Source organism: Ambystoma mexicanum, chromosome 7q (genome assembly GCF_040938575.1).
Source record: "Ambystoma mexicanum isolate Mex_15411 chromosome 7q, UKY_AmexF1_1, whole genome shotgun sequence".
Classification (NCBI taxonomy): Eukaryota; Metazoa; Chordata; class Amphibia; order Caudata; family Ambystomatidae; genus Ambystoma; species Ambystoma mexicanum.
The window spans coordinates 989,991,330-990,135,508 of NC_090941.1; the positions used below are offsets into that span (position 1 = coordinate 989,991,330).

Below are 144,179 nucleotides of genomic sequence, written 5' to 3' on the forward strand. Positions count from 1 at the left end.
TTTTCATTTTGCGGCGCGGATGCCTCCATATTAATAGCTTTGTGCTTCAGGATGTTTAAGGATCAGCAGAGACACTCCGGAAAACAGCTTATCCCATGGCTCTTACGCCACTCCCCAGGAACATAGACCTTTATGGGGAGAATCTTACCCTTAGAGATCACGTTGCCCGTTTGCACTTCAACCGGCATAACATTTCTATTGGAGGGCCGTAGGGGTACAATTTCTGATTTACGGACCTTCGAAATGCCAATAATGAGGCCTCCAAAAGGCCTCCCATGGGTGCCCTTGCTTGCTAACACTTCGTAGATCACAAAACCATCTACCACAATCATAGAATTGAGCGAAGTCTCTTGCAACATAAAATTGTCATGCTGTGTTAAAGTCTCAATAGAACCATTCTGATTTAACAGATGAGTATGGCCCCTTGTGTTTCAGCACACAACTTTAATACTTCACTTTGGCTCAATCCCTTTGTGCGTAGGAGAACCTTCAGCCAGGCCCACCCCTGCTCATCATAATTTTTGGTGATCATTGGGGTCCTCATGCCTGACATCTGCTGTGGCTTTTGTTTACAGTTTGCACAACACCCAGTAAGCTTTTCTTTGACAATGTCTTTGTTTAGGATATAACCCAGACTTTATAATGTAGCTTTGTGGGACTGTATTAATTGTGCGATTTCTGGTAAAACGCAATGTATACAGGATATATTGCCAATGCTGTGTGTTATGGGTTCGCCAAATTCAAAAAAGGAACTCTATGCAAGACACAGATCAGCACACTTTGGTTAATCCACTTTTTTACTCTACCATAGGAACCAGCCTCTATTGTAAACTTCTTAGAGTCAACCGAGGGTTGCACTTCAGAGGCGACCTGTGTTGCTGCTTTTAAGTTGTAAAAAGGAGGATCTGAGCCCGGAAGACAGGGATCCGCAGTAACGAGTGTGATATAAAAGGGATCTGAGCCTGACTGAGGGGGATCCAGGGCAAACCACCTGAATTGAATACTTATAAAGGAAAAGAAACTTTGCGTTTTGTTGTGATACATCAGGCCCTCTGAATCAAGAGACTTTGATAAGTAAAGAGACTTGGGCACAGAAGGCCCTTATGCTGGTAATGGAACTGTATCCTCGTGTCAAAGAAACCAGAGTGTATGCTTTGCTTGAGTGAACCGCCTCGTTCCGTGCTGAAAACATGGGAAAGGGAGGTTTTATGATCAACGCACATCGTCTTTGTTCATCTTTTTTGCTAAATTGGACGAAGAAATCTGCATTTAACCACTTTGCTCGCCACGTAGCGACACACACCAAAGAAAGAAAAAAAGAAGTAAGAAATTTATAAAGAGCAAACACAATTGTGTTTAATGGACTTCTGCACAACGGAAAATACAATTTGAGCATTTGTTTGCAGAACTGATGTTTTAAAAGGGCTTCTTATTCCCATTATCATGCTTTCTCCTGCTGTTCTTGGCCTTCTCAAGATGGTCGCACACTTTTTATGCCTCTGGAGGGCATGAGCCTGGTCCCCCTCCATTGGCTACCTCAGTCCACATCAGCCAATCAGTGGAACCGGGAGCTGGCCCATTCAACAAAGTCCCACATCGACACCCGAGAGAGTTCTTCTCTATTTCATCTTCTGTCTGCAAACAACTGATGATCGTGCTCCACCAGGCCTGCACCTACTGTTAATGCCCTGCCCTCATCTAAGCATTCTATGAAGTCGGTAAGCCTTTGTGAGGCTTTACAATCGCCATGCATTGTCTTTGTTAATCTTTTTGGTTACATTTAATGAAGAAATCTGCATTTAACCACGTTGCTCGCCGCGTGGTGACACACACCAAAGAAACAAATATAAGAAAGAAAATTATAAAGAGCAAACACAATTGTGTTTAATGGACTTCCGCACAACGAATAATAGCATTTATTTGTAGAACTGATGTTTTAAAAGGGCTTCTTATTCCCATTATCATGCTTTCTCCTGCTGTTCTTGGCCTTCTCAAGATGGTCGCACACTTTTTATGCCTCTGGAGGGCATGAGCCTGGTCCCCCTCCATTGGCTACCTCAGTCCACATCAGCCAATCAGTGGAACCGGGAGCTGGCCCATTCAACAAAGTCCCACATCGACACCCGAGAGAGTTCTTCTCTATTTCATCTTCTGTCTGCAAACAACTGATGATCGTGCTCCACCAGGCCTGCACCTACTGTTAATGCCCTGCCCTCATCTAAGCATTCTATGAAGTCGGTAAGCCTTTGTGAGGCTTTACAATCGCCATGCATTGTCTTTGTTAATCTTTTTGGTTACATTTAATGAAGAAATCTGCATTTAACCACGTTGCTCGCCGCGTGGTGACACACACCAAAGAAACAAATATAAGAAAGAAAATTATAAAGAGCAAACACAATTGTGTTTAATGGACTTCCGCACAACGAATAATAGCATTTATTTGTAGAACTGATGTTTTAAAAGTGCTTCTTATTCCCATTATCCGGCTTTCTCCTGCTGTTCTTGGCCTTCTCAAGATGGCTGCACTCTTTTTATTCCTCTGGAGGCATCCTCTGGCCTGAGCCTGGTCCCCCTCCATTGGCTGCCTCGGTCCACATCAGCCGGGAGGCGGGAGCCATCCTATTCAACAAAGGCCCACATCTAAGGCCCTATCTGTGCCGAGGAGGGCCTGGAGCGCCACAGATTCACATCACTAACTATGATCCGTCCCCTGGAATAAAAACTAGATTGCTCCACTGCTACTTGCTTCAAAGGCCACCCACGATCCCTGCAATCATGAAAGTGAGTTGGGCTGACCACCAAATCTAACTCTCCTGAGGCACCTTCAGTGCTTTCACCTCCTCCATCCTCGCTTTAACTAACTTCATTCCTTTCACTGATTTTTTACTCTCATTTGTGTTTAGCATTACCTTTGCACCATCATGCATTGGTTGCCTCCTCCATTTATTTTAAAATCGAATTTGGGTGTTTTTGGCATTACCTGTGTAGCCTCTTCATTGTATTGTTTGCTGCCTTAATTTTAAAATCGAATTTGGGTGTTTTTGGCAATACCTGTGCACCGTCTGCATTACAATGTTTGCTGCCTCCATTTTAAAATCGAATTTGGGTGTTTTTAGCATTACCTGTGTACCATCTTCATTGCATTGTTTGTTGCCTACATTTTAAAATCGAATGTCGGTGTCTATTGTTTTTACATCTCTGTGCCACTTTTCCAATGTAATTATATTTCTTCTGGGTTTCACTTATTCTCTCTGACTCAATATACTAGGCCTCCTATTGAGTTAAGCCAGAACTGTGCAGTGCTACCACTCCTCCCTCATTCCTTGGCTAAAACCACTGCCCTCCTATGGCTCTCTCCATCTCTCCTTTATTCTCTAACTGCTTCAGTATCACCTATCCCCCATCTCTCTCCAAGTTCGTCAGGAAAAATCACAAAAAGACATCCTAAGTGCATACCCTGGACTTCCCATTACAGACACCTATGTCAGTGATTCCTCTAGAGGTTTTCACTGATATAATTTTCTCTGTCCCCTCTCCAAATCTTTGGACCTCCTCATCTCATCTCCACTCTCTCTCCCTCATCACACTCCTTTATTAACGGTGGCACCAAGTGGGGAGTACTCTTGGCCGGTTTCGCATCCTCACAATGCTTCGTTAATGTCTATCACACTGGCACCATTCTGGTTCAGGGTCCACAACTCAACCTCCTTCTCTTTGACCGCATCCTACCTTCTCTCATTAACTTCCTTCCCTCATCTGCATCTCCCCCTTCTACTCTCTCTCTCTCCCTCCTCTGAATGGTGTACAACATCCCTGTTCCCCACCTCAGAAAACCTTTAAAAGTGCTGGCTCTTAATGCCCGTTTAGCCAAAAAACACTCCTCCGACATCTGTCTCCTTCTTGAAGACATTGACCTCGACATTCTCGCTCTTACCGAGACTTGGTTCAATGCCATTGACTCCTCCTCCCTGACGGCTTCAAGATCATCTCCAAGCCTCGACCTCACCGCACTGGCGGGGGTGTTGCCTTAATCTTCCACGAGTGGGTTCCTGCTTCCATCTTACCGACCGAGCCATATTCCTCTTTTGAAAGCCTGGTTTGCAAGTTGATTAACACTCCCACTTCCGCTCTGACCATTGCTACCATCTACCGGCCTCCAGGCGCCACCTCCCTATTACTCTCTGAATGGGCGCACTTCTGTTCTTCTTTACTTTCATCCACCTCTAACCTTCCCCCTGGCTCTTGCTCTGCATCCACACTATTCACTGACCTCTGCTCCTCGCTTTCCTTCTCCATTCACCCTTCTGGGCCAACTCACACAGATGGACACACTCTGGATACCCTCATACAGTCTGAGCTCTCTCTCTCCTGGTCAGACCACTCTCTCCTCTCCTTCCATCTGGGTCCCATTGGCCCCCTGACCACTCCCCAAAAAGTCCCACCAACCTCGTTCATTAAAATCCGCACGATGAAACGTGTGACTGCGGCTGCCTTCGTCTCCACCTACTCCCTCTCACCCCCACCTCTGACTCTACCCTCAGCAAACTCCATCTTTCCATCACCAACACTCTTGGAGTTCTTGCCCCAGTCATGAGCATCTGTCAGAAACCTGCCTCAAAGTGTAACACTTGGTACGACACCGAACCTGCAGCCCTGAAATGAAAATGAACAGAAGTGGCTAACCTCCGTCTCATGCTCTGAGAAACTGGCCTTTGCCTGCTCCGAAGACAATACAGACTCGCCATCCGTGCACAGAAAAGAGCCCACATTCAGGCACAGGTCTCCGGTGCAGCCAATAACTAGACTGAACTTTTCCAAATCTGCAGTGAACTAGCCACCCCATCTGTAGTCTCTTCCTCCCCTTCTCCTTCCCAGGCCCTGTGCAATGCACTGGCCTCACACTTTGCCACCAAAACTCAGGACATTCTGACCACCCTTTCTACACTCCCTCACAACCCATCCCACACAGCCCACCACACTCCCCCCATCCCCCTCCTCCTTCTCTCCTGTCACACCTGACGAAGTTACCAGAGTTGTCCGCTCGATGAAGGTCTCTTCTAAACAGGTCTCCCCTTGCTCATCCAGAACCATTAAGGATAACATTGGCTCTCTTGCCCCTGCTCTTGCTGATTTCTGCAACACTCTTTTGCCACTGGATCTTTCCCCTCCCCCCTTAAGCACTCCCTTGTGTGCCCACTCCTGATAAAATCATCCTCTGACCCTATCTGCCCTGCCAGCTATCGCCCTATCTCCATCACCCCCTTCCTGGGGAAGCTGCTTGAGAAGCTCGCCTTGCCCCAACTCAACTCTCACGCTGAACTTGTTGGTGGCCTCCACAAACATCAATCTGGATTTTGAGCATCCAGAGGCACGGAAACTGCTCTTCTGAACACCTGTGAAAAACTGCTTGCATCTCTGGATTCCAACTCCCCAGCTGTCCTTATCCTTCTCGATCTCTTCGCGGCATTTGACACAGTTAACCATTCCATCCTCATACAAAGGCTCCACGATACACTTGGTATCTCAGAACGGGCACTGGATTGGCTGTCCCCTTTCCTCACTAACCACTCTTCTCAAGTCATCTTGGGCCCCTTCTTCTCTTCTACCTCCATCTCCACCTGTGGTGTTCCCCAGGGCTCTATACTCTCCCCCTGGTTTTCAATATCTACCTTGCTCTCCTTGCATGCCTCATCTCCTCTTTCTCCTCCAACTTCCAGTGTTATGCAATGACACACAGCTCTTCTTCAGACTCCTTGCTGAACCTCTTTCACCCTCCATCATCCCTGACTGCCTATCTGACATCCAGTCCTGGTGCGCCTCCAATGATCTCTGCTTCAACGCCTGTAAAACGGAGATCCTCTCCATTGGGGCCCCGGCTCCCTCCTTCTTCCCCTCTCTCTGGCCTTTCTCCTTGGGCTCTCCCCCTGCACCTTCAACTGAAGCCAGAAACCTCAGAGTCATCTTCGACTCCTCTCTTTCCTTCCTCCCTCATACTCAATTTGACCTTTTCTCACTTTCCCTAAGAGGCTCCATGTGACTCAAGTCCTGGTTCTCTCTAGACTTGACTACTGTAACAACCTCCTCCTGAATCTTCCTTCTTACACTCTGCGACCCCTCCAGCTTATCCAGAGTAGGCCAGCGAGACTTGTCCTTGGCCTTAAGCCCAGGGACCGCATCTCTGCTGCATTAAAAGTCTTCACTGGCTCCTGGGTTGCTGCACAGATTAAATTCAAATCCCTCTGCATCATCCACAAGGCTGTCTGGGACCGGGACAACACTATCTTCAACTTTATCTCACTAAATACTCTCCCTCTAGACCACTTCGCTCCTCTGGCGCCAACTCTGTGTGTAAAGCGTTTTGATGAGCAGAGGGGGGGTCGCTCACTTCCCTCTGCGGGCTCCCTCCTTTGGAATAGCCTCTCCCTCCCTCTTGAGCAGGATCTTCTCAATTTCCGGAAGCTCCTTACGACTTTCTTCTTTTCCTCCTCCTTCCCTCCTTCTCTCCTCTGCTAATCACACAGTTGCTGAATCAGTGTCCTGGCCCTTTTGCATCTTCAGAGCCTTGACCTCCACACCAATTCTTCCCAGCTCCTGTCTATCCATAGCACTTTGCATCTGCACAGTCTCCGCTCTGGAGGCTCTCATTTACACCTCCCGCAGCCCAGGCCATGTAGCACTCAACATTCCTAGCACTTCGTCTATGGCTTTACCCACAAGCCCAGGCTCCCCAGCACTTACCCCCTCTTACCTCTCCTTTCTGCACTTGCACGTTCTGAATGCTCACAAGGCATAGTAGGTTCGTCCCTCTCCCTCTTCCCCCTCTGCTCTTAAACATTGTGTTGTAATGTACCTCCCACCCTCTCTCCTTCCCTGCCCTGTGGGAGATTTGAAACAGTATTTTCTTATTGTATAAGCACCTAACAAGCAAACAATAAATAAACAAATAAAAAAAAAATCCTGACATATAATTTTGTGAACACTTCTGTCTTTTTCATGAACAATACCCCACATTATTAGTATTTAGCGGTAAGGTCTGGCAATAGGTTTTTTAGTATAGGCCCTTTGATTTTGATAAGACTCCACTAGGACTGCATTATTATTATTTGATGCTTGTAGATTTAGCATTAGATAGGTGTTTATCACACCCTTGTTGAAGTTCAGTAAACACCCTTGAACTGTTGTCACTTGTGTCTGTCTTACTGGTGATCCCATGCCTTCCTTACAACTGAGACATTCTCCTCTATTTGCTCGGTTTGTTCTGATACACAGTTATTCTTAGCTGAAGACGGGGCCTGAGATGACACTATAACATTGTCACTGGTTACAGTTGGTTTGGTTTTGAGCTGGTCTGCCACTGTTTGAATTACCACACTTTGCAGGTTAAGTTCTTGTAATATGGTGCCAGATAATTTCAATAAGATATTAAACGCGAACTGTAAAGGACTGCTTGCATCACTGTTTCCCATTTCACTGTTAGTATTGGAAATGGTGGTTGTGGTTTTGGATTCTTCTGGGTTCTCTAGATCTTCGCTCTGTTTATACAGCTCTGGTGTAATGAACATTCTAGGGTGCTGTGTAATTTCTGATAATGGATCTACTGGCAACGTGACAGAGTAATGCTGTGGCTGTGGACCTTCGTGAAGTTTGGATACACTGGTGTCCATTTGCAATTTCGATTGAAACAATCCTGGTTGTAGATTTCCTTGTAGTGAATAACACATCTCAAGCAGCAAATTGTTGTCAATGCTGCCGTAGCATGTGTGCGTCAAATCGAGGTTAGCAGGCACATATTGCGCCACTGGTACCGGCCCTTCCGGAACTAGGTCTTCTGCAGTTGGGCTGGCTTCCCGGTGGAAAAAAGCTTTAATCGTTCCACGATTAGCCACAACAGTTTTTGCTGCGGAGCCCAATTTAATTGCGTCTTCGGTATCAAGTGTCATGTGAGGCTCTGTTGCAGTCGCCCGTGACCTAGTATTTGGCACTTTGGTCTATGGTTTATACTGGGATTTACATACAGTTTTGTTTTTGTTTGTTGCTTTCCCAGGCATTCACAGGGACGTGTTTGACAAGAGAGTCTGCCCTCACAAGGTTGAAAATCAAGGATACACAAACTACAGTTCCCTGTGAAAGTGTTGTGGTAAGCCGCCCAAGAAGAGCTTGCTGTTAGATCCAGGAAATAATAAGGAAGTGAGGAAAGCACGACTGGTGTTTGGTGTTGCAGGGTAGATAGTGGGTGTGATAGCTAATTAACTGTTCTGCAGGTCACCGTGCGGTTTTGGAGTAATTATGTATTTAAAGGTGGCTCGCGTCAGCAAACGGTATCATTTACATAAAAGATGTGGCAACAACCAAACTTACAGTTTTTCGAAGTCACGCATCTCCCTTGAAACGGCCGAAAACACTGACAACACTCTTAACACTTCCCTCGCTCCACTCCTGGGTGCTGGTGTTGCGTGAAAGGTCCTCCTCCTTGATAGTAGCCACTGTAAACACACTAAAAGTATTGGACCAAACCTGAAGTATGTGAGAATTGCCCCAAAACCCCTATCACTCGTATGGTAAACATGGGAAAACAGTGATCTCAGGGAAACCCTCCTGTGGTATAAAACCCTGAGATCGATGTAGCTGTCTCACTGGAGGTCAGTAAGGACTTCCGAGGGATCCCACGAATGCCATGTTAAGGGGAGACTGTTAATCATGGGAAGCAGGAGCCATCTTTGCAATGAGAAGAGTGTCTAGGAATGAAGATTCCCCCTGCTAATAGCCTCCTTGTCTTTAATAGAATCAAGAGCTCCCTGCGCTATTAGCAGGGGGAATCTTCATTCTATGTCAAGACGGAGGCGAGCATTAAGGTTGTTCAAAGCTTCTTACTACTACTTCTGCCATTGCATTAATAGGTCGGTAGTAAAACGTTCTGAATGTCGTATCGCTAGCCCAGTCTGCGGCTTTCATGATGTCTTGTAACGCTGCACCTTGCCCTAACGCTTTGGAGGCCATTGCTCCTCTAACTGAGTGTGCGCCAAATTTTGTCATGTCTATGCCCGCTAGACTCATGATGTTTCTGACCCAACGTGCTATCGTGGCTGTTGCTACTCCTCTGTGTGGTTACCTGCGTGCAATCAGCAATTGGGTTGTCCCTGCCAGTCTTAGCTCGGCTGTTTTGTTTTCATATTCCTTTATACATGTTGCTACACACCATTTCGGGTATTCTTGCATGTACGGGCACGTGATCGTGGTAGAGTCTGTTTTAGTCCTTTAGCTAGGTTAAACGTTACGCCTTCCGGTCCGTACGTTTTCCTATTCACTGTTCATAACGGTGCCGGTGCATCCGGCTTCCCCATTCCCATTGAGCCCTGTGGGACTCAAATGGGAATGGGGAAAAAATGTTCCCGGCACCCAGGAATGGCCAAATACCAGGTCCCGCAAGGCCGTAATGACCCAGTAATTACCCATAACATGGCTAGTTTCTCTGACAGCTGTCCTAGTGACATCGGGCCATTCCTCTAGTAGTTTCAAAACTACTGATACGTCCCATAAGGATTCATATCTCGGCTGAGGTGGCTTCCTGAATCTTATTCCTTTTAGTAGCTGTATCACTGCTACGTTCTCTCCCACTGGTGCTCCTTCCTCGGGAAGGTGACCTGCTGAAATCGCAGATCTGTATACCCCTAATGTTCTGTATGCTTTGCTGTCTTGGAGGAGTTCCGCTAAGAAATTCAGTATCTCAACTAGAGGGGCAGAAACGGGATGAATATTTCTGCTTCTGCACCATGTCGACCACTTGTTCCAAGCTGCGTCGTAGCTCCTTCGAGTTGACGGCGCCCATGACTCAGCGATGACACTTGCAGCTTGTGCCGAAATGCCCGGGAGATTCCAGCGTCTCCTGCTATCTTGCACGCCATCAATGGCAGAGTCCCCTTCACTCTCAGAGGGTGAAATGACCCAGCTGGGTCCATGAGGAGGCTCTCTCCTGGGGCACAACTCTCGGGTAATCTGCTATTAGTTCCATGAGTCCATGAGTACTGCGTACTTTTGCTAGTACTCGGCTCATCATTATAAACGGGGGAAAGGCGTAAAGTGTCTGCTCTCTCCAGTCTTGCAGGAAGGCATCCACTCCGGCCGCTGCCGGTTCCAATCTCCAGCTGAAGAACCTCTCTTTCTGGGCGTTCAGCCTGGACGCAAACAGGTCCGTGTATATTGGGCCCCAAAGCTTTTCCAGCTTCTGAAATATCATTCGGTCTAGCATCCAGTCGCTGGAATCTGAGAGATGCCTGGAGTTCCAGTCCGCCACTACATTCAACGATCCTGGTAAGTATTCGGCCACTACTGAGATCCCTGATTCTAGGCAGGAATGCCAGAAATCCCTGGCTATTTCCGCTGGTAATTTGGATCTCGTTCCTCCTAAGTGGTTGATGTACTTGACTGCTGAAATGTTGTCCATTTTCAGCAGAATGCACAAATTCACCTTCCCTTTCGTAAACGCCCTGATCGCAAAGGATCCGGCTAGTAACTCCAGACAGTTTATGTGTAATTGGAGTTCCGTTGCGCTCCATTTCCATCCTGTCTGAAGATCTCCGCAACGGGCTCCCCAGCCTGCTCTGCTGGCGTCTGATTCTATTATGAAGTCTGGGCGGTCGCCGATAATGGCTCTCCCGTTCCAGGCCTCCATGTTTGCCAACCACCATTCCATTTCTGTTCTGGACTCTTGATCTACGAGTATCAGTTGGTGATAATGTAGGCCTTGTTGAAGATGTCGTATCTTCAGCCTCTGCAGGGCTCGATAGTGTAATGGTCCTGGGAATATTGCCTGTATTGATGCTGCTAGTAAGCTTATCACTCTTGCTATGGTGCAGAGTGATATGCTCGTCTTGCTGAGACAAGTTCTTAGTTCTCTTTTTACGTCTCTGATCTTCTTGTTTGGAAGTTCCAATGTCGCCGACTTGGTGTTTATAATAAAACCCAGAAATTCTATCCTCTTCGCCGGTGTCATTTCTGACTTCTCTCGGTTCACTAGGAAATCTAGCGAGGTCAAGAGTTTCACCACCCAGTCGGTCTGGTAGGCCAGGGTCTCTGTGCTGTCAGCTATCAGTAGGATGTCATCTAGATAAATAATCATCCGAATCCCTTTTTCTCTGATCGCCGCAGCTACTGGTTTCATGATCTTCGTGAATGCCTATGACGCTGAGGAGAGCCCGAAAGGCATCGTTGCGAACTGCCATAATTGCCCATCCCAGTCGAGCGCTAGGAACGGACGAAAATCCCTCTGTACAGGAATCGTTAGGTAAGCATCTTTCAAGTCTATCCTTACCAGCCAGTCGCTCTGTCTGAGCGTGTCTCTGAGCTGGTGGATCCCTTCCATTTTGAAATGGATGTAGACCACCCAGCTGTTCATGTGTTTTAGATTGATCACTGGCCTCACTTTGTCTTTCCGGTGAACCAGGAACATATTGCTCACAAATCTTGGTGATGTTATGCAAGGTTTGATCACTCGTTTTTCTGCTAGGCTTTGCAGTTCTGCATCTAGCAGTTCTTTCTCGGTCTATGTTGAGACTAAGGGGCGCGGCGCTTGGGCCTGGGCGGGGTTCCCTGCAAATTCTATGCGCATTCCCTTCACTGTTTGCAGGACCCAGGCGTCGCTGGAAAGCGAGCGCCAGTTTTCCCAGAATATAGCTGTCCTCCCACCCTACTGGCGGATATGTAAAGTTTCTCACCTGTGAGGAAGTTTTGTCCTCTTCCCTGTCCTCTGCCTCGCCTTCCTCTAGGGAAGCGGCCTCTTGGGGGAAAGAAGGTATTTGGTTGCCTGGACTTCCAATATTGGTTTCTGTTGTTTTGAGGCCTTCTAAATGCTTGGTACCGACCGGTCGAGCGACCTCTATAGCGACCGGTCCCACCAAAAACTCTCCCTGGAAACATTTTCTTCATCAATGCCTGTGCTTGCTCTATGGAGGTCTAGGTCCCTACGAACATCCCCATTTCTTTGCCGAATGTTTCCCCAAACAAAAGGCCCTCAGCTGCCTCACCGGCTTTGTATGATGACAGATCTCCTAATGTACGGTCAATTTTGAGTAGGAGAGCTCTCCTGCGCTCAGATGAAGTTGTGCAATTAGCGTTGCCTAACATGCATACGGCTCGCTGGGCCCAATTCGCCAGGACTCCAGGGTCCACCTCCTCGCCTGTATCCTTGGCTCGCTCGGCCAGGTCCATTATTTTAGCCAGAGGCCGGCTAGGTCGAGGAGTTTTTCTTGACAACTTCTCCACGAGCGGTCTATGCCGTTTCTCGGGTCTCTGTTGGATTTGGAGACAAATGATAACATTTTGGGGTCCAATTCTGGGGCTTCTGCGACCTTGCCTGGCAGGTCTGGTCTTGGACATTAAGCTCTCAGTCTTTGTCTAACTTCTTTTTCAAGAGCTTTCCACAGTCTTTGCGATATATACTTCGCGACTCTAGGCGGAGGTACCCACTCCGAGGATCTCGGATTTCTGATTTCTTCCGGCTGAAACATGTCTAATGTTTCATCCTCTTCTATGTGATGGAGTTTTCGTTGCCTTTTCTTAGGCGGAGGTTGGCCCCCCTCATCCCCTTCATCATCTGCATCCTCTTGAGTGGATGTAGGGGATATCGGCGGCTCCTCTTCTGGGAAACCTTCTGGGGATTCCTCCTCTGGATAACCCGCATTGTCTTCCCCTGGGTAGGGGGTCTGGAGGCTCGGCACCTGAGAACCTTTCATGAACGCTTCTTTTAGTCTGAGGAATGCGTCTTTAGCCTCTGGGGCTCTTGTAAAAGCCCCTTTCAGTTGGCTCGGGGGTCAGAAGAGTCTTTGCTCTTCTGGGCCTTATTACACCCCTTAGGGTCTTTTAAAGTTGCCCACGTGGACGTGCTTTCTTCCTGCTTGGTGTGTCCTTCTCTCTGGCTCAGAAATAGTTCTATTGTGTTTAGCCTTTCCTGTAAGGGTCTGACTCCTTGAGCCACTGCCTCTGTCAGTGAATCTCCCAGCACTTCTTTGAAGCTATAGGCTAAGTCTTCTTGGTAGACTGCCTCTTGCTCCTCTTCGCTCCATTCGAAGTTTGACATTTTTGTGTGCTGACAGGTGCCTGAATCAATACCTTTCTAGGTATAGTGGCACGTCCACAGATTCACTTTCCTTTGAGGCTGCACCTTCACTGCACAGTATGCTGTATGTTTGCAAGATGTATCGAGCCAGTAATCACTCTCAATGTTAGGAAAAATACTCTGTTTCTGGCTGTTAATTACACGGTTATATCTGTGTGACTCTGCTCCGTAATGTTATGAAGATCAGGGATTGAATCTCCCTCTGAGCGTTATGTACTAAGCCCCGCTTCCGCAAGGGTGGGGGCTGTTGCTCGGAGCACTGTGCTTTACTATTGGCGTGCTCCGTGTACGGGCCCGCCTTCACGAGGGTGGGGGCCGCTTCTAATTCAATATTGCCTCCATGATGGTGGGGGCTGCTTTCCTCGGCCCTGCGAGAGGAGATATCTCCCGCTCGCGCTTCGCTCCGTCCCCTTCAAAAGGTGGGGGCTGAGTGCTAACGGCTGCCTGACTGGAAAGGGAATTCGGCAGGCCCCTGAGGTGTCGTATAGTGCGACACGGGGCCTCCGACTCCCTTTCATATACTACATATAAAGTCACTAACGCTGCTGCGTCGCACGCTCAATTATGAACGTTATACATCCTATTTAACTGGTGAATGAATTTAGTTAAGTCTTTGACATAATAACACGTTCTATTAGCAAACTCTACGCAGCTAAAATAATATGGTACTTATCTTGTGGAGAGCAGGAAAAGAAAAGGAAGGACAGAGGAAAAGGAAGGACTAGGTCACATGACCAGAGACTAAAGGGCTACAGAAATGATTGGACTTGAAGTTTTTTCGAGAAAAAAAATGATTTTCAAAAAGGAAGTTTACAAATGTATGTTATTTGTTGAAACTGCTTGAGAGAGAAAATAAAAGAAGCGAAAGCTTAATGCTCGCCTCCGTCTTGACATAGAATTAGAAAGAGTAGCGATTAAACTTTTGTTTTCTCTCCTTTTCCCCTTGTTATAACTCAATATAAAATCAATCATTCTCTTTTTAATGTATGTCTAAAAATCAAGTGACTGTTTCTTAATTAAATATAAAATTCATACTAATACAAAGTTAATAACAGCATGCTCAGTTATGATTTGCTTGTGAGCTAGGGTACAGTCCACTCGATTTATTTACTCCATTTTTCCCCTTTGGGTTGTGGGACTTCTTTCCCATTTGATATTTAGGAAATCAAATCCCAGAATTCCAAGCCAGAACAGGACTGAATGGCCTTTTTCATACATGGCCACAAAACCTGTGAGTCGTGTACTTAACCTTCCTCAGCTGGTGTATAGACCTAATTCAAGACTATGGAATGCTGTGATTAAATTCGTCTCCACACACACGTTGTATCTATCTTAATGTTATTTATACCTCCATGAAAATATCACAATAAAACGTTTAAACATGAAATACCCCGAATTGCTTCACTGTTATTGTAAGAATTCTGTTTTGCTATTCAAAAGAGAGCGAATTTAAGGAAATGCAATGTTGTATGTCCATCAGCCCTGCTCAACTCTTCTGCCTGATCGTGGGAACCTCTTGCACACGGAACTAGAGTGCCCAGCATAGAGCGAGGGCGGAGCGACGCACTGGGTCCGTTTTCACTTCCTGTCCCCCATGCCGAGAACTGCACAGAGGTGATCGGTGGACGAAAGCCTTGAGCCAGGAAACGAGTGAGGCGAGCTAACCGATAAAAGCGTACAATGAATCCAGCCAGAGCAGCAGTGAGTAGCGCAGTTCATGCGATTGGCTGCAAGCGCAGGCGATGGCAACATACAGGCACTGCTCTCCCCGAAGCTCGTTCTCCTCCTCACAGCAAAGCATTCCACAAAAGATCCATGATGCAAGAAATAACATTTCCCCCAACCCCTCTCCACACAGACAGGGCGGATGTACACCTGGCACCCTGTCTAATGCGTAACCAAGACGTTACATAGTACAAAGGAATGTGCAGGCGCAGTTCAGCCCGTATCTTCCCTTCTGACCTGTGTGACTCCAGTTTCCTTTTGCCATGATCACTTTGCATTCTGGGGCTTGATAATGTATCTGTTGCCACAAACATGCACCATCAAGTCCCAGCATGCAAAGCATGGCGGGCTGAAAGGCACGAACTGGCTAGCCTTAGAATGCAAGGGGTAGGGCTGCGGGCGTGAATGACATCTCAGGAAGGGATAGTGCATTACTTTTGGACCGGACAACATCAGTGCTGGAAGTGGACATTTTTTACTGGTTGAACTCTCCCGCCCCACCCCACCCCCCTTCACACTCGGAGGGGGAAGGGAGGAGATGGGTAGCGTGCGAGGAGGGGACCAGGGGGCAGCGGTTTCTTCATTGAGGGGCAGACCTAGGTGTCGAAAAATGTGGGTGCCTTGAATATAGGATTCCGGCTGATTTTGCATAAAAGCTAAGGTGCGTTTTGGGACCATAAGAGTGACCACCAATTTATCAAACAGGTCTGTGATAGTAATTCAAATGTGCATGACTTCTGAGCATGCAATGCACACTGTATGGTGTTCATTTCATCTGTAAGAATAGTCACCATGACAATAAAATGTGTGTAAAGCATGAGACGCATATTCAAGTTCGGACGATTTTCTTGGTTGAGTTTGGGCTGTCCAAACTCAAAAAAGGATGACTTTCAAATGCACTTTGTAAAGTCATTGCATGTCGCTCGCTGCATGCATTGAGACTACAAACGCACAGTGTTCAGGAGGCTAGTGGCAGTCAGGGGCAGAGAGCTTCCTCAACTTCAGGGGCATTGGGCCTAGGGTCTACATGGAACAGCCCTCTGGTAGGGCTGGACAATATGGACCAAAAATCATATCTCAATATTTTTGGGCTGAATGGTGATATACAATATATAGTGCAATATTGTTTTTGTGGGTTAAATGCTCAGTTGTAAACCAACTACATATGAGATGCCAACAGCACTAATACTAAATAGTACATGCAAAACACAACACTAACATTAATTGTCAGTTAAACTCATCCTAAAATTGCAATCGATTCATCTGAACAATAATGGAAATACTAACAAAAAATTGCAAGTAGGATACTCATCCATATGCACTGAAGTAGGTATTAATTTCGTCTTATTGATTTGTCATCTTCATTTAATGTGTGACAGATATATACACATATCTCGATGTTAACGATATTGTCTGATCCTGTATTGCCTTTTATTACAAACCTTATCAATAGTTTGTTTGCCACTAATACAGTACCAAAAGATCTAAAAGAAGCCTGAGTCCTACCCCTGCTGAATAAAACAACATTAGTCCCTAGCATCCCTACTAACTTCCGTCCTATCACCACAGTCCCTTTTTTACTAAAAATCACTCGTCGTGCAGCGTATCTGCAGATCCAAAAATTCCTGGATGCATTCCTGGTCTAAATCCTGATTGTCTCAGGCTCAAAAGGTTGAGCCTGAGACAGTCAGGATTTGGACCAGGCCATGGAACAGAAACTGCCCTTCGAGATCTGAAAATGCAAATGGACCAATTTAAAGATAAAGGTGACCTCTGCATCATTCTCTTGTTAGAGCTTTCAGCAGCGTTTGACTTAGTCAATCACGACATCCTATGCCAACACCTTGAAACAGCGGCCCACTTCCCGCCTGAAGCCATCAATTGGATCAAATCCTTTCTCTCCAATCGGACGACGAGAGTTTTCTGTGACACCTCAGCAGCCCCCCCTGCACTGTTGACCTGTGGCATACTGCAAGGCTCTTGCGTGTCGCCTACCCTTCACAATGCATTTACAAAGCTCCTATACGACAAGTTAGAAAAAATGGGTATCACATATACAAACTATGTGGATGATACTCAAATACTCATAGCAATTACCGGCTGTTACGACACAGATGCCAAAAACCTACACAATATCTATCTGGCAGTCCAAGCCTGGATGCCCCTCAACAAATTGTGTCTCAACGACGATAAAACCGAGCTAATCCTAATCGGTAATAAAGTTTAATAATCTCCCACAAGAGTACAAATCATTCATCATCGACCGTAATACTATCTCGGTCGCCAACAAAATAAATACGCGCGGGGTCTACACCGACTCCTCCCTCACATTAAATAGACAGCTCAACGCCATAGCCTTCTCTGCTGCCTATGCAGCTACATTGATAAGAGCTAGCAGGCCTTTCCTCTCTACAGACAATTCAAGCACACTGGCTAGAGCCTTGATACTGTCCAGGATTGATCATTGTAACTCGCTATTTGCGGGCACCAGCATAAGAAACATCAAAAACGTCAAACTATACAAAATAACGCCATCAGCGCGGCACTGAATATTCCGCTCCATGAACACATTTCGCCTAACAGGTGAAAATTCACTGGCTCCCAGTCCACGACATGATCAAACTTAAAATGCTGATGCTTACACACAAATGTATCTCGAATAATGCACCAGCTTATCTCAGCAACTTGATCAGCAAAACCCAATCTAATAGACCTACTCGGTCTACCTACACCAACCTGCTTATCACACCCAGATATAGAAGGCAGAAAGCGGTATGCTCTAGCTATCCATTGATAGCAGCTAAATTATGGAACGCCCTCCCCACTCAACTAAGAAATGACTCCTCTCTCTGGTCATTTAGGAAAAACCTCAAAACGCTATTATTCAGATCTGACCTTATACAATAGGCCCCTTGCCTTTCAGCTCGCAACATTCACAGTGTTGCCCTAGCCACCGCCAGGACATTCCCAAAGTATATTTAGCATGAACGATTGTAAATGCTACCATTACGGTTCCCAGCCAGTTGTACATCCTTGATTGTGTAACTGATTTTTGTTCATTTTGTAAATGTATCTTCTTGAAGCTTTTGAAAACTTGTAACCATTCTCTTTGATGTAAATGTACTTAATTGAACTTTCTAAAATTGTAACCATCTTCTTAAGTCGTAGCCCCTAGATGCCTTTGGGCACGCGCTTTACAAATACACAAAATAAATAAAAATAGATAAAATATATTGTGAGGGGTCAGAAACGAGTGGCGGACACAAGGTGGTAGTGTTTTAAACATCAGACATTTTTATTAAAGGGAAAAAAGTTGGATGAAGGCCTCTCTGTCCCTATCCTAAAGACAGTTTCCCTGGCTAGGAAACTAAAGCTAAAGGTCAGTCTGTGTCTTGTCATCAAAATTATATAAACTGTCCTTGTGACCAAAACATCTCTGACCATCACACTAGAAATGAACAACTAAGAAGTGCAAGGAACATGTGTCTCTGACTTATGTTTAACCAAAATTTTCAAAGGTGAAACAAATACATCCAACAAACATGGTTTCTTCAAAAGAGAAGTCCTTGAATCCAGAGGGTAGTTCCCTTCCATTGGATTATTTCAGGAAGGATAGCGAAAAAAACGTTTTTCCCAAATATGCTTCCTTAAGGAGGGCAAGAATGACTCTTCCATGTAACAGTTTCTCAAGTCTAGCAAAAGTGTCTCTTTTACACAACTGTTGTTTCAAGGATGATAAAGTGTCTCTTTTACCGAATTGCTTCAAGGATGGCAGAGGGTCTCCTTTACACAGCTGCTTCAAAGATGACTTGCTGGCATACACCCTTACCTGGAATTATTCAGTAGTATTCTCAGATCACGCTGTATACTCTCCTGCCAGGTATCTTTGTACAATGTCTTTTTCATTCATACACTTTGAGTGGTCTCCCTGATATACTCTCTTGCCAGGTATCCCCTTCTGGGTTCTATAGATCCCCTGGTGTACTCTCCTGCCAGGTATCTTTTTCCCAAAAAGGCTCACTGCCCAATATATTCCATGTATCAGGCCTTCTTTCAATGTTGTCTTTATTTCCTAGTATAGCACAGTTGTACTCCTGCACTGTCTTATACTTCACTGACTCTGGATCTGTGATGTAGCACCAAATTTGCCCCGTCCCCCTGCCGCCCTGCGAACCAGGTATCTGCAGAAATGATCGAATACAAAAATACCTAATGAGAAATTACAGAAATATTTTGGTAGAATTTGTCTGGGATTTTTGTTCATTTTTTATTAAAAATAGTTTGGTTTGGGATATTCTAACAGTCATACCTGACAGCAATCCACCATGCAACATTGACATCTATTACAGATCTTCCAATTTATACAACAAGGGCAACACTTCATCATGTTTGGGTAAGTGTGTGTGTGTATATGTATATAATGTAATGTGTGTGAATGAGTGAGTGCATGATGTATGGGTAGCTGCCCACGTGTGCACGTTCTTGTGAATGAGGGGCTCTCTAAGGTGGGAAATTAAACACTAAAATTAAAACACTCCCTAACATGCCCCAAGGGGGGGAGGGAAGGAGGGAGGGAGGGGGAAAAGAGAGAGAGAGAGAAAAAAAAAAGAAAAAAAAAAGAGAAAAAGAGGCAAGAGGCACCAAGAAGCCATGGACAACCATCTCTCGAGGAGAGAGAGCGGGGGACAGAGTGAGGGAGAAAGAGATGCACCAAAAAGCCATGGACAACAATCCCTCTTTGAGAATGAGAGAGAGAGGTGTAGAGTGTGAGAGAAAGAGGAGATTGATCATAAGTGTGTGCAAGCATGTTGTGGACAGTGTTTCTTTGAAAGCGCCACACAGGAATCTTTGGTATCCCCACAACCACATGTGTGTGTTTATCTAGAGGCAAAGTGAATGAAACTGACATCTGCGTTTTCTGGGGACAGTGTGATGCTGTTGTCTGCAGGCAATGTTGGAACTAGCATGACAGTGTGCTGAAGTGGTGCCCTATTTGCATGCCATTGTTGGAACGGGCCTTCGCAACATAAGCAACACAACAGTGTGCAGTTGGTGTCTTATTGAGTTTGCAATTTCGTCTGATATTCACAGCCACCTTCACCCTGAACGAGATCCCTTGTATGGCCTCCATCTGATTTATGTGCTTCCCATCGCCAATCCGTCTGTGGCGGAACAAATGTGCGCATCTCTCTAATCTATCCGTGGCTAATAATGTGACAGAGGTATGCTGTGCTAGAGGCAGCAGACAATATGCCATGCCGAGCTGTCCCACAACATGGATACAGTACCCTTTTCTTCTGGAGTCCATTGGAATGTGGTCATTCCAGCCTTTCCCAACGCCTAGCTAACCCACCTCCAGAAACCTTGAATGGTGTGAAAGAGTGCTGGACCGATATATGCACTATGGTGGGAGGATATGAAGAAATGGTCCACGGTCAAAACTGTAGAGTGGCATAGAGCCTTAAGGCTCTTTGTGAGCTCACAGGTCATATGGAAGTTTGAAATGCTCTCATGCGTCCGTTGTTCTGCCACTCAGATGACAGAGCTCCGTGATTGTTATATTGCCCGATACAAATGTATAAGCTGAATGATATGAATGAAATTGTGAACCCTTCCCTGTCACGTGTCTTGGAGTTGGATGCTATATGACTATTACCCGCCCCACCTCTTCCTTGGGTGTTGCCTAGTGAAGTTCATATAAATGAATCTTGATATACTTTGCTCGAAATATGACAACTAGAGTTGTTGACTGTTATGTAACTTGGATTCGGTTGGAGTGATGATATTCACAATGCTTTAATATGATCCGCATAAATCAATAAACAGATTCAACAAAAGAAAAATACATCTTGATTCAAATGAAGCCTTGTTTATTGCTCTTAATGGATGTATCTGCTGCATTTGATACAGTATCACCCCACTCCCTACAAATTCGACATGAGCGCATGGGTTTGGGAGGTCTGGTAATCTTGGTTTGCCTCTTATGTTTCATCTCACCAACAAGCTGTCTTCTCTGGTCCCACCTGATGTCTTCCGGTCCTAAATGGGATTCCACAGTGATCGATTCTCGCGCCCATTCTTTTCAAACTTTATATTGAACCTTTAGGTGATATAGGGCCTCATTACACGGAAGGCGGTAATGGTTAACGGCCACCGTTAATGATAACGGTGACCGTTAATCATTACCGCCTTACTACGAGGTCCCTTAGCGGGTTGGTGCTTTAACGCCTTCTTTTTGCAGGCGTTAAAAACCAACCCGCTAAGGGACCTCGGAGCTAATTACGGCACCGCAAAATTGCGGTGCCGTAATTAGCGCCTTCCCCATTCCCATAGAGCCCTATGGGGCAGAAATGGGAATGGGGAAGGGCAATGGCGGAAGGGGGATTTACCGCCCCACCAACCTTGGAATGGGGCGGTAAATCCCCTTTCCACCAAGGCGGTGCCGGTATTTTACCGGCATGAGCCATGGCGCTAATAGCGCCATGGCTGACTGCCTTGCGTGTAATGAGGCCCCTAGTCAAGAAACATAAAATGACTCTAAACAAATATGCTGAGGATGCCCATCCTTATTTGAAAATCTTTCCTGAAGCTGATATACATATTTTAAAACGGTGGTTAATGGACATTGAATCTTGTATGTCCCTTGCCATTTGAAAATGTAATGCCTCAAAAACCTATTTTATTTATTTTTGCTAGTTCTATTACATTTTCTGCCAACCGTGATTATCTATATTATCTTCTTTTGATAATTCATTCAAGCTCTTTAATGTAGTAAACCGATGTCGTTTACATTGAAGACAAGCTTACTATGAAAGACCATATTATTATGAAATCCAAAGCTGCCAATTTGCAAATTTCATTATTTAGGCGTATTAAGCATTTATTTTATTTCTCCTGAGCTTTTTTATTTCTGTTGTACACATTTCGGTGCTTTCCCATGTTGATGGTGGCAATGCAATTCTTTTTGGCACTTCCCACTGTGCCCTACGTCCTCGTAGATCTTTATTTGTTTTGTTCATGCCACAGCCAGACTTGTTGCTGGCAAAAGAAAGTCTGCACCAATTTCAACTATTCTGTCTGAACTTCCCTCGCTTCCATTGGATGTCAGGATCTGTTTCAAAATTGGATATTGGCTGAGGGGGCGCCAGAGAGCTCGAGAAAGATGGCTGCCCCCATGTGAAGCTACGGGGTGATGGAGATGTGGAATCAAGGAACGTCTGGCTATAGGCAGTTCAACCGCTGTAGCGGGATTCATTCCGTCTCCAAGTGCCCACGGCATGCTTTTATCCAGCCAAGATGCCTGAAGCTACCTGCATCTACGGCGGATGCCAAAGCCTTGCCCGATAGGTGGTGTAGAGCGAAGACCATAGCTGGCATGGTGCTGGTGAGCATGGCACCCCAGGAGTGAATGCGCTGGATGCCGGCTCTGGGCGAGCTGCAGTGGGCTGTCCTCTTCGATCAGGGTGCTTCACCCAGTTAACACCAGAATTGGCGGGCAGGGACACCAGAACCTGCCGACGCTGTGGAGCAGCGTAACAGCGAGGCCTGGGTGTCTATCCCTGAAGCAGCTGTGCAGTGCAGTCCGCCTTTGAGCACAAGAACGCCCCTGCTGCTGAGACCATGACGGACAGCGGGAAAGGATTGGAGGTGGCCTGCCTCATCTTATGTGGATTTGGCTCGGGAACAGGATGCACTCCAACCCCGGAGATGATCACAGTGTATATCTGCATTTGATAGTGGAGTGAGCTGGCAAAATACACATTATTGGAGCCCTGTCGATCAGAGTGGACTCTGTGGGTGTATTCACAGCTCTCCGTGCGTTGAGCACCTAAGGATCCCTGCTGACTTGGAGCCAACGTCAGCGAGCAGGGGAGGACAATGGTGGGGCGTTTAATTGAGCAGAAGCTTTCATTGGAGCGGAGGGGCACGTGACCCATGCCAGGATGCAACCTTTATCTCCCTGTGACCACGAGACTCCAACCCCGCTTGTAGACCTTACCGCTGCCCGTACTGATCAACCTCCCTGTCCTGGACGGATGGTGGCTGACAACTGCTTCTCTGCTTGTGCGGTACACCAAAGAGTGAACAGTACTCTCCCTGAGGGTGGGACTGTGCGGAGGATCACTGGTAAGGGTGTTCTTATATACTCTTTGTGGTGGACAGGATATGTCCATGCCACAAACACACTGCTGCATCACCAGTCCAAAAGGCTGGAGGGTCGGAACGCGGTCTTGTAATATGGTACAAGATGCTGCAGAGAAGGGTGACATGAACACGACGGCACAATTTCAGGCATTTTGGCTGAAAAGAAGACCCTGAACCAGCGCACTCTTGAGAAAAATCTATCTGTTCAAGATGTGGTGAAAGAACCTAAGGACATACCTGGTCGTATCAATGCGCAGGCTGAGTGGACAACCGTTAATGAACAGCGGATCATTGCAGTAGAAGACGATCAACAGAATATGGCCCTGGAATTGAATGCAGCCATTAAGGAGATTCAGCGTCTAGGAGCAAAACTGGGTGACCAGGAGAATCGGTCACGATGCAACAATGTCCGGCTGGTCGGATTGCCAGAGGGCTCTGAAGGCGATGACCTTGATGGCTTTGTGTATTCTTTTTGGAAGTCAGTGCTTAATCTTAGGAATCCAAAGAGTTCCTTATCAAACGAGCACACATGGTGCCAATCCCAAAGCTGGCCTCCCCCAGGTCATCACTATACGCTTTTTGAAGTTGCAGCTAAATTATCTGTCTTAAAGGAATACCACCAACATGGTCCCATTTGACTTAACGGAGTGCAGATACAACTCTTCAATGACTTCTCAGTGGAGGTGTCCAAGCGGCGCAGGGAGTTCAATCCGATCTTCGAGGCACTGAAAGGATTGCTGCATCGCTACTATTAGAACATCCCAGCTATTTGGTGCCTTCAGCTTGGTGGGAAATGGCACTCGTTTGACTCTTCTGTGGAGGTCTGGAAATTTTTGGGCTGTCGTGATATTCTGGGCCCGGATTGTATCCCCGACCTGGACTCATAGGCCTGCATGGCTGAGGAGGGAGCTTTGGAGCACATCCCATCCAAAGTGAGAGCATGCTGGCAAAAGAAAAAAGGCAGGTGACCTAAGGGCCCACAGCGACCAGTGGGGGTGGGTAGGGGAGTGCACAGGTCCAGCATCCAACATGAAGAGGCTATTGCCTTCTTTCAATGTAACAGTTGACCTCCATCATGTGACATAGCTAATTATGGATCACCTGGGGGTGTGATCATGAGGCTTCACGAATGTCATGCTTTTATATTCCCTATGAGTCATGCGGAAATCAGAATTTCTTTTACAACCCAGTGGCTAATCTTGCCCCTCTACCATTGCGACAGTTTTGAACAAAACTGTGATCATTGTTGCTTGCGAGATTTGACAATTTTCACCTACCTGTTCCGCATTGGTTTTATCTCTTTCTAATTGGGCTCTCTAGTTGGGTATTCAGTGTTTGAATGTTTTTCCTGTTCTTTATTGTTATGTTGTGGAGGACGGGCTGGGGGAGACTATTTGGCACTCCTGTTGTGCCATATGGGCCAAATATGGATATGAAGTAGGGGATTATAACGTTGATCTGGGCACTATACTGGCTGGAAAAACATTTGTGTTTCGGGGAAAGGCCCAGATATTGCTGGGCCACATGTGTTTCTCTTGGCAGACCCAATACCGTTGGTGTGTGCTTGGGTGGGGCTAGCTTGCTGACATGATTACGGTTAGGCTTATTATCCCTGAACACACAGGACTTGGGTGACCCAATTAAGTGCCGTAGAATCCTCAGCCTGATGTGGGATGAGGAGGAGAGGGGGGTATTGTCTTCCTCCAGGAGACCCATCTGGATGGGATTGAATCGGAGAAGCTGGTTCAGCGGCGGGTTGGGCAGGCATTCATGCTCGCAATAGAGGGCTGTCTATCCTAATCCACAAACGCCTGCCCTTCGCCCCACTGAGTACTTTGTCTGGGACTGTGCCTCTCTAAGAATAGTGCAGCCCTGCAGTATTCGGACATTGTGGAGCACTTGGGGCAACACATAGATTTGTTCTGGGACGAAAAATCTGACAGGGCTTTAATAGTGTGAGATGTTGGGACGCATTCAAAGCCTCACTGAGGCGCAATGAGCCTTTAAATTGAAGGGGTGGAGACAGCGTGAACAACAGCTTCAGGTAGATCTGCTGGGCATGGAGCGAGCACATCCGGCATCACGGGATAGGACTCTACTGGGTAAAATCAAACTGTCAGAGGGAACTTAAGAGCTGCACCACACTGAGAGCTCAGATGTTTTTGTCCAAGTGCTCAATCCTTTTTTGAAAATAGTAATCGTCCTCTACGACCGTTGGCTATCCTCTTGAAGGGGTGGCAGAAGGCCCAGCTCATTGATGCTGTTCGGTCCGGGACTCTCCTTTGGGGCACTAAAGCAACACATGTTGTTTTTGTTGAATTCTATCGACAGATTTACGCCGTACCATCCGCTCCCAAAGCCGATTAATTCCTGAGTTTCTGGATGGGCTTAACCTACCTACTGTATCTGTGCCTGCTGAATGCCCTGACTGAGGAGCAGGGTGAGGTTGCGGCTGCTGTGGCAGGATTGACTGGAGGAAAGGCCACTGATCCCGACGGTCTTCCAATCGATATATAAAAGGTATTGCTGCATAAAATGGCTCAGAGGCTTGCAACCATCTTTAATGAAGCGTGGGAGTTTGGTTCCCTTACTGGATCACTAATAGTGGAAAATATTATGGTTTTCCCTAAATCTGGAAAGGATCCCACTGAGTGCATATAGACCAATATCCCTTATCAATACAGATGTAAAAATCCTGGCCAGGAGGCCACCAAGGGGCGCACAGGCGATGGCTGCCTGAAGACGCCGCTCCCGCCGAAACTGGGTTGTATTGAGGGATTGAGCCCCTCCCGCGACCCCCCCCACGAAACAGCTGCGGTTCTCAGTGGCGGTGAATCCCGGGAGACCCCCCGGGTGAAAGCGCGATGCCGAAAGACCCTCGGACACCTAACAACGAGGCCCCGCGGCCCAACGAGAGAATCCGCGGGAGGCCCCGCCCATTTCCAGAGCTGCGCGGGGAGTCGTGGTACGCAGTAGCCGTTGAGGACTGCAAGCCTGCCTGACCCCTCCACCCTACTCCGGTCACAGAGCATGCCGGTGCTTCGGCGGGGACTCCACTGTCGGGGACCCGCGGCACGGGGGGAAGGTACCAACCAATCCCGCCAGAGGTGAGGCAGCCCACTTGACCCGAGCTCCCGATCACGGAGTCGAACAACAGGGGCGCCGGGACCCCGACCAACGGACCCTGGCGAGGGTCATCGGAGCGGTGTACTGCGGACAACAGCGGGGCACGGCCGTTGAAGAAGGCGTGAGACTTATACAGGTGGTGGCCCCTGGGCTCCGTCCCAGGGCGAGTGCCCGCCTGGAGACAAACTCAGAAGAAAACATGGCCTAACCAGCACGCTGTGGGCGCTGCGCCCCCCCGTCCCCGGGGGCCCGTCCTGGACCCTCATCCGATCACAAATTTGATACTCATCGCCGTCACTGGGACAGACGACCACAAGCAGCAGGAAAAAGAGCGTGTAGAGAGTGTGAGGCCCCCGCCGGAGACTGGTGGGGCGTGTGCCCGCTCAAAGATAGCCCCACACGGAGCGGTTTTGCCCGAAGGAGCGAGGGCGGTCTCCCAGCAGGATCATCTCTCTTGGCCCCCGAAGACCACCGACCGGAGGGAGAGATAGGGAGATCGGATGAGCTGGCGCCAAACACTCCAGGAGTATCGCTACCAGGACGCCAGAAGGGAGATTAGCTGCCTGGATCGGACGACTAGAATGTCCCAGCCCGAGACCTCGCCCCCACCCACCCTTACAATGGAAAAGGGCTTTGCTTCGGTCCTGCAGGAGATCAGAGACATGCGGGCGGACATTGCCCAGAAAATGGAGAACATGGACCGCAGGGTGGACAAGGTCGAGGACAGACTGTTGCAGCTGGAGACCAACAAGTCCTCAGCAACGACCCAAGAGATGGACATGTCCATGAGAATAGCTGCGCTAGAAAAAAGAGACGAGGAGAGGGCCATGCAAATGGACGATTTCGAAAATAGGGAACGGAGGAACAACCTCAGAATTTTTCGGGTCCCGGAGTCGGAGGGAGAAACGGAAAGAGAACTGAACCGGACGTTGAGGGACATCATCACCCTCCTTTTCTCGGACGAGATGACGACTGAAACAACGTTCGACCGGGTCCAGAGAGCGGGGGGCAGAGCTGGGGGCCCCCGGTCAATCCTGGTCCGCTTTCATTACTACACAGAGAAAGCGAAGGTTCTGGAGGAGGCCAGAAAGGCACGGGAAATAACCTATAACAACGCACAAGTGTCCATTTTCCAGGGCCTCTCTTCATACACGCTGGCCAAACGCAGGATGTGCCGCCCCCTGACACAAATGTTAAAAGAGAAGGGGGTGCGCTATAGATGGGGGGGGGTATCCCTTCTCCCTCTCGTTCGAGTACGAGGGCCAACGGTCGACCCTGATTACAGAGGAGGACATAAGGGAAGCCATCCAAGGGTATGTGTCGGACCCGGCCCCTCGGAGAGAACCCACGGGATTCGCAGCGGAAGGAGCCAGGGAACACAGGTCACAAGGAGAGAGGAGAAAGAAGACGGGTCCATGGAAATTTAAGAAACTGAACCCGCCGTCCCTGGCGACGGACAGGGAAGACGCCGACCCCGGCCAGGGAGGAGCGGGCCGGTCGAGCCCGGGGTAGCCTGGAAGTACAAAAGGGTACGGGGAAACCGGGCAAAGAACTCAACTCACGATCACAAACGTCTGGCCTGGCACTAGGACGAGTAGACTTCCAGGACTTCAGGGCCTAAGGTCGTAAGGGGCCTCCCAGAACAGCAAGTATGTCGGTTACCTGGGGGAGGGGACTCGGTGGGAGATGGGGGGGACAAAGGGTGGGGCTCAAGGAGGAGTAATTTCCAACATTAGCCCAGCCGGAGGCGGTAGGCTGGTGGTCCGGCCAATTACCAGCAATGGTGGAACTATTTGGCTGGACGCCGGGGTGGGGGGTGAAGGAACAGTTGGGGTTGTTCAGTTCGGGGGGGGACCATGGGGCAGTTGGGGACAGGTTTAAGGCCCACCTGGGGAGCGGGGGAGGGGGTAAGGGAGATCAGGTTGTAACACAAAAGGAGCAGGAAAGCAAAAGTGCCACAAGCCAGCTACCCAGTAAGATGTTGATCATAGACGATGGCTGAGGATCTGCCTGCCCTGGGCGTGGGGTTGAACACCCCAACCAAGAGATCCTTGGTCTGCAGGGAATTTAGGAGGTTGCCCTGCTCTTTCTTCAGGAAACACACTGGGCCGGGGGAAGGAAACCAATAATGCGAGGGGGCGGGATCGGGGAGGTCCTCGATGCATCCCACAGAACCAAGAAAAGGGGGGTAGCCATACTACTAGCAAGAGACGTTGGCTTTGAAGTGGAAGCCACGGTAAAGGACCCAGAGGGCCGATATCTGCTGGCAAAGGGCTCTTTGCGGGGTTCCCCTCTGACTTTGGCAGTTGTGTACGGCCCTAATGAGGGCCAGGCGCAATTCTGGGACGGAGTGAAGGACAAATGGAAATTGTTTGTTCACGGAATGTTGGTGGTGGGGGGGGATTTCAATATGGTCCTAGACCCAACCGCGGATAGAAAACGCTTGGGCCTCAGCTCAGTAGGGCCGCAGATGAAACCATGGCCTGTACATTCCAGAGGGTCAACGCGGAGCTAGGCCTGGTGGACACCATCCCGACTCCCAGGACAGGCCTCCCCACCTTCACCTACTACTCAGCAATCCACACATCATACTCCCGTATAGATTATATCCTGGTAGATGAACCCCTTCTCCCTCATGTCTCTGGCCACAGGGTTGACCCGGTTCCTTGGTCCGATCATGACTTGGTCCGTACCACTATAGTAGGGGGATGGCGGAGTGGCACTAGAGGGCGATGGAAGTGTAATGACTCCCTGCTGAAGGACGAAGTTCTAGTACAGGAGGTGCAGGACGCCATCTCGGAGTATTTCGAGTTGAACGACAATGGCGAGGTGGGCACACACGTGCTATGGGACGCCTTTAAGGCGACCTTGCGCGGCGTCCTCATTAGAATGGGAGCCCAGAAAAAGAGGGAGAGGGAGGCCCAGGAAAAATCCCTGAGGGAAAAGATAGCCCAACTCCAACCGGGTGACCTCCCGCAGGCTCCCCTGGAAAGAGAGCAGATTGCTACCCTGGAAAACTACAAACTCCAGTTGAAAGACCTCCTGTTACATAAGACCGAGCGGAGCCTCCAGCTAGTGAAACAGAAATATTATGAGAAGGGGGACAGAGCTGACAAAATCCTGGCCTGGAAACTCAGAGAGATTCAAAGGAACAGAACGGTGAAGGCAGTGAAGAATGATCGGGGATCATTAGATCACGGCACCCCTAACATTGGAGCAGCCTTTCGCCGTTACTACGAAAAGTTATACTCGTCAGAATATGACGGGGATGACACTCAGAGGGTTTCCTGGACTCCATCCAGATCCCGTCCTTGACAGGTGAAATGGCAGAGGGTCTAGAGGGCCGGGTGACGCAAGAGGAGGTGGAGCACGTGATCAGTGGGGTGAAGGTGGGAACGTCCCCGGGGGAAGACGGCTTCTTCGTATACTTCTATAAGAGGTTTCGGGCTATCCTAGCCCCTCACCTGGTGAGGGTGTTTAATGTGGTGTTAGAGGGGGGCTCTCTGCCGGAGACCATGATGAGGGCCATAATTGTTGTCCTGCCCAAAGAGGGCAAAGACCCCACTGAATGCTCCTCATATCGCCCAATCTCCCTCCTCAATATAGATGTAAAGATCCTGGCCAAGGTGATAGGCAAACGGATGGAGGGGATAATGCCCAAGCTGGTTCACGGGGATCAAGTGGGATTTATAGGGGGCAGGCAAGGCTCTGATAACATCAGGAAGACGATAGACCTAATCCACCATGTCCAAGAATCAGATCTAGAGGCAAGTCTGCTTTCCCTGGACTCCGAGAAAGCTTTTGACAGGGTGGAGTGGAGGTACATGCGATTCCTCCTCCGTTGAATGGGCTTCGGGGCTCACATCAGGAACTGGGTTTCCGCCCTATACGGGGCCCCAACGGCGAGAGTGCAGGTGAATGGAGAACTTTCCGACTCATTCTCCCTCACACGGGGGATGCGACAGGGATGCCCACTCTCCCCTTTAATATATGTCCTGACGATATGGCCCCTGGCCATAGCGATCTGAGCTCACCCCAACATTAAAGGGATTAAAAGAGGAGAGGTGGAGTTCAAGCTCTCCCTGTTTGCTGACGATATTCTTGCATACCTGGTGGAGCCCGGCACCTCGCCCCCCCCCCCCTCCTGGCCCTGATGACGACCTTTGGCCAATTCTCGGGGCTAAAAATAAACGCATCAAAATCAGTGTTACTCCCTATGAGGGCTCGGGACCCGGGGCTGGACCACCGGGATGGGTGTGCTGGGATTGTGGTGGGGAAGGACTCCATCAGGTACTTGGGTGTACTCCTCACAAGGGATCTCTCTAAACTGGCTTCGGCTAATTATGGACCCATTATGGCAGAGATAAAGTCAGACCTGAGGAGGTGGGGAGGTATGATCCTGTCTTGGTACGGGCGCATGACAGCGGTGAAAATGAACATCCTCCCAAGACTGCTGTATCTTTTCACGACACTCCCGACGGGGGTCCCCGACCAGATGTTTTGAGACCTACAGAGGGCAGTCCGAGAGTTTGTTTGGCAAGGGAGGGACCCGAGGATAGGCAAGGCCATTCTAACGTTACCTAGGGAGGAGGGTGGTTTTGGGCTGCCGGATTTCCTTCTCTACCACCGGGCCGCCCAGCTAAGGGTCCTGTTGGAACACATGAGGGAGGGGATGGGCACCTATTGGTCTTATCTGGAGGACATGGATGCCCACCCTCTGAAAGTATGCGACCTTTTGTGGCTGCCGCGTAAACACATCCCAAATAAATTGCAGACCCACCCAACAATGGTCGATTTGGAAGGAGGGACCCACAACTGCGCACCTCACTTCCTGGCCCTCCCTGATGTCCTCGCTCTGGGGCCACCCGCTCAAACTAGGTAGCAGGGAATTTAGGAATGCCCAGTCCTGGTCGGATGGGGAGCTGGAATGGGCGGGGCAGCTGTTCAAGGAGGGCGAGTTCCTCGAATACGAGGAGCTGCGAGATGCACTTGGGCGGGGGTCTCTTTCAGTCTTTGAATATCTGCGCCTGAAGGGCATCCTCTGTGACCAGACTTGGGACCTGAATCTGCGGAGTCAGCTGACCCCCTTTGAAAAGTTATTAGACACGACCACAACGAGGAAGGGGCTAGTATCCAAAATGTATCAAATATTGAACACTGTTAACTTGGAAGGGAGGAGAGGGTTTCGTGGGTTCTGGAATGACCTGGCAGGAGAGGCTCTCTCGGAAGACGCATGGTCCAGGGTGTTTAAAATAGCTTTCCATGGGAACCTGTTCACGTCGGACATGGAGCACAACTTTAAGATTTTACAGGGATGGCATAGGGACCCATCTAAGTTATCCAAGATGTTCCCGGGGGTGTCCCCCAGATGCCCAAGAGGATGTGGCCAAGTGGGGACGAGGGGTCGCATGTGGTGGTCCTGCCCTAAGGTACAGGGGTTCTGGGAGAAGGTACGGGGATGGATGGCAGAGGTCACCGAAGACATTCTCCCACTCAATCCACTGACAATGTTGTTGGGCCTCCCACCGGAGGAGGCGAAAATATATAGGTACCCAAGAATGTGGGAGACCATGTTGCGAGCAGGAAGTGTGGCCCTAGCGCAAAGGTGGAAAAGTCCGGAGACCCCCTCTAAGGAAGATTGGCTAAAAAAACTGAAGAACATGTTCCTCATGGACAAGCTGACAGCCATGGTAAACAACGAATCGAGCACCTTCCAGGCAAATTGGTATGGGGTTTACCAGGCATGGGGGTGGGAGGCTCACTGACATTATGTGGACAACACGGGGTGGGGGGGCGATGGAGCCCGGAGAGAACCACTCAAGAACAATGGGGTGGCCCACGGCCCGGGAGACAGCGGATCCGTCTAAGCCAGCATTTAAGGGAACGCACAACATGGCTCCAAAGCACTGAACTTCGAGTACTGATGACGTCTCCTGCGATTGGTTTTACGATGGGACACTGATCTGGGGGAAGGGGTGGTTTTGGGGAGGGGGGTGACAGGGGAGGGGGGGAAGGAGACTATGGGGGTTCGATGATGATGTTAATGTGATATTCATACTGCTCCCAGTGTTGTCATTTGTTTCTTTTTCTGAAAGATTACCAATAAAAGCAAAGTTTAGAAATCCTGGCCAAATGCTTAGCGCGCCAACTAGATCATATTCTTCTGAGGCTGGTCCACCCGGACCAGACAGGCTTCATCCAAGGTAATGTGAGACGACTTCTAAATGTGGTAGGTGCAGAGGCGGACCATGATGATATTGTTCTATCCCTCGATGCCGAAAAGGCGTTCGATGAAGTCATTTGCGACTATATGTATGCAGTATTATGGACTTTCGGCATTGAGGGATACTTCCTGGATATGTTGGGGCTCCTGTATCGTAACCCTCAGGCGTCAGTGGTCACCAATGGATATATCTCTGCTTCCTTCCGTCTATATTGGAGCACGTGATCAGGCTGCCCCCTGTTGCTGCTCCTATTTGCCTTGGCCATTGAACCACTAGCAGCCAAGATCCGGTGGGACTCTGATCTAGAAGATATCTCCAGAGTGGGGATCGAGCATTGCATATCTCTATATGCAGATGACGTCCACTTATACTACACCAATTGGCGCATCAACTCCCCCCACGCCCCGGCTCCAGTCCATCTTGCAGGACTTCGGGGGGGTGGGTGACCCCATTAAGATACAAATGCATACCCTCAAACATTTGGGGATTCAAGTAGGCCTCTCAGTGGGACCTCTGGTCCATGATAACTACCCTGCATTGATCTCGGATTTGCTGAAGTGGAACCCTTTACCCTTATCTCTGCAGGGTAGCATTAATGTGGTAAAAATGAATACCCTTCCTAAATTAGTTTATCTGGTGCAGATGATCCCCTACCCTATGCCTGCAAGGATGAGACGTGAACTCGATAGGAGCATTGGCGAAATTCATCGGGCGACATAGAGCTAGATTGAAAATGGAGTGGCTGTATACTGCCAAGCAGGATGGGTGTTTAGCCCTTCCATCATGGCACTTTTTGGTGGCACATGCATGTTGAATCAAGCAATAGCTGAACTAGAATGATGTAGCCAGCTGGCATAAACCCAAGTTGGCAATATTGCGACCCCCTCACTCTGACAAGAGGTTGTGGCTCTGCTGTGAGCTTGCCTCCTGCACCACTTTATCCTGCACCCCATCGTTGGCTCTTCACTGTGATATTGGCCTCAGCTACTTAGGAAAACTGGGGTAGACACTAAATCTATGCTGCCTTGGTGCGCTGCTTCTGACGTGTCTGAAGGGGAGAGATTAGTTTGGCCCAATGTGAAAGCTGACGGCAGGTGCGCATAATGGATCTATTCAAAGTTGCGGCTCCACTGCCATTCGCCGAAGCCAGAGAGGTGCTGGGTTTGGACGAACGGCTTGGCTGGTACAACGGGCATTGATCGCTCTGACCCTGACCCAGACTGGGACCACGTTTGCTCGCATCCCTTCGAATTGCGAATTTCAACTGGAGGCCGATAGGTTGGGGAGGAATGTGATACTGACTGAACAATGGACAGCTGAATTGGACATCCAGCTGGATTGTGGAAATATATACACATTCTTTTCACTGATTAATGATGTCGCCTACAGTATGGGAAATGGAGAAATACAGTAAAAAAATCATTCAAAGATATTACACACTGGTCAAGATGGCCGCAATGACATTGCTGATGTCCACTGGTTGCTGGAGGGGTTGTGGGCAGCATGGTTCCTTGGGGCATATGTTCTGGGCCTGCTCGACTGTCCAGAGATTCTGGGGCATTGTTCGGGGGGAAGATGTGCAGAATCCTGGGAGTGGCGCTGCTGCTGGAGCCTAGGTCTATGCTATTCGGGGCAGGGGTGGAGAATTGGCATGATGACGCTAATGTGGTTAGATTGATGCATACAATGCTGTTCGCTGCCAGAAAAGCGAAATGGAGTGCCTGGTGGGCCCGCTTGTGGGGATGTCGGAAGGACTTGTTTCGAGCTTATGGGTACATAAAAGGCACGCTTATGTAAACCGGCGAAGAATAGAGAGAGCGTGACAGCTTTGCCAGCTATACAAACAATATATCGGAACAGTCGTCAGAGTCAGGGGTACCAGCGTTATGCCGGCACCAGCCGGGGTGCGTCAGGGAAGAGGGGGGAAACGGTTGGGGTATCAGATCTTGGCCTGAAAGTATAATATAATTTTTGTGTCTGGCAGGAAGTCTTTTTTGGAATTTACTCCCTCCCCCTCTCCCCCCATACCTTATTGGCAGTATATCCTCTACATTCTCCCGGTTTATTCTTTGGAGTTTGGAAACAATATGTGCCTTTGGGATGGTGGGAGGTCTGAGCATGTTTCTATGACACGCAGGAGTAAGATGAGTGGAATCTGGCGATTGTGCTCTCCGCTTGTTATTTTATGGTTTTATGAGCCTCCCAGCCCTTGCCTTGTTTTGGTCCTCCCGATTGGCATTTGGTGTATTGTGCTCATTGTATGACTATGTTAATAAAAAAGAATTAAATGAAACCAAAACAATTTGACTGCTGACTTGCAAAGCTATTGTTATTTCTCAACCACATTATTTGGCTGACAAATTTTAAGTTGTAAAATCTTACCTCTAAACAAGCCCGTTCTTTTTTCATTCCTGTTAGGCAAGATTGTATGCAGTACCCTTTGGGTGCATTACAATAACCCTGCCTACTGGCAATAGGGACCCAATCTTTGGTATAAGTCTGAACTACACAGGTTGGTAGTGTGGTCGAGCAGCCAGGCTTATCGCAAGAGGGGTCAATGTGAGCAGTAATGTTGTGACACAGAGTTTCACAGTACAGTTGTCCAAATAAACACTTATACTAAAGGTGTCTTGATAAAACCTTTATTAATTTATTTCAGTCAGTTATATAAGCCTTCTTCAGAAAGGGAGCAACACATGTAACACTTAAATATACTTCAAAACACACTCTTAGTTTCTCTAAATCAGATGATACCCATTGGGAATGGCACACAGACACTTCCTACACCCTCAGGTGATTTAAATAGCTAGGGCACTGTGGACATTGATTTATCACTGGTACATTTAAAGCAATACTGAGTTTGGTGAAAAAGATAGAATAGAGGAATAAAACAAAGGTTAACAAATGATTCATAAACTGGCAAGTACTTTTAAACAACCTTCCTAAGCAGAGTAAGTTAACCCTTTCTTGGGGAAAGGCTAAACCACAAAGTTAGGGGTAAGAAGAGTCACTATGGGAGCTAGGACAGCGAATGGTAATTGCACAATGTCAAGGGGAACTGAAGATCTTCTTTGCAGGTAGGTAAAAAGTCTTGCACAATGTTTGTAGAAAATAGAACACTTGAAGAGCCACAAGCTGGGAGGCTTGTGAAGGGCAACGCTTTAGCAACTCTGCAAGGTAACCAAGTGTATTGCGTCTATTTGGCCCTAGGGCAGTGGTCTTCAAACCTTTTTGGCCAGGGCCCCCCTGAGCAAAATTTGGGCAGGTCGGGACCCCCCAGAAATGCCAAATGGACAGTATATATTGCGCGCCGTCACCTGCTCCCATCAAAGTCGCTGGGCTCCCTCATCCCACTCCTACCCAGTCGCTGGTCTCTCCCCACCCCATCACACACCCAGGGCTCTCCCCACTCTGCTCCCATCACTATCCCATGGTTCCCGCCCATTGTGCTCCCACCATAGTCCCTCGGTTCCCCCATCCCGTTCCCAACACAGTCTGAGGGCCAGTGGCGGCTGGTGAATCTTTTTTAAGTGGAGGGGCATTAAGGGGAGGTTCGGGGGGGTTTCCCCCTGTGAATTTTTTTTTAAATAATAGGTTAAAATGTTGCATTGTAGAGCATACTTTTAACAAAAAATGGGTAAATAGCCAAACAGTTTGCAATTGTTGCTGGGAGTCCAGGGGGCAGGCATTGATATTTTATTTCTATCGCGCTCGTACACAAGTGTTTCAGAGCGTGACAAGGCAAGGGAGGGGAACAGAGGCGAATAAAACAGCGATCTTACTAGGCCCAGTGACATTGAGAACGCGCAAGTGTGAGGGGAAAAGTGCATGGAAGGGGGGAGAAGTGGAAAGTGCGAAGCAGAGGAGAAACAGATAAATAACAATAAATAAATAATAAAGGCAACAAACAGTGGTAGTGCAGCCAGCAATTTGCAAGTGCTACGTTTAAGGCAGCAGACAGGGTAGGTCTGATAAGTGCAGGAAGAAAGATGGTTCTCCTCAAGTTTTAGAGTGGCAGGGCGCTGTTCCAGAGGGAGGCCCCAGCCGAAGACGGAGATCTACCCCCAGCTCGTTTCTTTGATAAACGACTGACCCTGAGAGAGTTGGAGGTAGAGGAGTGAAGAGCTCGAGAGGGGAGGTATTTGCGGAGGAATAGCTGAAGGTATTTTGGACCCAGGCCCCAGAAAGCCTTGTGGACAAGGCAGAGGGTTTTGAATGATAGATGTCCGGTAAAAAGATACCATCCCTGTCCCCTGGCGCCCACTGGTCCAAACACAATGAACATGATTATGTGTATATGCAAGGCGCTGCACATTCATACAGCAATCACTCTATCATTCACATGAGCATCCATCACCATACACTCACTCATAACGCATCCATACACATGTTTAAATAAAAACAATGAACATAAACGTACCTTCTGCATTGGCCTGTGTGTGGGTGCTGAAACGGCCTGCTCCAGCTGCTCTGTCCGTATGTGCGAGGAGGCGCAGGAGCTCCCCCTCGGACATACAGACATGCAGTGCCCCAGCCAGCATTTCCAATGAGCTATGCAATGCTGGCGAAGCAAAACGCCCCAGCACTTGCATGGCTCAGTGAGCATGTGCGGCTGGGGAACTAAACTGAACTGTCAAAGGGAAACTGTGTTTCCCTTTGACAGTTCAGCCAGCCCAGGAGCACTCCATTAGCTGGATAAAGCAGCTGAGGGAGTGCTCACTGTTTCACTGGGCTGGCTCCTTAGCTCCTCCATAATGGGTGAGGGGCCACTGGGTGGGCGCCTCTTGCCATTATGGATGAGCCGCCAGGCTCGGACAGGCCTATAGGGCAATGCCTGTACCAAAAATGTAAAATGCTAGTTTGGGCCAATCAAAATGGGCCACCATTTTGGCCAATGTGGACCATTTTGATGAGTTACTTAACTATGCAGTTAGTAATGTTGACCATTGTTGCTGAATATATCACAATTTACTTACATTTTAACACAAAGCACCCCTTTGGGTACTATTGAAGCAGTGGGCTTCATAACTACTCTGGCGGTAGCTGTGCCGGTAAAACCAGCACAGCTAATGGGCAATTACTAGGTCATGCCGAGTTAGGCGGACATGATAATTGCCCTTTCGAAGGTGCCGGTAGATCCCCATTCCCATTTGAGCCCCATATGGCTCAAATGGGAATGGGGAGCTCGGATGCACCGGCACCGTTAATAACGGTGCCGGTGCATCCGACGAGCTGAGGTCAGACCTGGCGGGGGCTGTCAAGCACCCACGAGCACAACTCTTACTATGGCGGAACGGTAGCAACGGTGCCGGTAGCTTACCAGCACCGTTGTTACTGGTCCGCCATAGTAGTAATGAGGCCCAGTCTGTGACTAAAGGAATGAATATCCATTTACAACTGTGGGCCACTTTTTCATTGTTGCCTGAGACAGTTTCATGCTTCAGCCCGCCCATGTGGGCCACCCCTGCCCATTTCTTCCAATCTAAAAAAAAAAAAAAAATCTTTTTTCATGCTGAGCTCTCAGGGCCCCCCTGGGATGCACCCGCGGACCCCTAGGGGGTCGCGACCCACAGTTTGAATACCACTGCCCTAGGGGAAGAACACAAACACTTGCGTCTCCCCCCAGCCTCTTCTCGCAATAATGAGTAATTGGACTCCGATTAGCAGAAGAAACATGCGTACATCAGATTGGGTTATAAAAATGCTGTGTTATAGGCCTTTTATTCATACCAAATAACTATATAATGAACAAATAGAACACCAATACATACAAACATGTACACACAGATGTATAGATTAGAATATAAATTGCATCACCGTTGACCATGAGGCAGAGGAAAACTTCATCTTGGCCACCAGGCAACACTGCTTAGTCCCTTAGCAGGTGGGTGAAGAGATTATTGCGGGCAACGGGTTCTGAAGCGGAGCGTCCTCCCTTTCAATGAGACTGCAACACTCGGGGTTCAACATCCGACTCTGACCCTTCCGTGATGCCATCTCTTTTATGGGGCATCGCCCCCCTGCAACTGCATTCGGCCCTCGGCCGAAAGGCAGATCACAAGTCGAAGAGGCAGAGGGTGGAAAAATCCAGTTGGAAGTGGAAAAACCCAGCGCTCCTCTACTTGCATGTGTTCCCAGACCCCTTATCGTGCAGCTGCAGCGCACTCCAACTCCCCTTCTGTTTTCGTCCTTCACTGGACAATACAAAACTATTCTCTGTAGTCAGTCCGCCTGCAAAATATCTACGTGATCTTGCTCTGTTTTCCCTGCTACTTGTTCATTCTGTGAGGCCCGCGGAAATGCAGACTTTATTACTGCAATAGGGGATGAGTGTTCAAAATGGCTGCGCACCGACGTCATGTTATTTTGGCTTGCATATTACATACTAGCATTAGACCAAGACAGGTCTCAACTGAGAGCAAGTAAGGCTACAGAACAAGAGGTAAATTCTCTTAGACTTTACAGTACCTCTGGTTAGAAGAAATGCTTCCAGCTGGCTTCTGTTCCTGTACAGCTCTGTAGATCCTGTTGTTCCTGAGACTCAGTCATGGGGACAAGAGGGAGGACGTCTGGGGACGCCTGCTCTGCAATGGGACGGTCAGCGGCAGCAATGGGTAAACTTCAATTCAGCAGTCCTTCAGTGTTTCAGCTCTTCGCGTCTCACGGCAAATAGCAACACTGCGGTTCTCGGATACCACTTCAGACTTTCCTTGCTTCTGGGGTCCAGCACTCTGTTGAGGTGGCGCATGCTTGGCCAGTCCTGCATCAGGAAGTCCGGAGGATCTTCCTAGCGCTCGGGTCCTACTTAAAATCAATGCACACAATCTGGTGTCCCTATCCCTGGCTCTTCGGTTCCAGCAGCAACTGCATTGGAAATGCAACCGGCTTCGAGAGGATGTCCAGACGTTCTTACTTTGGAGTTGATTGGTCCCACCAACTAAAAGGGAGAAGTCGTCCTTGCAGGGCTTAGCAAGTTGAGGTGAATTTGGAGCTTCAGCACAGCAGCAGGGCTTCAACGGGCAAACCAACGGTCCAGGAGTTGCAGCAGGCGTCCCTTCCAAGTTCTTCTTCGGATTCCTCCGTCCATTGGTCGACTCTGCCTTCCAAGCCAAAAAGCCTCGTCTTTTATGCAGGTTTCTCCCATTCATTCCAGCGTAGCTGTCAATCACACAGTAGGGGGGCTGTCCTTGCCGGGCAGCCAGCCGGCCACTACCTTTTGGGTGCATTCCTGTAACCAAGTGAATTAAGCACAGGGAGTTTCAGGCACCTCCCTCACTTCCTGCCCCTGTCAGACATTCTTGAGCCAGAGGCGGGCTTCAGTCGTGGATCCCACCAAAGGCAAAAAGAACAAAGAGACCAAACCTGGTTTAGCGCGCACAGTAAATCTCAAGAAGGACCTTTCCAACAGAAAATGGTGAAAAAAGAAAACCTGGGCCATTTTGCAAAAATGGGCACCCATGGGTGCCTTACCGTGGCTACGAACGCTGCCTGCGGTAAAAATAGACAATGGTAGTAAAAAGTAAACCACTGCCGCCAGCCATTAATTGTAGAAAGGGTAACATAAAAAATGTTACATGAGAAACTAGACAAAGGGGATACTAAGTGCACCCTATGGTAAAATAGTGTGTGCTGGGTCTAGAAAGTTAAGAGACTTCCCTGTGCCACTGCACTGAAGGTGCTGTGTGACACAATGTAAACATGATACCTATGGAGTTTGTCAGACTCCAAAGTTAAAAAGAAACACGGAAACACAGAAAACACATCAAATTAAAAGTACAAAGTCCCAAAGTTCAGCTAAAGAGCTGGGTGTCTCCAAGGTGGGAGGAATTTAGCACTAAACTGAAAATTCTCCCTAACAATTTCACACTTTTGGAACTATCTTCATATCGTTGGTGTTTAGAAAAAGCCGAAACCCTTTTTATTTCCCTATATAACTCGGCTCACAGTACTCATCCTTCAGGATAGATGGCTTCCAGATCCCCTTTTCTGCTAAGGTAAAAACAATAGGCATCTATATGGACTCTGCATTATCCCTCACTAAACAAGTCGGCGCTGTTGCCTTCTCAGCAGCATACACAGCAAAACCCATCACTGCAGCGAGACACTTCCTGACACCAGAGAGCTGCCTGACCACAGCAAGAGTCACCACAGGTGTGAAATTGGATTACTGCAATGTGTTGTTTGCTGGGACCTCCAAAAAAACCATTAACAATCTCCAGTTAATTCAAAATAACGCCCTCCGAGCCGCATTAAACATCCCCAGGAGAGACCGCATCTCAGCCGCAAGAAAAAAGGTGCTCTGGCTCCCGTCAGGGAAAGAATCATTTTCAAAACTTGCCTGAGCAACACTGCCCTTTTTTATGTTGATTTGTTTCATGTTTTTCCGTTTCGCTACCGTTCAGGTGTTATAAAATCTGTACTAATACGGAGATGGGATAACCGGGTGCATGAGAAAGAATACATCGGCTGGATCATTGCTTAATCGAGCGCCGTGTAAAGATGGTCAATTTACATGTGGCGCCACCATTAAACTCCACATTACCATGTAGTCCTGTCTACTCCAGTTTGGGGCAGCCTCAAATAATTGTGTAGCTGTTGTTCACACCACACTGAATAAGCCTAGGGTATGTCCTTGGAGTTGTTCCTGGCTGTAAATCACCCTTGTCTGGAATACGCTGTGGCACGAAGGAAAAATACCCGTCCTGGCCAATAAAATAAAAAAATCTCCCACTCCAAATGTTCCCAAGAACATAGTGTGCAGCTAACATTTCCATTTCACAAGCACTGGAGCGGTGGAATTGTACCTGCCCTGCCTCAGCCCGTCATCCCGCGAACAGTTCAATATAAAACAAATGAACAAATGAATGGGTTTTGAAGAGTAACCCGCTCTCACCTGCTGAGATTTGTAATAACGGCTGATATGCTGGGTCCACCTTAACCCTGAACAATATCCCTTCTTCTGTAGCTTGGTGCTAGGTAGGCGCTTGTTAAAATGAAAAGCGGTATACATTATTTACCCTGCTGTATTGTACCGTGTTCTGAATGGGGGGAAAGAGCTATAACCTATTGTACAGTGTGCGAACCACAGTAGACTTGTCCAGCATAATGCATGCATATTCCGACACAGATGCAAAAGGCTACTGTATCCATGTTGTGGGACAGCTCGGCATGGGATACTGTCGGCTGCCTCTAGCACAGCATATCTCTGTCACATTAGAAGCCACGGATAGATTAGAGAGATTCACACATTGGGAAGCGCATCAATCAGATGGAGGCCACTCGTCAATACAAGGGATCTCGTTCAGGGTGAAGGTGGCTGTGACTATCGGACGAAATTGCAAACTCAATATGGCACCAATTGCACGCTGTCATGTTACGAAGCCCGACCCAACAATGGCATGCGAATAGGGCACCACTTCAGCACACTGTCATGCTAGTTCCAACATTGCCTGCAGACAACAGCATCACACTGTCCCCAGAAAACGCAGATGTCCGTTTCACTCACTTTGCCTCTAGATAAACACACACATGTGGTTGTGGGGATACCGAAGATTCCTGAGTTCGGCTTTCACAGAAACACTCTCCACAATATGCTTGCCCACACTTATGATGAATCTCTGTCTCTTTCTCTCTCTTTTTCTTTCTCTTTTTCGCTCTCTCATTCTCAGAGATTGTTGTCCATGGCTTCTTGGTGCATCTCTAAATACTTCGGCCGGTAGGCTTCCCAAACCTGCCGGGTGCTTTTACAATACATGCATGTGCCTCTTGATATGACAGGACCACTGTAAGCCCGCTTATGATGGGAGCATGCAAGCAACACCATGTGTCTTCTGAGCAGTGTCGAATATTTCATTGTAGTTGCCACTGTATTGCCATTTCTCTTGTTTAGAATTGAAGTGAAGTGGTCATTGACTGACCCTGTCCCATCACAGTAGGTCTTTCATAGACCCAATGCTGTTGGAAATGTTTGCTGATGCTAATAGAAATTATCCCTCTCCCAGGGTCATTCAGCCTTTCAGAGGCCCTGGGTTGTTGGTGTTGCTTGCTCACATTCCTGGATATTGATTGGCCCGGCCCCATCAGCCTTTCACATTCCCAAGTTTTCACCATCTCTTAGCCATTGACTAACCCTGCCCCAGCCCAATAAGACTTAGAGAGGCACAATGTGTTGTAACTGTTTCCTCTAGGAGAAAATGTCTGATTTTCGTATCCTGAAATGTTTTTTGGTTTCCTTTGTGGACCTATATAGGTTTCTGTTCTTAGTAATGGTGTAATTTTAGCTGAGGTATTCTCAAACATACCTTCTTTAATTCCACACCTGCTCTCCAGGTCTACATTTAAATATAGATGCATTTTGAAAACTTTATTGAATATTAAGTTTTGAGATTGGCTGATAGGATTTTTTAAAATATTTGTGGTATGCTCCAGTTCCAGGAAAGGGTTTTGGTGTATGTCACAAATGGAAGCAGAGAAGTTCGAATTATGCATCCCCAAAATCTCATTTTTATCTAGTCTCTTAAGAACCTAATGCAGAAAAAACCTGTTCTAGGACATTGAAGGATTTTTGCATGTAAAAAAAATAAAGGTAATCAAATGTGACATGAGAATTTGGATGTGGCCAACCTATTAATGCGCTGTTTTTGGTGAACTTTCATGGCGGTGGTCAAAAGTTACAGAGGAAACTCCTTTCTCATTTTCCTACGTAAATTACTATGTAATCTTATATATAGTTTCCTTAAGTGCAACACTACATTATATGACCCTTTCCGTATTGTGTACATCGCGCTGCTTCTTTCCCCAGCTAGGTTTGCACTTATTAAATATTCAAACTAAAAAAAAGTAGCATGGCCGAGCTGCTTATTCTGTAGTTTACACTAAAGGTCAGTCTCATTACAACACCTTTCACATCTGAATATATTTTTTTCAAACAAGATTTCTGGCGAGCCGGCACAACATACCTCTCACCTTTAACTATATATCTAGTATTTGTTTGTACGTCGCCTGTCATTTAAAGTGCGGTTTCTTTCTTAGTCTAGCCAAATAATTGTTCCTCTTACGCTGATTTGCAAACTTAATTAAGTCTGCTTGAAGCGGACTGAATAGTTTGACAAGTATTTGGTTGAAGCAGAACATGAATCTGAATAGTCGATTTACTTACCAAACATGAAAAAACACCCTTTGAAAAAAAAGCAGTTTGTAATTTTTATTTATTTATTTGTATTTGTAAAGCGCACTACAGCCCTTGTATTCCCATGTTCCAATTATTTCTCTTCCAACTAATCAGTAAGTTCGAAACCCATGACATCTAATTCTGTTGTGTATGTGAAGAGTCCTCATCCCAAATCTCTCATTGACAGTATCCCTTTTGGGGAGTCTGTGAGAGTTAAACCTAATTCCTCAAGAGAATAAGATTTCATAAAAGAGCCAAGAACATTGGAGCATGCAAGGAGTTATCCTGCTCAGACCGTTCCCAGTGAAAAGATCTTGAAGGATCTTTTCACTGGAAGGTCGATTTAGAAAGAAAGCTCCGAGACCGCACAGAGCGGTATTTCTAAATCAAACTGTCACGTCTCTGCTGAACATCAGTGCACGCAAGGGCTAAAAGGCTCTGCGGGACCAGGAAGTGTAGGGCGAGAAAGACAGAAGAGAGAGAGAGAGAGAGAGAGAGAGAGAGAGAGAGAGAGTGAGAGTGAGTGGAGAAAAAAAAACACGCACCTATGTATTGATGTTGTATGTATGTTTTGGTTAAGGGGGAGGGGGCTGTGGGTGAAATCCCGAGGATAGGGTGAGGGGGGCTGGGGCTGAAATCCCACAGGAGAGGGTGGGGGGAGCGCTGGACAAATCGGGGCTTCAGGGCCTGAAAAAGGGAAAAACACATTTTAAAGTTCTCAAGCAAAAGACCTTTTCAATGTCGGTTTTCAAATCAAAAGAAAATCGGTCAAAGTAAATCGGCCTTTTTCTCCTGAGACCTTTTAAAAAAAGAAAAAGGTATTTTCACATAGAACTGCTCAGACAGTTACCATTGTGTATAATCCAGCTAGAGTGAGAGAACTATGTTGTCACTAAGAACATGATCAAGTATATTACCAGATACAATTCCCAAGCACATGCCTTAGCAAACATTGGGCAATTTTCTTTACATCAAGTCATTGGGGATTACAATCAAATTACCTTTCCCAAAGCATCAGCATTGAAAGAGAGAGTAGCACGTTACGTGACCTGACTTAACACGTAAATCAACTCGCTTTTAACAAGTCTAAAGCTTGGCACTTCACACATGAAATCACTTGTTTAACTAAGTTTGTGATTTATGCCATTGTTTGTCTTTGTAATTTCTGGTATATTGGTTCTACGCTTTGTCAATTGACAATCTGTATTTTACAACACTACAGAGCAATCCAAAACAAAGATGAGAACTATCCATTCATTGGCAGTTCATTTTTCACTAATGCACAAAAGTGATCCTTTGTTTGAACTTTTTGTGGTATTGCGCATGGAAAGGCAACAGAATTGTAAGGCTGTGACAGCTCGAATCCAGGCTCATTATGGAATTTGGGACGATGACACCTCATGGTCATAATTTGGATAATGAGTTACATGTGTTCTTGGATTGATTTGAAACCAGACACATGTATTCTAGAGGGTTTTGGCTTTAGATGGCACCTATGGATTGTTGTGCCATGCTAAATATAATTGTTTACGTATTTAGTTGTAACATATGCAGTATGTTTGGCTATTAGGTTAACCCCACTGGGGCATTACTGATAAATGTCTCTTTTTGCTCTGAGCTGGGGGCCATTCCGCTACAATTTTGCTGATTTTCGGGTGCTATTACCACCGGCGGTAATACCGCTGCCAGTAATAGCGTGGAACATTCCCCATTGGGTCCAATGGGGAATGGGAATTTCCCGAAAGGGCCCAATGGGGAATGGGGACTTACCCTTCTGCCAAACCCGTGATCTGGTGCTAATAGCGCCAGGGGGTTTGGCGGTAGGGCTAATAGCCCCAGCGGTAATACCGCCGGGGTTAGCACCCAACTCGTGATGAGGCCCTTATTCTACAAGCCTGTGAATGTAAATATCTAGTCACGTGCAGAGGGTTTGTGAAGAGTTTTAGGAAGCATTGGTTTTATATGTGACCAGCCCAGTGTTTTATGGATTAGAATTGCCTGACGAAGTTCCATGATGGGACGGAAAGTGTGGCAATATGGGACATTCAGGGGTGTTTGATTCCTAACCTTCTGTTTGCAAAATTAGTGTTTTTCGTTATTTTGAACGATGATCGAATAAATATGCACATTGCACTTCAAGAAACCTGTGACCTAGCTTCTTCTTGTTGACCATTGGTTATGACGCCAAGATTATGATGCAATTCTACAGGTTGTGTGTGTATGTATATATATATATATATATATATATATATTTCAAGTGCGGCACCACACTATGGTTAAGGTTTGTAGCTAGTTCCATAGCGAACCAGACAATTGAATTGCTGATAACATTTGACTTACAGGATGGATTTAGCTGATATTTTGCAACCAAAATGTTTGTGACTGGCCCCCCAGTCTGGAATGATTCGTTAAAAAATGAAAAAATTATTAAGAAACCAAAAAACGATGTTTTCACCCTACTCCCATTCATTTTCCCTTAGAGAAAAAGTCTAAATGTATGCACAGGGCAAAAACCATTGGACGCCATTGGACCAAATAAGAAACAACTTGGACACAAAGCGCTTTTGAAATATTTGATGGGGAAGGAAGTGCCCCTGTCTCTAGCTGCATGATTGCATCGGAAGCGGCTGCCTGGTTCCCCTGACTCCTCCTGACGGCAGTTTGGCTTGACGTGGTGTTGACTGAGGTCCTTTCCTCTAGTCACTTGCGAAACGTGGAGCAGAGTCGGAGGCTCTGCCGGTTTCCGGTGTTTTTGGCTCCGGAAAGTATCAAGGATCACCAAGGAACACAGCAGAGCATAGAAGAGCCGGGCCTGTGAAAAAGTTCAGTAATGGGCCTTAGCGCCTCCGAGCTGTGGGGGTGGGGGGCTGCTGCACCAAAAAGGTGTGGCTGGGGGGTCACTAACTCTCCAGGCGACTCTCAGTGAGTGTATTCTGCACCCTGAGTGAACCGGGAGCTAGTTACCCTGCTAATCCACTTTAAGACTGTATTTCAGGTGCCGACTGTGGGTCCCGGTGCCTTGGTCATCATCAGCTGCCCTTGAGTGTGGCTGTGCCATGCAGAGATTTCTTTGCGAGAACCTTCGAATTTCCACTTAAAGGGGAGTGATCAGTGACTGCTTGTCTTCAAAGCGGATCGGCTCAGCCAGTTTGTATATATATCTACGTGGTAGAAGTGCGCTATAGCTACTGCTTCTTCGGCTCTGACCTGATTGAGTGACTGAGTCTTGTTAAGGGGCATCAGTTTGTGTTGCGGGCAGTGACTGCGGGCCTTGTGCCTGTGAGCCGCCCAGTTTCATATCAAAAGCCTATGTGTGCCCTAATTTTGGGTACGAATATCTGCAGGCGGGCAATGACTACAGGCCTCGGGCCTTGGAGCCAGCCAGTTGTAATAACAAAAAGCTAGTGTGTTCCCTAACCTTCAACACTAATATCTGCCCAGATTGTGAGCGGTAAGCCATTCTTTCAACACCCAGTTCTGGAAAAGAAACACGGTGACACACATACTGAGATTGTGTATTTATTTTAGCAATCGTATCTGCCTCTGTTGCAGTAGTCCGCTGGCTGAAAATGTGGATGCATTTAAGGAGCGTGAGACCGCTTATGAAACAGACTTGTACCTCTACATGCATTAAGGACGGCAAAATGCTTAGAGCGGTTAGCCTACCCTTGCCGCCATCCACTAAGCATGCTATGTCTTGGAAAAAGGCCGGAGTAAAAACTACTGTGTCAACGAGTGTCGGGGGGTACCAGGGAGGGGTTACCTGATTTGGGACCTTCCAAGGGATTTCCCCAGCAGACGGATACCGCAGATAATCTGATTACATCTTTCTTCTTTCCGAGAGGAACATTGAACTCTGTAGTGTAATCACTGAATAATCTACAAAAAGAGGGGCAACCCAAAAAAAGGAAAGATCAATCAGGACATCGAGGTACTTCGCTATTTTCTGACAGAGAGGACCACATTTCATTGTGTGTGTTCTCTGATCTCCTAAACGTAACCACCAATGATGTAACTTCAGACTATAGTGAAACAAGAAATTGGGACATAGACTGCACATTTTGTTTGCCTTACCCCACTGCCATTAGAATTTTTACGTAGGCTTTCTCTGTCAACCCCTGGTACCAATTTACTTTGGAATGTTCCATCGGACCAAATCCTGATGGAAATGAATCAAGTGATGTGCATATTTGTAAAATTGTATGAAGGGCTGAAAGTAGATGTCAATTGCAACGCATGCCTTGTTGAAACGGTTGTATACGAATTGTTCGTTTCACAATTGTTCGAATTACAATTGACCTTTTCACAATTGACCGAATTGTGAAGGTCAATTGTAACATACCCCCCGCAAGACCCCCACCTAACGCAAAACCTGTAATACTCCACAGCTTCCACTAGATGTCGGTCTATGCACAGCATGTGATCTAAGCAGATTCCACAAGCCTCAGAAATATATATATATATATATATATATATATATATATATATATATATATATATATATTTTACAGTCAATTGTGAAAAGGTCAATTGTTCATTCGAACAATTGTAAACAAACAATTTGGTGTATACCCGTGAGTTGAAACTGGTACTATGAGAAATTGAGGTGTTATGTGACCCTCCTTGTAAGGCAAGTGCGAGAGGCGTGGTGGATGTATTAGAAGAGACTCTGCCAAATAAGGCACCCAGACAAGAACTCGTTGAAGATGTTGATGATAAAACTCCAGACTCTCTAGCAGAGTCGCAAGCAAGAACCTGTGTAACGGTTGGGAAGGAGGAAATTATGAACAATGATGATGTAATCTTTTTAAAAGAGTTGTCCCCCCGCTGACACTTTCGCTTAGCCAGAGAGTGGGAGATGTTAATAAGTTCAGGAACAGTGGTCTCCCTATGGTTGTTACCTCTATGCCCATAAAAAAGGTAAAGAAGGAAAAGATTTCACAATCCAAATTCAGAGGTGGAAAAAAAAGGAAAGGTCTGTTACGATCCAAATTCAGAGGGGGGAAAAAAGATCTGTATCAAAAAGAATCATACCAAGCAATCAAAACCATTCTGGTGTACATTCTTCAAGCAGCCTCTCGTGAGAGAGGTGCTGTCTGATAATTTAAGAAAAAAAGCACAGAATAGGGTTTTGAGCTCTCTTAGCGCCCCCCAAAAAACAGCTAAAGGGGCCATATTAAGCTCTAAAGAACATGTGGTTGCGACAAAGAAAATCTCAATTGAGGAGCAGTCAACTCACAATGTCTCATCTAAAAAAAGATATCACCCGCAATTTGCAAATCTGGGGAGCAAGTTGAATTCCCAAGGGGATAGTTGGACTGGAAGTGGGATGGGGAAATGGGTCTAAATTGCCCAAGGATATGTGAGGATACTAGGCAAGTCTCAAGACCTCAGAGTCTCCCCTCCAAGTTGTTCTTGTGCCTTGCTGAGTGGTTGTGACGGGGTGGGTAAGCTGAAGAGGAGTTGAGCCTGTGGGCAGCTCACTGTGGAATGGCTGAGTCTTGTGTTGTTCCAGACTTGAGACACTGGAAAGACCCCTTCAAAGTCGCTGATAGCTATGCACAGTTTGGGGAAAAGAGTGGCTTGCACTCAAGAGAACGAACTGACAGGTTTCCTAAGGGACCCCCTTCTTATGATGGGCTCAGAGCTCAGAATTTGTGTCGACCACGAACAGATGAAGAAGTTGTGAATCATACTCTGTTTAAGGGTGCCAATCAAACTTCGACTGTTCTACTCGAGAGCATCTTGCCAGAAAACATGGTAGTAATTATGAGACGCTCAACGGTTCTGCAACATTTTGCTGAGATAACTAATTTGGTGGGCATCTCTGCAAGTGATCTAAAGAGGGTCGACCTTCTGGACCATGGAAGAACTGAAAGAGCATTGGTAATGCTAAAATCCAGATTTGTCCATGATTCAATTCTTAAAGAAAGGGATAGTCTGAGAATTTTGGGGTTTGATGTCTCTTCCTTTAACAATGAAGATAAGTAGGGAGCCACCCTTGTTCCTAGGGCTGAGATTGCGTGCTGGAAGCAGGAAAATGGAACACTCAAGAGGCCACAAATAATTGGGCATGGCTACTCAATGCATTAGAGCAAGGAATAATTATACACAGCACTCTGCATGTGTAGGTGGAAGGCAACTCAACCTAATATCATGGAACACTCGGGGTCATAGGCATCTGTTCTCTGAACCAGATTTAGGGTTTAAGTTAAAGACTGCTCACATAATTGCCCTACAGCAAGCATGGCTGACGCAGACCCCCACGTTAGACGGCTTTGTAGTTAAAGCTCAGCCGGCGCTGAACAGTGCTCTGGGCCACCCCTTGGAGGGACTACTGACCCTAATTAAATCCTCCAGTGTGATGGCAGTAAATCATTCATTTAATATCACTACAGGAGTGTAGGCCATGCACATTAGTTTCGGGAGGGAAATCCCATATGAGTTATTAGTAGTGAACATCTACTGGCAGAAAGGGATGGGGTATCTGGAGGCTCTGCTCCATGACATTGTGTTGCATGTGTTAGAATAGAACAAAGTAGCCCCAGGGAGACCTATCATGCAGGTGGGGGATCTAAACTCTGACTGCCTAAGCTCTGAACATCTGCCAGATTTCAGGGGTTCAGGCATGGTAACCAGTCCCAATAGGAGGAATGGAAGCAGATGGCTCTGGACACTAGGCGGTCTGGGTTTATGGTCCTTAAATGAGGCCTTTTGCTTTATAGCCCCAGTTAGTTCCACCTGGACAAATGGCAAAGCAACTTCGCACAATTATATCTTTGTGGATGACGGGCTGGGAGCTTGTTGCACAACATCTAATGTTAATTTTACAACGTATAGTTATCATGCTCTAATTGAGGCTGATTTTGATATCCTATGGAACGGTAGCAAGAATTTTAGGGAGGTTTATCCAAATCGAGATGTGCCCCAGACCTGTCAGTCAATGGTTCTGGTACTCAGATTAGTTGGAATTCGGGAAAAGTTGAAAAGGTAAATAGCCTACTGGATCCCTACTAGAAAACAACAGATCAGTCTTGGAAATTTTAAACTTTCATTCCAAATGAATTTGGAAATGTTATTGGGGTCCTATTAAAGCATGGGGGGCGATGTCCAGGAAGGGTCAGTATGGAATCAGGGAGAATCAAAAGCATGTCTATAATAAAGAGGTAGTCAAACTAAGAGGGAGATGTGCTACAGGATTCAATCAAAAGCACTAAGAGTACAATTGGATGGCGAAGCATTGCTATTGCGCCTAAGGGACAAGAACTCAGAAGCTTTTTGACAGATTATTAACAGTGATGCTCCTAGGTCCCTGCTCCAAATAAATATTAGAGACAGATTTGGTAGTGTATTTTGAGCAGGTCTTCGCAGGCCATACAGGGTTGAGTGGGGGTGAGGTGTTGTCTAACTGGGGGATCCCCTAACTATCTCATATTTGGATTTTGGTGAAGAAGCGATCCTTTGGGTAATGAATACCATCAGTTCCTCTCGGGCCTTGGGTCCTGATGGCTTGGCTAACCTTGTGTTTAAATCTGATAAGAAGACGTGGTCGAGAACCCTGTCCATCCTGTTCGCCAACATTTTCACCACAGGAATCCTTCCGCCTACGTGGTCCTGTGCCCATATTGTGCCAATCTTTAGAGATAGAGCCAACCCCTCAGCTACAGGTCGATGGTGCTGCTCGACGGGGATCGCAAGATATTTGCTTTGATCATGCTTCAGCACCTGGAACCATTGTGCAGTAGAGACAGGAAGAGTCTCCAATTGGCAAATTGATTTTAGGCGACGGATGTGGACCTCGCTGAATGGTTTGGTTGTCAACTCAGTACAGCATTTGGCATGGAGCTGAAGGTTGTAACAATTTTTGCGGCCTTCCTCGATTTAACATCGTGGGTTGGTATGGCAAAAATTGGCAAGCTGGGGTATACCGTTGGGTTTTCTCAGCTTGCTAATCGCTCTTCATTCACAAACGGTTATCCAAGTCCGATTGAACAACAAGGATTTGTCCAGGAAGATTCCAACTGCTAGTGGGGGTCAGATGAGAATGCGTTGTTGCTCTATGTCTATTTAATCCTTACTTGGCTGACATCAAAGAGGCCCACCGTGCAGCTTCACTGATTGCCCCTAAATTGTAAAATCTGTGTTTCCAATGGCTCTCGTATGCTAATGATTTTTTTCTGTTTGATGCCACTGAAATTGGTCTTTAGCGCCAGATTACTTCTTTTGTAACATTTATGAAGGATCATGCTTAAAGTTTGGCAGGTTTTCACTTAAACCAGTGATTAGATATTTACGATGCAAAAATGGTTTCTAAGCTCCTCTATAGTATCGAGACCCACCAATTTGCCCTTCTGGATCATCTATCGATTGTGGAGAAAATTTGGTAATGTATATTAAATATACCAATGAGCTTCCCAGGAGTTGCTGTGCGATATGATGTGGACTTAGTCTCATTAAAATCACGAGCACACTGGAGAATACTGTAACTCTTGCATAAGACCTTATACCCAGTGGAAGATTCTTAATTTATAGATTTTAATTATTTTTACACTAAACAGTGTTGTACAAGAATGAGATAATTTAAACACTTGTGTAGTACGATACTAGAAAAGATAAACTGTTCCACACAGGACCTGACGGCACATCCAAGCATGGTCAAACTACTGCTATACCGACAAAATTGGACTGCGACAATAGACCATTGTCATTCATATCCTTCCTTGGTATATTTGAGGGAAGACAACAAAGGGAGGGGAGTGTTAGCTCTGTTTTTAAATATATACTGTGAGAAACCTGAAGGTGTCTCCCTAGCTAGTCCCCGGGGATCTGTCATCCAGGTGTCCAGGACACGGCCATAGCTAGTGGATCCAGTTCCTGGGGGTAGGTCCGTGAGGGAGGATCACCTGGATGGGGGGTCCTCTGGGAGTTGGACTCCGACGGGTGAGATTCGGTATTCCCAACACCTTTTCCCCATCCGCTCACGTAGGACATTGCAAACCACTGACCCCCCACCCCTTTCCAACGTGAACAGTTTCGCACAACATAAAGGACAATGGACTAACACCAGACCCGTTTATGTGACATGTCCCAATACAAGGGTCAGACGAAGTCAGAAAATTGATCAGAATCCCACATACTTGACAGCACATTCCATTCCACACAGGAATAGAAGGTGGAGCCAGAGAGCACAGTATGGGCAAGGTGAGCATGTCAAGCAGCACGATGGCACCACTAACGAGGCGCTGCAGTTCAAAAGAAGGAGAAAGGCAGCAGGAATCGAGAGGGAGGCGAGGAGAGAAGTGACCTTGACCTTTTCGTCCTAGACCTGCAGAACCTTTGTGGAAAAGATCCTTCGACTGCGAACAAGCCTGTGCAGTCTTTATCCGTTTTCGTTGGAACCTGCTTAAGCACATTATGATAAGACATCACAATATTCCAACAAACCTTGGTTTATGTAGATTCTGTAAAAAAACAGGGATGGTAGAAACAACCACACACTGGGTATTGGACTTCCCTGCACTGAATAACTTGCACAGGGTCTATCTGGGTAAGCTTTTCCATTTGTCGCTCGATGTTGACTCTGATGGATTTTGGCACAGATGTCTGGCTGGTAGGACCACCTCCACAGTAATAGGAATGACCAGCTTCATTAGAGCATTGAATTTAGAAGAGTTTTAGGATGCGTTTAGAATGAAATTGCTAAATGACATGCAGTTTCATTGAGTGGCGCCAAGGTTATAAGCCATCCAACCACTTCTTTTCACCAACCCTGTAATGCACAAATAAGCAGAGATGCCCCCCGAACATCTAATATATTCACGTACATCACAGGACTGCCCCGGACTTTTGCGGACATCGAAGAAGAAAAGCACCAGTCTTTTGGCTTTTTAAGGCCATATTCATCCCATCCTCATCACCCCTCACCTCCGCAGAGATTGTTTCATTAGTGTGACAAGTGCAATGTTGTGTTTTTTAATAGGATTAGGATTTTACTGCAATGTTCGCGGACAGCTGCGTGTCCAACATGACCGGCGTTCCCCATATGGTGCTCTTCACCATCCACTCAGCGAGTATGTCCCGTGTCGGCAAACATCACGCCCGTTCTCTGGGCAAATCCAATGCCCATCCATGGAACGAACAGGGAAGTGAGTCCGGGGACAGAACCCAGATATCACTAATTTATTTTGCCCTACTTTTTACAAAACCTACTGAACGCATTTACACCAAATTTACAAAAGCATGCTTTCGGGCCCAAGCCACCGCTCCTGCTGCAAATTTGGTCAAAATCCATCCAAGGGTTTGGGCTGTAGACGTGAGCAAATACTTTTTCAATTGCCTCTATGGAAAAAAACACACATTTTGGGACCCCGACCTATAACTTTGCCCCAATTGACGAAACCTCGCCAAACTTCACAGGATTCATCTGACAGGCCATATACTTTTTTTGCAAGGTTTGGTCCGGGGGGAAGTTATAAGCCACTCATAAACTGATCTTCCTATGGGTTGAGTAACTTAACCATAACTACAGGGCTGCTACCGCAGGCATGTAATATATAACAATTCTCTAAAACAAAATGAAATTTTACCTAAGTATATGAATCTCACTATTATAAATCCACAAAGGTCTCTGCTTTCAATCAACAACAACCTCTATATGAATAACATATATTCTATTGAACGCTAAACATAGTAGCATTCTACTTAACATGGGTTTCTCTATGAACATCTGTTCTTTTCAATGGGACATTTCGCATAAGAGAAATCCGGTAAAAGCATTTGATTTTTTTCTGACATCAAGACAAGTTTGGTGATGGAGAAATTGACATTACTTACATAGAAATATATATAGGCGCCAGCTCCCCTGTGTATATGGAAGGTAGTAAATGTTTTAGGTATGTACAGGCCACTTGACATATAGGCAAGGACTGGCTAGCTAGCATAGGGCTATGTGCTAAGCCAATGTTTGCATTGGTTTATGTAAGTTTACATTCACAAATACTGTCCTCTGGAATGTACATGTTTTATTCTGAACTCACATGTAACCTTTCATTCCTGCATGTTTTGCTACAGCTTTCTACAGACTTGCAAATGTGACTTTCATTAAACCAGGATTTGTTCTTTCATTTATAGTTATGTGTATATGGTTTTCCTTGCACCTGAATTGATTCCTTTCTATCCCGAAACATGCATCATTTTAAAATGGCTGCTTGTAAGTCTTGCAGTCTCCTTATATTTTGGGGCTGGAGATGTACTATTCTCCAGTAACAGATATTTAGTTACATTTCACATCCATTCCCACTATACCTGACTTTGCCTAGGATTGACCTACAGAAGAATGCAGAGGGATTTCACTTTGCACAGTTCTTAATAAATATAATTGATTCTTTCAGTTTGCATTTCATCGTACAAACCCACTGTGACTCATCCCAAACTTCAACCATTAGTATCTTTTTCATTTTGTTATTTCTTTATTAGTTTTCCATAAGAACAGCAGTACAACTATAAACAATCATTATTTAAAACAAACGATAAACAAGATAGAGAGAAGAGGAGAAAGAAATAAGAGAAAAAAGAATTTAAAAAAGGGGCAGGGGCTGGAAATCAGTGATACAACTTATTATAAAAGCTCCATATATCACTGTACCTGTCCAGTCACTGCTTTATACAAAAAGACACTCTCCTTGATCAATATTTCGGAATCCAGACTCCTCTCCCTGTGCTCTATCCTTAAGGTGTGCTATTATAGGCCTCACCCCACCCCTACTCTTAGCATAGAGGTGTGGGGGCTGCTGCTCTTTCTGAAAAGAAGTGAATTACGTTTAAATGTTCTAACATCTAACTCATGGGTCCTGCCCGTGATAAAGCTTATAGTTTTAGTTTCTGCACACCGAGGCAAACAGTTTGATATGTTGACATATTGATACTTTTTGGCAATTTTACAAGTGTTTGCCTTTTTTAGGCCATTTCCAAAATGGCAACATATAATTCTGTTTCAATATTCTGGCATAGCTTCTTTTACCTACTATATAACAAAAGCTCTAATCAATTGGAATATTCCCAGCAATGCAGGGCTTCTTTCCATTTTTGCACATTTTAATGCATTATGTTGTTCATGTGAATACATTGTGTTTTCTCTGGTGTGCACTTACAGCAGTTCTCAGGGGAGCAAAAACTAAATGTCGTCTAACTATACTTTCTCCAAGTCACCACTATTCACAGTAAAATGTCTTGGTTGTGCATTTCTTCATGACTTTTCAACTTAACTAATCGAAGACAGCTGACAGATCCAGTACATCTGAGTGCTGTGACCGCCCCCAGAACTCTTTATAGTCTAATGGATTTGGTTTATGAGTTGCTGTAAAATAAAGCATGTGATATCTCTTTGAAGCAAGGCCTGGTGCCATTAGTGCATACCTGAAGACAATTTACAGTGTTTATATGCTCCATTTTGGGGTGATCTGGAGTCATCTGGCCTGACTAGAGACTGTACTCATTTTCTATCCATTCCCACTGAATTTTAGGCCCTGGACTCTTCATGTATGCCTATACGTGAGAATAGAAACTTAAAATGAAATTTGATTCAGCTCTTTCACTCCAGCTCTTTTGGACATCATTTTTACATTTATAAATGCAGACATGTCCTTTCAATGTACCTCGCCCAGTAAAGAAAGTTAATAGCATATCCTTTCCTGTGTTTGAGTTCCAAACAATATAGTTTGAATAAATTACTAACATGGCAGAATGAAGGAACACATTATATATTCTCACGTTGCCTGAATCCCCTTTTGTCGTAATGACATAATATTTAAATATGATATTCACATTGGAAAGCCACATGAAGAAATCAGAGTATACATTTTTATCAAATGACTTGTGGTAATCGCTGCAAAGTAACTACTTTAATTCTGGGCATGCCCTTTCATATGAGGCATGGTTTGTTCTTGGAACACTTTAAACCTTACAGTTTGTTTTCTACTCCAAGCTGCGTTTCAAATACACACATCCTGTGCTTAATGTGTTGGGCTCAGTATGTGTCATTGTATTCGTATTAGGCTGCATCTTAACTATAATATGCCAAACAGTCAGACAATCCTTAATTACATTCTCTTTTGCAATGAGCACTCAATATTTGCCTCTCTGGATTGTTATATTGCATTTATATTGCATTTAAATGAGTAAAGAAAGTATTTGGCAGGAGCGGAATAGTGAGAAACTATTCAATTGGAGACAAATAGCTTTTTTTGTTCAGATGAAATTCGTCCTAATACTTATTTGAAGCTGAGTTCGGTAAACCAATAAAAGCAGGTCCACTCGCAAGGGAGATATTTCTGTAGTTGTCGTAGATTCCTTACGTCACTGATTGATTCCGATTGTAATAATTTCAGTAAAGAAAGTTGCATAGTATTGCTGTTTTCAGTGAAAGAGTTGCTTCTTTGTTAGACAAGCCCCTTCTGTCATCGAGAATCCTCTAATGCTATGATTAAGTGGAGATGCTGGTCCAAGAGTCGTGGGCCTCCCACAGGGGAGGTTGGTTTACATCTGGGTTTGTCCAGAGCCTGTTTTTAATTTCGGCATATAGCAATTATTCCATTACTGTTATTTCACACGAAAAGTGAATTGTTTAAAACGTTTGCATGGAAGTAGCAATTAGGAGGCATTAAATACTGACATAGTGTTGTACATGTACAAGCTCATGGTTCGAAATTAAGATTTGTTGAGCAGGAGCACAAAGCAGCTCCTGGGTATCGGGCATCGCCCAGTAAGCATAGTCTCCCTTTGGGGACCAAGAATCTAGTAAATAGTGTCCTATAAATCTAACTTTTACATAAGATACAAACTAGAACTTTGTGTCCATTACATAAGACCAGTTATGGTTTTAATACGCTCTAGGTGTGTCTTTTATACACATTCCCAAACATGCAGAGTAAATATTCAATATGTTAGTATGGCACAGGGTGGCCTGGGAACTGGGAGTTAAAAATAGCTGCTGGTAACTACTGTTGTCCAGCTAACCAGGCTCTTGTAGGTTCAAGCGGAAGCTCAATGGCTCCCAGCAATTGTGAACCCTGAAGTAGGGCTCAAGTCGAGGGTACACAGATGGACAGTCTCCCCCACTTTTTTCGAAATCTCCCCACTTTTCCAGAATTCTCCCCACTGTTTTCAGAGGGAACGTTGATATGCTAATTGCTGGTGACTCCACATTCAATTGGTATGTTAATGAGTCCCACCACCTTATTTTTTTATTTTATTTTATTTTAGGATTCGACCCCTGCCCTGAAGATATAACTGACAGTGTTGTTGTCTCCCTATAGGTTTTTTGATAAACTGCAATTAAATTATCTTCGATAACTTTCAACGAATGGGTCTCCCATTGCACATTGTCCTATTTGAACCTTGCTTACATTAGTCACATTTTCTAGCCTAAATTCAGTACTTACGTGACTTGAAAGGTTGATTTATTTATTTATTTTGGTTGGCTGGCAAAAAAGTTCATGCTTTGCCTATTACTTGACAGATAGCAACAGATCTGTCACTGTGGCTTCTTTCAACGTTCGAAGAATTAGAAAGGAATAGATGTAAGTAACCTTTAAATCAATCGTATTCCATGCGAATCCCCCCTGAAACTCTCCATCGTTTTTAGACTTGTCTGTTCCATTACAAAAGGAAACCAGCCAAAACAGCTATGTTTTTCCCTTCTGCCCACATGCACAAGGAACCCAGGCAAACCGTGATCTCATGAGAAACTGCACCGTGAGCAGGAGACTCACACCTGAGTTTATGCCCTGCCCGTTAGGGATACAAAAAATATGATGTACAGCTTAGAATCCAGTGTTTCCTTTTTAAAGCTGTATTCATTCCTTCCCTCCTTCCTGGATTGTACATCGTCAGTACTTGCTCCTCCATCAGAAAGCAGCAGTTAAATTACCCTAGGGCTCTGCTGGGGTGTTTTGGTCGATGGCTCCCAGTATGCCTTATCATGGACTATGGCTGATGGGAGTTTTAGTCCAAAACGCCTTGAGAGTCAGATCAGAAGAACACTGTGGATTTATTTCAATGCCCGAACACTTTCCATTCGATCAGCGTTCTCTATGGGAATCTATGTGAGTCAAGCTGATTCTAGAAAGATTGTCTATCCAAACACTGGATAGGAGAACTTTTAATATGGTCAAAATAGAAACCAGTTTTGAGGAAAATCCAACGAAACGTGGTGGGGAGTCACAAAATGTACCTCATAACATGAGGAAGTAGGTATCCAGGAAAATATAATACACAAACATAGATAAATAACATTTTTGTATCTGTATTTTGTAGACTTCCAAAGGGAACACATTGGAAGCATCCACCAGCATCACATATCTCTGTTAAGTGTTGGGTATAGCTCGCCATGCTTGGTTTAATAGGTCTGCTCAATAATGTCTTTTCCTGATGGATGTATTATTTTTAAAAAATAATTTTTGGAATGTGTTGTATTCAATTGGTTTTCATGCGATTTTCTTTTTTCCACAGTATTATATGATGTGTCGTTAATTGATTGTGTCAATAGAGGTGTGTGTTTGTGTTTGTGTGTGTGTATTTGGGTGTACAAGCTTTCATGCGCAATATTTTCTAACATTTGATCCTAATACAATGTAATGAAAATCATGTTATGTTTGATATCCAGCTGTTTCGTTTGGCGAAAGAGATTTTTGGCGTGTATAGAAACCATAACACACGCACCAACATGCTATGGCTGTTTCTATGAATGAATGGAGATGGTGTGTTGTGATTGCCTCGAGCACAGCAGAAGCCTCTGAATTCATATCTGCTGGGCGTAGATGAATGCATGTTTTACATTCTGGGTGACACACAAATCACCTCTTAGAACATGTAATAGTGGCTTTGTTTGGGCCAGCATTATAGCGTCCTTGCACCGTGGCGTCTTTTTCTGTGGCTGGATGGGAGGGATTCTGGCAGCCTCAGCGGCTGGCCCTACTTTTCATCTGGCGCGAAGAGTGAGGAGTTGGTACAAGTGACGCTCGTTAGTTCATCTTTGGCAATTCATCCGATGCTGGCGCTGAATGCCCGCTGAGCTCGTCCTAGACGGAGCGAAGTGAAATTTCTGGATGCTTGCAGAATTGCCATAATTGCCCCAAGCTGCCTTGTGTGTGCTGGGATAATGAGAGCTGAATATGGAGTTTTAATGTGTTTAAACACAGAGATGAAAATGTGAATCCCAACCCTGCTGTTCAGAGGTCCCAGTCCACTCATTGTGCCCCCTAATGATGGTGTCTAGAGGTTTGTGGATAAATGAGTCCACTGCTAGGGGTCAAATGCCACTGTATGTTATTGTTCTAGTATGTTTCGGGGAAATCTGTGCTAATAACATTGTTGTGTTTTAGGTGCTGTGCTTAAGAAGTGAAATCGTTTTGGGACAAGCTGCAGCACTGTCCAGGTAAGTGTTGAGACCTAGAAATTGGAGCTTGTTTGAACAAAAGCATCTGCCGCCATCCAATCCTGGGGAGGGGAAATGAGTTTAAAATGTTGCCATTATTCCATCTTGCTGACCACAGCTATGAAGCCCACAGTAGAGAAATGCCTACTATGGATATCTTGGGTACTACTTTGCCTCCTCTTTCTGGCCCTCATTTGCTGGCTGGTGATGCACGACTAGCCTGGACTAACTGGTCTTCTCCCTCTGGATCTAGGATGGGGCTCAGTACAGAGCAGGAACGTCAATTCACCAAAATGCCAGGGGTACTGAAAGTGACATCACGCATAGGATTACATCACAAGTAGTATAACATCAACTTTGACCCTGATGATATCACCTGAAGTGATGTCATTTGTCCTTGGTTATCACAGGAATTGGTATGACACATGAAAAAAAAACCTAAAATGCCTGTAACATTAATAATATAACCCATAGTACCAAAGAAGACAAAATTATATTTTAGTTGCCAACCATATAATAAGTTCAGTGCTAGCTCCCGATGCCATGGGTGCAGTCATGATATGCCAGGGGCTCACCAAGCAGAGCCATCATTGGTCTTCGTATGCCAGTGTAGCCTTTAGGGCTAGTTATGCCAGTTAGAGCCTCGCATGCAAGGATCTTCTATAATCTGTTCCCTCAGGCTCACCTACCCAAGTGGTGCCATGTTATACCAGGTACAAAGACTCTTAGGCCACGTACAGTCATCATATGGAAGGCACTGCATCTACCGAATCCGTTTTCATCTAATGTGAAGTCTTCAGGGGAAAAAAATGCTTCGAATTTGGTTGGTTAAGTGGGTACATTTTATAACCTAGATGGGGTGGGGTAAGAGGATAGGATAAGGTTGCGGGAAGTGAGGGGAAAGGGTGTCACCCCCGCATGATATAAAAAAAATCCAAATATTTCACCTTTAGCTGAAGTAGATTCGGTGAAATCACATACATCCGCCTTAGCAACCCAAGTCCAACTATTGTATGCCAAGCAGAGCATTAAGTCATCCAAGTACTGCCATCTTATGTCGTGTCAAACCTGAGATGCAAGAATAGTTCCTGATATGCGGGGGGCCTTGATGCCAGAATAGTCCTGATATGCGGGGGGCCTTGATGCCAGAATAGTCCTGATATGCGGGGGGCCTTGATGCCAGAATAGTCCTGATATGCGGGGGGCCTTGATGCCAGAATAGGCCTGATATGCGGGGAGCCTTGATGCCAGAATAGTCCTGCTATGCGGGGGGCCTTGATGCCAGAATAGTCCTGATATGCGGGGGGCCTTGATGCCAGAATAGTCCTGATATGCGGGGGCCTTGATGCCAGAATAGTCCTGATATGCGGGGGGGGCTTGATGCCAGAATAGTCCTGATATGCAGGGGGCCTTGATGCCAGAATAGTCCTGATATGCGGGGGGCCTTGATGCCAGAATAGTCCTGATATGCGGGGGGCCTTGATGCCAGAATAGTCCTGATATGCGGGGGGCCTTGATGCCAGAATAGTCCTGATATGCGGGGGGCCATGATCCCAGAATAGTCCTGCTATGCGGGGGGCCTTGATGCCAGAATAGTCCTGATATGCGGGGGGCCTTGATGCCAGAATAGTCCTGATATGCGGGGGGCCTTGATGCCAGAATAGTCCTGATATGCGGGGGGGGCTTGATGCCAGAATAGTCCTGATATGCAGGGGGCCTTGATGCCAGAATAGTCCTGATATGCAGGGGGCCTTGCTGACGTTTTACACCAGGATACTATGATTTTACCCTTGTTTTCCCTCATGAGCAGAACCCGATGTTTGTTCTGAATAAAGATGATTTGCAAGGCACCAATTTATATTCTGAGTCAATCTGAAAACACTAAAGAAGTCTTTATTGAAACATGTTCATTGAGTTGTGTAGGATGTGCTCTCTTGTTTTCCGAACAGCACGTGCTACAATGTTTCCATTGTGTAGCGCTGACAGTAATTCATCTTCATGTTGACTAAGTTACTGCTACTCAATTCCTCATCATCGGAAGGATGACTAGTGGAGTTGCAAGATGAACACAGTTGCTAGCGGCAAGCATTTAACTGAGTGAGCTATCGCCTTCCCTTGCTACCGACTGTATAAAAGGAGGGCATATCCTGAAATCTTCAAAAGTACAGAGAAAAGTGTTCATTCTGATGAAATGTCTGTCCACATGAGAAATCCAAAGTCAGACCTAAGCATGCATGCACATGTCATACACTGAAAATATACCTACTAAAATGGTGTTCTACTGAATAACAACCTTGAAGATGCATGTCAAGAGTTATTGGGGGAAAACGCTTAATTCCCTTATGGCAAAGAATGGAGGTTGCGCTCCATGGCCACTCCCACAAACACTGGTAATTATGAAATGAGGATTGGGGTAGGCGAACAGTGTTCCTTCACATGTAATGTTGACATCTGGGTGCAAAGGCTACTGGGACAGGGGTGGCATAGGGAGTGCCAGGGGTAGTAACTGCAACCCAATGCTACCCCTAAATAACGTCCATAGTGGAGAGGGCCTTATAGATACTATATAGCCTCTTGGGTCCTCCTTCAGGGTTTGAGTTGATTCACTCCTCCCCCCAGTGCCCATTAAGGGCAAATAAGCCCAGTGTGATTTAGGGCCACCTTTGGCCAGAGCCATGTGCCTTTTCTTCTCCCTGCACGCCCCAGTCCCTTAGTTTGTAATAGTGGCCTAATACTGGTGTGCTATGTCAGGGATGCTCTGTCGGTTCCTTGGTCCAGGAGCAGCCGTGGCTGGCTGGCTGCCAGCTCATTCCTTGCTGATTAGAAACAAGGCATTAGGCCGCGGAGCCTCTCCTTGGACAAGCTTTTTAGAGCTGCGTTGGAAGGGTTTCTGTGGAGACGGGCCAGGATGCTGCTGAGACCGATCCAATATTGATTTTGATTGCTTGCATCCTTGCCCAGAATGGCTCCCCGGGGTCCTGAAAGCGTTCCATGCCTTTGTGCTCGTGCACAGTTGCAGAGGAAGAGGAGGCTGATTTACCTCGCGCTGGCCTGCAACGCTTGACATCTGCTGTCTAATGGCTACCTGTTAGGAAATATTGATGGCTCTGCATTCTCTCTTCTCCTAGATTAACCACACAGAAGCGGCTTCCTCTCAGCTCAGCAGGTACAGTGCTCCTAATTGATATGCTTGAAACAAATCTGCCTCGGAACCTCTGCCTCCGATTAAAAGCAACCCACCAAATTGCATTCAGAGTGTCTATTTTACTCGGTTACAATGCGGAGCACACGCAAATAGGGAAACACGGTTTAGAACAAATGCAATTGAATAAAAAACAAATGTATCTTAAAAATTGCAATTGATGATAAGCCGAGTGTTGTAAATGTACTGCGCTGCATTGGCCAGCAGCGTTGGGTTGGCCTATCTTAGTGGCGTATCCCTCTCATGTGTATCCTTTATAAGTATAGACCTGTTTGGAGGATGGCCTCCTAATGTACGTGTCTTCCCAATAAGCACAGCTAAAATCAAGGGAAAATGTGCTTTTAATGATTGAGTTCATCAGTGATCTACTCTGCACAGTCATTTTTCCGATTTTATCTCTGTGTTCACATGCTATGATCTCACACTAGGTTTGTGGTTTAAGTGACCAGGAGTTTGAGGGTCTGTCATGTTCTGTACTTTTATGGGATGTTGTCATATCCAGCTCTCTCAGTGGACACTATTCAATGGTTAGTGACCAGGATTGATGGGCTGTCATGTTCTGTACTTTTATGGGATGTTGTCATATCCAGCTCTCTCAGTGGACACTATTCAATGGTTAGTGACCAGGATTGATGGGCTGTCATGTTCTGTACTTTTATGGGATGTTGTCATATCCAGCTCTCTCGGTGGACACTATTCAATGGTTAGTGACCAGGATTGATGGGCTGTCATGTTCTGTACTTTTATGGGATGTTGTCATATCCAGCTCTCTCGGTGGACACTATTCAATGGTTAGTGACCAGGATTGATGGGCTGTCATGTTCTGTACTTTTATGGGATGTTGTCATATCCAGCTCTCTCGGTGGACACTATTCAATGGTTAGTGACCAGGATTGATGGGCTGTCATGTTCTGTACTTTTATGGGATGTTGTCATATCCAGCTCTCTCAGTGGACACTAGTCAATGGTTAGTGACCAGGATTGATGGGCTGTCATGTTCTGTACTTTTATGGGATGTTGTCATATCCAGCTCTCTCGGTGGACACTATTCAATGGTAAGTGACCTGGATTGATGGGCTGTCATGTTCTGTACTTTCATGGGGTGTGGTCATGTAAACCTCTCCCAGCAGCCACTTTTTATTGGTTGGTGACCAGGAGCTGCTTGGGCTGTCGTGTTCTGTACTTTCATGGTGTGTTGCCATGTTAAACTGTCCCAGCAACCAGTGTTTCTGATTGGGTCTGTTCATGGACAGCGCTTTTTTATGGTGTTTCCATGTTAATCTTTCACTGGCAGTTCGGCACGTGCTGGTTTGCCGCAAGACCCATTTTGGCGCCCACAGTTTGGCATGTAGATCCTTTGGCGCCAGTATGTTTTGTGTTTTTTAAATATCACTATTTAAAAAATAAAATTGTAAGAATTGGTGGGTAGCAACGCCAGGCCTGCAGGGCTGAGAGACAGGAGAGTTGACCACAAGGCCATAGACATCATATCGTGTTCATATGCACAAGTTACATGTATTAACCCAAGTCATTCTGGATGCTTTGCTTTCCTTCTAAAACATGACCTGGGTTGATATATATATATATAATATATATTATCTTGTGGTTCTGAACACAAGATGTCTTCGGCCTTATGGTTATATCTTCAGTCTTGCAGTACAGCTGGCCCAGATTCAATGCTTTTATTTTTTTATTTTATTAAAATAGTGACAGTGTCGAATTGGTCCTGTCGTTCATTGTATCTTTTGTGGGTTGTTCGTTGTGGCGTAGACGCCCTGCTTTCAAGAATGCGCATTCTGCCTTTGTGCTTTCTTTGGGTATTGTCTCAACTCTTCTGTAGAGCATGTGTTGCCTTATCATTCGTTCTGGCTTTTTGGGGTGCTGGCGTTTTCAGCTCGTTCAGAGACCCTAGGATTCAGGAGATGACCCTGTCATTTATGCTGATTTCTTTCTTTGCTGGCGCGTTATGCTCTTTAACTGTAAAGGAGTGGTATCCGGCATCTCTTATTTTTGGAAGTAAAGTGCTTATTTTTTGTAAGTAATCCGCAGTGGCACCATGGAGAATAGCCACATACCATGTGAACTACCCCTCCAAAATTAGCCCTCAAATTACTTCGTGAGGAAACATTGTACTAATACTCATTGCCACTTTGCACCCCCTCTCGCTCCCTTCGTTCTGCTGATCTCTTCTTACTTTCTGTTCCCCCACCACCATGTGCCTCTTCTCGTATCCGCTCCTTTCAGCTCATTGCCCCTTACACCGGAACTCCCTACCTCTCTCTATCCGCTCCTCCCCACATATTCCTCCTTCTGCTACTCATTGAAAGAACTTCTTCACTCCCCTCCCTGACACCTTTCCCCCTCTCTCCATTCTCACCTTCTTTCTAATACCCTCTCCCTGTTCTCTTTATCTTTTCCCGTCTCTCCTGTGATCTCCTCTCTTTTGTTGCTTACTTCACTCATTACTCTTATTCTCTTTCCTTCCCTACCCCACTCCTCTCCTTTCTTGCATGCAAATTGTTCTAAATGCCTATTTTTATGGTTTGATTCATGTATACTGTTGTTGCTTCTACTGTTCCATGTTTGATGTGTTTTTGTTGTTAACTGTAAAGCGCCGTGGATTAAGGCACTATATAAAACAATAAAATACAAATACAAATGACCAAGAATAATTGCTAAACAGAAGCTTGACATTTTCAGCCAAGACTGCATCCTGTCTGAAAGTAAGCATCCTGCACAGTAGAATGTACAGCTAAAAGTGCACTTTCTATTGATCGCGTTGACCACTGTATCTCGTGCGGGCCGGGGGTGCGCCCACCTGTCAGCAGCTGGTGGTGTTTGCACGTGTCTACACAGGTGTGTGAGCACAAACACATGCATGGCATTGTATCGGCACGCACAGGTTTGTTTGTGAATGGGCATAGCTGTATGAGCTCACACAGATTTTCCTGTGCACTCATGCAAGTTTAAGAGTACTCACTAGTTTGCATACGCATGCAGGTGTATGTCTGAGTGTGTGTGTGATATAAATGTGACTATAGGTGTCCGATCGTGGGCAAAACATTACTGCATGTGGAAGAATGTTTGGATGGATTTCTAAAATCAATCCTGGGGGGAAGATTTTAGGAGGTCATTCTAGTTATGGTAAACAGGAAGTCTCTAAGAGTTTAGCCAAAATCCAATCAAGGTATCGTGGGAGAGCAGTCGAGGGTTAATCTTAATAATGTGAGTGAGAGTGGTCTAGGCCTCAGAGTCCACACAGAATTACACACAGTAATTCAATTGAGACAGTAAGTATACAAATAGTTATTTATTAGGCCCTTTAGAACACACTAAGACATGAAACGAGCAGGTAGTATCATTTTACAAAACCATATATCACAAATATATACATTCACTAGTAGGTTCACTTACAATGCATCAGTCAATAACTAACTAGGTAAATTGTTTGAGTAATTGGATGCAGTACAAATGAATAGTACCAGCGCAATAACCATTCCATTTCACTTAAGAAGCTCAGCCTTAAGATGTATGGGGCCGAGTGCCCAAAAGTCGCAGGTTGCAATACAGGTTTCCTTTTCCAGGGAAGGTATTCTATAAAAGGATGAAATGGGTTTGTAGTGTTGATTTCAAACAGTTCAAAACGATTTCAAAGTGGAATGTATATTGGTCCAAAGACAGGTAAGTTCTCCTCTCTCTTCTAGCTCCAGGACTTGCCTAGGGGTAGGATGCTTGATCCAGGTTCGACGACCAAAGTTAAGTAAAGAGCGAGTTAGGATAAAAAGGGCTTTGAACCCAATATTATCCTATGGGGGATGGGAACAGTTACTTTTACTTACCCCCTCACTCAGATTTTCCCAGGTCACACGATAGAACACCTGAGGGTCGCTGAGGACAAGATCTTCCATCCTTTGTTTGAGGCGAGGGGTGCACAGGGGTTGCAGGGTCAAGTGCTTTTTCCAACTTCAAGGTGCAACACCAGTTGATGAAGAATGCAGACCTTCACGGTGCAGACCACTTCAGGACACTTCATAGGATTGATTAAGATGAGTTCCAGTGCCAGTCACCACTTGTAGGTGGCAATAGGCGATCTTCCTGGTGCTGTCACAGAAGCCGTCAATGAATCCTCCTTTGATGCTAGGACGCTGACCTTTCGGAAGAAAGCGATTTATGACACAAACTGGCGACCACCAAATTTCTGGCCTTGAATGCAGATCGGTGTTGTCTCTGTCGAGGTAGCCCACAATGGAGCTGGTCAGTCCACCAGGCAGTCCAGGGACACTTCAGAAGTCTCTTGGGGCATGCAGTAGGTGTCGAGACTAGTTGGTCCGACTAGTCCAAGGGCTGAAGCACCAGCGAGGATATTCTCAGATCTTGCAAAGGATCAGGGCTTCAGTGAGCCAGTTACTGGAGAGGATGGTGGTCCACTGCATAAGTCGTCCTTGGGTCGTCGGCGGGCTGATCTTCGTCGTTGGATTATTGGACCCAGCCTAGATCTGAAGATTGGATGCAGAAGTCCTCCTCTTATCTAGAATTGGAGCTAGAATCAAGTCCAAGGCCACCAATGGAAAAGATCTGCCACATTGAACAGCCGGTAGTTGTTCTATCAAGGATGACTACTGGCTTCACAACCGCCCAGCAGCAGACTCTCTGGCACCAAGGGATGTGGACTGGGACCAGACAGTCCCAGACTCCTCCCTTGGGCTCACACAAACAAAGGTTCACTAGCCCGCGAAAGAAGCGGCTTTCCCACGCAAGTGCATGACTTTATGTGGGATGTCCTGACCTGAGAGGGCAGAAAGGCGGCCTAACTATAATGTGGCCAAGGAACAAGTGAAAAACCGTGTGTCACAGCTATCTTAGGGTGCTTGCTAACCATCCTTAGTAGCCATTCGCATTAAACGTGAAAGTGCACAAGTAAAGTAAACTAAAAACAGTACAAATTTTACTGCTGCTACCAGCCTGTTTTAGGCTTATATAAACAGTGACCAATACCCCCAAAGATTGAAGGTTATAGGGACACTGAGTATCCCCATTGCACTGTACTCTAAGGTGCTGTATGTAATTACCAAAATACAAAAAAAGCAACAGAATTCCACAGTCCTGACAGTCTGAGGGACTAGTCAGCTTCCCCATCACCATGAGTAAAAGGCAAGGGAGGTGAAGCTGAAGGCTTTACATCCCTTGAAAAAATCAGTACAGGCTCACAAATCAGCAAAAATAAGGGTGTGCCATTGAAATCAAAGGGGGGGTAAGGTGCAATCTTTACTAACGACATACATATACATAAACGGAGGTCTGTATGTTGTTCCAGAGAGAGATGTGCCCACAGGAAAGCAAATGGACACACTGGGGTGTGAATGCTATAACCTGTAACCTTTTGAGATATTGATTCTTCATATGGTCTTCAGTCTCCGTCCCCGCCGCTTAAAGGTTTTTTGAGTGGTCAGGTTCTCTTTCTAGTTCAGTCTTGGTCACTGTGCATGACACCAGTCTTTTTGTTGATAGTTCTTAGTCTTCTCTTGGAATTAGCACTACTGCACTTCTGTCTCGGTGGGCTAGGACCAATACTTCCATCATTTATTTCTTGTGTTGTTATCAGCGCCACTGTGCTTAAATAACAATTCTTAGCATTCATTGTTCTTGGTTCTGTAAAAGAAGTACCATCTGGCCACTATGCCACTGTCCCAGAGGTTTAGAACCTTGATTCCCAGCATTCAAGCATTTTGGTTCTTTTATCATTCTTCTGTCTCTTGGTTCTCTGCCGTTCATCGGTGTTGTTATACTTTTGTCTTGGAGTGTTAGAACCACAGCTCCCAATTCTGTTCTCTTTTGTTTGTCAGTGCAACTGTGCTATGCTGTGGGAGCCCGATTCCATTCGAAGCATACACCGCTTCTTGGTTGTCTTTTGTGTTTCAATGCACCATCGCTTTTATCAGGGTTTGGTTAGGCCACAAGTCCCAACGTTCTCTTGGTTCTCGTGTTTTGTCAGCACCATTGGGCTGTGCAACGATTAGGGATTGTTCGGAATGTTAGTCACCACTCACTACACGTGACTCCTCTCGGCCCTCTTCCACTTGTCAGCGTCACTGTGCAATGATTTTGGGATTATTTGAACCATAACTAATTATAAGACATTCTTCTTGGTCCTTCTTAGTCTTGCCAGTGCCTCCGTGCTTGTCTCTTAGAGTGTTGGAATCACAACACCCAACATGCAATTCTTCTTGGTTGGAAGTGACGCTGTGCTACTGCCACTGCGAACCAAAGCCAACATTCTCAATGTTCAGGTCTCTTGGCATGCTATTTGAGTTTTCTTCCTCTTCTGCCCTACGTTTATCTGCCCCCTCTAGTCATCCTACGCCTTCTCACTCTCCTTGGGTGCCTCTTTCGTCACCAACTTTCTTTCAGAACTTCTCACCATTGGCATTCCCAGCTCTGTCTTCATCATATTTCCTTTACTATCTGAGGCAATTTCGGAACAGGTTTTGATCCCTGTTCTTAGCAGTCTGCTGTATATCATCTGTCTGACTTTTCCTGTGAGCGCCTCCTTGCTTATCAGCGACTCAAATCACAATAATAATGAGAGATTTGTAGCATCCTTTTCACAGTGTGCATGTGAAGGGTTGTTAGACGAGGTGCAGGAGTATATGTGTGGTGGTGGGTGTATGTGCACAGATGAGTGTTTTTTTGTGTCTGTTCACCTACGTAAGACTGCGCACAGATGCAAGTGAAAGCACACATGCAAGTGTGAGAGCATGCGCGCAGGCGTGTACATGCTCTAAAGTGTTTTTGAGCATGGCGAGGTGTGTGCTAGTACACACGCACCAGCGCGCGTTGACCACCTTGTGTGCAGATGCAAGTAATCGTGCACACATCCCCATGCATGCACGTACAGACGCACACACACACACGTGTTTATCTGCATGTATGCTCAGATTTCTGCATGAGCTCATGCATCTCTGCAAGTGCTGACGCACCTGCACATGCTCACACACCTGCTTGTGCTTTACTTGGGCAAACACTCGCACAAGCTCTCTCATAACGGTGCGCATGCATCTCCTAGAGCTTGATGACACACCTCCATGCAGGGCTCACTCACCTGTGTGTGTATCCACACGTCCCTGCACACTTGCTCACCTCTATGCTAGCTTTCTCACACACCTCCAGAGAGAACCAGACAGAAATGTCTTTTTCAGCTATATTGTCTCCTGTATAGTGCAATGATACAATAAGGCCCTGTTTTTACTTTCAGACAGGATTTAGCCTCAGCTGAGCAATGTCATGCTTCCAGTCATCAATCTATTCTTGTTAATTTGTCACTGTTTCTGCCGAGTGGCAAAGATTCATTCAAAATGGTTCCCCAGAGGGGTCAATTTGTGTGCTTGTTTTGGGATCTGACTATTAGTCTGTTGATGTTCCCCAATGTGCCACCTAAGATTATTTGATTGTATTAAAACAGGATGCACGATACTGCTCCTCTAAGGTCATTCGTAGAGGGCTAGGAGTTCAGTAATTCGTCATTCCTTGTACTTTCTGGGTACTGTCATGTTAAATCCTCCGACAGACCGTTTTCAGTTAGTTGTTTCTGCCGTTCCGTGTGTGCTATGTGTGGGTAACGGATATTCTATTAGCTGTTTTACAGTGTCTGTATCTCTTATTCTAGAGACTATGAGCATCACACAACCCTTGACGTGCTGATCAATCAGTCTAGTATTGCCCCTTGGGGAGTTTGTCAAGTGGGCTGATATATGTAGTAAAGCTGTTAGTGGTACACAATTCCTGAAAGCCGTCAGTGCTAAGTTGCAATGTTTTCCAAAATGATTTCATATGATTTTGTTTGCTTTAAATATGGTGCATTATTACTAATTTGGATTGCCTTTTGTTGCCTCTGTTGCCCAATTCAAGGGCACTGGCACCACTTTTAAATGCTGTAGCTTTTTCCTCTTTATCTCAAAGGTGGAGATTTGCTTGGTGGCCGGAGACTCTACAGGTCCATGCCCACGCATGGAATTGGGCGGTACAAGCACCTGCTTATTGAGGAAACGGTAAGTGCTACTTTCACTGACTTCGGGAAGATTTTCATTTTGTATTGACACACTAAACCTATTGCTGGAACAGAAGTAAAATCGGGTCCAGTAATCGTACTACAATGTTCAACACCATGGGTTGTTGAACCTTTGTCTTATAGAGTAAGTTAAGTGGTGTCCGAAATACAATGGGTCTTATTCTGAGTATGGCAAAATCCGATCCCTTTAGTGGCACTTTTTATTTTGGTGTACAGTGGTACACCCGCCATATTTGGAGTGATGGGGTGGTGGTGGTGGTGGCAGTGTTATTCCCCATTATGGAGCCCAATTGTATTTTTGCAAAATGTTACCGCAGTTGATCATTCGGACATTGGCAAATCCTCTATTGTACTGCCTAATTTTTTCTGGAGCAAGTACCTTCTGTCAAGTGTACAAGGTATTTCTCTCAACTCCACTCCAAAAGCAACAAATAGATTTTTTTTTAAATTGAGGGACTATGCCCAGAGTAAACTCTGGTTTCCCCCATAAAGAGAGAGATAGCATTCTGATCAGTCATGGATCCTGGAGTCTTGATATCATGGATCATGGTGCCATGGATCATGGAGTCTTGACAGACTAGACTTTTAGGAAGCCAAATTTGAGGTCTGTGGTGGAGGCGGACCTGTTGGTAATCCTGGTGTAAACTGGAAATTGATAAAATGAAGGGGGCAATAATTCAGCACATGGAGGCTTAATGTGTAATTAAGCCCCCGTTCCAAGGGCTGCAACGGGGGGGCGGTAAGAGCCCGGCAGCCCAAGTTAACGGACTAAGAGAAATACGGTCAGTGGGGGGTGGAAAGGACCAAAATAAATTAAATAACGGAATGGAGGGTGGGCGGAGCTGACTGTCGGGTGGGATGGAACGCAGGCTTTCACCTGCGGTTCAAGCCTGCATTCCTAGCCACCTGATTGGCTGGCTCCCGAAACCAGGGTGCTACTTGGCATTGTTGCTGAGGAGTAGGCTTTGGATGCTACAGATGTTTGCCAGCATATACTAGTGAGAATCTAGAGACTGGGAACATCACAGGCAATGGGTCAACTGAAGACACTCCTGCAAGGTCAAAGAAAGTAGTAATGTGGAGACACCTGGATATAATGTTGGCCAAATTAGCATTGCGCCTGACGTAGTGCTTAGGACTGTACTCCCTGCTGGTGTGTCCTTTACAGCAGACTGCTGCTCAGTGTGAAGCTTGTACCTCCCCAATGCTGATTCATGGGGTCTTCCAATGTGACAAAGCATGCAGGACAACTACCTCACACAGGGGATGTTTGTTGGTCTTTTTCATTATGAACCTCTGATCATCTGTTGACATAAGTGACTTTCATGAAAAAACACCTTTGGGGCCTAAACAAGGTTTATGTAAGTTGTAACAATGTCTTTGATGTTCTTATATAGTCTTAACATTGACGCCATAAAAAAATGTAAGGCAGAAATTAAAGCAGGACCTAGGGAATCGACCCTAGGTAAGATCTCTGTCTTCTCAGGTGGATGTTCTGCGGCGTCAAGCGATCTGAGCCATTGTGATTTATGCAAAAGTAAAGCATTAAGAGTGGCCCTTTGTTTAAAAGAGCTGTTCTTATTAATAGTGCCACCATTTAAGTTTACCGCATCATAATAGACCATGTTAGAGACCTCCACGTCCCTGCACAATCTCAAAAAAGATTAATCTAAAATAGTAGAATTGTCCAAATTAATCAGTAAACTTGGAATAAGGGATAGTAAGTGTGCAGCAATGTTGTTCGTTGTCTTATTTAATGCTGATGCATGGAAACGTTGATCGTCTTTACTAACAGGTCGGCTAGCCGTACTTCTATCCTCAGAAGAGAGGACTTGGGCATATGTGATCCCCACAGAATAAGAGTCCGGTTTCTCCCTCACATGGGGAGACTGCAGAGTATCCTGCTTATCAGATGTCAAACCTCCAGAAGTAGGATTCCCCAGTGGGGCGGAGTTCACATTGGATGGGATTTTAACACGTGGCGGCACTGCCATACATGAAGTAGCAGCGACAGAGTATGTTGTAGATGTTATTGGATCTGGTAAAGAAGTCTAATTTCGTGGCACGGACATTTGCAGGACAGGGACAATGTCATTAAAAGCAGTAATCAAATCAGAAGGATGGTCCACAACCTGTGACTTACTGTGGAGAGCTGTAGCCATGTTCGAAGGTGAGACCTCAGGTGTAGCAGAGATTGTGTCTCGTAGTGGAGACCTTAACATACGAGTGCCAACGAGGCCACGGGAACACTGAACACTTGGCTCGCTCCGCTAATGAGGCAGTAGATACAGCTAGCCGCCTCCTTCCAGGTGTAGAAATTGAAGAAAGGCTCCGATTTCGTTCACTTCCACCGAAACAATATAACAGAGTGACTGCAACACGGTACACTCAGCTCAATCATGTTTAGGTAAGTATTATTGCAGTGGCAAACCTTGTGTCTGCAAGGAAGTACCTGACTGGAGGCCATGGGTTCCCCTGTGTCTACTGTGGCCCCAGCCCTTTTTTCATGTTTCCCAGGGTCCTTGAACTCTCAGTTCTTTGTTTGATATTTAAGTGGGGCCCTGGGGAATATGATGATTAAAGAAATCTAGCCTGTTATGCCATTGATATGTGGATGTGATCTATATCTCACCTCATAGCTATCCCAAGAAAGTACTTAACACTCCAATGTATCCAGTTTGGTTGAGCAGACTGACTTGAAATGTATACTTGGCAAGGCAGAGACGATAATAGGTTTTAAATCCCGACTGAGGGTGGCAGCCATTGCATGAATTTGTTGGCGAGCAGGAGACGCACTGTGCTTGTGGCAAATATCTGCATCTTTGATTACTCTTTTACTCTAACCATGCCTTGAGACCCTGGATAACTCTGTAGTTCAATTTGTCTTTTAGTATCAAGCACTGTGTGTTGTTAGAAATATGCTTTCTCTTTTTAGGACTGAAACAAATCACCCCTCATTTGCTTCTGTGCATTTAACTCATTTGACTATGGAAATACTCTCTACGTAGAGCCTCTTTGGTCTCTGACTATTATACTACAGACTTTGCAAAAAGCATCCATTTAGAACCAAGATCTGTGTCTTGTTTCAAGCACATGTCCCCCATTCTCTGCAGTCTGTACATGTTCTGTGTGAACTGTGGACAAACTTCGATTCAGGGTACCCTTAATGATTTATTGAGTGCTACAGATCACTGGTTCCAGGTCTTAGTAAATCCAGCTGAGTCATCAGAGAGCTGAAGGGTGTGACCTGCAACCCTTTATGTCTGACAGAATAATCTTCACACTACTGTAGGGTGCTGGCCCCTCTTGAGGGCACTGCAACCCTACCGATTAACAATCTGTGCAGTTGTAAGAATCACTGTTTTTAGTCTAACGCTTGTATAAATCGGAATTTTGCGGTCCTCTTCAGGGGTTTAAATATGTATTTATTCTACATGTAAATCGTAGTATTAGACTGTTCAGTCGCGGGGTGGGGGAGGATAGCGTAGTTGTAATGGAAGAATGGCAAGGGAAAGGTGAGAAATGTTAGGGTGCTGAATGCAGTAAGCAACTTTCAAGCTTTTTCCGCATCTGATGTATGTGCGATATTGGATGTTTTGCGACAATAGCCCATTTGCAGTGCTTGTTCAGGGAAAAGTAGCTTCTGCGAATAAGAGTGACTACAATGAAAGCAACAGTTCTTTCTTTTTTTTTTTTTCTTTTTTTGGAGGGTGTCCTGTCTCAGGCTTTGTGATGGGAAGTTCCTCCAGCACCCTAGCAATCTGCAAATGATTGCTCCGGTTATCTTCGATTTTTATGCTGGCCTGTTTTTAATTCAGTGTTATGCCCCAAGTTAGGAATGCAAAGTCGAAATGTGAAACTGAGACGGCATAGTGGAAGGCAAGAGGGGGTGTCATTGTTTCAATATTATTGCACTCAATGAACATTGCACTCAATGAACATTGCACTCTTGAATGCTCAGTCTGTATGCAACACAATTCCTTTATCACTGATTACTTTCACTCCAGCTCTCCTCCCCTTGGCGTTTTTTTTCACATAGGTTTTTATTGGCATTTTCATTAACATTCTTTACAACTCCTCCCTCCCTGGATCCCCCCTTCTTCCCCGCCCCCCTTTGTCCCAACCATTGCCCAATGTGTGTCTCCTTTGATTGAGATATTTGTATGGCGCTTGTATCACGAACTGAATCGAATCACAGCGCGGATGCTAGGTCTGAGAGCATAGCTCAATCGATTCATCAACTGGTTAACACTAGTTCTTCTCTATCAGGTAGTAGTTCTCTATTTAAACAGGTAGGTTTTTAATTTCCTCCGAAAAGCTGACATGGGTCTCCATACTTCTCAGATCAAGAGGGAGGCTATTCCAAAACTTTGGCCCGAAAACAGAGAATCTACACTCTAGTCCCACATTTAGTGGGAGGAACCATTAGCAAGTGCTTATCTCATGACCTCAATTATCGAGTTGGTTGGTAGCGCTTTCCACCAGATAGCTTGGTGCTAAATAGTTCAAGCATTTAAATATTATGCATCCTGTTTTAAATTTGATTCGATCTTCCACCATCAGCCAGTAGAGAGATTGACGCAAGGCTGATATCGGAGTTGACTTTTTTACTCCAAATACCAATCGGGCTGCCGCATTTAGTGCCCTTTGCAAACAGTGGATTTGTTTGGCTGGTGCCTGTTAGGAAAGATTCTCTTTACTGCACCTTTCCTTCCATCTTAATGAAACCCCTAAACTTGTTTTTATTTTTGAATCTGACCTGTACTTTTTGCAGTACAGTGAAGCCTTAAGCTTCACTGCACTGGCTTTTGCTCATATGTTATGGGGAAACTGATATGTCCTTCAGACTATATCAGTACTGGGAAACAGTGTTTCCTTTAGTCGTGTTACTATGTTGCTACGTGTGGTTACTTTTGTATCACTTGTGGTAACTTTTTATCATTGCACAATGCAGCTGATGATTCCGTCTCTTTAGTGATGTTGACCCCCCAAGTATTTTATAGCCTTGCCTGCCCAACTGTATTGAAAGAGACTTTTAAGCTCCTGTTGCTTCTCAACCGATAATGTCAAGTTTAGGGTCTCAGATTTGTGAGTGTTAATTGTTAACGCTGCTACTCGCCCGCATTTAGACAATTTGATATTCAAGGACCTAATAGACCTTTCCAGTTCGGTGAGTGTTAGAAGCATATCACCCGCAAATGTTGCTATTTTATGGGTCTGTCCTCCAAATGCTATTCCGACACTTTCTGGTGTTTCCCTTATTAGTACCTGGCGAGGGCGCAATCAGAATGAAAGAACCATTCTGATTGGCCCTCGCCGAGGCATTACCTGGCCGGAAATCCCTCGGTCAGGATTCCACTGCCATTGTCTCTGGCAGGGGGCGTGGCAGCCCCTCAGCCAATGAGGAGGCTTGAAGCGGTGCCATCCCCCGCTCCGAGACTCCCCACAGCTGAGAGGCTGCCTTCGCTCCCCGCCGGGGACTGAGGAAAGGCTTTTGTTTTTTTTTCCTTCCCCTTTCCTCCCTCCTCCCTGCCCTTCCCACCCCACTTACTTTCTTGCTCCTTTGTCCCCAGTGGGGGACGATGGCAGCCTCCAGCCATGTGGAGACTCGGAGCGGGGCCATCCCCGCTCTGCGCCTCCACACGGCTGGAGGCTTCCATCCATTTTTTTATCCATTATAAAAAAATGTACATTTCTTTTTTTTTTTTATTTGTTCCCCCTCCCCACTTACCTTCTTCTGTCTTCTTTTGGGAATGGACGCGCTGGGAACAATTCTGATGGCCGCCAGGGAAAGGGAAAACGGACCCCGTTTTCCTTTTCCAGGTGGCCATTTTCTTGGTTGTTTTTTTTTTTTCTGTCCCGAAACGCCACAGCGTTCTGGGACAGAAAAAAATGCTTTTTAATGACCATGTCACGCAGATATTGCGGGCCGGCGTACTAATAGCTATAGGCCCCTCGCGGCGGGGTCCATTACCTGAGTCGGTAATCACCCCGCCGCTCGGGGCATATTGCTTAATTGTGGCCAATAGCGGTTGCAAGTGAATCACATATAGTAGTGGTGATAGAGGGCATCCCAGTTTTGTTCCTCTAGATACCTTAACTGGTCACAATAGTTGTCCGTTAATTATCAATCGCAGCGTCGGATTAGAATAGTTTGCCTTTATCATTGAGATCATTTTGGCTCCAAACCCCATTTTTTCCAGAGTGGAAAACAAGAATTTCCACTTCACTCTGTCGAAAGCTTTTTCAGCATCTAAAGCAATCAAGAGAGCCAGAGTGTTATTTTTATTAGCATTTTCTATTAGGTGTGCTATTCTTCTAGTGTTGTTTCCAGTTTGTCTACCCCGTATAAAGCCAGATTGGTCAGTACCGATGGGTTTCAGGAGAAGATGGTCCATCCTGCACGCCAATATTTTTGTATAGATCTTTGCATCTATATTAATTAGGGCAATGGGCCTATATGATTTGCAATTTGCCGGATCTTTTCCTTGCTTCAGGAGCAAGACCACCTTCACCTCTTCAATTGTTGCCGTTATTTTCCCCGCCTCCCCAAAATTATTGAACATCTGTACCAGATGAAGAATTAACTGTTCCCTGTATGTTTTGTATAAATCTGTCATAAATCCATTTGACCCTGGGGATTTGTTGGTCGGCAGTGATGCTATGGCCCTACGGTACTCCTCCACCATAATATCGTGGTCTAGGTCCAACTTATCCTGCTCTGATAGTACTGGGAGATCACATCCCTCCAAATATTCCTTTTGGGTCTGATCTAGGGGATAATCAGATTTATATAAATCCGAGTAATACTGAGAGAATTCCCGGGTTATGTCAGTTAACTCTGTACTCTCCACCGTTTTTTTATTTAATTCTTATTATGGTTGTAGCTTTCTCTTCCCTCCTTAATAACCTAGCCAGCAAGCTGTCCGCCTTGCTTGCCGTTATGTAATATTTCTGTTTAAGATACAGGAGTGCACGTTCTGCCGCCCTTGTTTGCAAGATTTCTAGTTGTCCCTTTATGGCCCTGAATTCTATCCGGGTTTCTCCACTATCTCCAACCCCCATTTTGGACATGACCTGTTTCAATTTTACCTCCTAAGTCTCTTTTTGCAAGAGCCTCCTCTCTTTGTCTCTTCAGGCTTTCACCGCCATAATCTTCCCTCTAATCGTGGCCTTAAATTCATCCCAATTCGTGTTTTGCTCTGTCTCTTCTAGTTTATTATCTTGGAAGAATTCCTCTATGCCTACTCTTATTTTCTACCTCAGTGTTTCGTCTTTAAAAATATAAGTAGGGTATTTCCTTTGCCACAGACCGGGAGTAGGTCTTTCCTCTTCACTTTCAATGTAATGGGGGTGTGATCTGATAGTGCTATTGCACCCACTTCAAACTCTGCCACCATACCCAGCTTGCTCCGGGATACCCACATCTAGTCTATCCTAGAGGAGGTCCTATGGGCATGAGAGAAGAATATATAACCTTTAGTTTCTCCCCTCTTTTCTCTCCAAGCGTCTTCTGGTGAAAGACTATTTTCTCACACAGTTCTCTCGTGAGTTTGCCCTGGGTGCCCCTCCTGACCACACTCCTGCCCGCCTCCGGGTCCCAAGCCATATTAAAGTCGCCTGACAGTATAATTTGTCCCTTAGCAGATCTTTCCAGTTTAGCCTGCTTCTGCTGAATGAACTCGTCTTGTCCCGAGTTAGACACATAAATCATAGCTATCGTGTGAAGTTCCCCCTTGCCCTGTAGGACCACTGCCAGGTATCCCCCACTGCCATCTTTCTCCCACTTCGTAGCTGTAATGTTGAGGTTGTTCCATAAGGCTAGAACTCCTCCTTTTTTCCTCCCCTCATTGGGCTGGAATATCTGACGATAACCCTGAAGTCTAACTTTGTGCTTGTCACTCACTTGCACATGTGTTTCCTGTAGCATTAGGAGGTCTGGTTTTTCCCTTTGTAAAAATCTTACTAATGTATTCCTTTTCAGGGGGGGAGTTCAAACCATTGATATTCAGCAAAATAATGCTTATGTTTCGGTTTTAGCTTTTACTGAACTTTTTATGAACCTAGTCATGTCCACATTGGATTCTCGATTGGGACCCCTTCCCCCCCTTCTGTCCCCGCTTACCCCTGGCTGGGTGGACTGCACCGGCCTCTAGCCCCTCCCGATTCACCCTCTCAGGGATTAAGCCTGTTCTGCAACCCAGCCACACCAAGTGCAGGCTCACCCAAGCCCATGTAACAATCCCAAATCCCACCATCCCTACCCCCACACTCCCCAACACCAACAATACAATGGCAATTTCCCTCCCCGGGCTAACTTATCGAAACATTTCGGGTCGTGTGTCATCTTTCATGTAGCTGTGGGGGCCTTCGGGATCCTCTTATAGTTCCTTTGCTTCACTGTGGTCCATTCCCAAGTCTTCTTGGTCTCCTGTTCTTTTATCTTGGGCCCCCTGGGTCCTGCCTCTTCCTCCACTATCCCAAGTATGCTCGGCCCTTCACTGCAGGACGAGATGTGATGTTGCCAGCCCTCCCATTCAAATACCAGGCCGAAAGGGATTGTCCAACGATGTCTAATGTTTTTTTCGTGGAGAACGCTTACAACCGGCACCATTTTCCTTCTCTTTAGCAAAGTTATCTGCGATATATCCTGGAAGAGCTGTAGCTCTGACCCGTTGTACTGTAGTTGCTTCACTTTCATCACCACCATCAGGATCTCTTCCTTTTCACTGTAGTTATGTAGAGCCACCAAAATATCTCTTGGTCTAGCGCCTAGTTCCTTCCTCAATGGGCCAACTCTATGCACTCTTTCCAGTTTTAGTTCAGCGTCACTTTCCAGTTCTATTAGATCTACAAATATTTGCCGGATCGTCGCTTTGAGGTCTTTGTCGTGGACATTTTCAGTCAGTCCTTTTACCCGACTGTTTGATCTCCTGGAACTATTTTCAAGATCTTCTGCTTGCAGTTCCAGGTTGTGGGTAGCACACACTAGGCGTTCTACCAGTTTGTAAATTTTCCGCGTAGGGCTTGTCAGTTCCTGGAGCGCCGTCTTGTTCGTGTCCACTCTTTCCTCTAGTTTGTTCACATCTCCCTTTAGGTTGTGTAACGCTGATGCCAAGTCCACCCAGATCTTATCTAGCTGTACTTGCACCATCCCTGCGATTTTTATCCCCAACGTATTGTAAATATTGTCTCGGAATGTCTTGCGTGACCGCCTGGTCTTGCCAGGAGTCTCCTTGAAGCCCCAAATGCTCTTGTTTTCCTGGGTTGCCTTCTTGGTTTTCCATATCGCTTCTCCATAACTTTTGAATGGGGTCTTCCTGGGATTTCTTAGCACCTTTTGCTGGAATCTGCGACATCTTCAGTGTCTGAGCCCTTGGCATAAAAGTATGTCCTTCAGTCCTTCATTTGCTCTCTGGTGTACTCCACCTTTAGCTCTTTCTAGATCGCCCAGAACACTATAAATCTGATACGGGCCCAATGCCACCAAGGTATGGAGCGTTTGCTAGGGTCGATCACCCCAGCTAAGTTCACCTCCGCTCCGTTCTGCTGGGCTGACCCCGGGTTTTCACCAATTTCCGTCTAATGGGAGAGGGGAGGCCGATGATGCGCTATTCCTCCATTCACATGCCCCCGTTGCCCTCACTTCAGTTGTTATTCCAGGGGCGGGTGATGATGGGGGGGGTGTCTCCCCTTCTCTCGTCGCAGCCCTGGGCCTTGACAGGCCCCTGCTGCCCTGCCACCCATCTCCACAATACTTCCCCGCTCTCCTCACCTTCGGGCCTCTTCCTCCACATGGAAGGATCCCACTCCTGCGGGCTCCTCTCCAGTCTCACCTCGTTGTTGCTCTCCGCGCGTTTGTCAATTTCGAACCTCACTCTCTCCTTCCGAGGGGGGGGTCCCCACTCCTCTGGAGGCCTTCCGCGGTCTCATCTCGTCTTCTGCGCAGCCTCTCCCTCGCCACCAGGTCAGGCCACTCGCCTACAGGATTCACGTGATAGCTTTGTGGGGGCCAACTAGGTCCATGCACGCCTCCTCGCTGCAGTTGGCCCGCTCTCTTTCTTGCCGGAATCCTCCCCAATCCTGTGTTTTACAGCCTCCACAAGGTTTTCCCTTCACCACCCTTGTTCTGCACGCCACCCTTTTGAGTCTTGGCGCCTGGAGAGGGTATTTCCAACAAGAACTACTGGGTTTGGTGTCGGAGGGCAGGAGAGCGTCAATTACGGTGCTCTGCTGTCAGCTGCCATTGTGGACTCCCCTTGACATTCTTGCTATCACTGAAACCTGGATTTCTCCATCTGACACTTCCATTCTGGCTCTCCTCGTCTGACTGGCAAAGGTGGAGGCGTCAGACACCTACTCACTTTACGCTTCACAATCAGCCAATGCCACATCCTCTCTGACCTCTTTTGAATTCACCATCTCTATTATTGCTCCACCTCACCCAGTTCCCATCATCTCATCTATCGTCCTCCTGGTCCCACTGGACCATTCTTTGATGAACTCTGGCAACTCCTCAATTCTCTTTCCACTAAACATCACCTCATTCTCTCAGGTGACTTTAACCTTCCCTCTCCAACCACTTCTCAGAAATATGAACTACAGTCTTTTCTTAGTGACCGTGCTCTCCACTCTCTCCATAACCTACCTACCAACACTGTGGGTAACTATTTGGATCTCTAATTCATCTCCACCTCTCTCACAGCCACTAATACTACTGTCACACCATCGCTTCTGATTACACCATTGTTTCCACCAACATCTCCTTTCCACCCTCTCTTCACCACTTTACTCAACTATTACTAAAAGAAAATGTAAACCTTCTGCCATTCCTCCCTTTCCCTCTGACCTACAGTTCTCACTCTCCTCTTTCACACCAGATGCCTCTTCCACTAACAATGTCTTCTCCAGCTTCAAATCCCTACTATATGACTCCTTCTCCTCTCACTTCCTACTACTAACCTTCACCCCCAAGTCTCATCCTCAAACCTGGGTCACCCGAGTGCCTCTTCCAAGGAAACTCTCACCAACATCCTCTTTGTCATGCCTTCGCCAGACCTATAGACCCTTCATATGATCTCTGTGCTCTCCCCTTTCTCCTCTTCTCTCAATAATGGTGGCACCCGCTGGGACACCCGCCTGGCATCCTTCCATTCCTCTAAGGACATCATTAATGTTTACTCGAATGGGACCGTCCTGGTCCTAGGCCCTCAGGCCAACCTTCACCTCTATGATGGACGCTTCCCACGCCTCATCAACTTCCTTTTTTCTCCTGCTGTCCCCTTTCCACTTTCCTTGACTACCTCGCCTCCTCCTTCTGCCTCCTCCTTAGCTACCTTGCCTTCCCCTTTCCTCACTGCCCCCTCTCGGGTTCCTTCTACACCTCCGCAGGGCGTACCTCTGATCTTCCGGAAGCCCGTCAAGGATGGCAACCTTCTCCATATTTCCACTCTAAACTCTCGCTCTTCTGTCAAACACTCCTCTGATATCTGCCGCCTTCTGGAAGAACTTGACCTTGATGTCCTCGGTCTCACTGAGACATGGTTCACGGCCAGCTCTGTCACAAGCTTTGATACGCTTCTGCCTAATGGCTACAAGATCCTCTCCGCGCCCAGGGCCTACCGTTCTGGTGGGGGTGTAGCCCTGATCTTCCCCGAGTGGATTCCTGCCTCTGTCACTCCTAGGCAGGCCTACTCCTCTTTTGAATGCCTCGTCTTCAGGCTCTCCCTCTCGCCTAGCCATTCACTTACTGTGGCTACTATCTATCGGCCACCTGGTCACATTTCATCCTTCCTCTCTGAGTGGGCGGACCTCTCCGCCTCAATCCTGGCCTCTACTACTCAACTCCTCCTTCTTGGAGACTTCAACATCCACCTGGATGCCTTCTGTCCTCCCTGTAAATCCTTTTGCAACCTCTACAACTCTCTCACTCACTCACTATTCTCCCCTGGCCCGACTCATTCTGCAGGGCACACTCTTGATGTTCTGATCTCCTCAGACCTTCCCCTCTCTGTCCCTCTCACCACTCCTCCCACCTCACCCTCCCTACCCCTTAGGCCAAGCCACTTCCATCACTGCCACCAACCTTCTCGGTCATCCGACCCTTGAAGCGCGTGTCAGCTGAGGCTTTCGCTGCCACCTTCTCACCCCCCCAGCCCCCTTTGGCTGACTCTCATCCTGACACAGCCCTCTCCACGCTCCACTCTGCTATATCTGCTACTCTTGATATCCTTGCCCCTGTCATGAGAATCCGCCTGAAGCCCAAAGCCAAGTGCAACTCCTGGTACGACTCAGACCTTGTCACCCTAAAACGCAAGTATAGGGTGGCCGAGAGGAAATGGCGTGCTTCATGTACATCCTCTGACAAACTGGCCTTCCGCCTGCTGCAAAGGCAATACCGGCTCTCTGTCCTAACCAAGAAGAGAGTGCATATCCAAGCCTGCATCTCTGCGGCATCTAACAACTCGGCTGAACTCTTTAAAATCTGCAAGGAACTGGACAATCCTGCCGCAGTCTCTACCTCTCCTGTCTCCTCACAGGCCCTCTGTACACTGGCTTCTCACTTCATCTCTAAAACTCAGGACATCCTGTCCTCTCTCTCCTCCTTTCCCCTCCCTCCCCCCCACTCCCTGCTCTTCCTCTGGCCCTTCTGCAGCAACCTCTCCTCCCTCCTTCTCCGCCTTTCCCCTGTTCTCCGCAGATGAGGTTTCTAGACAAGTCGGATCTATGAAAGTCTTGTTGAAACAGGTTCACCCCTGTTCCTCCAAAACCATCAAGGACCACATCGACTCCCTGATGCCTGCCCTGGCTGATTTCTGCAATCACTCCTTCGGCACTGGAGCCCCCCCCCCCACTTGAAGCACTCCCTTGTGCACCCCCTTCTTAAGAAACCCTCTACCGACCCCTCCTGCCCGGCTAACTATCACCCAATCTCCATCACTCCCTTCCTGGGCAAGCTCCTGGAGAAACTGGCCCTCTCCCAGTTTAATCTCCACACTAAATCTTTTGGTTGTCTTCATGACCATCAGTCTGGCTTCAGAGCTGCCAGAAGCACGGAAACTGCTTTCCTGAACATCCGTGAAGACCTGCTCTCCAACCTTGACTCTAACACCCCTTGCGTCTTCATCCTGCTTGATCTCTCTTCTGCCTTTGACACTGTCAACCATGCTATCCTGCTCCACCGTCTCCATGATAACCTGGGTATCACTGGACAGGCTATGGTGTGGCTTACCTCTTTCCTCTCCGACCGACGTTCCCAGGCTCAACTTGGGTCCTTCCTCTCCGCTATCTTTTTCTCTACCTGTGATGTCCCCCAGGGGTCTATCCTCGCCCCCTGGTTGTTGAACCAATACCTGGCACTCCTGGCCCACCGCATCGCTGCTCTCTGCCCCAACTTTCAGTGCTATGCGGATGACACCCAACTCATCTTCAGGCTACCCTCGGCCTCCTCCTCTACTTCGCTCATCTCTGACTGTCTGTCTGCTATCCAGGAATGGTGTGCCGCCAATGACCTCTGCCTTAATGCCAGTAAGACTGAGATTCTCCTCATCGGCACACCAGCTCCCTCCTTTCCTGTAGCTCTCTGGTCGGCCTCTCTTGGCCCTCTTCCTGTTCCCACCTGCAACGCTAAAAACCACAGGGTCATTTTTGACTCTAAACTCACCTTCTCTCCTCACATCTCTGACGTCTCTAACGAGTCAGACTACCAGCTACACCTCCTCAGAGGTGTTCTTCCTTTCCTCTCCTTCCCCCAGAAGCTCACTGTCTCCAGAGCTTTGGTTCTCTTTAGGCTGGAATATTGCAACAGCCTCTTTCTAAATCTGCCCTCTCCGCCCTCTGCAACTTATCCAGAACAGGACTGCGAGACTTGTCCTTGGCCTCAAGCCCAGGGATCGTATCTCTCCAGGACTGAAATCTCTGCACTGGCTCCCAGTGGCTGCGAGGATTAAGTTCAAAACCCTCTGCATCATCCACAAGGCCTTCTCGGGCCTGTGGCCTCAATACCTTCAACTCTCTCTTCCTAAATACCTTCCTTCTCGAGCTCTTTGCTCATCTGCCTCAAACTCCCTCGTGGTCAGTCGCTTCTCCAAGCAACAAGTTGGTGGTACATCTCTTTCTTTGGCTGGGGCCTCCCTCTGGAACAGCCTCCCTACCTCCGTGAAACTTGAGGAGAATCATCTTTGGTTCCGGAAGCTCCTCAACACCTTTCTCTTTGCCTTTGCTTTTTCTCCTCCTCTCTCTTGCTGACTTCCTGGCTGACACTAAAACTGCACTGGCTACCTGGCCACCCTCTGATCTCGGGCCCAGGTCGCCTCCCCCGCCAGCCGTACTCCTGCACTGCCCCCCTGGCAACTCCCGCGCTTGCGACTGTTTTCTCTACCCCTACATTCCCATCACCAGCACTTGGCACCTGATGTCTGCACTTCCCCTTGCACTTGCCACTTGCTGGCCGTACTTTACTTATTGTTATTTATTTCCCTATCCCATGCACTGCACTGTCCTCTTCCCCTTCCCCCTGCACTTCTCCTCCTTCCCCTTCCCCAGCACTTGCGCAATCTGAATGACACCTGGCCTAGTAGGATCGTTGTCTGTCTTCCCTCTGTTCCCCCTCCCTTGCTTGTCGCTCCTTGAAACACTTGTGTATAGGCGCGTTATACATGCCATATCATACCATATGCTTTCTCTGCACAGACCTGGGTCTGCTGCTGTGCAAATGGAGACATACCCACTCGCATGAGGATCTGATACTCTACCTCTCTGCCGTGAACTCTCTCGTCCTCTCTTGATAGAGCGTAAAGGGAATTCTACCTCAACCTCATTGACTCTCACTCCAATTATCCTTGCCGGCTACAGGGTATGCTAAACTCACTCCTCACTCCTCCAAAACCTACAACTCTCCACAGTTAATGACCTAGCTGAATACTTCGATGCAAACGTTTCCAAAATTACAGACTCTGTCCTGATCTTCCTCACACTCCCTCCTCCTACATTCTACACTCTCCCTACTCTACCTTCATCCTCTCCCTTTACCTCCCACTTTAGTCAGACTAATATTTAGAGTCTCTATCTCCACTGATGAAGGCTAACCCTTTGTGTGCCCCATCAGACCCTCTTGCTTCTAAGCTAGTCAAACCTAATGCCCCTCTAGTGGCCTCTCACCTCGCTGAACTCTTCAACCTGTCCCTTGACTCTGCTTGGTTTCCCTCTATTTGTAGAACTGCCGCGGCCCTCTCCTAAAAAAAGCAAGGGGCTGCCCCAAACCTACCGGCTAACATTCACCCTATATTTCTCCTTCTGCACTTCTCTAAAGTGCTTGAAAGTGTTGTGTTCAACCGTTTTACCAATTTCTTGGACATGCACAACCTTCGAGACTCCCTACAAGCAGGTTTCCGCTCCTGTTACTCCACGGAAACTGCTCCCATGAAGGTCTCCAACTTCATCGCCTCTGCTAAGCAATCCAACCTTTCATCTATCCTAATTCTCCTTGACCAGTCCGCTGCCTTTGACGCTGCTGATCACTCAATTCTCCTTAATACTCTCTCTCTCTTTGGGATTTGCAATCAAGCCTTGCCTGGATTCAATCCTTCCTCACACCAACAATTCTTTGTGTTCTGGAGCAACAACACCTTTCAACTCATTCCTCTATTTTTTAGTGTTCCGCAAAGCTCTGTCATGGGTCCTCTCCTCTTTACACCGCTGCTCTTGGATCATTAATTTCCTCTTTTGGGTTCTCGTACCAACTCTCTGCGGAAGACACCCACATTTATTTCTCTTTTCTCAAACTCTTCTGATCAAAATCTCCAACTGTCGCTCTGCCATTCAATATTGGATGGCTTTGCACTCGCCTGATGTTAAACTCTACCAAAACAGAGGTGCTCTTCTTCCTTGCCAAATAACTCTCTGATCTCTTCCCCTGCCTATCCAGTTTTCACCTGACGCTCTTTCCTACTCTTCTTCAGCTTGAAAGCTCAGCATCATCTGTGACTCTTCTCACACCTTCTCTTCTTTCATCTCCAAAACTAAAACGAAGGATCGCCTCAACAGCCTAAATATTAGGAAAATGAGGCACCTCCTTCCTTTCGACGCTGCCAAGCATCTCATAGCTACTTTTGTCTTCTACAAACTGGACTACTGTGCCACCATCCTTTTGGGTCTCCCCAACTATGCTTTGTGGCCTCTCGACAAGATCATTAACTTCTCTGCCAGGACTCCATTTGAACTCATCACTTCACATCTACTTCCTAGTACCATCACCAGGCTGGATGACTGACGATGTAAAACAGGGCCAGATTAAAATGCCTTCTCCTTGTTCACAAATCTATCCACGGTAAAGCACCACTGTATCTATCCTCCTCTATAAGCCTCCTCGTAGTCTCTGCTTTTCCTCCCCGACTATCAGTGTGGCACCTCGCTCTCCCTGTGCTTCCTCTTGCTGCTCCTCCTCCTCCCTTCTTGCTCCACGTGCATGGAATTCTCTTCCCCTGGATATCTGAGAATTATTCACACTGATTAATTAAAAATTAAACTAAGAGCCTACCTCTTCAGAGTTACCCTCTTAACCTATCTTTCATCTGCCTTTTAGCTAATATTTTTCCCTCGCCTCTGACCTGCCTCTGCCCATCACTTTCTCTGCCTGCACTCTAGCACTTCACCCATTATGGTCCCATCCTTAACATAGCTGGCAGTGCCACCTAAATGCACTTACAAATGTCTAATGTTGGTTGTCTTTAGTCCATGTAGGTCCACCAATGTATTGTCCCTGGTGATTGTTCCATTTACTCCCCTCCACACCCTGGTCAGAATGTCACTGAAACTCACCCCTTTATAAGAAGTGTACGGCTTCCAGTTAAATCTGATTTCCTATTTATTGTATGTTCTTTTGTGATCAAAAGAGCATTGTTCCTCCCTGCATATAAAAAAAAATAATAATACATTTCTTGATAAGAGAGATGAGATTTTTCCAGACTTGCCACATCTGTCTTCACCGACTCTACTCCACAGTGACATGTTGCATGAGGTTTGTCAGTTTGTCTTGAATATTGTGAGCACCTTCATTTACTGGTAACACTGCCCACACCAAACACCCTTTAATCTCATAATAAAGGTGTACATAGAAGCAACATGTTTTCTGATTGTTAACGGAGGATAGCACAGGAGTAACACGCTGGTCTTGGAAGCAAGACGATGCAGAGCAACAGAGGTACGAATCCCGGATCCATGCTTAGAAACTGAACTCGGGTACGGTATAAGGCATGTTATAAAAAAAAAGCAATTAAATCAGACGACAATGCATTACTTACCGTAAAAGCATTTCTGATGGTTGTATCTGCTTAGATTCGCATGCGCCCACCCTTCCTCCCCGCTCAGATGGAAGAAACATAGACATCTTTTTATCTCTTTTCTGTACTCACTCACGTCTATAAGGCTCCCTCAGGGCAGAAAAAATACAAACAGAGGGACCTCGACGCGTGAGGGATTGTGGGTACACTGCACGTCACTATAGGGATAGTATTACAGACACGCCTTGTCGACGTCCCCTTTTCGACTACGAAAAACAAAATGCAATACTCCGCAATGACCACTGGATGTCGGACTATGCACAGCATGTGAATCTAAGCAGATACAACCATCAGAAATGCTTTTACGGTAAGTAATGCATTGTCATTTTCCCCAACACACTGAATAGGAAGGCAAAGTACTCTTGGAACGCAAGAATTCACTCACTCTCAGTGATTATAAAACTGGCACTTGTATGGCAGTTTATTAACTGAAACATTCCAAATTGAAATGCAGAGTTAGGAAAAAGGTTACTTCACCGTTGGCAAGGGTTTGCATCACTTCATCCCTGCCAAGAACTTCACTGGGCAGCTTCTCAAACAGACAGAGAGACAGCACAACAGGACTGGAACTGGATTTGGTGTGTCCACCGTCTCTCGGTTCTGCTGTATCTGTGTCTCTCTTTGCCAGCCTTGTCTAATGCCCCCCAATCTAACTTACACAACTACAGACTAGTACTTTTCCAGAAAGCTCACTTGCTGATGGCATTTCATAAAGACCCGGCCGATGTACTCTGTGGAATGCCGTGACAAGTAAACACTCTGTTTCTCATGGGAACCGAAAGAACTCTTTTTCGGCTTCTGCAGAATTGAAAACAAACCTCGACTGGCTTGGGCAAAAACAAGATGTTTTTCCAGAGTTTCAGAAAGGAAGCTTTCACTGAGAATTGGAAGCAAGCATCCACTGCTGCACCCAGATGCATTTCACATAGACTCCATACTTAGTCAAAGATATTACATTTTTAAAATGCATTACAGGTAGTTTCTGTCACCTGATTCCTCTACTTTGCTGGTACTATAGTTCCTACTATGTGGCGTTTTCATATCCTTGATGGAGGAAAGTATTTTATTATTCTTTTAATGACCTCAAAGTATCCAGAGAGACTACACTGCGTCATGGAGCTGTTACAAGGGAGGCATCAACAGGAACCTCAGCTTCTGTTACAACACCAGTTTCCATAAGCTACGTCCAGGGCTCTCTCTACAACTTTGGTACACATTGAATGTTTCCCCCTCCCCCTCCAGAATTCGTAAAGCAGTCACTTGGAAATTGGTTTCCACCTTATATAAGCAGTCCCATATAGATGCAGACATTAGCATGGATTCTTAAATTGGTCAGTTTGTCAATTAAATTGATCTCTGTGTCCCTTTGCCTACAGATAGTTACTGCCTCATGCAAGTTTGTAAAAAGGCATAACAGAATCTAGTTATTTCCCTGTAACCTGAGTGTAGATTCACATCCAACCTGATCACTTTACCTTTTTGAATATGGTGCACATTTGTCCTGTTTGGAGTAGGAAACTAACCTGCCACCAGGCGGGTAATGAGAAGGACGTAATATTATATACTTTCCATTATTTTATTTAATATCATGAGGTGCTCCCTGTTTAGTTTAGTTTAGTTTAGTTTAGTTTAGATGGAGGGTAAATATTGAAGCATGTGAATCTTTAGAGGGCGTCTTCTCTGTTAGCCCAGGTATTTTATATCTTGCTCACTTCTGGTGACTGCATGGATTGCAAGCTACTCTGTCCTGGCTGTCCCTGTAGTGAACATTGACTCAGCTGTGATGTTTTACTTGCTTGCTTCAGCCTAAGAAGAAGAAAGAAAAGATTCAGATGAAGGAGATCAGCGCTGGCACCGACTGGGAGTTTGGCGCCCTGAACGTGCAGGTCTCCGGCTACGATATGACGCTGGTGGAGCACTATGCACAGCACGTGCACCGCCTATGCAACCAGCTTAACGTGAAAGTGGAGGAGAGGTATGGAGTGCAAATCTACGCCTTTCTGTTTGTTCCAGTCTCAACCTGCTGTGTGCTCTGACGAGAGCACTCCAACTTTTTCTATATCTGGGTGAGCTCTGTTTTGGCTTTTGACCAGACACTACTAGTTGTGCTGGAAATCCTTGTCATGTATTGTATTTGTATGCATTGTATTTATGTAAAGCTTTTGCCAAAGCACTGCACAAGAGGAGACGGTACAATAATGGTTGGAAATAATGAAGTCAAGTAACATGATCGTTAAGAGATAAATGGGCAGGGGCGTTGCTAGGGGGGGGGTTAAGGGGGCTATAGCCCCTGATCTTTTGGTTGTAGCCCCGGATAGAATCTCAGGAGCTACAGCCAAAAGACTAGCAAGCCCCCAGTCCCAACAGTTCCGACATCAGTTTAGCCCCGGGTCTTTTCCAGACCTAGCAACTCCCCTGTAAATGGGTGAGCTTTTAAAGCAGAACGAAAAGAAGCAAAGGTTGGAGACAAACGGATAGGCCGAGCTAATGTGTTCCAATGTTTTGGGAGCCAGGAGGGAGAAGGAGTGAAAACGAGAAGAGGCACGAGAAGGTTTAGGGGCAGTAAGAACCAACTGGTATTGAGAAGGAAGTGAGCGGGCGGGAGTGTAGAAGTATTCAAGCGACGAGCGGTGAGGCGGAGTAAGATCATGGCTGCATTTAAATTGTAGTCATCGAATATTAACAACTGGCCTTATGTTTTCTGTAGCTATGGGTTACCCACAAAGACTGAACAGGTGATGATGTTACAGGAGCAAGGAACCAAGATGTACTTGGACGCCGTGCTTACGACCCATGAACGAGTCGTGCAGGTACTGAAAGTTATTTCCTTCAGAGATTATAGAATTCCTGAACTGCATACAAATTTACCTAGATTTGCAGAGAACGGACAAGGAAAGAATTGAGGACAGGTCTGTGATAATAATCGTGAAATTCTGTCTACATTATGTGCAATCTCCATGCACTCTTATGGTGTACTTTCGATCTACGCCCTTCACTTTATATTGCATTAACTTTTGCAGAAGTAATTTGAAAAAACATATTTTCATGCATTTTTCCTGATTGTATATGGATTTTTGATTTGCATGGAAGAGACTATATCGCTGTGTCGATTTCATTGTACACCTTGCTTCCTTATTTCAGATCAAAGGTTTGAGTTCAACGATGGCTCCTGTTTTCCTCGAAATTCTGCGGAAAAATCAGCCTGAAGGAGTCAAACTATTGATTAAGGAGGTACACGTTGTTTGCCTTTTTTATTTTTCGTTTTTATGTTATGACTATTTCATTCATTTAATTGGGCCACGTGCAACCCTAGTGTGCTTCAGCACGTCACAAATGGGCTGTAATAAACGCACACTATTTGATTGGAACTGTCACTACTTGTGTACTACACGTGAATTTAGCATGCATGATTCCATAGAGTCTATGTTGACAATTGGCCATTTAAATGCCTTGGAAAGCAACCGGATATTGCATGGCCTTCAGTGCTATGGAGACGCAGCAACACTTTTGAGCACCGAGTGACCATCCAAATGTGCTTCTTAAGGTGTTGATTTCTTACCCTGCCTTGTGACTCATTTTTGGTATTTGGTTCACATCTAAAGTGGGGATATTGCACAGCCTATATTTGCAAAGGGTTGGAGAGGGAAAGTCCAATGTAAAAATTGAAAATGAAACCCCCTCCGCTTTATCTGGGATCTTCCCTAAAACCACTCTATCAGGTTTATTGGAACCACAGTGGATACAAATATCTTACATTGGAGGCCATATCGTTGGCCCTGAAATTATACTCTCAAAAGTCCTCATTCCACTGGGATGCCTGTTGAAAACCTTGTAAGGACGTTTGTTTCATGTATCGCAATTGTGGACTTTTACCTTAGTCAAAGTGGTCCAAGCAGGTTTACCCTAACCTCCATCAGCTCTGGATTCATTCAGTTTGGTGCCATGATTTCTCTGGCAGTGTTCATACTGGATCTAGTATAAAGCATTGACTCCATCAGCCTTCCCACAGGTTCCAAGAGATCCTTTCAAACTAAAATAAAAAAAGACACTACGTAGTGAAATGCTGCAAGTAGACCTAAGTGGGACAGACCTGCATCAGAGTATAGATGACTTTTAGCTATGATCAGAGTAACTATGCACTATTGAGTGTAATTCTTCCCACTTTGTGAGTCCTCCAGCATTTTTGCTGGACTATTGGATTTTTGTACCATTTCTCCTGAACGAGTGGGAACCTTTCGCTCATTCTTTTACTCTGTACTTGGAACCCCTTGTTATCTCTTTTTGATACTTTCTAACAGAGTTCTGCTTTTCTCCATGTTTTCTGGAATTTATCTTTTACTATTGCAGCACACAGCACTCTCTGTGCAATGTTGCTGGAAGCTCCTTGAGCTTTTCATTTTTGTTTTACTTGGGTTAACTGCTATTACCAGGGCAGGGGGAGGACCCTTTTGTCCCTCCTGTATTTTATTTAGTGAGATCAGCACACCCCACCATATGTGGAGTCCTGAGGGGAAACATTGTCGCCCTTTTCTCACTGTTCCAGTAACATTTAGTTACTGTTACAAGTTCATCTGACAGGCTGGTGGCCATCTACCTTTTTGCACGACATTTTTGTGTACTTCTACCGCAGGCTGTCTTCGTAACAGCAGTAGGGATACAGGGTTCACCATTTGAATAAAACGATGGCTGTACCTTTTTACGCCCTGTTCCTTATGACCTGTTCTTTCTATAGCATTCTTCTACCTTTCTGGGTCTGGGAGGTCTTGATGGGTCTTTAGTATTTGGCGGGCTTGCCTTGAAGACCACGTCCTTCCTAACCAGTCTCAAGACCACCTGCATTTTACGCCATCCCATAAAGAGCTGTGACATTCCGGGGCTGCAAACTCTCAATACCCTGCGACCTGTGCCATTTTGCTGTGCAGCATCTTGTGAAGCGCCGAGCTGGCTGAAATCTTGTGGGCATCTTTCTGGGCCTTCAGTGACACTTTTCAACTCCGAGACATCCCCTCAACTGAGACGTGGACTGAGTACCGAAGAAAAGACTACCAGATGCCAACCGTCGCTGACCTGAAGCCTATGAAGGGCTCCAAAGCACCAGTGCCGCAAAGATCCACTGCTGGGTGTTCCACTGCTCAAGTGCATCCATCTGTTCCCGCCAAAGTTTCTTCTTCAGCCATCCAGGCTAAGAAACCCGAACCAGGAACAACTGTTGCCTCACCTTGGAAACCAACCTGATGCGCCAAAATTCTTCCTTGATAAGGTACTGTCTCGGGCCTAGGTACTTACCTTGGTCTTGCTGCGTTGCTTAGGTGTTCTTGGAGGGCTGCAGTTAAGCTGTTACTTGCACCCCCATCGAGGGCCCCCTGAGTCCCATTGGAGTGAACAACCCATTGGGATCTAAATTGCCAAAACAATTACTTACCTGCAAACCTGAAGAAACCTTCATTGACTCTGCTCTGTCTGCTGCGTACCTGCCTCTTTCCTCCAAGGCACTTGTTCACTGGACCCCCAGAACCCCCTTGACTCTGTGACTCATTTAGTATTTGGGTTGGACTTTTGAAGATTAGTTGAGCAAGGGTTAACTAAAGTTGTAAGAGTAAGTTTGCTTATTAGTATCAGTAGTTTCTATAACTTTTGTGTTGCTTTACATTTGAAGTGTGCTACCTTTTATACTACTGTGATATCACTATGTGAATAGTACTTGCATGACTTAATTCTAAATCCTTATTGTATATAAAATAAATGACTATATTTTATAAAACTGCTAATGTGTAAGTGTTACCGTGAACCAACTGTATGCTCTAAGTACTGTGTGCCTCACTGCAGCCCGTGTCTCTCCTAGACTAAGCCTGGCTGCTCAGCCATTGCTACCAAACCTCTGGGTAGTTCAGTCTAAACCTAAGGGGTACCACCCTGTCACCTAAGGTGTGCTTTTCCAAGTTCTCACAGACAACTTGTGTAAACCTCCCTAACAGAGTGTAACCCCACAAATACCAACCAGGCAACTTTACTTCTATAAATTCAGTACAGCCATCCCCCCTTTGGTGCATCCTCTGTTCTTGTGGTACACCTGTTGGAGTTTGGATTTGCATTTGTATATCAACAGAAAGAGTCTTAAGCTGATGTCTGAAGATACATTTTGCTGTATTGCTGGCTGGGAGTGAGTTAAATGCAAGACAGGAAATCGGATCTACAGTTGTCCGGATATGAGGTTTATGTATTGTCCCTGGTACGTCTGATGTTTCTGGGTGCTATCTGCAGTGGTCAGTGGCGCAAACAAACTTCCTATCACTGCAATAATAAAGCGTGGCCACAGACACCGGTAAAGGTATAGCATGGCAGACCTATACCAAGAATAAAACTATCACTGGTAAGGCATAATCGCGATGGCGACTTGTCGCACTTCAGAGCACATAATTTATGGAAAAATCATACAAATTATGCTTAGTATTATTTCATTTTGATAACATTCAGGAGCAGTTTGTTATTTATAGCTGTTGAAACGAAGCGTGGTGTTTGGCGTCTGCAAGCTGGTTGGGGCTAGAAGTGCTTCAAACGTCTGCCGTTGTAGCGCTTGTGAATTGTTATTATGGGGTGGGCATAGGAACAGTTTTGGTGCGATATCCTGGGGCAATAGGACACTTCCCGTGGGATGAATACTTGAATCTGATAGAGTTTCTGCTGGCCCGGGGCAGCCAATCGTCTCCATAGCCGGATAAATCTCTCCACAAGTGTCTTGTAGTATTTACAGCACTTCACGGTCCCCTGGGAAACTGTTGACACTGTGCAGTTTAGAAAGTAGGAATAAATGGAGATTTCATTCTCAGGCGTAGTTGCTGAATGAAAGCATCTGTCCCGGGATTATTGTAGGGCTCTTTGCGAGAATGGTCAAAAGAAAGTTCCTCCCTCCCCCTGCATATATTTGCAGCCAAATGGCTAAAATAAAGAAAGATAACGATGGGGTTCGATTCAACCAAATCTCCCTGATGAAATCACATAGACCCCTGAATTATTATTGGCTGTGGTTGTGGATGCAGGCTGCCTTTACCTCAACTCACAGGTTACCTCTGAAAATGCAAATTGTCAGCCTACCAAAATTCGGAATAATCCATACCATAATGATGTGCTGTCCCCTTTATTTAACGTGCAAAGGGGTAATGGCCAACTGATATCATGAGAGAGACTCTGGTTTCTGTGGACATTCTCGAGGCCTAGGTCTCAATGAGAATGAGCAAAGCAGCTGATATTTGTTTTTGGAGTTACAAATAAACTGCAGCACAGGTAGTGATGTGGCACCAGGAAGCCAGTATTTTGACCCAATTACATGCATGACTCGGCAGCAAAGATTGCTGAGAATGCTCTTATCTTTAAAAAGGACAAGCACTGTGTAGAAGGCAGGGGAACGCCATTATTACTATTAGGATTTGAATACTGTGCCAGCTCACCACCGTAGAAGTCTCAAAGCGTGTAAACCTTGTCCAAGTGACATATCCGGCAACAAAGCGAAAACACTCCTTAGGATCTTTCTTTATAGTGTGATAATATCTCCTTCAATTAGGTGCTTTCGACACACTGCTTCATAGGCTCAGCCTTCAACTATTCCTTGTTATCAGAGTTTCATGGGTCTCTCAAAGGCTTGGTGCCCATCTGTATGAGGCCTTCTCTGACACTATTGGCTTTTTTCAGAACAATAAACACTTCTCAGGGGCCACCTCAAGCCTCTCCTGTCCTTCTTATACACTACAGACTTACATTTGATTGGTAAGTCCTTTCCCTCCCTTTTCCTTGGAACCGGATACGTATCTTGCACTTGAGGCCTGACATGAAAAAATCCATTTGCTACCAAGTCACCAACAGTGCACAGAAGCATTTTCCACAGTATTTGCATGATGGCTTTTCGCACGACGTGCCAATATTCTGCCAGTGTTCAAAAATATGTATATGCTGACTTTGCCCATAAATGTCCATGCTGGCTGCACCAATATATGCCAGTATTCGAACATACTCTTGCTTGCTTTGACTATAGTGTCAACGATGATACTATTAGAAAATATGTGCATGCAAGTATCGTATTGACTGGTTGTACCAATGTTGGTCAGTATGGCCAAGTAAGAACACATATTATTTTGTCTTTGCCCGTAACACCAAGAAAAAATGCCACTCCACAATAGAGTAGCAGCACAAATGCCCCAACCCCATGTAAAGATCACTCTTCATTTTGGCTTGGCCTTTAACACTAGTGTAAAATACCACGCCACACTAAGAATAATATGTCTTTGCTGGCTGCAAAAATCATATATGGCCGCATTTTCCATTCTATTCGGGAGACAATAGTGAAGTCCTGGTTTTAACTTTGCATTCTGGGACGTGTACTCCTAGTTTCGTAATGGGAGATCCAGGTCTACAAGTCCCAGAATGCAAAGTTAATATCAGGACTGGACTAGTGGAATGGATAACGTTGGTATGTATAAAGAATATCCCTCAAAAAATGCCATGCTAACATGGGAAAACATGTTTTTGCTCGCTGCACAAATGTCCCTCCACCAAAATAGGAACACTCATCAAGTTGGCTTTGCCTTTAACATCGGTATTATATGTCATGCTACAGTAAATAAATGCCTTTGCTTGCTGTAAAAAAATGTTTCTCCCTCCACCATGTAAGAAAACGCATCATGTTGGCCTGCCCCTTAACTATCACCGCTATAAAATACTATGCCAGAATGAGCAAAATGACTTTGCTTGCTGCACAATGTAAGAGCATTCATTGTGTTGGCGTTGCCCTTAACCCCAGTATAATACGGCATGCCACAGTAAAAAAAATGTTTTTAAAAACACGCCTTTGCTTGCTGCACAAGTGCTTCCTCCTCCCCTTGTAAAAACTTTCATCATGTTGGCTTTGCCCTTAAGGCCTTTGTAAAATGCCATCCATAGTAAGAACACGTGTCCTTGCTAGCTGCATGCACCAATACCACCCGTTCTGCCCCATCTTTCCACGTACACACACATTCACACAAGCAGTCACTCATCTGCTCTCAATCAATCATTCACACGCGCATAACATTCACACTGAATTCTTATTCACAAGAGCTCCCAGAACATTCACACTTCTTCTCATGCACGCACGCATCTCTCACGCAGGTACACGCACACACACGCAGGCACGCATTCTTTTATCGCTCTTCTCATACAAGCACGCACGGCATTTCCTTTTTTATTTAAAAAACGTACCTGGGTGTGCAGCAGTAATGTTATTTTCAGGATGATATTCCTCCAGGCAAGTGTCCAAGTTAGGGAAGAAGGCCAGGAGACGCCCTTCACCCCATCCTACTTACTGATCTTGGATCGGGCAGAGGGCAGGGTTGGCAATCTAACCTCACCCGGGGGGAGAGGGATGGGTGAAGCGTCCTTCATGCGCCGGATTCTGCAGTGCCCATGAAAGATTTTGAAGGTCTCTCTAATGCTTTCACAGAGCTCTGCGTTAGTGAAGGCATGAGCGTTTTTATCGCCTGCTTTTATCCATGTAAAGTGCTGCGAAGGGTATAAGGGACACCACCAGTCTTTGCATTTGCAAATAATTGAAATGCTTTTCGGTTCTTTGTAAATTCAAACACTACATTTACATTATTATGGAGCGTGTTTGAAATCAGGTGCTTGTGGTCCTACAATATCATTCACACCCAGAATTGGGCACACAGCCAATCCAGTAGCTCGGAATGAGGGCTAAATCTGCCACCAATGTTTTTCCTCTCACCTTTTCAGCCCCCTTCGACATCCTGCACACTGTGCCCCAACTCTACCCCCAGACTGACTTACCTGCTGACCTTGGGCTTATTCCTTGGGCTTCTCAATCCCTCTCCAACACTGTGTGTGAAGCGCAACGCTAAACCGCAATCTGGTGGCCGATCTCTTTGCTCAGCAGGCTCCATTCTTTGGAACAGCCTCCCTCTTTCTCTTTGCCTTGAGCCGGATCTCCTCAAATTCCAGAAGGCCCTCAAGACTCTCCTTTTCTCCACCTCCTTCCCTTGCTCCCTTCTCTGCTAAACCTCCTCATTTGCTGAGATTGGTGACCAGAGCCCTTATGTGTCCTCTTGGGCCCTGGCCTCCCACACCAAATCGCCTTCAGCCTCCGCCCACTCCCAGCACTTGCCTTGGCACCCACTGGCCCATGCCACCATATGCCTGCACGTATTTATTGCCAGCTGACCACTCATGGACGCACTTATAGCTGCTCACTCCCTAGCACTTCCCTCCTGGTACACTGAGCACTTATCCTTGTTACCCCCCCCACTCCATCCTCCCTTCCCTCTGCTCTTGCACCTTCTGAATGCTCACAAGGCCTAGTAGGTCTGCCTGGATCTTTCATTGTATTTTGATTTCATTCCCTGCGGCCCTGTGCGCTCTTTCAAACACAATTTACTTGATGTAAAAGCGCCTTACAAATGCACAATAAACTAAATAAAAAATACATGATACACAAGAATACACCAAACCGGTCTACTGAAAATTATACACTCTACATAGAATTACAGCTAAAGCAGATACATTTCCATTTGACCAGAGGCGTCACTAGGGGATTACTGGAGGGACTATAGCCCTGGGTCTATTGGTTGTAGCCCTGGATAGAAGCTCAGGGGCTACAACCAAAATGCTAGCTAGCCCTGAGTCCCGACATTTCCCGACATTAGCGTAGCGCCAGATCTTTTCCAGACCTAGCAACACCACTGCATTTCACAACAGCTTTATTCAACATTTTGTCTCGTAGCTGACAAACATATTAATTAAATGTAATAACATACATTACAACGTTAAGTGTTTGGTACAATAAATATGCCTCTTCGGTGAGCTTCACTGTTCCATAGATCCCTGATCCCCTCTATAATGACAGAGCACACCCCATAAACCCACAGGGGATGTTGGAACCCATGCTGCTAAGGCCCCGAAGGTTTGGCAGAGCTCCATACCTGGGGAGATGAGGAATCACTGTTTGAAGGTGACCACCCAGCAAAACCATAATGGCGACCATTAAGGCCGAGCTCCGACCCGACGTGTCCACAGCCGAATCTGCGGCATATTGAAACGCCCCCCCCATCCCCGTTCTCCTCTGATAGATCGCCTCCATGTGCGGACAGGGACGGGGATCCTCTCCTAGCAAAGCGGATCGGTAGCCGCGTGACGGGGCAGTCGGTGCGACAGCGAACCCTGAGAGCAAACATGGAGCGTGCGGCCAAGAGGCTCCCAGACAAGTGCAGACGGGAGATCGAATGATCGCTCTGTCCCGCTCCTGGTGCTGTCGCCATATGAGCACAGCGGTCGGTGGAGTGCTGAGGATACCGGCAGACAAGACAGCGCAACTGAGGAGCCGCGGGGCACCCCTCTACGAGGAGGTGACAACGCTAATGGAGATAACACTGGCACTGTACCGGGGAGATCAGTGCTGAGGGCAATGTGAGTCTGCTACAACGTAGTACAGAGGAACAGGGGCATGGGGAAAAGTCAGACTTAACTGCAAGGAGGGCTGGAGGAGGCATATCACCCCGAATTACCGGCAAAGCATAGGGAAACAGCCCATCTGGGAGGCGTCAGCTTGATAGGAAATTGTGCACTTGCACTAGTAGGTCGAAGTGCTGCGAACCTACTGCCTGAACTAACAATAGGGATCACATGAAGATATGAGAGCCTGATTCCCTGAGGTTGGTGATCAATATAAAGGAAAGGACCCCATGGAGTCTGTAAATTCTGAGCTGCGGAAGCAGTAGTGTGGGGAAACCAAACGGTTGTGACAAGGGAACAACGCTGTACTTAATCAGACCCTTTGCTGTAAGTGGCAAATTGCATCAGGGTTGAAAAACAACCATTGAAGCAGGAGGGGGCCCTCTGCGGGGACATAAAAGCATTGATGCAATGCCCTGACACCGCAAAATGTACCCAGCAAACAACTGCTGGTAAAGTGCACTCGCCCCCTCCGCCCCAGTTGGAGGCCGATGACCCATCGACTAGGAGTTCAGACTTCTTGGCTATGTCGGCTAAGCTTAAAAGGACATAAAAGACAGTGCAGCTGGTCTGACTCAAGCAGTTTCTGGCCTAAATAAGAACATTTTAGCTGTGGAAAAGAGGGTGGATGAAGTCGAATCAACTTTAAGTGACCAGGGGCACGAACAGGAGGAATTGGCAAAACGAGTGGGCACTCTCAAACAACACGGTAGAGGTGGTCCTCAACAAATTGGAGGCGTGTGAGAACATTATCTGGGTCCGATAGTTCCCCAAGTCTGTGTCCGGCGCAGACTTACCAGGGTATGTGGCAGCATTATTTTTTTCAACACCTGCTTGAGACTCTGGCTGATGAAGAGATTGATCTGGACAGATCACATCGCTCTTACCAATTGAGCAGGGGCCTAACAACAGACATCCTTACCAGGGTGCACCTCTTTCAAGTGAAAGAAATAATTATGAAGGCAGCAAGGAAGCAGGATCGGTGCGGATCGGGGATTCCCCATGAACACTGTTTCAAGACCTGGCCCAGGCAACTCTGGCTAAACAGAAGCGACTACGAATGGTCACCAGCTGGTTGAAGGCAAAGGACGTTTGCTATCGATAGACATTCCCATGCGGTTTACGGCTTTGAGTGGCAAGGCCAGTCATACAATATCTCTGAGGAGGAAGTGGAGTACCTAATGGAGGAAGATGGTGGATCTCACCTCACTGAGACCTTTTCGGGAAAGGAACCTAGTCAGAGTACCACTCTGTTGCCTAAGAGGGAGGGATGGAAGTTGGGCCACTTGTATTCTAAAGGGAGGAGTCGTAGAGCCCGAGCTGCAGTGCCTACTTGAATGTTGACTGCACGGCACCCTGAGGGGGCTAAAGGGCACTCTTTATGAATGATAAACTGGTGGTGTTGGGACGTCTGCACCGTATAGAATGGTTCATGACACCCTAATGGCTGTTCAAGATTATATTGTGAGAAGATGATTTATGGGGGTGTTTGCTCCATTGGGAGTGGACTAGAGTTGGGTTGTGGGAGGAGGGAACGGATGGGGCAGTGGAATTGGTCCGTATCTAACCCGTATTGCTCTTTCAGGACCTGGTGGGGGAGGATGCGTCCCCGTCTCGCTGGGACTTGGGTGTTTGGGGAAAGTTGGGGGGGTTATACTGTTTACCTCTGTTTGTGGCATGGTGGCAGTTGCAGGGGTTGCTAAGAGGCGTCTCAGGTGGGGGGTCAAATCACTTCTCTGAAAGGCAAGACTGGTTCGATGATGGTTGCTCTTAATGTCCAGGGCCTAATTCACCTGTTAAAAGACGCTCTATGCTGCAGCAGTTGCTGGACTTAAAGGCCTCTATTGTCTGCTTGCAGGAGACGCACCTGCTCTCAAAAGAGGAGCTCTGCATGAGGCATAGAGCGTTCCCCTTACAGTACTTTGCTTCTAGTGGGCCATAAAAAGGGGGTGGCGATCTTGATTGGGAGGGAAGTGGACTTCTTCAAACAATTTCTCTATAGGGACCCAGAGGGGTGATAGTAGGTACTCAGGGGGACTTCTACAGGGTCAAATGTTCACTCTGGTGGCTGTCTATGCACCTAACGAAAGGCAGGAACACTTTCTTGGTGGTTTACTGTGGAAACTGGGAAGGTGATGTGAAGGACAGGTACTAGTGGGAGGGGACTTTAATACCCAGTTTTAGATAAAACCCTACTGCCCGCGCCTAACGACGGTAGACATCGGCAGGCATTAGCACGCTGTTTTAGAGAACTGGGCCTAATAGAGACATGGAGATTTTTCCATCATCAGACTATACACATTACTCATCAGAAACATATATATGCCCTGCCCATATATACGTGAATGCAAAAACATTAAGTAGCTTCATGAGCATCCCCAATTGAAACAAACAAAGAATAATCAACAGTAAAACAGCCTTTAATCAGCAGACCCCAGCCAACAGGGAGAAGAGTAAACACATCAGACTATCCCACTCAATCACGCTGGACCCTCAAGAGACCCCACTCCTTTCTCGCCAGTCCATGGAGGACTGTTTGCGATCTCGGTGTGTGCGCTGTTTCTTCTGTTTTATTATCATTACAGCACTGGGGTTTTATTTTGGTCCACCCCCAAGCAGGTGATTCTGATGAGGGGTGAGATTGGGTTCTTGGTTTGGAACTGGCTAGAAGTTGGGTTGTGGAACAATGGGGGGAGGGGGAATGGGTGATCTTAAAGTGATTTCACAAAATATACAGGGGCTCAACTCCCCCAGGAAGAGTAAGTGCGTATTGGCTAAGCTTGTATAACTAAAAGCCAATGTCGTTCTGTCTCAGGAAACGCATCTACTGAGGGCAGATTGGCCTAGGCTTCGCTCTAAGTGGTTCCCTCGCCAGTATTTTGCATCTTCCCCAGCTAAAGGGGCAGGCGTTGCTATTCTGTTTGCTCATTCTCTAAATGTTACAATAGTGAAGTCACTTATGGATCGACAAGGGCGTTATTTGAACTTGTATGTCCACAAGCAAGCCCTCAAAGACTTACAAGCCTCTATTTTTAGATTTATTTTGGCTAAAAAATCTGAGGGTCTCCTGCCGTACTTTGATGTCAGCAAAAGATAAAATGAGTCTGGTGGTCTACGCGGCACAGTTAGCCCCTCTATTCGATAGTATGACCACCAACCATAATCCTAAGCATTGATTAACTACTGAGCAGTCCAGGCTGTAGACTTCCTTGCATGATTGGTGTTGGAGGTCCCCTTTAGTCCGTAAGAAGGAGGCTAATCTCCTCCCCATGACCCTGATGGAATACTGGGACATGGCAGCTCGTAAGTACCAGGGGGACGACGTTCCCCTCTCCCCTCTCTCGTACATGATATGATATGGCATTTGTAACGCGCCTATAAACAAGTATGGAACACACCCGAATTCCCACAAAGTTGCCAACAAGGCAGGTTAACTAGATGAGTTGATGGATGTCTTGAACGGCTGGGACAGCTCTTTGAATTCAAGCTTCCCTTGACTTTTAAGAAATGTCAGCAGGCCTTCCTGGTTTGGGACATTGATAAATATTCTTATAACAGTTCCGCCATTGGATATCTGCCGAAAAGGTTTCCCAACAGGCTAAAAGGGACACAACTCCATTTGAGGATCTTTTTATTTGTCCCCCCCCTTCCTATAAGGTCTCTTCATTGTATCATTTGCTTAATGCTTGCCGCTTTACGCCTCGGCATGCCTATATGTTGCGTTGGCAAGAAGAGATGAATGTCCCTATGGGGGATCTTACATGGTACAATGTTTGGACCAGGGCTGCTAAGTCATCCATATTGTTACTTTTGAAAGAATAGATTTCTATGGGACACCCTTTCGTTTTGCTTGCTTTGAACCCTGTCCTGACTTTTTGCAAGGAAGTAAAGCCTTCTGCTTTACTTCCCCTGCCAGTTTTTCTCATTCGTATGGGGAAACTGACTAATCCCTAAGACTGTCAGTACAGAGGAGACTATTTCTCTCTTTGTGAATTCTTGCATTGTTATAATTGCACACATCACCTTGCAGTAAGTGCAGTTACGATACTTAGTATCCTTTATAGCTTCTTATGTAATGGCTTTTGGTTACTTTTACATTTGGGGGCAGCTGTGATATTTTTACTGTTTTTGTGATATTTTACTTGTGCACTTTGTCATTTACCACAAATGGATACTAAAGGTGGCTAGCACCCTAAGATGACCATACCACAAGACTTTTCGCTTGTTTATTTAGCCATAATGTCCTTTGGCCTTCTTCCTGCCTTCTCGGGTCAGGAAATGTCTTATATGAAAATCACTTTCCTGGGGAACCTTTGGATTTCAGAGGCTTGGGAGCGTTGTTTGTGTGTGCAGAGAAGGGGGCTGGTACGATGTAGCCCCAATCCACATCTCTGGTGCCTGAATGTTTGTTGCTGGGCAGATGTGATGACCAGTGGCAATGCATGTTTGGATAGCCACTGCCTGTTTGAATGGTGCAGATCCTTACCATTGTTGTGCTTGTAAGAAAAGGTTGTGGGATGGTTTAGAAGGTTCTTAGTGCGACATGGTCAGCATGATGTAATGAAGTTTCATTGGTGAGGTTGCTGCCACCTGTCACAGCGCGTGCGGGTAAAAAGAGTTAACCCACTGCACTCTCGTTATGTTCAGTATGAATAGATGCCACTACGCTATCTTCGCCAGTTTACATATGTACTTTTATTTACTAGTCAAGATTACTAAGTGATCATAAATAGTTGTCCAGCACATTGATGCATGTTTCGGCCAGGGCCTTCTTCAGAACTGGACTGGTATTTGCAAATTATCATTGATACTGTACATAAGCTCCCAGTCTAAATGTTCAAATCAAAACATGTAATGACATAAAAGTGATTCGACCAACGTGTAGTCCCATATAAGTAATTCAATCAGTATCCATCATTGGTACAAAGACAAACGCCACATTGCGTATATTATCATAGAAAGAATGAAATCATCCATTGCATGTACATTGTATATTAGGAGACAGAGATTAGAGGGGTTGGACCAGGGTAGGATGTGTTGGCTAACAAGAAAAAACAAAGACAAAAGAACGAGTAATAAGTGAAAATAAAAAATGTTAATAAAAACATATCATCAAATATTGGGACAAACTTGCAAAATACACGAAATGTTAGTAATGCATAGATAGTTTACTCCTCCGTTTGTCTCATCTAACCATTATTCTATGTTGTAATGTACCATTCGTTCAATAACACTTAATATAAAATGCCTGTTATTCGAATAGGCTATTCGTCAAAATATGCGTGAATGCATGCAAGTTGTTCGAATTTTAAATTAGCTCTTTTTGGGAAAGATATTAATCTGTGTTCCTGCGATCGATTATGCTCTTAGTCTGTGAAACATAGTAAATGAAAAGTTAAACTCAAATTAGGTGTTTGGGAAACTACCTTCAATCGATAGCACAAAGTTCTGTATTCCGGTCTAAATCACCATACCTGCAAGTTATTGTCAAGAAAAGAGATACAGTTCCATCGCGATATATGTCACTGTTATATACTGTATATACATGACTTCCTTAGTACCGTTGAATGCTGGTTAGATCGGAGATGTTGAGCTCTCCCACTATAACATATTTGTCCCGAGTATTTACGTTACAGTTTGCTAGCACTGGGTTCTATCTGGAATTCCGTACTCTAGTTTTTTACTGCCTCTTAATATAACTAAGTCATAAATCTGTCCCAAGTCACCCTGAGTTTCATGGTTATAAATTACTGATTAGTATAAAACCTCTAGTCTCCCATTGTGTGTTATACATATATTAAAGTCATAATAGAAGTGTGCTAATAATGTCTACGGACCTCGTACTAAAGTAGTATACGCCCGTGCCATTAGCTAAGTTATCACACTGTGTTTCACAGAAAGATTCCAAAAAACAACCGATTATACTGCAACCATTGCAGATTATTTAGTTCACATTAAATCGACCCATAGCGCTATTTGTAGATGATATAAAGCTTAAACACCTGTACGAGTGTTAAAAACTAAAGAATGATAATAATGTCTATGGACTTCGTCCTAAAGCAGTATTCTCCCGTACCACTCGCTAAGTTATCAAACTGTGTATCACGAAGAGATTCCCAAAATCTATTGTGCTGCAACCATTGCTCGCTTAAACGCTGTAAAATAAACCAGCTTCTTGTGCCGCTTATACTAAGTTATCTCATTTCCATTAATTTGCCCCTTAATGCTATTTGCCGATTGTATAAAACTTGAACTCCTGTCAGAGTGTTAACAAACTAACATTCAAAGTAAAGGGATTCAGGCTTACCTAGTCTTTAGAGTTTCGTTCTCCTCGCCTGCGTCTGGTGAAATGGAATTTGCCGTGGCCCTTTTTATGCATTTAAATAGAATTGCTTGTACATCTTGATTGGTTACACCCTCTGGTGGTTATGGGCCAATCAATGATGTTGTTTGCTTGGTCTCTGTTGCCAGGGAACGTGTAGTACTCAGTGTCCAAATGACTAACGTAATATAACCATTAACAGAATGTTAACAATAATGTTGGCATCCTTAATCTTTTATGAACACCGTCCTTTAGTTATCCCTATTTCGTCCGCGCTATTTAGACTAGCTGTTTGGTTAGAATTAATGGACTGCCTTGGAACTTGCTTTGAGTCTGGTAAATCGATACAATCAGCTAACGTGACGTGCCGAGTGCATCCCACCACTTGAAACCACGTCTATATGTGTTTAAAAAAATGCACGCTCTGTGGTAGTTATTAGGGATATCTGTATTTGTTGTGTTCAGCCTCAATGGCATACCTGTCTAAAAAATGTGCACTCTCTGGTACTTATTAAGGATATTTGTATTACTTATGTTCAGGCTCAATGGCCTCTGTGAGTGAACCGGTATGTATTTATGATGTGCACCCTCCTCTGTCATTGCTAAAGGCTTGTGTCAAGTGATATTTCACACAAATGAGTTGAATTCTTATGATCTTCGGGTCACCTGGAGAAAGTTAGTCATTATGTATAAGGTAAACATCCTACGATACTCTTACCAAGATGTTTGTACCAAATAGTCTTAAACATAAACTTACTGAACCTTTAGTACCCACTTATGGATTTACTGGACTGGACTGGGCTGTTTGTGAACGAGATGGTAAAATGTTGAAAGGCAGTAATGCATTCAAATCATGATAGGACAGAAAAACAGAATAGTCTCAACACCTCTCAGAGAATCACCCTTAAGGATCTATATTCATCCCTGGGGAAACACTATGAACTAGGCTCCTCTATGGCAACAACTGATGCTGAGAACAAATTGGAAAAATATATATATCTTTTTATTTAATGCATGTAAAAAAAACAGTTTATTAAGAAACAACATTCTTTTTGTTAAAAAGATTTTTTTTAAAAAGGACGGTAGAAAAGCCGTCAGACCTTCTAATATATAGACAAAACACAATAATACACCAACCAAAGAAAAAAAATCTTTGGGTGTGCAGTAACAATTGAAAAACAACCAAATCTACAAAAACAAATAAGTGGCAATGAAAGCTAATAAAAAGAAAAAACAAAACTCAACAATGTATACCAAAACAACTGTGTGACATGAAAACAATATGTGCAATTGTAAGAAAAACGTTTCTACACTGAAACACTTATTTAGGTTCTCAGTATGACGTAGCTGTAAATGCCTTGTTCAATTTGTGACAACAATCTCACAATTAAAACAAAAGCCCGACATGTTTCATTCCCATTAATCTTAAAGAAGACAGGTGGTGGGAAATTCTTCAGGGGACGATGTAAAAAACATCAAATAGCATGTCAATGACTAGATAATGTGTAGTATACAATCAGCAACACTTGGAGCCAAACGAGGAGAGCAGATCATAAAAGGTGCCTTCTTTTGATTATGAAGGAGCAACCTAATGGACGGAAACAAAAACAGGCCAAATCAGTTGAATCCCTCCTAACCAACACTGTGAATAATATCAGGTTTCTAACTTGCCGCTAAAATGAGGGCTTACCTTACTGCTCACTTATCAGTAGTAGCAGGGGTAGTTTACGCGAACTATTTCGGTGGAAGAACTTTTCTTTCTAAAAAGAAAGGTATGGAACAATGGGCAATATTTAGAGCATGATCAGCAAATGGCTAGTACTGAATGTAGTTGTGAGCCTAGCGAAACAGTAATAAGGGGCTAAATAGTGGCTGGGTGCCCAACTATAGCCTTAAACGAAATGTACTCAAGCAGCGTCAACCCATAGAGTGAAAGAACCACTAGGCAGGAAGTAGAAAACACCTTGTACTAGTGATCCTGCCCTAAAGTGGTTGACCAATTCACTGCAGAGAAATCGACCAAGCCTAATTCAAATGGCGCTTGCCTCACCACCACCCGAGTGGGCTAATGTGCAGAGCAACGTGCGAAACTGACCTTTATTTTAAGAGCGGTCTTCTATGTGATTTGGGCTTGCATGAAGGATAAAGCATGCCGTCCGCGGCTCCACTGTGCTGCGCGATACTGGGCTGTCGGCTTCTTCACAACGGCCGGGTCAGCGTTCCTTGCTCCGCTGTGAATAGGGAACAAGACACGTGTAGACAACGTGTTAAGTGCCCCTCGACTTGGAAACTCCTGTGGTGCGCGAAGATTATCCATAAGGACAATTACGGTCACCATGGGACATTATCGACGCGCACCCTCTCGCCTTACCATGTTAATCGTGGTGCTCCCCAGATCAGCTCCTGCGCTCGTCTGGCTACTGCGCAACTCCAAAGCTGTACAGAGCCGCCGTGTATTGCTAACTAGCTGCATCAGTATATAGAAACTGATGAAGTAGTCGGAAAACCTCACTCACTGCAGTGTAAGCCGGCGGTCATCTTAAAAGAGGGAAAACCTCTTCTCCCGATCTAATGATAGCCTACCTATTATGGACTGCGTCCTTGGAACTAAAGATTTGTGAAAATCTTAAATGGAAAAGCTACTCCGATGTAAAAAAAAGCTTGCAACACGTATAAGGTGCCGCCTGATCAGACAGTACATAACTCATTTTAATGCAGTTAGGATACAAGTGCAACCCCTGCCTTAGATAAATGCAACTGCTCCAGAGGCGAGCTCAAAAAAGGGGGGGGGCCGCGCCCATTGAAAGGAAAGGGAAATGTACAAAACGCTAACTCAAGCGGTCCCACTCGATAGTCTCATTAAGACCTAACTCTACCGAATTACACAAAAAAATCAATCTTTGTTCTGTGTCAAACAATTTTTTCTTATTAACCGATGTATTCTCTTTAGAGGACATCTGTGACACAACACTCCACGTGAAAGACTCTGGTGAATGATCCATCGACAAAAAATGGCCAACCATTGGGGCTGTGATGTTCTTATTTTGAATGCAGCTTTTGTGTTCGGTGATCCTTGTTTTGATTTTACGTTCGGTCATCCCGATGTAGATTTTTGGGCAAGGACACCAAATCACATAGACCACCATATGTGAGTTGCAGTTGGTGAACTGCCTCTGTTGCCAAGGTTTTAACAGGCCTAGATCGATCTCTTTGGTACGTTTAGTACTTGGACAGCAGCTGCACCGACCACAAGGTGTTGTCCCATAGGTTTTTGTAGCCCCCATGACCCAGTCAAAGTTAGTTGTGGTGACTGGACTGAGATATCGTTCCGAGTAACTAAATCCTTTTATATTCTGGCCTCTTTTGAAAGCACACAGAGGCTTTTCGATCGGACAATCACTGGTGTCTAAAATATGCCAATTGCGTTTAACGATGGCATTCACTTTGTTGCAGAGAGTGTTAAAAGTGCTGACAAATACGATTTTATCATTTTCTGGAGTTTTATTGCGATATTCGAGAAGTGCTTCTCTATTGTTGTTCTTGGCGCGTTTGCAAGCTCGCTTTACAATCTTCTTCGGGTACCCTCTTGTGCGCAACTTCTGGCTCAAGGTAGCTGCTTCTACTTTGAAAATAGCCCTACTAGAGCTATTCCTCTTGATTCGTAGAAATTGTCCTACTGGTAGGTTGTTCCTAGTATGGCTCAGGTGGCAGCTGTCGTACTGTAAAAGTGAATTCCGATCGGTCGGTTTGTGATACGGCTTCACTTTCAATGTGTTATGGCTCGCATCGGCCCAAATTGTGATGTCAAGGAAATTGATATAGCTGGTACTGATGGTAGCTGTGAATTTCAAAAATGGATTCTGTTCATTAAGCCATTTTTTTAAGTTCTCAAACGACACTGTGTCACCATCCCAAATAATGAAAATATCGTCAATGTAGCACCTCCACAGATGCAACTGGCTCAAAAAAGGATTGGAGGAGCTATAAATGACTCTTTTTTTCAAAAGCTTCCACGAACAAATTAGCCGCAGAGGGCGCAACTGCTGAGCCCATGGCAGTGCCATGCACTTGCTGAAACATTTGTTGGTTAAAACTAAAATACATTTCTTTTAGGGACATGGATGCACACCAAAGTATGAAGCTATTGGGACACGTTCTTTCTGTTCTTTTTTCAAGAAGCACCTCTTCCAAAACTTCTAGGGTCTGGTCTTGAGGGATACACGTATACAAGGATACGATATCTAGACTCACGAGTACGTGTTGCTCACTGTTAAAAGGATAGTCCTCGATTAGAGTTATCACCTCTGTGGTATCCTAAATATATGAATACATCTCCAGGACATACGGCTTTAAATATTTGTCTGCAAATTTTGACAGTGGTTCTAATATAGAACCTACCCCTGAAACAATGGGGCGGCCTGGAGGGTCAAGACTATTCTGTTTTGATTCAAATCATGATACACATAATAAAAATGTGCAAATGTTAGTCTTACCACTTTATGGTTGTGCAAACTATAGGTTCTGTCGAGCATCAACTAGCAACAAGTGTTTAATTTAAAATTTTTACAAAAGGGGACAGAGAGTGTGGGAAAATGGAGGCTTGGGCAGCCGGCCGTCATGGAACACAGGCTTTCACCTGCGCTTCAAGCCAGCGTTCCTAGCCATCTGATTGGCTGGCACCTACCGCCAGGGTTCTGATGGTGTTTCTCTATGTGGACTCATTGTAGCCCTAGACTGCTCTTGCACCCTTCCTGAGACTAAGCCTTGCCACTCTGCTACCATACCATGATTGGGTTTGGCTGACCACTCTGTTTTCTCTGTTCACCATAATAGGGTAGCGTCCCCAAATCCTCCCACCAGGTCTGATTTTAGAAATCCACCTTAACAGGGTGGGAGTGGAAAGTTACAAATATCTTGCCAGTCATTTGGAACGTGCATTTTGATTGTCCAGTGTGTTCTAAGAAAACACTTCCTAGCAGTGGGTTTCATTTCCAGAGGTGATGGTGGGCGGTAACGCTGACATTGTAGCCGCTGTCTGGTATTGGTTTCTCTTTTTCTTTTTGTCTGTTCTCACTTGAACTGGAAAATGTGGTACACTTAGTTGAGCTTGTTTCTTGAGTTCTCTAGGTGTCAGGTAGGCGCTTGCTGTGTCTCCAGAACAACAGTCTTGAGTTGGTTCAGTCGAAAGTAATCCTCCACAATTTCTTCCTGCGGTCACTCATTTTGATGTTCGCCAATTATACCTGGGGGTACTTGAGAACAGGAGCTCAGAGTAAGTCCAGACCGGGCATTCAGTGCTTCAGGCAGTCATGCTTGGGTGGCAAGAGGCACTCAGTTCTGCATGAAGAAAATTATAGGTTCCTTTTATCATTAAGTGTCCAAAAACAAGACAGCATCTAATGAGGCAAGACGACGTAGTATATTAGTCCTTTTTTATCTCTGAGAAATAGTCCAATATTTGTGTGAATCTAATGATAGTTATGCTGGAGACCTGTTCTTAAAAGTAAGCAACATTGCAAAATATATATTTATTCCGATAGTTTGTACGTCGCCAGATGTGCTGAACTCAGTGCATGTTAATGTTTTTCATATGTATTGATATTAAAAACTTGCTTTATCTAATTCCTCACAATGTCCCTTTTTTCCACAGCACACAGAGGCAGACTTCCATAAGAGGTTCAAGGCAAGGCCAGAACTCGAAGGACTGATGGCACAAGTCAGCTGAACCCTTTGTAGATCAAGTTCAGTCCAATCCATGCTTAACAGAGACTCTAACATTCAACTATGTGGTTGTGTAAAGAAAATCTGTTCCGCCGTATACCAAGAAAATAGCTTATGTGAAATATTCACTTGTGAAGTGAGGGGCATTTATAAAAAGAAAATACGGATACGAAACAATGTGCCCTGTTTATCTTTAAACTGTTGCCTCCTAGTCCATATTTCTATATTACAAGGTGTTCTTGGAAGAAGACAACATCCTGCTAAAGAAGATTGTTGGTACAAACTCGTTTAGCTTAACGTAACATAGTACGGTATAGAGAACTTCTTATAGTATTTTCTTAGTGGTCTGGTATTGACTCTGAAGCATGGCAAACCACCTAGGTGTCCTTCTCTGAAGATATGTGCATCCTGGCACAAGCAAGAATACTGAATTGTTCTTATGATATAGCAGAATGAGTATACTAGATCTTAGTAGACTAGGTGTACTCGTTTTCTCCTACAGCAAGATATGAAAAGAAAGATAGAAACTCGTGGTTTTTAAGACCATTTGAAACAATTATCGCATTTATAGAGGATATGGACAACTCCTTAAATACTTTGCATGTTTCTTAATAGCGCAGATACTCTGTTCCACATGGTATGTGCTTAATCTGCTGCCTGGTTAGAAAGGGAGGGGTTTGTTTTTGGAAGATACTTATCTTTATTTATCTCACAGAACCCAAACGTTCTTTCTTTCTATTCCCACTCCACATGCCTATTGTAAATATGACTTTACATATTTAATTTATCAGACAGCGCCTTTGACTAAGCATTAAGGCTAAAAAGAAAAACTGTTTTCTATGGGAATATTTGTGTTTCAGATGCTTTGCAAAAAGACCTAGCAATAAAGCCATTAACTATGGGCCATGTTACTGTTGGGAAGGGGGCAACCCCGTCCCACCCCCCCGAAGCGCTTTAGAGGAAGGCAAGAGGCATTAGAACCACCATGCTGGGCTGAGCAGGGGTGGTCGTAGGACCCCCACCCCAATGTAATCAACCTGCATAGTATAGCCCAAGGCGCGAGCAATACTGCCATTTTGTGTAGATGTTGGTGCATGTTAGTGCATTCTGTGTAGATGTTAGTAACCATAGTTTTGCGATTAGTCCTGTGCGACGAATGCAGCATTTCATGCACTAGGTCCTAATTGTGAGTTGAGGGTAATCTCCAGCCATGCCGAGCTCCTGTGAGGACAACTCATCCCCCCAACCACCATTAAACTCATTCATTGTTCTAACAGTGTTGCAAAGATGTTTTTCTATCTGTATGGCCCATTCCCAGGTGACCATGAGTTATAGCACATATAACTGACTAAACCTCAAGATCCCTGAATTCCCTGGCACCAGTGCCCTTTGACCACCAACCAGAAAGTAGCAAGTCCTGAAATGTTCAAAGCGGACGGACAGTGCACATCTTTGAGCGACAATCATATGATTTGTATTGTGAGGTGCTGGGAGGGATCAATCATAGTTCAAAACGAGGGTGGAAACCTTGGAGCCGGATGGCATGGAAGGGAGTGAGTGAAATGTGTGTGTGGAGGTTAGAGTGCCCCAGAACCTCCTTTGAGCCAGTCTTAAAGCCTGCCAGGTGCACAGTATAATGATAAAGTAACATTTTGTTAGGCGTGTAGTTCATTTGTTTTTTGACCTTCGTCAGTGAGAAGATGATGATCTCTGTGGCAGCCAAGTGATGGAAGACTTGGGCAGGGCTGGAACCAATCACCTGGCATCATTTATGGGGCAGGCGGATCCTGTATAGGCGCACACCTAGAAGCTGCACAGGTTTTTACTGTATATGTTTACGTCATTAATGACAATGTGTTTCTTTATAATAATCTCCTTGTATCATTCTTCGGCAGAATGTTCTTGGCAGCAGAGTTCTTTGCTTTTGCTCCCATCTGTGTGCGAGATTAAAACTTGTTATCCTTACAAGATCAACTTGGGCATTTCTTCCCTAGCGGATTGAATTGTCTCTGGTGTGAGTGTTCGGGGCCTTGCCTTCAATTGGTGACCCCAACGAGATCCCAGCATCCCCCGTGTTTGCGGAGGCTTCCAGGATGCTTCTTCAGAAGGAGCTGCGCCATCTACAGCGACCGGTTGCAAAACAAACACATGTTCCGAGTGGTTTAGCAGGAGCCATTTCAAGAGAAGTGCTCTCTGCTCTTTTAAGCGAGGCGCGACTCCAAGGAGAGTTCAGGCCGGTGTTGGAACCCTGTGACAGAGGAGTTCGGGTGAGCACGCACATGTGAGTAGACTCTTGTAAGCGAGCATGCACATGTGCGTAGACTCTTGTAAGCAATAACAAGTAGGGGACAGATGCATGGTGAAGTGTGAGAGGCGTGAGCATGTGTCAAGCGAGGTCATTGATGTGACGCAGGTGTGGTTTGTGTTATTTCGTGTTGGTGTTTGTACTGTGAAGAGATTATTTCGGTAAGGCATTATTTCGGTAAGGCAAAGGTAAGGCAGGGAACCTCTCCTTGAAAGGGGAGGGATGGTGGTATCATGATAAAATATATATATTATTTAAAGGAGAAATACAGAAATAAAAGGAGTGGTCTCATATAAGTAGTAGACCTGGAAGTAGTAGTGGTTGTTATTTTAGCGTGTTATTTCAGTTTATTGTATTCGTGTTTTATTGAATGAAGAACAGGTCCTAAGAGAGGTGAGAATTGAGTGTGTCGCAGCGTGGTGCGGTATTGGATGGGTTTGTGGAGCAGTGTATGTGCGCAGGGAAGAGGGACAGAAAATGTTGGGGGTGTGAATTTCTTGTGTTGTCGATTGTCACAAGCAGCGTGTGTGGGGGCTTTGCAGGCAAAGACACCACTAGTCTTGGGGGAGGAACACCAGTAGAGTATATGTATAAGGCCCTGCCACTGTATCGTGACAGGGTGAAGAACTACCATAAGATGTGGATCACGCAGACAGGAGGATGGGGGATGCCCTGCCCATGGCCAGAGCAGGGCCCCACAATAAGAGTGTTTTGCAACACATGTACACATTTCTAGTAGCTAAGTATAAGGAGAAACAGCTACAGTAGAGAAAAGAAATTCTAGACCTCTTGTGAATGTTTGAGGACACAGGGGATCAAGGAGATGGAGCAGGTGCACAGATACAATAAGAGGGAAAGTGCCGGAGGGAAGAAGGGGAGGGTGGGGCGTCAACAGAGCACAGGGATTATATCTCTTGGCAGCATGTCCTGCAGATGGGTACACAAATCCAATTTATGTACCCACTGTGGTAGGGACCCCTTCAGCACCAGTAACACCACAGGCTACCGCTCCCCCATACACCCACCCAACCAAAGTACCAGCATCTGCGGGTGTCAGGTCCAGGTAGTTTGAAGATAGGTTGGCAAAGTTGCTAACATAACTGAACAGAATACAGGCATCCTCCAGAGACGTGAGGGATGTAGGGGTGTCGGGAAAAGGATCGGGAGAATGGAGATTGGGGGAGGTGCTGCTCAGGATGGATACTGAAGGAATAAGAAGTGTATGTGTTGAGAAGGATGTAAGCAAGGGTGAGTGGACAGTGCTTGGACAGGAGAATACAGTGTTGGGAAACGATGAGAGGGAGGATGACCATTACACATTTGATGAGGGACTGGGTGAAGAGGAAGCTGAGAGTACCCCCCAAGGAGGAGGTTTGTGGGCGGGGCCAGGTTGAGGCATAGGGCTGGCCGGATGGCATTGGTGAAGAGAAGGGGAGTTATGAAGAAGGGTGTGGGAAGTTGGGTGAAGATGCAGATGCCCCTCATTCATAAGGGGGCAGGGAGGACACCGGTATGTGCCCTGGCACCAGATGGATAAAAACCATTTGATTAAGACTTTCCCACAGCTCACAGCAGGGGCGAGTAAGTGGATATATGAGTTTGAAAGAAAACAGCAGGGGTACCCCTGGCAATAGAGAACATCAAGAGCTTGATGGTTGCTATAATTGGGGATCAGGCCGGGGATATGTGTGTAAAAGCTGGGTATCCGGTTATGACCCAGAGGGACAACACACACGATTCAGCATCCTTCAACAGAATTGGAACACAGGTGTGGGATGCGTTACAAAGGGCTTTTCCAGACACCCCTGATTTACAGTCCCTGATGCAGTATTGAATGGGTGATGATGAGGACCCAGCTAAATATATTCTTAAATTACAAGAGATGTGGAGAGCTGAAACAGGAGAGATAGTTCAATACAATGTTTCTATTTTATTGTAAAGAGGGGCTTGGCAAAGGGAGTTGCAGAAGGCATTAGATAAGATTGTGGCTATCGAAACAAAGGGGTGGCTGGAGATACAGAGTATAATAGTGCACCAATGCAAAAGAATCAAGGAGCGGGATAGAAAAGAAATTAGCAAAAGTTGTTGTTCTGGCACCTGAGTCGACACCAGTACAGATGGAACCGATAGAGAACACCCAGCAGGTTGTGCGCTCCACTATTAAGGCACTCTGGGCTGAAGGAGGACAAGGTAATGGGGCGGGGGCAACAGTATCCCGGGCCACAGTGGCAACAAGGAGGACTGCAGCGAGGAAGAGGGGGCTTCCAAGGAGGAGGAGGATTTGGACCCAGAGGGGGTGGATTTGGACCATCACAATGTTGGAATTGTTTGAGCTGGGAACATTTTGCAAGGGAACATAGGAGCAGGTCTGCAATGGGGTATGATTATGGGTCACAGCAGCAGGGACAAGGGTATCGGTATCAAAATCCAGGGTATTCACAGGGGCAACTCCAAACCTATAATCAGCAGCCCCAAGCGCTGGACACACAAGTGTTGCCCCGGTCAGTATATTACATAGCAGGAGTACTGCCCCCTTTGGATGAGCAACAATGATGGGTGGGTAACCCTTTCTCATTCCCCGAAACAACCACATATCCTGATTAGGAAAGCCCACAGAGAGCACTCGCATGTCTGGAACCCTTGGTGAGTGCTGAGATTGGAGACAAACAGTTCATATTTATGGTGTACTCCTGTGCAATGAAATCATACATCATATAAGGGAATTTCTTATTATCAGACAAATATCTCGACACGCAGGGATTCTCTGGAGACATGGAAATGGCCTCATACACTGAGGAGCTCAAAGTAAAGGTGGAGGGAAGGTGGTGCAGGCTCCCTTACTATATTCCAAAAGTTCCTGTGTCAGTTTGCTGCTCAGCAAATTAAACATGACAATATAATTCACAAACCATGGTATAGTTTGCTCCACACCTGGGATGTGCGCAATAAGAGCAATATTGATAATACACACAATGACAAGGGAGGTGGTGGTCCGCGGGGAAATGTTAATTTCTTTAACACAGACCGTCATCCATTTCTTTCCAATCGCCATCCTAAACGTTATGTATATATCTCTTTTTAGCAAGCTTCTATATGCTTTTTCTACATTGCGTTACAGCGTATTTACAGTTATTGGTCAGCAAGTTAATTCATCTTATTTGCACGATTACTTAATTTTTAGGTACATGTTTCTCTTCTTGCTTCAGTTCCATTAGTCTTAAGTATTTTCAAATCGTTTCAACATAGGTTTATATATCTTCTTCATGATATCATTCTTTTGTTGTCAGACTTTCCCTTAGTGTTCATCCATAATTCCCATAGCCGAATTCTGGCACTTTGGCAGTGGGCCTCCTTCTTGGTAACTTCATTCAATTGTCTCAATATTGAGGGTATCGTCTGAATGGCTGTCTGAGTGCATATCGTCTTTCATACAATCGACGCGGTATGGACATGTCGCATGAACTCATGCATGGGTTCCCAATTGTAGCTCTTCGTCTGCTATTCCAATAAGATGGTTGTTAGGGGGCAAGGACCAGAGAAGAGGCATCCACCTGCTCCTCTACATTCCCCCCTCTGGTTGAATATTCAACCATACCCTTCTTTTCCTCTTCTTCCGCTATTCCTGCTTCATCTTCTATTATCTCATATTTTCTTTTGGACCCATATCTTAGTCACCCCCCTCAGGTGACCTGCGTCTTTGTGTTCATCTACACTCCAGGTCCTATATCGACAATCCTCTGCTGGTGAACAGAATATCCATCGTCCCACATATCTCTTCCGATCTTGGGGATAGTAAAACCTTGTTCCTGGAGGTGCAAGAGACCTTGTCTTGATGTTTTCTCATGTACTTTCTTCAGTCTGTGTTTTCTCTCCAGTACCGCTATTAATATCAATCAATCATCTTTTTTACAATAGCTTTCTTGGCTGTTTTCTGGCATTGTCCCAAGATGATCCTTAAGAGACAGAATCATAGCAACACTAATACTAGTATTGCTCCAAGTAATCTGAAAGCATTTGCCAACCAAGATGGAATCCATGAAAACAGAGGTGAGAACCAATCGTCTCCTGCTGTCTTATCAGCTTCATCTTCAATTTTTGTATGCAGGGTTAACATCGTTATTGCTTTTGTCAGGGTTCCATTTTCTCCATCATGAGATGGTATGAACGTACAGCAAGATGGCCCGATCTTGGCACAGACGCCTTCTTCCATTGCTGTTATCAGATCCAGGTCATACCTGTTCTGGAGGGTCCTCAGCCTGATGGCTCTCAATTCTTCTTTGATTGCATGGACTCCTCTTATCGTTGCTTTAATTGTCTGCAGCAATTCCCACCTAGTGATCTGCAAGCACTTGGTATTTACTGCAGCTGGGAGTCCTGGTATAAATATAGATGTCATTATCATGGCAGTCTTACTGAATATTTTGTGTTCGTCAGGAATGTCTTCATAGGCTTTTATTAATTTTGATGAGCAATGCTTCTCTTTTTAGTCGACGAAGATGAAGTGATCTCTTCCTTCTGTTGTATTAATACATTTTTTGGAACTCCTCAATCTGGAGGTCACTTTGGGGAATCACTAGGCCATGTACATTTACAATGGAACACACTCCTCCCCAATCCTTAGGCAACTGCGTGTAAGCTCTGGGTCTAAAGGCCCAATATCGATCCATTAATACTGTCAGGAATTCAGCTTGACACGCTTGGCGGAAATGGAGAATGAGTCATTCAAGATACCAACAATGGAACCCAAGATGGCGGCTTATCAGCTCTATTGCCACACGACGATTACCGTTCTAGTTGTTTCCAACATGGCGACCGCGTCTGCCCATTCTATATCTTCCTCTCTATGGTCGGGCAAGACGCGTCGCTTCTGTTCGCTTCACCTCGCTGTTGCGCTGGTGCTTTTCTAAACTTTCTGCAGTACTTCCGTTGAGGCTTTTCTAAGCCTCTTCTCCTCTATTCTGCGCTCTGCGCTCTCTATCTGAGCTCTGTCTCGACTTATTCTACCTTTTCCTTACCTTCAGTTTTCCCTGTTACTCTTCTTGCTTTCCTTCTCCGTGCACTCGTTTGCGGTTTCTTTTCTACGCTACTTCTTTCCTCATTTCCTTCCTTACCTTTACTCCTTATCTACAGCATTGAGCACGACTGGTCTTCCTTCCACGTTGCTACTTGACTCCTTCTCACCGAGCGGATTCCTGGAACCGTTCCTTCCTCAGCCTGCTGTACCCGGGCTTCCACTACGTTGCTGCTCGACTCCTTCTCACCGAGCGGATTCCTGGAACCGTTCCTCCCTCAGCCTGCAGTACTTACCATTCTTCCACAACTACTCGGGAGACACCATCCTCTACGAGACACAATGGGTTTTCTTCCCCACATGGGTTTCCCAAGGGTACTGCCCCCGGGGTGCACTGAGTCCAGTTTTCTGGCCTCTGAACACTTTGGGGGAATTACCTATATACTTCAGAGCCAATTCTACACCTCTGCTGTTTCCGGACATTCGTGAGTACCTAATTGTTACAGAAAGCGACGCCCAAAAAAGGAAACAAAAGATGGAACAGCAGATGCAACAAGTAATGGCAGCCATGCAGAGTCTCAATACTGAAGTACAGACGTTAAGAAACGAAAATGCTACGTTGAGACAAATGGTTGCTAACAGATCAGAGATCCCTCCAGGATCATTACCCATGGGAAAATACGATGGCAACCCTAAAAGACTAAAAGAATTCTTGGACTTTTGTTTGGTACGAATCACTTTGAAAGCCTCGATTTTTCCAAACGATAGAGCTAAAGTAAGTTTTCTGATATCTAAACTCGCCGGCAGCACCCTGGCCTGGGCTACACCACTAGTCACCACCAACAATCAGCTAATGGATTCCTACGCAGGATTTACCAACAGTCTGCAAGACATGTTTGGGAGAAAAGAATTAGTGGTTTCAGCACAAGAAAATCTATTGGATCTGAAGCAAGGGAACCATGAGTGAGTCTTTGGTACAAAGTTCCAAGGAAACAACCTCAACTCACCATAAGATGGTGGTAATCAATGTGTCTCTACAATTTCTAGACAAGCACATCCAACAAATACCCGCCTTAGTAGATTGTGGTACAGCGGGATTGTTTATGGATTCCGAATGGGCATTCAGAAACAAAATACCCCGGGTGGCTAAAACCCTGAGTCTGCCAGTGGAAGGAGTAGATGGAAATCCTTTATCATCAGGACCCATTAAAGAAAATACAACTTTTCTCACCATGAAGATTTCTACACATGAAGAAGAGTTATCATTTGATTTGATAAAAGCAGCTCATTATCCACTTATACTGGGTCTCCCATGGCTTGTTAAACCTAACCCATTCATCAATTGGACTGCAGGAACATTGTTTTTGGGTTCCGAACACTGCTTGCATTCTTGCCTACCCAAAGGAGTGGTGGGCTTGTATACTACAACTGCATCCCCGGACAAAAACCCGGTATAATCTACCATATCCAACCTGAATCTACTGCCGGAATGTTACCACAAGTACAGCTCTGTTTTCTCAAATGATGAATACAAGGAATTACCACCCCACAGAAAGGACGATTGTTCTATCGATTTACTACCAGATGCGCAAGTACCCTTTGGTCGCATGTACACTCTCTCTATTCCCGAGAAAGTTGCCTTAAAAGAATACCTACAAACTAACTTGCGTCATGGTCTCATCACAGAGTCTAAAAGTTCTGCAGGTGCTTCACTTTTCTTTATCCCCAAAAAAGATTGTAAAGAGCTCCGTCCTTGCATCGATTATAGAGGCCTAAACAAAGTTACATACAAAGATCGATACCCACTGCCCCTTATCCAGGACATTCTGGAAGCTGTCCGAGGAGCAACTATCTTTACAAAACTCGACCTTAGAGGGGCATATCATCTGATCAGAATTAAAAGTGGAGATGAATGGAAAACAACTTTCCGCACGCCTTTCGGACATTACGAGTATCGGGTGATGCCTTTTGGGCTAGCAAATGCCCCTTTAGTCTTTCAACGTTTTGTAGATGACATATTTGCGGATTTACTCCTTCATACCCTAATCGTATACCTGGACGACATCCTCATTTTTTCTAACAATCTGCAAGAACATATTATCCATGTCTCTGAAGTTCTAGAACGGCTTCATCAAAATTGATTGTTTGCCAAAATTGAAAAATGCTCATTCCATCTACCCAGTATCCCCTATTTGGGTTTCATTTTATCTGCAGAAGGAGCTGCCATGGATCCAAGGAAGGTAGAAGCCATCTACAAATGGAAACCTCCTCAGAACGTAAAGGAGGTACAGTGGTTCTTAGGGTTCACTAACTTCTACCAAAAATGTATTCCAAATTTTTCTAGAATCATCAAACCCTTCACTCTTCTTCTTCAAAAAGGAAGATCTTTTGAGTGGAATTCAACCGCTCAGAAAGCCTTTGAAGGTCTCAAAATAGCCTTCTCTACAGCACCGATTTTACGGTTACCAGATCAGACAAAACCTTTTATATTGGAAACCGATGCTTCGGATTCAGTCATAGGAGGAGTACTCAAGCAAGTTTCGAAAGAAGGGATAGAACATCCGATTGCCTACATGTCAAAATCCCTGACAGAATCAGAACGCAATTATACCGTACTTGAAAAATAACTCTTAGCTATAAAAAGGAGTTGCCAGGAATGGAGACACCTCCTTTTAGGGGCTCAACATCCTGTTCAAATTCGTACAGATCACAGGAACTTGAGAGTGTTACAGAACATGGAGTGCCAAAACAGTCGACAAGCTCGGTGGGCATATTTTTTTTCATCCTATGACTTCGTCCTTACTTACATACCGGGAACCAATAATCAAATCGCTGATGCTCTTTCCAGAAGTTCACACAATACTTTGTTATTCCTCCCGGAAAAGATGTGGTCACACACCACTTTTCTATACTATGTATCCTCTTATTTTCAAACTATACGTAAACAATGCCAAGAACTGAATCAGAAAGAAATCAGTGATCATGACCTGAGAATGGAAGATGGACTTTACTTTCGAGCTAACCAACTATACATACCTGAAGGTATATCAAGAAAGAGAGTACTACATATGTGCCATGACCATAAAGTCGCAGGACATAGAGGAATCAAAACCACCTTGGAACTCATCAATACACACTTTTGGTGGCCTGGAGTTACACAAGACATCAAGGATTATGTTTCCTCTTGCTCCATCTGCCAGCAATCTAAGGTTCCTAGACATCTGCCTACAGGGCGGTTGGTACAACCTAAGCTTCCCACTCAACCATGGGAGTGCATATCTACAGATTTTATTGTAGATTTACCACCTTCTTCAAACAATACAACCATCATGGTGACTATAGATACTTTGACCAAACTAGCACATTTCATTCCCATGAGCCGATTACCTTCAGCAGCTCAGATGGCATCCTGTTTTTTACAAACTATCTTCCGTCTCCATGGACTTCCAAAATACATCATATCTGACAGAGGTTCACAATATGTTTCCTCCTTCTGGAAAATACTATGCAAAACATTAGGTATACAAAGAAACCTCACCTCTGGGTATCACCCACAATCCAATGGGCAAACGGAGAGATTAAATCAATCCTTAGAACAGTATCTGCATTGCTTTGTGTCAGCTGCTCAAGACAACTGGAGCCTTCTTCTACCATATGCTGAATTCGCATATAATAATTCCTTTCACACAGCCATCAAAATGACACCATTTTTATGCACATATGGATTCCATCCATCCAGTTTTCCTACCGTAACTCCTCGATCCACCAAAATCCCAGCGGTAGATGAATTAGTCTCTGACATCCAAAAAGGGCATGCTACAGCCCTTGCTACCCTTTCTGAAACCAGAGACCGGGTAAAACAACAAGCTGACAAGAAACGCTCACAGGAACCAACTTACAAAACTAAAGATCTTGTATGGCTCTCCTCTAAATACCTTCCTAAACATTTGGTACCATCAAAACTATCACCCAAGTATTTTGGACCATTTCCCATTATTGAGGCCATCGGAAAGGTAGCATATAAAATCCATCTCCCAGCATCCTGGCACCGGATTCATAATGTTTTTCATGTCTCTCAACTCAAGACACAGATACCGGATAGGTTCAATAGGGGCTTCAATCATACTCGCCCCTCCAGTGGATACTCAAGAGGGTCCTGAGTATGAAGTAGCAGCAATATGCGACTCCAGATACTATCACGGAAAGTTGCAATACCTAATCGATTGGAAAGGCTACAATCCATCAGACAGGACTTGGGAAAACGCTTCACCAGTTCATGCCTCCAGACTGGTAAACAAATTCCATCGTTCTCACCCCTGGAAACCTGGACCAATCACCCCACGGGGAGGGCATACTGTCAGGAATTCAGCTCGACACGCTTGGCGGAAATGGAGAATGAGTCATTCAAGATACCAACAATGGAACTCAAGATGGCGGCTTATCAGCTCTATTGCCACACGACGATTACCGTTCTAGTTGTTTCGAACATGGCGACCGCGTCTGCCCATTCTATATCTTCCTCTCTATGGTCGGGCAAGACGCGTCGCTTCTGTTCGCTTCACCTCGCTGTTGCGCTGGTGCTTTTCTAAACTTTCTGCAGTACTTCCGTTGAGGCTTTTCTAAGCCTCTTCTCCTCTATTCTGCGCTCTGCGCTCTCTATCTGAGCTGCGTCTCGACTTATTCTACCTTTTCCTTACCTTCCGTTTTCCCCGTTACTCTTCTTGCTTTCCTTCCCTGTGCACTCGTGTGCGGTTTCTTTTCTACGCTACTTCTTTCCTCATTTACTTCCTTACCTTTACTCCTTATCTACAGCATTATGGATTCCGAATGGGCATTCAGAAACAACATACACCGGGTGGCTAAAACCCTGAGTCTGCCCTTGGAAGGAGTAGATGGAAATCCTTTATCATCAGGACCCATTAAAGAAAACGCAACTTTTCTCACCATGAAGATTTCTACACATGAAGAAGAGTTATCATTCGATTTGATAAAAGCCGCTCATTATCCATTTATACTGGGTCTCCCATGGCTTGTTAAACATAACCCATTCATCAATTGGACTGCAGGAACATTGTTTTTGGGTTCCGAACACTGCTTGCATTCTTGCCTACCCAAAGGAGTGGTGGGCTTGTATACTACAACTGCATCCCCGGACAAAAACCCGGTATTATCTACCATATCCAACCTGAATATATATCCTTCCACGTTGCTGCTCGACTCCTTCTCACTGAGCGGATTCCTGGAACCGTTCCTTCCTCAGCCTGCTGTACCCGGGCTTCAGCTACGTTGCTGCTCGACTCCTTCTCACCGAGCGGATTCCTGGAACCGTTCCTCCCTCAGCCTGCAGTACTTACCATTCTTCCACAACTACTTGGGAGACACCATCCTCTACGAGACACAATTGGGTTTTCTTCCTCACGAGGGTTTCCCAGGGGTACTGCCCCCAGGGTGCACTGAGTCCAGTTTTCTGGCCTCTGAACACTTTGGGGGAATTACCTATATACTTCAGAGCCAATTCTACACCACTGCTGTTTCCGGTCATTCGTGAGTACCTAATTGTTACAAATACTGCAGTTCTTCCATTAATTCCTGGAACTTCTCCACGACCTTTATTCTTTCCAACATAGACCTTGCCATCATTCTTGAAGCAGGTTGATGCATTCTTTGATTGTAATATATCGACTGGTCCTGCTTCGTTATCAACCCAGGTTAGTAGTTTTGCATACTTGGCCCATGATTCCAGGCATTCATCGTTCACCTTTTGTACCTTGTGGGCTGTTTCTTTCTTCAGTAAATGTGCAGGGCAGGATATTAGTCCATCGTCCCATCCATTACTGGTTGCTAAACGCCCTTACACCAACAGCTTTGCTCTCTCCCAGCATCCTGGCTCTCCTGATCTTTCAGTCATGTCTGAGCAGTTCATTCTTTTCATTTCGACAGTTTGTATTTTCTCTCCATATTGGGACAGATACATACGTTTTTGTTTGTCCATCCTAGTACAGTCTCCATTCTTTGTGTCTTCACGGATGTATCTTCGTATGGAAAGGTCTGTCTGGATCGCCATCTCGGAGTTGCCCATTTTGCTTTGAATTGTCCTCTAGTGGTACATGCTGCCAGATGACTGAGACATTTTACATCGCGTGAAGACCGTTCTCTTGGAATAAATATTGTTGCAACATTCATAGCATACAGTATTAATGAGCAGACATAACTCTCTTCAGATGTTCCTTCTCCCATCATCTTTTTTGTGGAACTACAGTTCCTACCTTTTGGAACACTTCCATTTCTCTGATTATTGATTTATGAATTTATAGCAAAAACTGCTAAATAATCGCCAATATAATTCTCAAAACAATATTGTTATTTTTTGGATTTCCCTGAAACGTCACTAAATTGGTACGTCGTCTTAGCAAAGCTGGGTAAGAATGTATTATATGTGAAAACACCAAGTAAGAACACGTGTACAATGGGTAGCATAAGAAAAGAAAAAAAAGTATTCTCCTTCTCTTCTGACTTCTACTTCTCACACTCTCAAAACCTTGCAATTTAAGCTCTGGGACTTTGTCTGGCAGGGGAGGCCCCCCGCCCCACCGCCCATGTGTCTAGGAGAGTCATTACTCGTCCAAAGCAACAGGGTGGTGTGGCGGTGCCTAATATACATCAGTACCTATTGGCAGCCCAAATATCAGTTATACTCGATTTTTAGGATGCTCAGCTAACTAAGCCCTGGATGCAGTTTGAACAGACATATCTTGGTGTTCCTTTGCCCTCTCCGCCCTGGCTCTCATCTAAATGCCACCCCCCCTAGGTTCTCCTTTTTATCCTCCACTCTGACCACGCTAACTTACTGGGACGGGACAAATCATAAATATCAGCCCACCGCCCATTCTTCACTGCTGACACCCGTCTTTCGTAATCCTCTGTTCACCACCGTCTGACCAGCAGACCTTTCCTTAGGTGGCGGCAGGGTGGACTACAGGACCTGGGTTAACTACATGACATTGGGATCTCCCTCACCTTCTAGCAGTGTAAGACAACTTTTTCTTTGCCTGAGAGATTCCATTATGCACAGCTTAGACACTGGGCGTCCCATCCTGAGACTAGGGGAGGGGGAGGTAGGGACCAAAAGCCTTTCGAGAAATTGGTCTCTCAATCTCTCCTGTCATAAAGTCTCCCAATATATACAAGCTCTTGGTCACGGATACTGGGAGGAGACAGACATACATGAGAAGCTGGGAGAAAGATGGGTCGCATGATTTCTATTACATCATGGGAAACTATTTGGAGGAGGGCCTCTAGAGCATCCACATGTTCCACCATATTGGAAAATATGTATAAGATTCTCACAACTAACCGATTGCATATTATGTACCTGCTTGTTTCCCCTAATTACTGGAGAAGGTGTGTGGAATATCTGGTGGAATTTCCTTATTAAACCCTACTAGGAAGCTTTTATCACCTTAATCCATCACATTGTGGGTATTCAGCTTTCCCTGGATCCCTTAGTGGTTCGGTTGAGGGGGGACGTAGATGATCAAGAAGTCTTTACCATTGGGGGCCCCCCATTCAGTACTTTCCACTCACATGCTTAGAGCAGCTAAGCTAACTATTGCCCAATATTGGAGAATGATGGAGGCTCCCTCCCTTAACATGTGGTGGGCAGAAATCTGGTATATTTGTGCCATGGAAAAGAATACTGCCACCCTTTCTGACTCGTTAACTAAGTATAGATGCATATGGGGCCCTTGTGTGACCTCGAATGATTATAGCCCACAAGTCCCCCACCAGTGGAAATCGTTTTCATTATTGTAGATAAGAGACACTATACGTGAAAAAGATGGAAGCTATCCTGAGGCTTTGTTTACCCATTTCTTGACCCTCGGGCACACTTGCTCTGTACAGCTGCAAATGATTTTGATGCTTCTATGTTTGGATTTATTTCTCCCCCCTTTTGCCTCATTAATTGTGCATGTGTTTGCAATGATACTACGGATGCCGCTACTTCTCTGCTATGCCTCTTCCTCATCATTTGTTTGCTTGATTTGATATATTGTGAAATCCTAATTGTGCAGTCTTAACCAACTGTTGGCTAATTAAATGTGTTTAGAAAAGAAACCTTGTTGTTAGAATGACTCAAAAAAATGAGTTGGAGCTGCAATAGGGATGACTGGTTGCATTCAGACTGCCGGATGCATCTATTGCTTGAAGAAGAAAGTTTGTCCAGTCATCAATTCTAGCGCTCCAAAAGTAGAATAATTGTGTCCACAATTCAATCAGTTATTAACTGTGAACAAAAGATTTTCATGATGCCAATTTCATGTGAAAAAAACCATTTTATTATGGCAGTTATTTAGCTGATTTGTGTTTATCTTGTGGTCAGGACAGTTCCCCTCGACATGTGTTTCCCCACAGTGCGTATGGTTCTTCAGGAGGGTTTGTACAAATAATTTTGAATCTCAATGTGATCCACAAAAAACAATTGTTTAAATAATTAAATAATGAAAATATGGGAAATGAGAAACACAAATCAGCTAAATAACTGCCATAATAAAATGTTTTTTTTCACATGAAATTGGCATCATGAAAATCTTTCTTTCACAGTTATTAACTGATTGAATTGACAAAATTCTATTTTTGGAGCACTAGAATTGACGACTGGACAAACTTTCTTCTTCAGTCAATAGATGCATGCGGCAGTCTGAATGCAACCAGTGATCGCTATTGCAGCTCCAACTAATTTTTTTTGAGTCATTCTAACAACAACGTTTCTTTTCTAAACACATCTAATTCGCCAGCAGTTGGTTAAGACTGCGCAATTAGGATTTCACGGTTGATTGCACGACTGAGGCAGAATTAGGTATGAAGATATTCATTGCAGAACAAAATCAACAAATAATTAACAATATTAAAATTTATCACATCAAACAGACGATGACCCATTGGGATTCACCAACAAGATGGAGCATGTTTAAAACAAGAAAGTTAGAGGCAGAACAACTTTTTGCGGGTATCCAAGTACAACCAACCCCAGGTAATTTTGACAAAAATACAAAGTCCTTGAAGAAACTATTCGAACGTTTGGAATATCTATCCAAAAAGGAGCTATTGCGGTGGTGGGACTTCACCACCTTGGAGAAATATCTACAGGTAGGAAGAATACCAGGGGGGCTCAGGATTTTCATTTTTCCTTCCTTCAGTAAAGAAGATGTGGAAGATCTCAAAGACTGGGAAGAACTTTTCAAAGGAAATGATACATCGAATCATCATGAACACCAAGAAAATTCATGATGGTCTAGTCAAAGAAATTGATTCAACCCGGAAAGCCATAGAGGACCTAAACAGTCCGCAAGGTACATTTAAAAACTATCAAAGTTTGGACAATTTCCTAGAAAAATGTGAACAAGAACTCAATCAAAAAACAACAAACGTTCTTGAGAGACGAGCTAGATTACAAATTTAAGAGTTTATACATTTAAAAAGAGAAACGCAACCAAAAACCTAAGACCCAGCAACAAACCGACAACAAAAGTAGCTTTATCAAGTGATGCATCGCCATCTAAATCAGAAATTGATTCTACAAGTGAAGGAGAAACGGAAACACCCATTCCTAACAATGGTAACACTGAGGAATCTATAGCTCCATACTTTTTTTTTTTTTTAGAAGAATACAAGAAACACAGACAATGGCAATCACAAATAACGACCAGATCACAGTCAACCGAAAACATCCTGAACCCCGACACCACAAACAAAAAGTTAGGAAAAGGAGGTCACGGGGCATCCGGAGACATCGGAAAAGAACAAAGAATCTCCACGAGATCGAAAAGCCATTCACAAAGGAGAGTCTAATACTAAATCTTTCCAAAGAACAATGTTCAGAGGCTTTGGAATCAGCACTCAACAAAGGTTTATCCTTTAGTCCCACATCCTATGCAGACTATTTTCAAGAAAACATTAATGTCTACAAATTTGGAAGACTTCTCAAACTAAAATAAAGAAGTTTTTTTGCGACTGCTGCAAAAATTAAGAAATCTAAGGAAACAGAGATGCCTTCTGAACTAAGTATCTCCAATGCCATTAGCACAGTGGAACTTCTAAATCTTCAAGAAGTTGAAGATACACACACAATTGAGACTTTCACTTCGGATCTAGATCTAGACACACGTCTAGCGGAATCCACATCATTGAAAAGTAAATCTACTTTTTATCCGCATTTACCTACAAACAATTTAATAGATACATTCCAAAAGGCGGTATTAGAAGAACTACGTATAAACTATCTCAAGCAGAATGAGTTCTTGAAGATCAATGGGAAAATGTACTTTGAACTTTGAGTTCTATTTTGGAGTTTTAAAATTATTATTCAGCTTTAAATCATGAACATGTAGAGTGATGTAATGCTGTAGCAAATCACATAAGCATCTTGGATATGCTCACAGCCTATAAGAGGCACAGATTGTTAGAATGTACATTGATCACATTCAATGTTAGTAACCAAAGCGATTTCTGCAAATTTCTTTTAGTTTTTCTGCCGAGCAATAGGATCCGAAATGGGATATAATGTGCACTCCTAGTATGTAGAGTGTCATACTATTGCAGCAAATTACGTAAGTGTTTTTGGATGTGTCAACGTGAGAAAATATAGCTATTTCATCACATTACTTCGTGGTATATAAAGGATTCTGAATTGGGTACAATATGCACTCAACGGTTTATACATGCATCTGCCATTCCAATATGGCGATCCTTATGCCGATACGGAATTATCACGTGATGAACGTCACGCCGTATTATTTAAAGTGGCCATTTTGAATGACCGAGGTTTTCCGATTAAACAATGCAGACAGCGCCAAAAGGAACTTTCATTTGAATTCTGTAATCTGCAAAACAAGGTGAGCAACCGCATCCTAGATTTGACACACATAGGATTATTCATTCTTCAAATATATTTTTAGTTACATTTTGGTTACATAAGGCCTGCATTTTTGCTAATTATATTTGGCCGGAACCGACATCTACACGTAACTGTGGAAATGAATTGTAGCGTTGTCAAAAAATATTGTTACTTCAAATGCGAGTATATATGCCAGATTAATATGCTGGTAATAATTCCAACACCACATTGTGTTTCTAGATGCATTTGGATTTTGCGAATTTGAAACATTTAGGAGAACCTCTACCAACTTATACATACAATTGAAGGAATCGAGTTACTCACAACCATATAAAAAGTAAGTTGATGAATCACATTATTTTCTGCATTCAATCCGTTTGCAACGGCTGATAAATCGAGACATGGTAATTTCTTATTAGAATGAGCACCAATCACAAAGCAGTTATTGATCAAATTATCATGGCCCATTGTATAATTGATGACTGTCTCTAACTTGGTTCTAATTTTTATTTATTTGTCAATTCATTTCCCATATTTTAATTCTTTAAACAATTGTTTTTTGTAGATCACTTTGAGATTCAAAATTAATTGTACAAAAGCTCCTGAAGAACCATACGCACTGTGGGGAAACACGTGTCGAGGGGAGCTGTCCTGACCACGAGATAAAATACAAATCAGCTAAATAACTGCCATAATAAAATGGTTTTTTCACATGAAAGTGGCATCATGAAAATCTTTCTTTCACAGTTAATAACTGATTGAATTGTGGACACAATTATTCTATTTTTGGAGCGCTAGAATTTAACTGGACAAACTTTCTTCTTCAGTCAATTGATTTGATATATTGCCCGTTCTGTTTCTCCTACTTGATAAACTGCAAAATTCAATAAATGTATGGTAAACAGAAAGTGGGAAAGAAATATGTCTGCGGCTGACAATTGCTCAACTCAGTGGTTGCTTTAGACCCTTGGTGGGGTCTGGTCAGCAGATACCCATCATTGGACTGCACCAATACACACTGGCGTTGTATGCCGAAGCACCAGAATACAAGGCAACCTCTTCACATTCTCGACACTCTGGATACAGTGGCACAAAGTTCTTTCTGAGTAACCAGTGTGTACAAAGATCCAACCTCAGCGTATCTATCCATTGCGAGGAAATGTAAGGTCACCAACACTCAGCCTGATCAGTCTGTGTCAAGCCTCTGTACCCCTTTTAGTGTGCTGTGGTAACAAATCCAACTCGAGACTACGGGAACCCATCGATCTCATTCTAGCAGTTAAAGAAATCAACAATGTTTAAATCTATGAGCTGCCCAGTTTTATCTGGGGCTGTGCATTGTACACTCTGCTCACCGGGTATGCGGTTTTGGTGCAACTATAGCCAACTTTAGTGAACTTGGCCTTTCAATCACTCTTACAAGTGGCAGTTTGTGTATGGAGTCAAGAGTGTCAAGGTGTTTCCCTGGATGCACGCACATCCACGCATGCAGTTCAGGTAGTCATGATCAGTGTACTTATCCCTGTCTAACGTCACCCAGGGCAATGGCCTTGCTAAGGTGGTGGAGATGTTTTAACAGAGAGAACATGGTATCCCTCTGGGGCATTTCTGCAAATGTGGGAGAATCTCCCAGTGCTAGCATCTCCCTCCACTTAGGCACATGCCAAAGTCAAATGTGGCAAAATGCATATTCCCTACCACGCAAACTCAATGAAGAAACCGTCAGTCAGTTAACTTTATTCGGCCTGGGGCCATCAAAGTACATAATACAAGTAGGACCCCAAAATCATGGACTCACTATAGTCAAAAAACGAATATCGGCCCAATTCAAAACCCCTTACATCATGGATTAGGGCATTAATCAACCATGCTGGAGGTTCCCATGGCTGATAGTAAGCTCCTCTGATTTTTTTTTCCCAGTGGGACCATATTGGCGCCTGTGAGCACAGAAGAAGGAGGCCATTTGCCCTCGGGGGACATTGTTCCAAGGGTTTGGGCATTCTTATATGGAAGAAAGGCACTGATAGAGATCAAATTACTGTTAATAGGGCAACGGTGCTGGCCTGGGCCCAGTAAGTCAAAGGCCATCCTGGAGTCCCTTAGCTCTATGCAAATGTAATCGTAAATGCTATACTTATGGGGGCATAGTCTCGTACAGCTCATGGTGTCTTCTCTATTTAGGGAGGAGCAGCCCTAAACAGAGCTCAGCCAATAGGTACATTTATTAGTAAGGGAACCCCTGGCTTCAAATTGGCCACCAGGACATTGAGGGACCCTATGCAAGAGTACAACTCCCGGGCGTCACAGCCTCTTCATAGGTTTATGCTCCATGGTTTGGCTATGGCCACCCAATGGATTCGAAGCCTGGAGTTTGACTAGACATCGTAGGGCCAATTCTGCGTTACTCTACCACATGCTTCTTCAATCCGCTCACCCTGGATCTGAAATCTTCCCAGATTATGCTCCACGGGATTAGTGTTCGGAGGGCTGGTGACAGCTTTAGAGAGGCCGCAGAACCCATTTTTGGGTCCCACAGCAGGATGCAACATGTCCATTTTAGGAACACTGTTTTATTTTTATTTTTTTATTTTTTTTTCCACCTTCTAGGAGTTTATTGAACCTCACATAAAGGGATCAAAATACAGTTTTGATGATCAGCAAATGAATACAGATCCAGGGCATCAAGCACAACCCAGTAGGCAGCAGGTACATTTTGGGGAAACAATGAGATAATACATAGTTTGCTGCAAATCCATTACCTGCATTGGACGCAAACTATACCTTCTTGTCCATAATATACATGGCCCAATTATTTTTTTAAACATTTTTATTATTTTGTAACAACACACCAAACATTACAAAACTCGGGACATCCACAAGTAGTTCACCATCATAATGTTACACACTGAGTTCTGATGTCCCTTCCCCTCCCACCCACCCAACTTGAGCCAAATTATCTCTGTTATCAGCTTATGTTTTTAGGAACACTGTTAGGTTTATTCAGTGGTGGTCCTGGGCCAGAGCATATAGTTGTGGTATTATCGCTTGGGTGGTGCTCTCCTGGAGTGACACTTTAAGCATTTTGCCCATTTTCAAGGATCTGCAGTACAAGCTTTTTTAAGGCCACCAACTCAGCAAGAACCTGGGAGCATTGGCAGCCCCGCTCTGGTACCCCGAAGATCAGAGCTGAACCTGAGGCAAGAGTGACAGGTAATCCAGGGGTGACCAAGCGAGAAAGGTGGCCACCCAACAGATCTCCTCCTTCGGATACATCAGGTGCATAGTGCACATAAGCCTTCACTGGTGTTGCTGGACTAGGGCATAATAACAAAGGCCACGACTCCTGTGTGCCACTTTCCAGCAGATTAGGGCTGAGGACAACATTCATAGGGGTCAAGGCTTTAGAGCATTTGGTACTGAAGGGAGCAGGTGATTGAGTTAGAGCAAAGACAGAGTCAGTGGAACGTGTCCCCGGAATTTGCTCACTGCCGTGTGATTCTTCTGGAGTCGAGACGAAAAGATAAAAATTGGGGCAGAAGTGGGGATGGAAGCAAGGAGAGAGTCGAGTACCTCCATAGGTGAAAAAAAACGTTGGTGCATAGGACCACACGGAAGCCATAAACAAATCCCACTCCCCTTGACTCGAAGAGCTCGGGCAGGGGGCAACGGATACCACAGAAGAACCTCCTGGTTGGGGTATGCTGCCATTACCTGCACCAACTGGCGCAGTCACGTGGTTTTTGCCTTTAGCATAACCCTCTCCAATGTGATTGCATCCATCAGATCCCTTGATGATTGGAGCACTTCCCAGGAAATGGTTGATTTCTTTGATTAAACTATACGGATCTCTAGTTAGCATTATGGGATCATTGGCCTTATCCTTATTGCCAGCGACAACAGAGTTTAGGGAAGAAGGGAGCTTTAGCCTCTGCTTTACATTTGGAGTTCTCCTCAAAGCTGGAGCCGTTGTCGAGGGACATCTTGATGGCGAAAGCGGTCACAGGGGAGGCGAGCCAAAAGCATCAGCAACCACCGCAATAGCAGGCATATCATCCACTTCAAGGCGTCTTGCCACCAGCGGTAGAAATTAGTCAGTGGACCCAGTCTATAAACTTGGCGATGCAGCAGCAGATCAAATGCACCCCCTCCCCTCTATCCTCTCTTATCAAGGCACAAAAAAACCTCTTTGAAAAGGAGGTTGCTTCAATAGGCAGACTGCATAACACTGCCTGAGGGCGCTCAACACCCCCGCGCGCTTGCTTCACCGCAGGCTTAGGCCCTAGCGAGGCTGAAAACATGGAGAAGAGGGCGTGGCCTGGTGCTCCGAGGTTTGGGCTACGGAAGCCCTCCAGGGACATGCAGCAGCTCCCATTGTTCCACTGTGTCCAACAACACTTGGGATTTCTAATATCGGGAAATGGGTTTGTCACAAGAATATCTTTCACATGGCACATGCTTGCACTGGGAATAAAGAGAAAATGAACATTTCAACAGTGCCTTTACCTGTAACCCTGAGGTTTAGCCAGAATAGTGCAAGACAGTGTATGTGAAAGTATATGGTGCTGTTATCCATACAAGAAACAAGTTTGTTAGAAAATTGGTATTGCATGTGTACTGTGTGGATTAAAGTCAGTTAATTCTTCTTAAAGTCTTGGTACTTAAATTCATATTACATTTATAGAGCAAATGATTGGCCTTCGGGGAAAATGTACTTTGCAGAATTGCAATTCTTGTGAATAATGCGTTGGCTTAGACCTTGCAGGGTGATTTTATGAACAGCTCTTTCTTCACACTAGGGTACATGTTCATAGTTTATAGCCCTTCATACCTCTGGCTGAGATATGCCTGCCCTCATGGAGAAAGTTATTCAGTGTTCAATGCCGACCTCTGGGGAAAACTTCTGTGCAGATTATAACGGGGCAGGCTGAAGAGGCGAATAACTCAATTGTGCAGGAGCGCTCACACAGAGCCAGAGTGCTACGGCATGTTCAGAATGCACAACAGCATCTGACTATAGGGCCTGCCTTGAGCCAAGTAAAAATCAGTGCAAATGACATCTGTTGGTTAATGAAAGAGCCACTTCTATCGGGCAGTTGTTATACAGTGCCCAAAACAGAGCATTTAAACGAGTCGGGAAATGTGTTACGAGTTTTCACCCATCCAGCACGGGCTCTTTATTAAAATCAGTGGTGGCGTGCAGGGGTCTCCACGCAGGTCTGCGGCCCTGCTGCTCCTGCAGGAACCGGACAGGGCCCCCAAGTTCTGCCCTCTACATAGCAGCCAACCCACCTCAAAAACAACTCCAATGTGCACTGGTTATGAAAATACCCGTTTGCGGAAGCACAGATCACCACAAGTTTTCGATTTACAGATGAAAACCTTTCCTTGGGCTAAACTGCACAAAATACCCAGATTCGCCATTAGTGGAAAAGGTTGCTTTAATGTGACAGGCCACAGCTTACAAACTTCGTTAACCTGGCCCCTCGGCCTTACACTCTAACCAAACCATTAAACCTGCAGGTAAACCCACCCCCCCACATTCCCTCTCTTCAAATATTCCTTCCCCCTTCAACTCCCCAACATATTTCCCAACTTTATCCATGTCCTCTCCCTGAGACTCCACCCGTCGTCTTTCCCTACCTCTTCCCCCATCTTGTAACCCCGGGCTAGCCTGTCCGAACAGTATTAACTACCCTCCTTATGGCGATATTAATCCTTTGGCTTCAAGCAACAATCATTTAACCGACTGTGTCCCCGGCACTCAGAAACATCCCCCCAACCCCAAAAGGGTTTCTTTCTGCCCCACCCAACCTCTCTCTATTAATTATTTCACTTTTTATTCATTTGTTTATTTATTATTATTATTGTTTCATTCTTCACACACCCCTCCTGAAAATCCTGACACCCAGACAGCTACTATTCCCCAACCCCCTTTTGCTAGTGAAACGCAACCATTCCCTTCTCTAATCCACTCCTGTGTAACTCCTAGCCAAAACCTGTGTAACCCCTCCCCCACTTTATTTTTTAAATACCCGAACTGAACAAACCGCTGTTTCACTCCCATTCCCCCATAACTTTCCCTCTCTCCATAACCTTCAACCAACTCCCTCCAACAGCTCTCAATACCAGTATAAGCATTCTTGCACTGTCCCTTCCTTCTACCCATTGACAGCGTCCTTACCCATCCCATTCTTGAGGGCCAAACATCCGCCCCCCCTTTCCACAAAAAAAAACGTTCTTCCTTTGTACCTCACTGATTGACTTAAGCACACCGGGACCACCCTACCTATAGACCAATAGTAACAGCCAAAGCTCCCCTTAAACCCCCAAAATCCAAATGCACCAAAGAAAGCATACCCCAGCTGCAACCCACTGTATACCGTACTTCACTGAACGGGGTAGCCACCTAATAAAGTTTAGACATATTATGATTAATATGTGTTTTAATTCTATTGGAATCAGTGGTGTATTCAAAAGTTCACCTATGATTCATTTTAGTGATGTAAACTAAAACTAAGACCCCCTGTGGGGTGGGTATGCTCTATATTATTGCAAGAAACCAGTTATTGGGGAGGTGTTGTTTTTTTATTATTGCACTCCACTTTCATTATCAAGACAACAGAAACCAACGTACAATGTCCTGATACAATAAATGAAGAAAAAAAGCAAAGAAAAATGTTAAAAGTTCAGGCAGTAATTGAGCAAAGAGTCTCAGGCCGATTCTGTGTGCAGAAGACATCCAGTAACCACAAAGCAAAATAACGGAATTATGGTATTTGAACTTTTTACCAAGGCTCTGTATAGCAATATTGTTTCAATGGTAGAGTTTTTTTACCAAAACCAACAGAGATACATTTGCTTCAGTGACAGGAGAAATTGAACAATTAATTTTCCCATTCGGGGTGTTCTGCAACAAGAATACAGTAAGGAAGATTGGTGAGTGTTAGTACAAGGTGTACATTTACATATAGGTCAGGAACAATTTTCCTAGAGAATATCAATTTTTGAGTCCTATACAGATGTACACTGGTACTTAGTTCTACAAGTGACCAATCCTCAGTCGGTCGAAGCAAATGTATCTCTGTTGGTTTTGGTAAAAAACTCTACCATTGAAACAATATTGCTATACAGAGCCTTGGTAAAAAGTTCAAATACCGTAATCCTGTTATTTTGCTTTGTGGTTACTGGATGTCTTCTGCACACAGAATCGGCCTGAGACTCTTTGCTCAATTACGCCTGAACATTTGAACTTTTGAACCCTTTTTCTTTGCTTTTTTTCTTTTTTATTGTATCAGGACATTGTACTTTGGTTTCTGTTGTCTTGATAATGAAAGTGGAGTGCAATAATAAAAAAACTACACCTCCCCAATAACCCCTTCTGTGACGTACTGCTTACCTCAGCCTTAGGTTCCGCCATTGTGGGCTGCCTCTTTAGTGTACCTACCCACTGTATAACAACACATTTATACCCCAACATTAATAGACCCCTTTTCAAGCAACTGGCCACTGATTCTCTTATCCAGAACACTGCCCCTACGCTGCATCTGTGAAAGCAATGACAAAATAATAACCATACGAAATAACCTGCCCCACTTTACAGCACCCTGCTACTCCTATGTTACTGTACCTACCGCTCGTTACTATAAACCCCTTACCTCCTGCTAGCCCTCATGCCTCCCCTGGTCCCGCAATTCCCGCTCCGTCTCCCTCCTCACAAGTACCCCCCACTGGAAATCCCATCCTCCCGCAATTTAACCCTAACAACGCCCACCCCCTAGTTTCCTCATTGCCGTTCATGCTTTCATAAACCCCACACCCTGAACATTTCACTGCTGTCACTTTCCCCCGCCCCTGACATGATAAACCGATACCTATCCGTTACCTGTTTGCCCATTACCTGTTCCCTATAACCGGGCACAACACTGCCCCTACTTTTCCGCCCAGTGAAACCCATACTTTTTTTTCTTCCTGCTTTTTGCCCAACACCGATTTCACCATCCCAAAAATCCCCCAAAATGAATCAATCGTAAACCTGAACCAATGCCCCTTATGATGCATGACCCACCTGGACCCTGTGTCCCTAAACCTCCTGTCGCCACATTTCTTCCCGAACCCCCACCTGCTGACCCTCTACCATCCTTTGAAACCCCTCTTGCCCACTTAGCCCCCCCCCCCCGCACATCCCCATCCTTGGTGCCATAGCAGGAAATTCCAAACTATGCCCTTTTATCAGCACCTTGGAAACACCTTCTTAGACCACCTAATGTACATGTCACCCATTACCTAATTCCTTTCAAACCTCAATCCAGCTCCACAGATAGCCTCCTTTCCTAAAACTCCACTTGCTCACCTGCTCCTATTTCCCTGGTACACCCTTCCCACCAGACCTCAGCAGTCGTTAACCCACATTACACTGCGACCCCTCAATACGTCCCATACTGATTGTCAGTCAGACAAAAATAAGAATTGAAATGTAATGTGGTGACAAGGTAATAAGCATGTTTGAAGAAATCACCCCCTAACCCCACTGGGCCACTCTCACTGACAGTATGCTCTCCCCACAATGACCCACCAATGTTGTTGTTGCCTGTACTTTCGCCATATTCATCACCTCAACCATAACATATGCCCACTCTTCTCCCCTGCCAATGCACTGTAATCTGTGTTATCCGAGACCTTTCCAGCTTTCTTTGATTAGGAGCCAGCACATTCAACAATAATGCAGGGCCATGTACAAATCAATGTGATCCTGCACGGGTAGTCCCCGGTCCTCTTTGAAGAACCGCATCAATACCAATTGCTGCCCCGCTCCTTGCCATGCACTCCAGCCTGTTGCACCCCCAATGCACCAGGCGCCATTCCTGCACACTCTGACCATGCATTTAAATTCCCTCCCCACACCTAGCGCAGTATCTCCACATCCCTCCTCCTTTTCCAATGTGCCCCATGCTCACCCTTGCAAGTGCTCCAGATGATCACTGCTCTACCAATGCACCAAGGGCTGTCTGCACACCCTCTCTGTCCATGCACTTAAATCTGCACACCCTCCTACCTCAAGTAGCACCTCAGCATCCCTCATCCACACGGGATGTCGCCCTGTGCACCGACCGCCCTAGTCCCCCATCTTCCCACCCCCTCACGAATGCGCGCACCTTCTGTGTCCACCCTACACGCCTAAATCACACTTGCCTCATTCAAGATCCCTAAACCCTTTTATTTGAAGCCAGCACCTTCAACCTAGTGTCAATAAATGTACAACTCCACATGTTCCTGCGTCTGTCGACAACTGTCACTGCAGTGCCTCCCCTTACCTAATCCCCCATGGCCTAACATGCAAGACCCCAAAGGACTGATTTACCCCCTCACGCCACCGCACCAGGGGCAGCCCCATGCCCTCTTTCCATGCACTTCCCTTTGCACTCACGGGTACCTCTTGTTACATAGCCATGCTGCCACCAATGCTGTGCCCTTACCCCCCCCCGCTGCCCATTCTGCATCCTTGCCCCTGTTGCGCATCTCACTTCCCCTCCCAAACTTCATCTAGTCCCCAAATTGTCCTTCTCCTTCATGGGTGTCATCCTAGCACCTCTTCCAAAAACATATCCATGCAGCATGACCTCTTTTCCTGTGCTAGGACATCCTCTTATCAAACCGTGCCCCATTGGACACCCTTTAACTCATATATATTTTCTGTATTTCCCCTTCGCTCACCAGTACTGAAAACTGCCCCTTCACAACCTGGCCCTCTTCACCCCGTCCCATCTCCTACCTACGTGGCAACACTAAGGGATCTTCTGCCCACCTGTTCTGTGGTCTCTCCTGTCCCCTCCCTTAGGTTAGAGTCTGAAGATTGTTCGGTTGGATCAACAGAGTGTTCAATTGACTTATGTGATTTATCAACCTACTCTATTGAGTAAGCAGAAGAGCCGGTTGCCTCAATTCAACTAGGAAATGCGGTGCCACCTGGACTGTCGGCACCACAGACAAAGAACAGTCAAATGTCAATTTATGACACTAAACTGTGGATGACCAAGGTTAATGCTGTCAAGAGCATTGTTGCAAAAAGTCTTGGCACAAGCAACAAAATCCATCTGCAAAAAAATCAGGAATTAGCAAATACACCATCTAAAAAATCATCCCAAGAATTTAAATCCGAAAATGACAGTAGCCCAATGGCATAAACAAAAACAGAATAATCCAAAGGATCTACCAATTCGGAAACTGGATAAGATGTTAAAGACCTGGAAAAATCGAGTTGATAACATCTTCCCAGATGAAAATGAAGTTAATTTAAATCGAAGTAATATAATGTGTCTCTTTCACAGTTTTCCATCACTAAGAACTATTAAATCAGATGACATTGCGATCGTCGAATACATAACTGAGGATTGCTCAGATAAGTTGTATCTACACATTAGTTCTCAAGCAGTTGAAAACACACTGATGGCGGCAAAGGAAGAGCTCTTGACATATGGCTTTGATTTAATTGTGGAGAAAGAACATCACAAGTCTGTGCAAGAAAGTCCGAAGTCAAGCTGTGACAATAGGACCACAAATGAAATAAGACGCAAACCTCTGAGAAATCAGTTTAGAATAAAAGAAACAGATAGTCGAGGAGATTCTCAGAAGGATTCGAGAAAGTCATATACAAAGTCAGTGGCTTATGAAGAAACTCAATTAGCCTAACTATCACAGTCTATTAGCGAGGTCCCAAGCATTTTGATATCTTGGAATATAAGAGGTTTTAAACATCTGTTTCAGAATTTCCAACTTTTATTGGATAACAACTTTGCAATATGTCTCCAGGAGACCTTGCGGCGGGAGGCACCATTGAGAGATGGTTATTCTATTTTGCTAAATCCTGCAGGAAAAAAACCATTTGGACGGCCTTATTCTGGTCTGCTCACAATGGTGAACAATGCTAATGGTTGGACTATTTTACAAACATTTAATCCTAACCTCTTTGTTCAAGGTACAGTGCTCCATTTAAACTACAGTGACCTAAACAGCTGTTACTGATTAATACATACTGGAACCCAATGATGATTTTGACTTCTCAGTATATACATTCTATGGTTTGAATCCAAAACTGCCTTGATTGATTCCTGTACGATAAAATATAACGATCTGACAGTAATCTTGTGGGGAGATTTGAACTTTTCATGGTTTGATAACGAAAATGAGCACAGTTTCAAAAATGAACACTCAGCCTCAAAATGTTTGTAGAGGACAATTATTGAAAGCAGCATTAATAGCAAGAAATTGTGAGATGTTGAATGGCAATGTAAAAAGGCGACATACCGCTAAATTACACCTGCATCGGGAGTAGAGTAGGAGAATCATTGACTACATTTGGATCTTAAATACTATGTGGTCAAAAATGTAATATTTAAAGGTTCGAGAAACATCTTGTACCGATCATAATATCTTGGAATTGACATGGCTGATGTCAAGAAAGATCCCAGATGTGAAATACACTTTACCCCTCAAGATTAATCAAGTAGCAAACAGATTAAAAATAAATGGATGCCAAATTAATACAGTAAGAAAAAACATGCTCGCAGATCTTATGCCAATCAAGAGCAAAATAAACTATGCCTCGCTTCTATCACAATTCAAAACAAAACCTACACACTTGAGGTTGTGTTCATATAAGAAAATGCATGTATTTAGTGCACTGGTATCCCAACAGAAGAAACAAATGCAGAAGGACATATGACAGTTGAAGAGGAACTCGGGAGTGAACTACGAATATTTCATCAGCGAAAGATGAAGTAGCGCAATTGGCTTAAATGCTTTGCAATTTCTACAGATCAAGAACATGCCGAACAAATATTAAAACCGGTTACGTGCCACCAAACAAAAGAAATATCGGGAATAATAAATAACAAGACCGTGTATCAAGATGCAAAACTCACAAATGGTATCTCTAAAGTGAGCTGGCAGCAACATTTCAGAAAGGTGTTAAACAACGGCGAGACTTCACAAATTAAACCTGTTCTCACACAGATCAATAAATGGGACGTAAATGAATCTGCCTAGGTCTTTGCATTAGTTATTAAACAGTTGAAAAACTCTTGTGCAGCAGGCCCTAATGGCCTAACAAATGTGATGATAAAAACAAAAAAAAGAATTATGTGCAAGATTCAAGGAAGAACTATTCAAATTGATTTCGAGCTCGATGCAGCTCCCATGTTCATGGAAAACGGCGATAATAATTCCCATATTTAAGAAGGTAGTCGGGACGATCTGGCAAACTGTCACCCGATTGCCTTGTTGGATATAATGGGAAAGATTTTTGCAACTTTCTTTCAATGTAAATTTTCAGCGTGGGCGAGAAATGCCAGTTTAATGGACAGTCATCAGACTGGGTTTACGAAAGGAGTGGGAACAGAAGTAAACCTTATAATACTTAATGTATTCAAATTAGAGGCCATCAAAAAAAATAAAAAAACGGTTCCTGGCATTAGTCGATATGAGGCAAGCATTTGACACCATAAATCGAGACAAACTGCAGACAAAGTTGATTCAATGGCCCTGTCCGCCATCATTGCTCCACCCTATAATGGCAATGCATGAGAACACTTCAATCAGGGTCCGGATCAACGAAATAGGTGATCTTACAGACGAAATTGTGACCGATAAAGGAGTCAAACAGGAGTGCCCCTTGGCAGCGCTCCTTTTCAAGTTGTTTATTTCTGATGTGTCAGTAGCCCTAAAGGAAGTTCATTGTTTCCCGCCGAAATTAAATGGGCAATAGACGACATTGTCCCAGTTGATTCCACCCCAATTGGCCTACAGAGGCTTCTAACCAAGCTGCAAATCTATATAAACGAAAACGATCTTGAAATAAATTCTAAGATCCTTGCAATCAGTGGAATGAAGAAAAATAAGGATAAGAATGTCAAGTGGCATCTCGCAGGAGCAACGATTGACCTTGTCCCCACTATTCTTATTTAAGCATTCAATTTAATAACTCTGTTAGAGAAAGAGATTGGGTGATAGATTTGAAACATTGGATGACTACATTCTTGCTTCAAGGAGCCAAGCTACATGCCGAATATGGCAAATTTACAATAAAACCAGTTCTGACCTTCTAAACTCAAAAGGTTATTCCATCTATCACATTTGGTGCAGAGGCAAGTTGGAATCTTGATCACCAAATGTGTTCTTCTTTAGAAGGTCAGTTCTGGAGACGTGTTCTTAGGCTGCCATCTAATGTTTCTATGATCTCAATTAGACATGGGCTTGGCCTTGACTCAATGTATGGCACGGTCTTATGGAGATCAATTGCTGCCTTAAGAAAAATGTCTTTGACAGATCAGGCTTCAGCTTATCAGATATTGGCTTCGACTGCAGCAATTTCACAGTCTAGCATTCTATTGACCTGGGCCACAAAAATAAAGAACATTCTAGACTGCGCAGAGATAAAATGTGAAACAGTAATGTCAAATCCACAAATAGCAACAAAAAAAATGGTGACTATGGAACTGGTTATATATGGGAATAGCGGCAAACAGCTTAGACGACTTACCAAAATATCTAGCAAAATTTCCATCAATAGCCCATCGCAATCATTTTCTAAGGCTCCGGCTAAATGCGTGTAAAACTAAAGAGGTACTGTGGTATATACATGACAAAGAAACCAGCGCCCAACTGCTGCAGGTTTTGCAAGACCTCAGTTGAGTCTTTAAAAAATCTGATTATGGAATGCCAAAAATTAACCGACTCAAGATCTCTTTTTCTGGGGAAGTAAGCACCTGTAAATGGTAATATGGATGAGTGGTGGTACCAGTTGCTATCAAGCAACCATGTTCCGTTAACATTAGCAGTAGTTGACTTTTTAGAGAAGAATCTGTCAAATGCAGCAGATACTATAGAGAAAGGCACATTGTAA

The 144,179-nt window shown here is 45.2% G+C and overlaps 1 protein-coding gene across 1 annotated transcript; it reads left to right on the forward strand.

The window, feature by feature from the left end:
• Positions 1 to 14,669: 14,669 nt before the first annotated feature.
• Positions 14,670 to 113,346, forward strand: MRPL48 (mitochondrial ribosomal protein L48). Its single transcript, XM_069640127.1, has 8 exons — positions 14,670 to 14,812; positions 59,881 to 59,933; positions 63,062 to 63,099; positions 71,092 to 71,180; positions 90,345 to 90,514; positions 91,247 to 91,349; positions 91,681 to 91,770; positions 112,002 to 113,346. The coding sequence occupies exons 1-8, from the start codon at positions 14,792 to 14,794 to the stop codon at positions 112,074 to 112,076; spliced, it is 639 nt and encodes a 212-aa protein (XP_069496228.1). The 5' UTR covers positions 14,670 to 14,791; the 3' UTR covers positions 112,077 to 113,346.
• The last annotated feature ends 30,833 nt before the right edge of the window (positions 113,347 to 144,179 follow it).

Excerpts from the sequence above, each read along its gene's own strand:
- MRPL48 (XM_069640127.1), top strand. The coding sequence starts at position 14,792 with ATGAATCCAGCCAGAGCAGCA. Across the intron at positions 90,515-91,246 it reads AACGTGAAAGTGGAGGAGAG|CTATGGGTTACCCACAAAGA; the intron begins GTATGGAGTGCA and ends TGTTTTCTGTAG. Across the intron at positions 91,771-112,001 it reads TCAAACTATTGATTAAGGAG|CACACAGAGGCAGACTTCCA; the intron begins GTACACGTTGTT and ends TTTTTTCCACAG.